This window comes from Pollachius pollachius (genome assembly GCF_949987615.1).
Source record: "Pollachius pollachius genome assembly, chromosome: 9".
Taxonomy (NCBI): Eukaryota; Metazoa; Chordata; class Actinopteri; order Gadiformes; family Gadidae; genus Pollachius; species Pollachius pollachius.
This window is the reverse complement of record NC_136942.1, coordinates 20,417,391-20,542,775: the sequence shown is the minus strand read 5'-3', so window position 1 is coordinate 20,542,775 and position 125,385 is coordinate 20,417,391. Positions and strand designations below refer to the sequence as shown.

Below are 125,385 nucleotides of genomic sequence, written 5' to 3'. Positions count from 1 at the left end.
AGAAAGCCCTTAATTCTCTTGTGAAATGTGTGCTCTGAGTTTTCTTGATGTTGTGTGCTTATCAATCAACATTTTCACCATGTGAATGAGGCTTTATGCACTTTAGGAATGTCAGTGGCTTAACAGGATAATGCTGTGTACTGGTGATCCTTAGGTTGAGAGTTCGAATCCAGATTAGAGCATTATGAACAAGCTGAACATGACATTCTGTCATTGCCACGCATTTAAGAAACAAAACATTGAACAGCACCTGAAATTCATCAGGAAATCAACACTCATTAGTTTCCAAGAATCAGACCAAGACACAGTATGGCATTAAGGGGGAACTTCTTCATTAACCATTTTTCCTTCATAATTAACTCTGTCATATTTATATTTCTTCCGTTAGTGTTCTTGACAACAAATGTTTAATTTCCCCAGAATTTCAAAGATTTTTCAGGTATATGCTTTGAAGAAAGCCCTTAATTCACTTCAGAAATGTGTGCTTTGAGTTTTCTGGATGTTGTGTGCTTATCAATAGACATTTTGACCATGTGAATGAGGCTGCAGTTCAGGTTTATAAGTGGAACATCTTTCCTTAAATATGACAATTATATGTTATAATTATGTATCTTCCATTAGTGTGTTCTTGGCTTTTAATATTGCTCAGACCCAGTTAATCACCACTTGCGGTTATATTTGTACTTATATCTACTATGCCGTAATCAATATATATGATGTATTCATATATTCTATACTAATACGCTATTACTATTAATACTAATATCACTACTTCCACTACTATCACTCCTACTAATTATTTTTTAAATATTATAATAGTACAATATACAAACAAAGAGAGAAATAAATTGTATTGCATACTAATATGTATTTTATTAAAATGTTGCTCATTTAAAAGTACAATCCAAGCAATAGAATAGTAGTCCAAACAGCAGGGCAAGCCCTTGAGTATCTCTCTAAGGGAATCAGCAGACTCACACATAAACATTTCTTAAGCAAGGCACTACTGCTGTACCTAATGCTGTAATATTGCGTTCACACCCGTCCTTCTGAATATTGTGCTGGTGCAAGCTGTATTGCTAGCTAGAAAACCTGAATAAATATACAAGCCAGATGTGTAAAATGGATCTCCTCATAGGTCTTGTGAACAGAATCAAAATATTTCACACAAAGCAGTTTTAGGCTTTTGCCAAATCTAAATGATATGCCATTTTGTGGATGCTATCAAACAAAGTGTTTGTTAATACCTTGAGTGCATCCCAGCCTAGCATGGTGGGCCCCGGTCTGAATTATGTAATGTTTAATGTAATCATTAAGGGAAACTGATTCCTGCTACCAAGTTTACAATCTTCAGTCAGTCAGTTTCAAACATAAATATAGATGATCATGATGTACACACACTCAAAGTAATAACTTAATCAATCGTTTGGGCAAAACCCTGGTCCAAAGAACATCTCATATAGCTGCATTTAAAACATGGGTCTACTTCTGGTGCTACTGGCGGGGATTGGGCGCACTGGGAGGCCGGCTGGCTAAACGGTGTCAGCATGGGCTTTACACGGTCACAATCTCCTCTCTAGTCTTCCCACTCCATGGGCAGGAGCCATGGATGTGGGAAACCCTGAGGCTGGGTCTTGGCTTGCCCGGCCACATTGGAGACACCCTCATACTTAGCCACCAGTACGCCTTGCTTTGAGGCAAAGGAAGGGAACTTCTTCATCACCCCCACACTGGCCCTCCTCAGAGAGCCGTCCAGCTCCAAAACCTCGTCGGTTGGCCGCCCACGGACGATGTGTCTGATTGTGGAGAAATCCAGCTCCGACTTACAGCCCAGGTAGCTCCTGAGATTCAGGTCAGGGAACACAAGGTCTCTCAGGGTGTGAACCACCTGGGCCTCAGTGTGTGACTGCTTGGCCTGATGGAGGACTTGATGCTCCAGTGAGACGTAGCACAGCGCCTCCTCCGTCAGCCCCGTGCCTCTGCCGAGGTGGTTGTGGCTGCGGCTCTTCGGAGGAGGAGGATGCAGCAGCTGTTTCTTGGGGTTGGTATGCTGGGTCCTGGGTCCGTGTTGGTTGTTGAAGGTTTTCCTCTTCTTGTCAGCGACCAGCCGCTTCTCTGGGCCGCTTGGCAGCAGCTTGTACAGACCTTCATCAGCCAGGTCTGCCAGATCTCCCACCAACAGCTGCTGAATGATTTGCTTCCTCACGAGTGGAGACGTGACAGTTCGGATGCCATGCAGCCCTCTGCCTGCCGCAGACACAGGGTCAACCACAGCGCTTGTTAAAATAAGACCACATGAAGACATTCCAGGTCCTCTGGCCCACAGGCCAAGAAAGCAACAGGGAGGCCAGCGGTGGTGGTGAATACAAATGAAAAACGACTGTGAAGCACACACCATATCCCCAAGAAAGCGTGCAGTATTGCCATACTACCCTGGTCAAACCTGCCACCAGCAAAGCCTATTCCCAGTAGGAATATTCACAAGACGATGACAGCATGCAGATTTTGAAATAGCCAATAAAGGAAACCTTTGGTGAGCCTCATGTTCTGCTCTATTACCAGCCAGAAATGATTCATTGAAATGTATTGAAAAATGTTGAACAGGCTCATCAAGCCAATGATCATTATAAAGGGTTAGGAATAACAAAGATATGACAAAGAAATCCCAAATCTTTTAAATTTTGCATGCAGAAAATAAAAAAATGATTGACAGCCTTCTGCAGGAGAAGAAGCACTCACAGACAGCCACACTGACACTCCCAGTAACCCACAGGCTAAGGAGGTGCAGGCAGAACATTCCAGCAATCAAGGCTCCCGTCGTAAAATCCAAAGCAAAGCCGAAGACAGAAGCGTGCTTCTCCTTACCCTCCTGGAAGGAGACAAGGACCACTCGGTGGTCCGGGAGCTGGGGTCTCCGGTAGTTGCCGTTCATAGGGACAGAGTTGGACTCCTGGGCCCGGGATGAGTACACAGCCGAAGCCAGGGATAGGAACTGCCGATAGAAGATGGAGAAGACTGTGTCAAACAAGATGGTTGTCCTTATATCACGCTATTCAATTCCCCAGCCCACTGTAAGTTGTGATATTATATTTCAACAAAAGCTTATTTAGTGTGATTTGGGGGCAGGATAGAGCAAGGCATTCTTCACCGACCTGCTCCTGATGACATTTCCCTAAATCCCCTGTACATATCTTTGGATAAAAGTGTCTGCTAAATTACGGAAGAGTAAATAGTATTTGGAGGTGTGGGTTGTGTTGGACCACCTGCTTTGGGGAGATCTGTATGGGGCTCCTAAACAGCGTCCAGAGCACGCTGGGGTAACACGGAGGGGTGGTCAGGGAGCCGTCATAGCGGTAGTACTCGTCCAAACGAGCAGGCAGCAGCGAACGGATGTTGAAACCAGGCACTTTCACTCTCTGATCTGCAAGTTGAAATGCTCACAATATTAATGTCACTCTGTAAGACCAACAGGAGCCAGTATATTTATAAATGTGATATGGAAACACTCAGACTATCAGGAGTAGTAAACAATCACAGAGGTATCTTGAGATGTTTCATAAATGGTAAATTGACTGCATTTATACAGTGCTTTTATAACCAGTGGCTTTACATTAATTGCCTAACATTCACCCATTCCTACACACCTTCACAAACCCAAAGCAGTGTCAACCTTGCAAGACAACTGCCAACTTGTTTGGAGCAGCTCGGGTTAGGTGTCTTGCTCAGGGACACCTCGAAACAAGCTAGGAGGAGCCTGGGATTGAACTAGCGCCAGTCAGCCCATTCTAACTCCTGAGCCACTGCCGCCCAAGAATAAACATTTGATATGTTTATTCGTGTTTCATGAACATGTATATGTTGTCAATGTTCCAGTCAACTGTACAGTGGGACTTAGAACTCACCCCTGTATTTGATACCGTTGATGAACTTTAGAAACTGGTCGAAGGCTGGATTGAACTCGCCCACCTGAGGAGAGTAGTGGAGTGGGTCAGCATCACAGGCATTTTTCACCACAACCATTTAGTATCACAGTAGTTTGGTATAGCGGCCATGGCTCTGGCTCGTGGCATGGTGTCTTACCTCAACCAGAACTCCCAGGACAGCGAGGCCATCGGATTTGTCTACAGCCATGGAAACGTTGGCGTACTTGTCAGAGTTGAAGTGTACGATGTGCATCTGTAAACGACAAAGAGACCTTCGTCTAGACACAACAGTTTCAACAGTTTCCCTTTGGTGTTCTTCAGGTCTTCATCTTCCCTCCATTTGAGACACAGTTTAGAAATCTGCTATGGCAAGATTTGATTTGATACCTGCACATATGCCTCCTTCTTCTCAGTAAGTGATTGGGGCACATATCTAATCTGAATAATACACATTTGTTGAATTGGTATCAAAGATTTAGAATATATTATATATATTGATTTCTTGATATATTTATATATATTTTTTGGAAATGATTTTTCACAGAAGACAAGTCAAAGAAGCTACCCCTAATGGCAAGTAGTTGTGTTCAGTTCAATACATACAGGCCAGTACTGGCAGCATATAACAGTAGGCAGTCCAATCAGGCACAGAAATAGACATCTGTCGAGTATTGTACATGAAGCATGTGCACCACAAGGGCAGCATACAAGAGAGAGTATGTACGGGAATTGTATTTAAATGCCTTGGGATAAAAAGGGGTTGCAATGTGAAGCCTTTCTGGGAAGAATTCTTGATGTTCCATCATTCCATCCATCCATAAAAGCATGTCATCAAGGGAAAGCATGAGACTGTGGTTTCAGGGGGAAAAACTTTAAAAGATGCAAGCATGGACGTGTCCACTTACATGCTCCGTTCAAACCACAGCACCTTAAATATGGCGAGTCCGTAGAAGAGGCATTGATCCCGTAAAAGGCACAGGTTGTTACACACAGTATTCCAGTTTCTTCTCTCAGTGAAGTACAAGCGAGAACGGATACAGACATAAAATCCTTTCATCTTTATGAAAGGATTTATCCAAATGTATTGTAATTCCTTCTCTCTGATAAATTAAATAATCTGCTGTCTCTGGGGTGTGCAAGAACTACTTAGCGCATTTGATGCTTTATACATCAGCACAAATCGTTATTTAAAAACAAGTTTTAAATTCAAAATGTGTCAAACATTTTGTTTCTGTAAATTAGAGCTATGAATATGAAAATATTATTATCACAATTATTATTTGGTATACAACACCATCTTGACTTCTTCATCTTACCTACTGGTTGACCTTACATGAAATTACACAGAGAATGCCTGAGTTTGTTGCATGTAAGCATCTTTCAATGTGCATGTGCAACACATGCAGTTTATCTTTTGTCTTTCACCGGTCTCTCTGACAGATCCTCTGCCAGTCAAACACCTCCAACAATGAGCCAACAATGTGTGGCTCACTCACACAACAAGTATTAGTAGCCTGCTCTTAGCTTAGGTACATAGACTAATGAACAACCATGGTCTCTCTCTATTCAGCTCTCTCTCACACACACATGTGATGCACGACCTTTAAGATCACATCTGTCTATCAATATTTTTCAATATATTTTTTACTCAACCTTAAAAGCTTTAGGTTTATCTTAATGCTAATGAAGAAGATTTTTTATTTTAATCTTCATATTATGTTGAACTATAACTTTTTGTTCTCATGTCTCTTCACTTGTTTAGCGCTCTTTCTTGACGTTGTGCCAGAGCGGTGCTGTAATAATAAAGCTTGATTGAATATGGGGTTATGGATAAAGGCCATCCAGGAGTGATGGTCTGCTGGTTACCTCTGCTGCAAAGCGCTTGCCGTTCACCAGGTGTTCGGAGCCGGTGGGTGTGCTGGTGGAGCCCCAGTGGAAGTGGAGCTGAGCTGCAGAGTAGCGGTGAGGCAGGCTGGAGAGGAACATCCTGGAGGGCAGGGACAGCTGCACTGTAGGCCCACCGACAGAGGAGACAACCAACTTTCACCCATATGAAGACAAGGCATGTGTAATTTTGTGGCATCATTCGAGTTTTCCATTCTGAGGGCAGGAATTAGCCTTTGCTGAAATCAAATATTTAATGACATACATTTAAAGGGGGATCAATAAAGAACAATAAAAGTCAATAATTTACAAGAGAAGGAAGTACTGCATATACAGAGATGCAAAGTCCTCAAAAGATCGTCATCGATTGAACATGATTTCACCTTTCCCTGCCCGTCTAAATCCAACAGGACAGTATGGGACAACAACTTAACAATGGAGTGTAACCTGGCACAACCAAACGTAATTTCTTTTAATTCTAGGTCAGCTTCCGCCCTCATGAGAGTTAAGCTGTTGAAAAGCCAGAAGGCCGTCCATAGTCTCTCCAAGGCTCTCCAACCCTCTACTTGAGATATGGTATGGCTTTAGATAAGTGGCATAGAGTAGACACCTCTCTGGACGCTTATCATTAAGTCAGAGATGCTCGCAGACATAGAAGAGGATAGAAACAGCTGCTTAAGCCTGCATCAGTCACGTCAGTCACACTGATAATGCCTCTATGGTGATGATATAGGCCAGCAGACAATGCAACCCTCAGCATCTCTCTGGTCTGTGCAGTGTGCCATCTGAAAGACATGGAGGGCCAGCAGGTAGAGGTGTTGTGTGGACGTCACCCTGAGGGCATGACGTCAGCATGAGCATCTCAGAGCTGACATTATGCATGTGCAAGTGGCTACAAACGCGTCATTTGAATGTGTACTGCGTATAACATGTTCCTGCGCCGTGCCTCATGGTTTGAACTGCCTGAGAGAAACATTGTGTAGAGAAGAACTAAACAAACTAAGTATTTAAGGTGCTGTGTGGAGCCACGTTTTAGACTACTGTGTCATTAAAGTGACTGTTTCTCTCACTTCCAAACATTTTGGGGGAAATATTCACCTTGTTGTGACAGAAGCAATCAGAGGTAATAAGTCTTGTCGTGGGACTTTTACTGTGTAGACGATGAAATGTGAAAGTACACATGTGTACCAAATGCAGGTTCTATCAAATATAATTAGAGGAGATATAGGCTGTGGCTGGTTCTTACTGATTCTGGTGCAACACAGTCAGTAACCCCTCAGTGTTCAGCTTCCCAAAAAAGACTTCTACTCTGGGCTGAAAGCACAGCTGAGCCAGTGAGACAGTGATTATAGAAGATTGCAGTGGTTGATGCAGAAATGGAGCCTCATCATTTTCCTTAAATTTGATCCAGAAATTAGGTTAGAGAATAGGCAACTCCTCCGACATTAACAGGTTTACTTTTCTATCTTTTAATTGTAGGCAAGCCACAGCTAAAGCGGAAAAATATAGTTTTGATTTGGTTTATAATATAGGCATAAAACATTTAACACTGTATTTAAGTGTTAAATGTCAATATATTCTCACAGCTATATTTTGTATTGCTCATTTATATAAACTGTGAAACAAAGAAAATATGAATACAATATTTCCCATGGCAAGTGAGAGCTAACAAATTAAGTGGTTTAGTATACGTGCTTACGTTTTAGAACTGGGGAAACTGTCAATTCTTCCCACTTTTATATTATTTTATATCCTACTAACCTGAATGCCCATTGTTTCCGAGAGTAAGATGCTCATTGGCTGAGAGGTTGTAGTCGTGAAGCTCGATTGGACGCAGCGTGGGGTCGAACCTCAGCAGGTCAGTCTGGATGTCTATTGGTGACTGAAACGCTCCACCGCAGAAAGGATAATGCTTGGACCAGTGGTGCTCTCCCTCTGGTCCTGCAACAAGAAGAAGGTCACACAGCGTTAATGAGTCTGGAGAAGTCTGGAGATTACAGACATTTATTTATGTCTATTTTAGACACAATATTCAAATTATCCTAGAAATAATTGTGCTAATTAAAAAATAAATACAATTTGATTAGTGACCTTTTAAAATTGCCATCTTAAAGGGTGAGTAAAAGGATATATTCAAAAAAAGAAGAAGAAGAGAAGGATGAGACGACAGAAGGGCCAGAGTTGGTCCCTGCTCTAATGTTGACTTTTTCTGTAATAAGAGTGGATTACCGTATGATGCCTCTCTTTAGACCGCTGTCTGACAGCCTGGGAGAAACAAATGTGGTGGATTGTGTGTGTGTGTGTGTGTGTGTGTGTGTGTGTGTGTGTGTGTGTGTGTGTGTGTGTGTGTGTGTGTGTGTGTGTAAGTGGTTCAGTGTGTGTGTGTGTGTGCGAGTGTTAGTGTGCGAGAGTGTGTGTGTGTGTATATGTGTGTATGTGTGTGTGTGTGTGTTTATGTGTCTGAGTGTGTTTGTGTGTGTGTATGTGTGTGTGTGTGTGTGTGTGTGCGTGTTAGTGTGTGCGAGTGTGTGTGAGAAAGTGTATGTTTGTGTGTGTGTGTGAGTTTGTGTGCGGGAGTGTGTGTTAATGTGTGTTTGTGTGTGTGTGTGTGTGTGTGTGTGTGTGTGTGAGAAAGTGTGTTTGTGAGTTTGTGTGCATGAGTATGTGTTAATGTGTGTGTGTGTGTGTGTGCGTGTGTGTGTGTATGTGTGTGTGAGTATGTGTGAGTGTATGTGTGAGTGTGTGTCGAGTGTGAGTGTAAGTGTGTGTGTGCATGTGTTAGCGTGTGTGTGTGAGAAAGTGGATGTGTGTGTAGGTGCGCGAGTGTGTGTTGATGTGTGTGTGCGAGTGTGTGGTTGTGTGTGTGTGTGTGTGTGTGTGTGTGTGTGTGTGTGTGTGTGTGTGTGAGAGAGAGTTTGTGTTTGTGTGTGTGTGTGTGTGTGTGTCTGTGTGAGTGTGTGTGAGTATGTGTTAGTGTGTCTAGGTGTGAGTGTGCGTGTGTGTGAGAGCGTGACTCAAATCCAGACTGCCACTAGCTAGACCAGACACAGAATGAACGCCGCCTGGTCTAAATGAGAGGTTTACTCTAAAGCACAACACCAGAAATGGACACTGCTGCATGCATGTCAAGTCGTTCGCAGACGGACGTCATGTGACCTCAGTCGAGGAACTGTCGGTGGGAAAGCCATGAACTCTCGCACATCGGTCACCAACAAAAAACAGAAGGGATCGTTTTGTCTGGGTTTCAGGGATATTTCGATTGTACGTGGGAGGATTGAAAACAAAGCTCTCAGGTGTTGGACAGCTCTTCTCAAGGGTTCACTAGAAGTAAAGAACATACCCAATGGCAAGGTTCAACTGGCGGCCATCTTGGTACTAACCTCTAGCTGGGTGGGGGGAACTGAAGGCGGTATCCTGAATACTGGGCCATTAGTGTTACTAATATCAGAGGGCTGACGTACCACTGGGCAACAGTGGTTCTCTGATGTTTCTTAACACATTAAAACTTTTTGGTAGCTAATTTATTGTATATTTATTTTTGTTCTAACTGGAATTGTACGATATTCATCTATATTGGAATGCTAATTTGTACTGACCGTTTTGTAGAGGGGTCATGAATTAGCATTGGCTTAAAACCCTCAATGCAGTCCCGTCTCTAAACGTATAATAATGTCTTCTACATCGTTCCTGACAAATATATAAATAAAAAGGACAACAACAGAAAAGCACTGTTGGTTGATCCAAGGAGAACTTCCCCAGTCCCCCCTAGGGAGGGTGAAGGAGTGTTACATGACTCAGCTCTGGCCCCATCACAGTGACTGCTGTGAATCCTCTATTGTTTGATTATAGCCGATGATGAAATCTACCACGCTGCATTAGGAAGGAACCCTATGATGGTTGGGAATAGCCGTTCCGTTTAAAGTAACTTCAACATCTGTTCAGTTTAACCTGAAATAAAGTGGGTTTTAATTACAGTGGCATTAAGATCTTTGGAAGCATAGATGGTCATTTATTTTAAGGGGTCCAGGCTGCAAATCATGCTGGGAAATATATGTGTATATCTCACATGTCAAGGTGAAAACAGAGAACCAACAGAACCAACCCTTTTGTGCCAGGCTGAATAATACCATGTACCTTAGCACAGTTAGGGGCCAAATATTTACTTCTGGGAAGTTTCCTCACAAAAATGTACCATCAAAAGTAATTTTGTCTTGTACACTACAAACCCTACCTTCAACCACAAGGGTTAGCCACCAAGTGTACCGTGCTTCTGTCTTTTGTGTAACTATAAATTACTGGGTTTAAAAGAGAGGGATCAGCCTTTTAAACCTTCCTATTTTTCTTGGTCCTTGATCTGTGCATGTGGTGAAGGGAAAGTTCAACAGGTGTGCTTGTAGATCTCAAAACTGTCACTTTTTCCTCCTTCTCCTCTCGGTCCCAAAAGGACACATTATTTGAAGTAGGGCCGTTATTTGTACAACTGACAGTACTGTCATGCTAAAGGTTTTTAACTTCGAAACCATTAAAGGTTTGCATTGCAATTAATGACATTTTATAAGAGTATTGCATCACAAGTATTGGAAACCTGGGCAAATGGAAGATGCAGTATGCTTGCTATAAGCCATACAATTTCAATTATAGGCCTATATAACATACAACTATCAAACACTTACCATTGTATGTCCACTTGTCCGCTGAAACAGACCAATAATGCATGTTTAGGTTAGTGGATCACGTGATTTTCTCAAGGTAAAATTCTTCAAAAGTTAAAATTAAAATAGCTTAGTAGGATCATCAATACCACAAAGTATAATTTGTGGCTGCTATCTGGGCACAAACTTAAAATAAATGGTGTTATTTGTTATATTACACTATGTTGTTTTTTTATGAAATGTGTTGAAATTATGCCCACATTATGCCCCACGCTTATGCTAAATGTAATAAAAACATCTTACCGTGCAAAACTCCAAAGAGAGTCACTTGAAGGACAGCAGCAAGTGTGACGCTCCGGACCTGCATCTTAATGACTCTGGTTGTCTCAGTCAAACGCAAGCAACTGGAACAGGGTTTGAATTGCATGCACACCCTGCTTTTATAGCAATCATGTCAGTTCCACCGCTGTTAAGACTAACGTCACACCAATTACAAACCAGCCTCCAGACTCCATCAGGACTTGGTGGAGTGACAGCTTAACGCTGCGCACCGCATCGTTGCAGAATAATAGTTGCGCGCAACCTCAAGACCAACCACTTGGGCGCTGCTGGGATGCCATCGACCCAACGAGGAGCGAACAGAAGGCTGTAGTCCTGACCGCCAACCCGAGCGGTAAACATATGCATGGGCCCATGCTGAGGGTTCCTGAATCACGGACCGACTTGCACACGAGGGGGCTGACATTGGTGTGGGCAGATGTTTCATGCAGTGACCGAATGGGGTGGAAATAGGCCTGGCACAAAGTCACTGTAGATAGTAGCCGATGGGCCCAGGCGATTGTATTTGCTTGGCACATGTGCCTGTTTTACGTGGGACAACCCCAATTTATTACAAGTTAATGTGCCTAAATTTGACAACTTAATAGTTAATATGTTACAGGTATTCTCCATTTAAAGTAGGTGTATCCTGCGTTCTGTTTGGCTTGTACTGGATGGACTGGGACACTCAGCATTGTGGATGAAGCAGATTTATTGCCTGCAGAATGAGTCATCAGACAGATATACAAATACAGAGCATGAGAATGATTCTGATCGGCTGGCCTGCAGCATATCGTCTTTCTTATCCTGCGCATTACAATAAGGTGATCATATAGTGTTGTATAAAACCAATAACATCAAAAATATTAAATTACTATGTCAATCTGTCCTACAGCATACGAATAAGAACATTACTCTATCCATTATCAATGATTGTCGCGCTGAACAGCGCTCATAAAAAGGTAAACACTCCACTCATGTCGTGTGGCGACAAACGGTAGGCCTACTGCATGTAGAATGGAACAATGACGTGAACGGCTAGCCATTGAGTGGAATTTTGAAACATAGCCTACACATTGTAAAAAATATCTACTTGGTTCTACTTAAAATCATAAGTTTCCCAGCTGCCTTAAAATTTCAAGTAAAAACAACTCATTATTTTGAGTCTAGTTAAGCTTTGAATTGCCTTCTGTGAGTCAACATGACTACAGTTATTGTTTCAACCTTGCTTTGCAAGTTCAAAATAAAGTGGACTAATTTATGTGCATTCTGTTGACTTATCCCCATTAGTGGCTTCAACTTGAAATTTTAATCAAAGAATGTGATTTATTCATCAATATGCATTCTGTACACTTATCCATATTAGTGGGTTCAACCTTGTAATTTCAATTAAATAATGTCTTTGAATCAGCTTATCAAGTTAAGATTATCTAAAATAATGTTTTGTTTTCACTTAACAAATAACTATATAAACTCACAAATTTGAGTACAAAAACATTTTTAAGCCAATACAAGTTAGTACAGTACAGCAGTAGTATGAACAGTACAGCAGTAGTTTCCCACTCCCAACAGTACAGGGTGTTTGCCTACATAAACATACACACTCTAGATCTAAAGGAGAACTCGTTTTTAACCCATAGCTTTTGATGATCAAGGTTACCGAGAGCTTTCAGTAGACAAAAGAATGTGCACATTTGGCACAATATTGACAGTTATCAGAACGGCAGCTAAAGCTAACTTGCCTCCAAAGCTTCGCTTTAGCTGCTGTCCTGATAACTTTCAATATTGTGCCAAATGTTCACGTTATTTTGCCTACTGACAGCACTCGGTAACCTCGATCAACAAGGCTATGGGTTTAAAAGGACCAGAGTTAAATACAGACTACATTATTTGAACAATATTCAGTCAAACAAATAAAAAAAAAACTTTTACAACTTTGGAATGCAATGCAACAGAAACAAATAAAAAAATGCATTACCATCCCATTCCCGAGTGGGGCACGGTTTACAGTTTATACATAAGCAGCTTGTTTCGGACACCATGGACTCTAGCAGAGGCTTGATCTGGTATGATCTTCATCACTACCCTCTGAAGGAACTCGAAGGAATACTTCATGGCTCATAGGTACTCAAGGTTAACGCAGTAGATGATCCCCAGAAGCATGGCAAAGCTGGATGGCACATCCTTGAAGTTGTGTAGTAAAATGGTCTCCTAAACCACAACTGCAACATTGAAGATCTCACGTGGAAAGGCACCCTGGTTTTCACCTTCATAGCCTATCAGTAGGCCAATATGCATGCCCTTCATGGCTGCAGAAAGAGAATCACCATGGGCCTTGAAAAGCAGTAAAAAAGAATAGTGTATGTTTGGGTCTAGAAGTACATGCGCTGCAAAGCTACATGCGTCTCTGTCATCATAAACCTTGACATGCTTTCAGGTTAATAAGAGTCTCCTTTGGATTTCCGTTGTGAGTGTGCAAGTGCATTGTAGGTGCAATGTTGGGAGGTTACTGCAGGGGTGATAGATTAAAAAAAAACTTCAGTGTCAACTCAGATCTGGGGATGTGCATATTGCACTGCGTCCTCCCCCCATCACTATTCTACCCCTCCCTTCTCCTCCCACATCATTGATCTACCCCTCCCTCCTGTAATCACTATTCTGCCCCTCGCTCTTCCCCACATCACCACTATTCTGTTGCCACAGGACTTTATCAGCACCCATGAGTGGATATAATCCAATATCTGTGTTAAAGGTTGTGTGTGTGCACAAGTCTATATGTGGGTGGATTTGTGTGTATGTTGGCTGTTATGCATGACAGAAAAAGATCTCACATCACACATCCTAATGATGTCGGATGGCTCTTCGGATAGGTAGTGTGGCAGACCCAGCAGAGCAGCAGTCCTTCTCTGTTTGTGTCCTACAAGACAAAAATAAGCAGTGATGAGATTTTATTGCAACCATAACACCGGGTGCCCAATTTTAGAATTCTCAGCTCGTCCACTCACATCTTTCTTCAGACAGTCCAAAATGGCTTTCAGTGCAGGTTTCTTCCCCGACTTGGTTGCAGCGACGCACACTTCGAGCAGTCTTGGTACCAGGTCATCAAGTCCGTCGAGGAACGACTCAAGAAGGTCTGTGCTTAGGACTCTTTTGAACTCTGCCCGAGCCTGAGGAGACAAACAAAAAAAAAGACAAAAAGGTTTAGAGCTTAGAGAACAGATATACAAAGTATAGCATCACCAAGCTAATGTAAGCTTATGTTGTCTGTTGTCAAAGGCTTTCGTCCACTCAGTTATACTAACTAGACACAATCTTCTCACTTATCCGTATGCACAATCACGCAACCATTCAGATTAAAAGACAACATTTTCTGAACGGACCACAGTACAGTAACCAACATTTTCTCTGTGGAAATAATGTACAAAAGACTCATTGTAAATGCAAAGCAAGACTCAATGCAAAAATGTAATCCAGCTCTAGTACTTCCTGGAGGGAAGCTCACACATTGATTTCCAGTCAAACATAATTGGATTAAGTGATTAATCTCAGGCCGAGTTGTTTATTGTGATACCTGTCTCTCACAGAACATGGCCGGCCATCTGGTCATGACATCCCCGATGAGAGGTCGATCCCCTAAGATCTCCTTTCTGCGCTTGGAGAATGTGGCAGACATCAGCTCCGCTATCTGCTGGTGGTCCGGGTCTTTTTTCAGCATTTCCACCCGGATTGGATTGCACAAGCACAAAGGACACATACTAAGACAAAATAGTAGGCTTCACAGACACAAAACCAAAGTACAGGTAGTCAGTATAATATAGGCAGTTAGTAGTTATGTAGTAATATTAGACAGGTATGATGTGTATGTACAATGTGTATATGATGTACCTCAATCATCCTCCGCTTTCCTTCCATGTCTTCAGCACTCAGTCCTTCAGGGGGATCTGGACAGTAGTGGACCTCGCGCTTCTTTGACCTCTTCACACGTGATCCCTTGGCATCTTCTCCTTTTTTGTTGACTCTCACCTCTGGGCATCCAGCTGCACTTAACTTCTGCCGATAGTTTCCGAGCTTAAACTTCAGGCTGTGGAACCAGCCGTGATATCGTGATTTCAGAGAGGACAACTCGCAGCAGCATCGTGGATCACTTCGACCTGAAATTGAAGAAAAAACGTTTAATCCCTTGTATAGATACAAAACAAATGGTTGCTCCTGGAAAGATTTGGTAAACACTACAAGAGAGTTAATTCTTTTGGATCAGGCTGTTGGATGTTATTATGCAGGAAATCCAACACCTGGGTTACTGAAGGGAAATTAAAATTGAGCAGAAGTACTTAGGCGGGCGGAGCCAGGCTACACCTGGGTTGCACCTATTTGGAAACATTGCAAGAGGGTTAATTATGGAGGATCACAGTGACAACTTGTCAAGTCCAAAAACACAGCTGACCGGACAACAGATTCCCCCCCCCACACACACACACACACACACACACACACACACACACGCACAGCCATAAAAACTTACCGCAGCCTTAATTCAGCAAGAATGTTCTGGGAGTGGCTAACAGGCGCCCCTGAACAAAGTATGACACAAGTGGCATGTAGCCATTGAGATCCTCTGGTTTCACCAAGAGACACTCAGCAGGGCTTTTCTTCAAAAGATGGTAACTTCTCAAATGCTCCACGTAGTAAGTCGTAAAACGTTCAATAAAGAAACAAACATGACCAGCCAGCACAATGCATATTTCCAAAATCCTTCCGAAGTCCGGTAGTCCACTTGTACTGCGAACAGAGTATCAATCCCTTTGAATACTGTGTTCCATTTAAGAAGACAGTAGGGGTCAGTCCAACTGTGTCAACATCACTGAATTTATTCAAGATTGCTAGTCTAACACCACCATCTAAGACTTCCAGGCACACATCAGTCACTTTTGCTGTCTCAGTCTCAGGCTTGAAAATGCTGGGCATTTCAAGATATTATGCAAGCATAAGTTGGTGTCTTGAGGCCAGGGTAAGCAGAATGTTTAAAGACGAGACCCGTCTCATCTTAAAACAAAGTTCCCAGTCCTAACATCACACGTCTGTATGTCTTGACGACTAACTAGACAAAACCTACAAAACTTTTCAACATTGAAAGACTCTTGGAATCCACCTAAGGAATGTACAGCTAAGTTGTCAGCAGCAACAAACAAGATGGTGCCTTTAACATTAAACCCTAGTTTGTCTACAAACACACCAACTGTTTCCAGATATTTAATATCTTCAATCAGTGGCTTCAAAACACTATCATAACCATAAATACTGACGTGCTAAACCTTGCACAGTAAAGCAAGGTAGACTGAGGACAATGCTGACTTGTATCTAGAGGGTAAATTCCCAATAACCCAATACACACCACAGACTTTGTTTCTTTTTTGATGTGCCCAACGGATTGCAGATTTCAAAGTCGTCGATATACAAAGTAATAGCTACACTTAGTTCTTGAGCTGAGAGAATTACATTTGATTTATAGAAGTCACCATCCAGAAAAGACTTGTACTGGCCAGACTGTTCAACTGGTTTGTATTCCCTTAATGCTTGCAGTACCTCTTCTCTTTAAAGAAGATTGCAAAGTAACTTTAGAATGGGGATATAGACAACAGTATGAGACTTTCCTTGTCTGTTCAAAAGATATCCGACATGCTCAGACATTAAAGTTTTTTTTATAATATGACTGTCTTTTGTAGTCGGTGCCTAAAGATCCTTCTCTTGAAAGCAAATATCAAACAAATCATCAACAAGTTCTTGAATTGCAGACTTTGACACATGAAGGACGACTTGCAGTCGAAGGAAAAAGGATGTAATTCGACAACTGACTTCTCTGTAGGCTGAGTCAGGTTTAGTCAATGAAACACCTGGTGACTCTAAATCAGAGTTATCCTGTTCATCATTGACATAATCTTGACTGGGACAATGAAGAATAAGTTCAGGTTTGAAATTATTGAATGTAGAAGCCTGATGACGTCGGCTTCTGTGAGCAGTAAAAGTTGCGGCTACTCTAGATTTAAAAGAGCACCCCACAAACGGGCAATTCACAGTCTCTCTATTTATCAAATGTTTCTTTAAATGAAGAAAATAATGTTTGATGTTGCTTGGCGCTGAAAAAGTACAAAGTTCACAATGAAGTTTAGCAAGGGGACTGGTTCCTTGTTTGTGGCCCTTCAAATGTTGTACAAGTTCCACATGGGATGTGGAACGTGTACACGGTAAAACAATTAAGGTAAATACAACTAAAACCAGTTCTTCCACGTCCTTGTAATGATTTACTATAGTCTTCTGCTTGTATGAGGCAAAATGGCAAAACTAAGTCCACTTCATCCAACGAGTGAGTAGCTGAGCCTTCACAAAGCACCTGAAACACACATAACAGAAGAAAAGCTTTAGGTGATGTGAATTGCAAAAATGAACAAGAGCACATCTCTAATTAAGTCTAACTAACAAATTGGATTTATGAATTACTTAAACTCATTATTTTGACTCCAATTAGAGTGCATAGACCAGGGGTGGGCAACTGTTTTAGTCCGAGGGCCACACTTTGGACGATTGCAATTAAACATAGTTACACGATTAAATATAATATTCTGGCCTTAATTTTGATTGGGTAAAGCTATGTAGGCCTCCTCGAAGTCAATATAACCAACCCAATATAAATCCATATTTATTACACGGCTCTTCTCAATGCTCCGTCATAACGGTTCTCCATCTTTGGTACTTCCACATCCATCTGAAGTTTGAACATGGAGAAAGGGATTGTTGCAGTTTATGGACTCACAGACTTCAACAGCCGCCGGCCCCCGGAGCTGAGCTCCTGCCGGACTCCGGCAGGAGCTCAGCTCCGGGGGCCGGCGGTTGTCCGGGAGTCCGCATCGGCAACACACCCTTTCTCCTCCATGTCGCGGTTCAATCGGGACTTCAGGGAGTCAAACACAGCCACATCGGTTGAATTGATTTTAATAGCAGGATTCCGGTCGAATAAAGGCAGCGAGTTTTTCCTCCAAATTACGAGCGCATCACGGGGGCCGGATTGAAGCACTATGCGGGCTGGATCCGGCCAAAATAGTCTGGCTAGCCTAAGTTTAGAGAACATGCCCGGTGAAGTCAGGTTGATGAAGCTAGCTAGCTAACGTTAGCCAGCAAACTCGGAATGTGTCTCGCTGAAATGATATCAGTTGTTACACATATCGAACGATTGCTAGCGTTAATCACTTATGTTATTTGCTTAATCGACGCACAATCTAAATATCTACAATATCTGCTTGCTCGCTGGTATCTAGCGCGTAAACTCCAAATTCTCAACATCTTGAGGCTTCGGTCTCGCAACTCGCACATGCGCAAAGAGCTGTCCTACACACATACCAGCTCCATGTACCCCACTTAATTTAAAATGGCAAGTTCATTGAAGCCCCTGGAATTTGTGATTCATTGAAGTAACTTTAGAACCTAAATTGGAAAATTGAAAACTCATACATTTGAATTGAAATTTCATAAAACATTATTTTATGTTTGAGTGGCTGAAATAAATAGGTTTTCATAACTTATTGATCAGATCATTTTTTACAGTGCACGAGACATGGCACTTAAACAACAAATCGAATTGGTTACCTGCACAATGGGTCATCAGATATACAAATACAGAGCATGAGCATGGTCCACCTAGACAAAATTCAATGTAATATTACGAAATGCAAGACAACAATTTAAATAGCTTCAAGGTTGAATGAAAATAAAAAAAACAAATTAAAGTGTTATAATAATGTGCCAAATATCCCTTTTTAATATTTATTTATTGATTTATAGGATGGTACATATGTTAAACATAAGTCACTTGTACAATACAATGATAAACAATGACTTTTAATTACTTTTCATTTTAACCCGTTTCTTTGCTCATCGTCTATCGATATTGTCTTTCCTCCTGCAGGATACCCATAATCCAACACTGTATACAATTATTTTAGAGTCTTGAGCTAATGATACAGGATTTAACAATAACTACAAGCAGACATTTATTTACTCTGTTACATACATCCCTTAAATCCTGCTAAATTGGGGACGTACCGGCAGTGGCAGTTCTAGACACGTTTTTGGGGGCCAAGGAAGGGCCAGTGTTTAACCAGCGGGGCGCAAAAAAATGATATTTAAAGATTATAAACTTTCATTTACTTTAAAATCATAAAACATTTAATTTGTACAACAGTTTCAAACTATCTTAAATTGATGGAGCTTATGCCCTAAAATCATCAAAATCATATAAACATTTGTTTTGTACAAGCGTGCAAGAGAGGTAGGGCCATAAAAAATGAAAAGTAAAAAATACAGTGGAGGGTACAAAATACAGTATGTCAATGGAAAAAAAAAATCTCCAGGGTACAACGAAGTGAAAAACAATGTGCCATTTCCTATTTATTTTATCAGTTTCAGTGTGGAGAAACTTTGTTCCCAAGAGGCTGTGCTTACAGGAAGGGTTACAGCAATCTTGCACAGTCTAAAGAGCTCAAAGAAAACTTCCCTGCTCTACTGTACTTTCCTCATTTCATGATAGCGGCTATTAGAAGAAAAAAAATGTAGGGGCATGCATTAGATTTCGTTGCATAACTATCCCTCCTATCTAACACGGGCAGACAGCCTTCTACTCTTTACTCAATTGCATTTGTTATCCCAATGCAGCAGCAAAAACGGATGAAAATACGTGGTTAACATCACAGCATTGTGTAGCCTAGACCTAGCAAGGATACTGACTTTGTATACTCGCTTCTGCTTCGATGAGTTTGCTTAGATATGATTACGTTTCTAAATCTATCGAGACCAGACATTTACAAACTTAATTTCATCATCAGTGTGAGGAACTAAAGTAACACGGTTATGTTTAAGAACAACAAGTCACTTACGAAATGAAATCGTTTTGCTTAGCTTCGACTCTTGCAACAGGAGAAATCGTGGCTCCTTTCTCCAAGAGTAGTCGTTGAGCTCTCATTTACCGAGCAGCAGCAGCATGTTGTTTGGGTGCGCCACTCTAATTTACCTGTGTAAAATCAGTAAAATCATATTAATTTATTTTTTCAGAACAGGGGGGCCACGGGGGGGGGGGGGCAAGGACATGTCTACAGGGGCACTGGCCCCCGTAGGCCTGCATGTAGAACTGCCATTGCGTTCCGGTAAAACACTCACTAAAAGCGGAAGAGATTGAGAAATACCTCTTAGGCCACAAGATTGTGAAGAAGAGAATAGAAAAAATAGGCTGTCACTTAAAAAATAATCACTAGCTGTCGATTAAGGAAACCTCCAACTAAGGAGTACTTAAAGATTGGGATGGCGCCTTACCCAAAACTAAAAGTAGACTCTAGAGATGCCTGTTACACCTCAAATATTGCTATTTCTCTGATAGTCTGATCCTTATCTTTAACTGTGTCTTCAGACTGACATCGAGTACCTATGTGTTGAATTTCAAAACAAGCTTTTAACTAGAAGAATGAAAGAGTTCACTCTGGACTCTGGAGTGTCGAGCACTCGCTCATTCATTTTGCAAATGAGTCTCTTTGAGGTTGACTGCATACTGTAAGCACATCTGATCATTGATTGCAGGTGGTACATCACTGTCCTGCATCCTCTGATCACTCCTGATGTCACTTGCTGAGTCAAACGGCTCTGACACCATTTCAGATGGGCTATATCATGGGCTTCATGGAGACGAGTCTGCTGAGTTTGAAGAGTTTGCAACTCCGAGCCAACAGTTAAATCCATAGAGATTGGGTGAGCAAATGTGTGTTACACTCATACCTATTGGTGGTTGAGCAACCGTAATAGTTTAATATCTTATCTCCAAGATGAGGGCGAAGGTGAGGAGGAGCCTGAATCAGACACAATGCTTGCCCCGCATCCTATGGTTGTACTCATATACTGTACTGTATAGTAGCAGGCAATTCTTTATTTGTCAATTCAGATTTGACCAGTGTTTACCAAGTTGCTGTACAATTTCACGCTTTATTTTCTGTGCGCAATTATACAAAATGAAAACATATATGTTGGCCTATATATCCGGCCACTTTTTGATGGTGATGCACAAGAATGAACTTTGCTTGAAATAGGCGCGTCCCAAAGCTGTAAAATATAAAAACCTAAACGTCCAAAGGTCAATAACTGAAATCCAACTGCCATAGTTCTCCAGCACTCCATTTCATTCTGCGAGGCGAGCCCAGAGGAGCAGCAAGATGGAGCTTCTTCTACTGTGTGGAATCCTTTTAGCAGCATTCCACACCAGCCATTCAAACATTCCAGGTAGACCCTTTACAACTCCTTTAGTCAACTCCTGTTCAATCTGTATTTGTGTCTAAAAGGATAAACCTTATATAGCCAATATATTCTTGATTTTAAAAAAAGCATACTTTGTGGATACTTTATGCATTTTGACAGTTAAATAATTGATTAGATGACTGAATTCGCAGAAAAAAACGGATTCGATGTTAGGAAGGATTTAGAAAGACAGCGTTTACTACAATCTCCTGTATGAACTTCTGAAGCCAAATAAGCAATGGAGATTCGAATAAAGATCGTCGTCTGCTTTGAAAAAAGAATTGTACCCGTAATCATGTAGAACGTATTCCATAATATCTGCCTTCTTAAAACAGATACTGCTTTTTGAGTGTTATTGTTCTGAGAAGGTGAACTCAATGCAAGACTCCTCACTTATTTTAAATATATACTAAATATAGCTAATGGCACATTAAAAAAAACCAACAAACACCAAGATGTTGCATTGGATGGTAAAAATGTGGCTTTATTGTTAGTTTTATTGAAATATTCAAGTTGATGTTAAGTTTGTAAGCCTTCACTGTTTGAGGCAGAGTTTGAAACTCCGAGCCAATGGTTAAATCTGGGTGGGTGAGCAAAGACATCGTAAATGACATATTTTACTGCAGTCATAAATAGGAGTGGACCTCCACCCGGGTTAAATATTACCTATGCATCGGAGCCATATCGCACTACAGTCAATGTTTGAAAGCGCACAAACAAAAGCCTTTTTTCATTTAAAATAAATATTGAGAACAATTAGATATAAAATTTTAAATACAGACCAAAGAAAAATGCATTTATTTATTTCCACAGAGTTTTGTAAACTGCCTTCGGATGCAGGCACAGGCTCCGCACCGGAGACGTTAGTCTTCTACGATGCCAGCGATGACAATTGCTACCCTTTCCTGTACAAAGGCCAAGGCGGGAACCAGAACCGCTTCACCAACGAGAAAGACTGTGTGAGAAACTGTTCCGCCATTGCGGAGCAGAGATACCCAGAGGATGGTAAGAAAGGACAATTGATCACCAAAAGGTTGCAAATTACAGTTTTTTTATTTGATTTTTATTGATTTTAAAAACGGACTGAAAAGAGTCACAGTCCAGCAGTTAATCTGGGCAACCTAGGAGGCCTGCGTATCAATAACTGAATGGTCTTTGGATGGCAGGGTGATGTGGAGCAGAGGTTAATGGTCTCAGCTCATTTCAGGTGGAGGTGTGACTCGTTAGGCTGATGAGTTGCATGTCAATGACACACTGTGTATCTACACGGCCATTATGTGACACTGTCAAAATTATGAAGATGTCCTTTGCTGTTGTGATGCCGTTTGGAGCAGTAGTTAGAGTAGTCACATAATTTAAATGTGTATTTTATTTTACTTCACAGAAAGAAAAGCCTGCCACCTTCCCTTACTCAAGGGGAGCGTATGTAAGAGCTTCAGTTTGCGCTACTTCTACGATTCTATTCATGACAAATGCAAAGCGTTCTTGTGGAAGGGATGCCTTGGAAATGGCAACCGTTTCCTGTCCCTGCAAATGTGCAATGTAACCTGTGATGGTATCCATGGTGAGGATGCATATTGCATTATATTGTACTACATACACATTGCTATCTTTATGTGTGTTACACTACATATTGGTGGTTTACCAGCCGTAATAGTTTAATATCTTATCTCCAAGATGAGGGCGAACGTGAGGAGGAGTCTGAACCAGACACCCCCGTTGGTAAGTATAGACAAGTCAGATCATCAATGCTTGCCCCGTATCCTATGGTTGTACTCATATACTGTACTGTATTGTAGAAGACAATTCTTTATTTTTCAATTCAGATCACATTTATTTATAGATCACATTTGACCAGTTTTTAACAAACTGCTGTACAATTTCACGTTGCAGTAAGCCACAAACAAACAAAAATAGATTATATCAAACCTGAAAAGGTTCATATTTTTGTAGAACAAACACAGGCAAATACAATTGCCGATGTATTCAGGAGGATCATTCAAATGGTTACAAACCACGTTGTTGTAGTACGTTTAAATCATCGGCCTCTTTTTACATTAAACAGTTTGACTGTTATTCCATAACTAGACTATTCGATAACCCTTACTTGTGGCACGGTCTACAATATGTAGGCCCACCCATTTCTGTATCCTCTCTTTTTGAGTCTCCAGATCGGTGTTTTATCATGTGTGAACTTGTTTTCTGATATGAAAATGCCTGTTTTTTTCATATACATTAGCTCTCATTTGCGGCCTTGCATTTGGCATCGTCGGAGCCATCATCATCATCGTAGTGGTTGTCTTGATGGTCAAGTCAAGGTAAGACATTACTTTGCAACATGGTTCCTATTTCCCTAAAACGGTGAAGCTGAAACCCTATCGTTTTCATGGGGACGTATGTGTGTCGAGGAGAACAATTTTGAACGCTCTTGATATATTTGCGTCCTCAAGGGATGAACCCAAGAAGAAGGGACCGAAGAAGCCCAAACGTGAGGAGACCCCTCTTCAAGTGAGTGCTATTGAATTGGAATGAAGACATCGCTACATCTCCTACAGCAACGCCTCGACCCTACTATAGTCCTAAAGGTGTTAGGATATTGAAAAGGAATGTGTCAGGTCTAGAACTGTGGTTTGTAGAAGAGCACTTACACTATTTGGAATTTGTTCGTATTACTTTTCTCTTTGATATTTGCATCAATGTTATCAGCTGTGAAACCCATGCCCTGTGTGTCTGCATCTGCATAAGTTATATCGTGCCATAATTTCATCGCTGAGCACTGCCCCCGTATGTAGGTTTGACTTTAAATCATGCGCATAATTTGGATAATTCATCAGGAATCCTTGTACTGTAGGTTAATATGTTGTTGGTATATGTGACCTTCCTTCTGTATTGGATGTCTTTGTAAGATTGACTTTATTAAAAAACTTAAGTTAACATAAGTATATGGCTATGATATGATAATGCATAATATGATAGTATATTTTATTATTAACACAGATAGTTATCATTGAGAACCTCATTCCCAGGTGATCATCTCAGACGGTGTTTAGGTTATTACCAGTTGGATTGGTTGGTATATTTGGGCCCGTGGATAACTGTTGCTTAATAAGGGGCGGAGCGGGTGGAAAACAAAACTGTTGCATGTACAGTTGTCAAATATTGTCTATGAGTCAAATACTTCTTAGAATCAAGACAAGCTTCCAGCCAATCTAGGTTTACCAGTCGCCCACCCATGTATATTGTAATGTCTCAAAGGAACTTGAAAACACTAAATCACAGCCAGTATAACTGAAACAAAACATGTTCGGCAAACATTGATAGAGAAGCAACAAAGTAGGTATACATCTAGAAGGCCTGTTGTAATGATTTCTGAAGGTATTGGATGAGATCTTAACAGTAAAGGAAAATGATAAAAGTTGCACAAATGTTGCAATTAACATAAAGAAGGGACAGGGAGAGCAGTCAGACAGCACTTTTATCATTAGGTGAGTGCTGCATGCAGCGCTCAACAATTGTTCTTCATAAGTTTTCTTCTTTCTTTCTTTCCTCTTTATTATTCTCTACAAACTTTGGGACCTATCTCCTTCCTCATTTTTTCACCTAGAGACACCATTAAATTTTGAAATGTTCAGAATAGCTTGGAATCCCTCGCTTCTTTTCAGATTTTTTAAAAATTGTATACTTTTTAAGATATTCTTTTTTTAAAATACTATATTTTTTTTAACATGGGAGTCAATACTTAAACTGTTTAAAACGTAACTAAATCAATTTTCAACCGTTTAACTTCGTTGAAACCATTTAAATAATCTACACACTTCAATAATACCTAAACGGAAATTCGATATAATTTAAACTTTCTTCAGAATCACATTTTTAGTTTCAAACAGGTGTTACACCGAATTCTGCGACCCACCGAAAAGTTTGACCCCAGGGGGCGCTGTTTCACATTTTCTGCAACATGCACGTGTGCGTTATAACAAAAACATAAATAAAACATAAGATCTCCCCCCACCGCTGGGTCTTTCTTTTCTTGATACTAACATTAATTCTTAAAAGCATTTTACGAAGTAGCCTATAATAGGAAATGATGAGAAGTAAATCAGCGTAATTTAACACTGACTGTAGCATTTTATGGGGAAACAAGCATCGGTGATGGACCGTACTAAACGCCCTATACATTGTATGGGTCTGTAATATGCTAATCAAATCAAATGTATTTATTAAGCACCTTTAATAAAAAGGTAAGAGGTTGGGGGTTTATGTTTTATTTATGTTTTTGTCATGCCTGTCTACGCTTCAAACTCGTGCATATTGCAGAAAATATGCAACAGCGCTCCCTGGCGTCACACTTTTCAGTGGGTCGCAGAATTCGGTGTAACACCGGCTTCGTTTTCAGCTGTTTTCATTCAAGAGTCTGCCCAGAGCCATGGAGAGAAGAGTTGCGACACTTTCTGATCTCGCCGGCAGGGTGGTCACGTGGTTCATCTAAGCCTGTATAGTTCCAAAACACGCCGCGCTGTCATGTTCTTCTATGGGACTGACAGCAGGATTGCAATATTGAATGGTAAATATAAATTTAAAAAAACACATAACCAAGTACTTTTCTGACTACGGTTGCATATTTGTAAATGTCAGTTTTACATTTGGAGTGGTAGGGTGACAACTGAAAGCTACTTAGATACGTTTTTAAGTTTGAGGGAAAGCTTCACGTTCGTGTTTGCATGTGTAGCACTAGGCTACTGACTTTAGTGGCTTAACCTTAACTTTTACCTTACATCTGTTCTGAAATTAAAGACGATTCAAGATGTTCATTTTTGGATTTCCTTGATTTTGCTTGTAATTCCGATTCACTTACCCATGGTCAGAGAGCGATTGAGAAAGCAGAGTAGCAACAGTCCATTTAGCATTTAGTTTCCAGGCAACTTCTTCTGATGAGGCAGGAGGTGACCACACAACCATGATACTTTTAAGACTAAGCCATGCACAAAGTATCAAATATATTAAAGAATAACTAATCATTACGCTTGGATGAATGAAATAGTATTTTTTTTTATTAGACAATTACTCCATTTAGACTTTTGAACTTTATTTCAAATCCCATCACTTGATTTAAGCCATTTAACTTTTCGTTATGTCTTAATCTTTGTGGCTTTATTTAAAAATATTTTTAACCTCACTTTGTAGGCCTACTACAGCACTCACCGCATTTTCTGCAGAAATGCATTTTCTAGTTGATAATTGTTTTCACACATTTTATTGAGCCGATCCAAGGAAAAATACAGACAGTACCTTGCTGATTATGATACCTACAGGCCTATATTGAGCTAATCCTCCAAAACATTAGTACTTTTCCTCATATATTTCACACAAACAAAAGTTATACAAGTTCAAATGAACACCAGTCCATCTTTTCCGTTCAAGAGAATAACAAGGTACATATTTAGCAGTAAAAGGGCCGCAGCCATTACACAGACGAACCCAAACACTCAGCTCTCCTAGCCTAAAATACAATGGGTAGAACTGGAAGGAGTTTTATTGTGTAGTTTCAATTTGTCAATGACAACGTCATTTCCGTCAATTTGACGTCATTTCCCTACGATACGGTTTGCTACGCCCGATGCGCTAGCTAGTTACTGAATGCTATCTTAATTTCATTAAAAAGAAAAAAACAGTGCAAATCTATGTCGGAATGCCATACAATCAAGTTATTACTCGACATGTTGGCAATGTAATTAACCATTTAGTATGCTCACATATGGTAGCGCCAACGAGTTGGGTTACCCTGAGAAGGTTTGTTAGCTGGAGAACCAATAGCCCCCTATAAGCCTCGGCTAACAGGTTATAATAGACAGAGGTACTGTCTACCTACACTGATGGAGTGCCCTCACATACACTCCAACGTGTGCCTGACGGTCGACCCGTCCAGGTTCCCCAACGGTATCCCGTCGTCCTGGTGCTGCAACGGTAGGATAAACATTAACATTGAATCAAATGCTCTATTAAAGCATAGTTCTTAGGTTGGTAACGTTCGGCGTGTTTGGGGAGGATGATAAAAGCATGGAGCGATGTGTTTGTGTGTTACTTCGGAATTAGTTGATGTTGGATGTATGTGACGTGTCGCGTTGTTTTCAGTCTGCAGATCGAACAAAAGCCCCTGGGTCTGCCTGACCTGTCTGCTGGTGCATTGTGGAAGGCAAGTACACCTGGACCGAGATCAGGCTGACCGCTGGACCGAGATGAGGCTGACCTCTGAACCAAGATCAGGTTGACCCCTGAACCTAGATCAGGCTGACCCCTGAACCTAGATCAGGCTGACTTCAGATCCGTACCAAACACATTGGAGGAAGAGAAGGACCTGTTTCTCCATCCTTTTAATCATAGGATATGCCCACACTGACGTTTTCTCCAATTGTATCGTATTAAAACTAGATGTATTCACAAGATGCACAGCCGACATATACTGACAAACCAATTTGTCTATCGCCAGATCCTCAATAAATAACGTGCCACACACAGCTATGTGTTGGAAATAGTTTTTGATCACCAGTGGTCGACAGCATTTCTTAAGACTTTATTATCCTGCCTTCCGATTTATTTTTGGCACATGACTACATAATTTGTTTTGATGCATAGCTTTGCAGATTTTGGACGGCATTTACCTTTTAGTAATATAAGGTGAATCATTGTTTGAGTGGTAAATGCTATTTATGGGGTTTTTTTACATTTTAAATATGGCAACTGTAAAGTATCAAAATTGTGTATTTAATGTTTTTCCTTTTCATTAATCATTGTATGCATTTGTAAAAGTTACATATATCTATTTAAACAATGCAAACACAAATGTGATGAGTAGATGTCTTTTCCCCATATAGATACGTCAGTGGACATGCAAAGAAACACTTTGAGGAGAACCAAGTCCCGTGCAATAGCCAGAGGACCTGTGAGAAGCAGGAGAAGGTCCATCACTCAGTCTGTATGGACTGCAGCAACTACAGCTTATACTGGTGAGGCTCTTCCCTGTAAACGCTGGTAACAAGTGTGAAATGGGTCACTGTGCGGGGCACTCAGAGAATAGTGTAATACAAAAGGATGGCAGGTGTATTGTCATGGTTACAAGTCATCTACTTTTCCAGTTTCTACTCTGGAGGTTTTAAGCATCTCACCGGTGTAAAAAAATTCCCCAGGCATTTCAAACGCAACCACAAGATAGACAGCCAGCATGGACTGGCATACAGTACAGGAGGAGGAAAACTAGTTTTTAGATTTAGCTAATGGTAGTTATTTTTCCTTGTTGAAGTTCTGTAAACAGTATACTCATTTTAAGCATACTAATGTTTGTTATGCTCTATATAGTAGTATTATTTAGGTGATGTTATTTAGTGTTTTGAGTTGTTTGCTTGGCTGACATTTGTTTTGCAGTTACAGGTGTGATGATTTTGTCGTTAATGACACCAAACTCGGTCAAGTGCAAAAAGTCAGGGAGCATCTTCAAAGTTTGGAAAAGTAAGTATGGAAAAGAAGTGAAACTTGCATATCCATATTGTTTACCATACTGGTAATACTATCCACTCAGGGTGATTTATTTGTGTTTTTAAACTAAACATTGTTCTTCTTGTAGGTCATCACTGATGGGTGACAGACAAAGGAAAAGAAAGAACTTGGAAAACCTAGCCTTCCCCAGCAAGGTGTTCAAAGATGATGTATGCGTTACAAGTGACAAGTTTCATTCATTTCAACAGAATCTGTGCATCTTATGCTTTCGAATAGAGACTAACTAACTAACTACTAACTGTTATTATATCCTGACAGGGTCTCTCCTTGGCTCTGTGTGCCACAGGCCTGCGTAACCTTGGCAACACATGTTTCATGAATGCTATTCTGCAGTCTCTCAGGTAAGCAGTAAGCTGATCCTGATTTTGATATAGCATATTTAATAACAAACCTGCTTATTTAGTAGGTCTGGCATGGAGGCAGGACATGTCACTTTTGAACAAATCGTTTGTATCCCATGCTGTAGGGAGTCTTTCAATGATTATTATTATTGTGTCTTAAGTTCAAATAAATAAAATGCAGCCTTCATATGTTAAAACATAAGATATATCTACTTAACGTGCCTCATTTGTAATTATCTGCATGATAAACTATAAGCATTGTCTAATGCTTTTTATTTTTATTTTGTGTAGATCGAAGAAGGTATAGTTGTGGTACCAATGTATAATATGATTAAGTATATGCTACACGTGAACCTCCTAAGATGATGCAATTTGATTGGTTCGCTATCTCTTGTTTTCATCGCAAAATGTCGCCTCGTCACGCTAATAAACCGCAAGTAAAAACAAATAAATCCCGGCAAAAAGTGAGTGTTCACTTGTAGAAATGCTAAAACAATTATTCACCTCCTGTTCTTCGGCAAATAATTGTTAAATATTCTGTATCATGTAGTTAAGATAATGTTTGTTCATAACATTTATTTCCCCAAAAGCAACATCCAGCAGTTCAGCCGTTACTTCAAAGAGCTGCCGGCGGTGGCGCTGCGCAGCGGCAAGACGGCCGGACGCAGGATGTACCACACCCGCAGCCAGGGAGATACCAGTGTGTAAGCTCCCTCGGGCACCCTGCATCCAGCCTGCTTACCATGGTCCTGAGCCTGCTCACAACTCTGGTCAATTTGTACCTTAGCTCAAACACTTAACACAATTTGGTTGTTTAGCATCATCTATTAAGGACAACAAAAAAACATTTTATGGGAATTCATTGTTTATTTTAGTTTCAGTCAGTTATTCCTTCTTAAAAGGGCTGATGCCATCATACACTCCAGCCTAGTCCGGCATCTGATCATATCCACATATTGCCCAGCTTTAACCGATACCTGGTTTTATCTGTAGTGGCATTTCTTTCATCTTGGGATACTAGGATCTGTGATATGTACTGCATCTTTTTATGTGTGCTTTTGGCTGTGAGAAGAGAGACACCGTGACGTCTCTGTGTGGTTCAACAGGTCCCTGGTGGAGGAGCTGAGGAAGACGCTGTGCTCTCTGTGGCAGGGCAACCAGACGGCCTTCAGTCCAGACTCCCTGTTCTATGCCATATGGAAGATCATGCCCAGTTTCAGGTACTTGCATACTGGAGGGGCACCGCAACGTGTAGTTGGAAAGGGATTCTCTCTGCTGCCATCTAGAGGCTAAAGTACATCCACCACTGTCAAACTGCTGCTCTCGTATTCAGTTGCCTGTTGAGTTTCCCCATATGTGTAAACCATGTTGTATTAATTATTATTACGATTCTACTTATTATATATGTATTCATTTTCACTCTGGATCCATACAATAATCCTTAATGTACTGTTCAAAGACTGAAAGACTGAAACTCACAATTTGTTATGCTCATACCACAGAGTAGCAAGGTTAGCTTAACATGTTTGGAACCCTAACCAGCAAACTAATGGGCAGTTAAAGGAAAACCTCTAGATATCTCAACCTGAAAACCCAAATCTCTGATCATTTTGGATGTAAGCGACTGATGCAAACACGTTCTTCTGAGATTGGTCCGGTAATGTCAGGTACTGTGAGACAGCGGCTGCCGTAATCAGGCTCCAATATAATTCTTTGGGGCAATAGCGCCCAGTCAATGAACGTCCCGAAAACAAGGTTCTTGTTTTCGTCACACGCAGGCTCAGATTATATTCTAACATTATGGAAAGGATCCCTACAGAGAATAAAACTTGTTTCTTTACTTTTTACTTGATAACATTTTTTTGTCTAATCAAGTCTTTCTCAAGGAGAAGCTCTGAAATCACTCTGTTGCATGCTATTTGCCTATATTCATTACCCTCTCAAATCTTCTCCACCTGAATCTTTCAGTTAACCCTAAGCTACGCTCTCTAGGCCAACACATCAAACTCTGCTCTCTCCAGTTCTCACTCACATTTCAACTATTCTCTTCCTGCAACAATTCAACCCTTGCAAAACTTCTCTTAGAGAGATTCTTGGTTAGACACAAGAACAAACAGAAATGGCATCCTATCCATAATGATGGAACATAATCTGACCCTTAAGGTGGCAAAAACAAGCACCTTAAATGACACATTAACAGGGTGCTGGGACCCCAAAGCATTACATTGCAGCCCGTATTAATGCTGCATCATTCATGCTCGTCGCTGGACCAATCTCAACAATTTTTTCTCATTAGTCCCTTGGATATGAAAATAGGGTGCCGGTTGAAAAAACCCAAAGTTTTCCTTCAGCTCAAAATGATCTTCATTTATTATAGGTTCTCAAGAAATGGTATTGGTTGAATTCTGAGCAACAAACGGTGCCCTTTCGATCAGAATGACTTTAAAACGCTCCACTTAGTACATGCTGTGTTACCTCCAGGGGCTACCAGCAGCAGGACGCTCACGAGTTCATGCGGTACCTCTTGGACCACCTCCACCGGGAACTTCAGGGAAATCATAACGGCGTCCCCTCATCAGCCTCCAGTCCAGACCTTGTCCGGCTGCCCCCCACAGCAGGCAAATGTTGCATGTACGATATACTAACCTTTGTTGGTTTTTTTTTTTTCAAAATCCGCCAATAAGAGCGATAGTCTTCACTAGTTAGATGTAGAATGAGCTGTGTGAAGTTTAGATCAGGTAATTTGCGGAGAGTCGTGATATTCACTAAATCAAAGAAGAAATAACTGAAATTATCACCCCTGTATCGTTTGGGCCTCCTTGTTTGAATGGTTCGGACGGATGTGTAAAAGTCTATTTTGTGTCACCACTTGCAGAAATGGAATAACCACTGTCGTGACTTCCATCTTTGGAGGCATACTTCAGAATGAAGTCAACTGTCTCATTTGTGGGACAGAATCCCGGAAGTTTGACCCGTTCCTTGGTAAGAGCTTTTTAAATATTTTCTAAATACTCATCTCTTATAAGTGATCTCCTATGAGCAGACTTGGGTTGTTTTATTTCTAGATCTGTCATTGGACATCCCAAGTCAGTTCAGACAGAAGAAGAGCAAGGACCAGGAACCAGGTCCTACTTGCACTTTAAGTGGTGAGCATCATTCCACAGCACCTCAGCGTGGGTAGTTTGATTGTGATAGCTAACTGAGGCGACGCCTCAGGCTTGATACGCTGGGATTCTGTAGGCTAATGCGTATGTGGCTCCATTCTCAGATTGCCTGCGTAGCTTCACAGACCTTGAGGAGCTAGACGACGCAGAGCTCTACATGTGTCATAAGTGTATAAAGAGACAGAAATCCACAAAGAAATTCTGGATCCAGAAGCTGCCAAAGGTCTGATTATCATTTTACAAGCATGTTCGTTTGGCAACAATTAACCTATATGCGATTGAATTGTTATGATGCTATATAGGGCACCAATGACCTACCATTTCTAGAAGCATTATTCCCGTTCAAAAGTACGTTGTCTTCAATGAATGTCCCTTGTACGGCTTCACTGTGGACTTGAGGTAAGTCCTTATCTTATCTTTGTGTGGTTTTGTTTCAGGTTTTGTGTCTCCATCTAAAAAGATTCCACTGGACGGCCTTTCTGAGGAACAAGGTGGACACCTACGTGGAGTTCCCCCTACACAGCCTGGACATGAGGGCCTTCCTGCTGGAGGTACGAGGGACCCTCAAATGATTCAGAAAACAATGCCTTGATCAAGTGGGAGGCTGTGAATGTCAACATTCATTCAGACTCAGACACGCTTGCGTATCGTGAACCCAATATCTTATACATATCTCGACTGAATATTACGTTTACATTTACATTTAGGGCATTTAGCAGACACATCTATCCAAAGTGACTTACAATAAGTACATTTGTCAGAAGAAAGCAAAACAATATATTGCTGTCACTGCAGTAAGGATGTGCCACTTACACTTACAATTGCTAGGTTAACCCATTCCCGTATACAACGAAGACAGCTAGGATAAGATGCTTAACGATGCTAAGTACTATTTTTAATTGCCAGGACGTACAACATACAATAAGTGCATACATTGAGGGCCAGGTCGTGCAAACATACAATAAATGCGTAATAGGGGTGTTTTTATGAGAGCAAGGGATGAGGAGGGGCGTGGGGGATAAGGAGGGAGGCTATGTTGAGTCCAGTTGAACTCTGAGCATAAGTCTAGGGTCTTGCCCTTTGAACATGAGCTAGGCTCCATATAGGTGCTGTAGGTACAATTTGAGAGTGAGCAGAAAAGAGCCGAAGCTTTTGAAATGAATCTACAAAATATAAGTCCCCTTCCTCTGCTCCTTAATTTCTCTTCCATTGAGGAGTGTTCATTTAACACACATGTGATTGACAGGCAGACTAAAGAAACGCATTAGGTTTGTACAGAGCCAGGTGCAGTCATCTTGAAATGGATATTCTAACAGAGCATTTCACTGACTCAGAGCTGGGTGGCAATGCCCCCTTTTTTTTATTATACAGTTAACAACGAAATAGGATCTTTTGTATCTTCTTTTTTTTTATCTTATTCATCAATTAAAGTCTCAAGTGGACAAATGAATGACCATTTTATTCATAATTGATTTCAACCACCTTTTCAACAGCCATTTTTGTTTGGTCTCCAACGTGCTAATATGACTTATATGATCACCATAGTAATCAATGTAGTTTCGTCACTGTTGCTGGAATTAGGGCTGAACGATTTGGGAAAATAATCGAATTGCGATTATTTCGAACAATATTCGATTTAGTATGCGATTATTTTTGATGTTTTTATCCACCAAACAAGCAATAATTAATTCTATAGTATGAGCAACACAATATTGGAAGCAGTCAACATATAAACTGCTATTTCCTTTAGGCCAGGCCTATGTGTTGATTCATGAATTAATATTATAACATCTTTATTTAACTATTACTAAGCATATAATACGAATCTTACTGATCTTCAGTCGGTAACAGTTACAAATTACAAAAATTAAATAAAATCTTTTTTTTTAATCGCAGCCTTCACATTTTTCAAATCGTGTTCTATTACATCGCAATGTCGTTTTAATTTGATTAATCATTCCGCCCTAACTGGAAACAACTCTGCTGCAATGGAGGTGGTGTTCTCTTCGTGACGTCTGAGTGCCTTTCCGAGACTCTAAGACATAACGACCAAGAGGCACCGGACAGTGGTGTGTGTGGACGTTTGGAGCTCGTCTGGGCAGCGGTTGACTTCGGTTTCGGATAGAAATGTGTGCAGCTTATCATTATGATAATACAACATAATAGTATTGCATTTAAGTAAACAGGGATTAATGGTACATAAATAATTAATCACTTTAGTCTGAAATAAATTGTGTTTGAAAGCTTTCCTGCGCTTTTCCGTTTTATAATTTAGCCCAAAAAAATCAGAATGATAAGTGGCCACAGAGAGGCCTCAGGCTGCAGTCCAAGAGGGCCTCTGTGTCCGCAGCCGTCTAGTTGAATGTGGGTCATGTATGTAAGGAGGCCAGGGTCTGCTTCAGTTGTGGATCAGGAAACGTATTCTAGTGAGTCACCAGTCACCCTCAGTAAGGTTCAGCCAATGCTCCCATTTCTACATTCCTTTGGCCTTTTAGCATGTAGGAACGTTTTTTCTTTGATAAAACACACAAATTAAGTATGGATCAAAGTGTTGCGCTTCCCTGACAGACGGACAAGACGAGACACACGCACACACACACATTGATGATGAATAATGCAGTCTTCCACCTCATTGTAGTGATTCATACCTGTTGATTTGTATTGCAGCCAAATAAATCTTTGCCTGGGAGTTGCCTCTATGACCTTGTTGCTGTTGTGGTCCACCACGGATCTGGGTAAGCTGTGGTTGTAAATTAACCTCATAAACCTCACCTCATATCACTGGTATGAATTTCAATGAGCCTTAGTGAATAGTCAGCGATTTCATGTCATATATATCTAATCTCACGGACAACATTGAAGGTAATGATTAAAGGTCCCATGGCATGCTACTTTATGGATGCTTTAATAAAAGATATTAGTAGGTCCCAAACACAGTATTTGAAGACGTTCCCGAAATTCAGCCGTGGTGCAGAATTACAGCCACTACGAGCCAGTCGCACATTGAGCTTTCCCCAAATGCGCCGTTTCGGTGTTTATAGCTTTAATGCAAATGAGGAGGAGAGAGGCGGGCCAAGGAGGAGGGTGGGGATGAGACCCTGAGCAGCTTGCAGCCACGGTACCATGTGCTCTGTTTACAGTGGATGTATCGCAATGGCGAGGCACACACAGCCTTTAGCCGTGTTCTGTAAATATTCTAGAACACACAGGAGTCCTGGAGCTCTATATCTAAATAATATCATATAATACATAGATATCTATGTCATATAATATATATTATTATGGCCAAAAGCTGTGTGCGCCTCCAGGCGATATTATGAATCACAAACGACTTAGTCGGGTTCTCCGACGTCTCTGGTTCTTCCACTTCCACATGAATCTGAAGTAGACTGAACCGCGCGCTGCCGGCTGCCGGCTGCCTGCTGCCGGGCGGTGGTGCTTCGCGGCAGTGGTGCCTCGCGGCAGCCGGTGGCAGGCAGCATGTCGCAGTTCATGTACTTCAGGGAGTCAAAGCCAAAGTACCTTTCCCCCAATTCCTTCTCAACCATGGCTGAGATAACCCCAACTACAGTCTCGTTGTGGAAATACAAGAGACGTCAAAGAACCGACGTGCTATGCGCCATAACACCAACAGCAAACACTTGCGTTACAGTGTGTGTAATCACACACACACACATGTGGCGCTCGCACGGTCGTGTCTCATTGGCGGGCAAAATTCTGTGGGCGGGCCAGGCAGAGAAAGGGGAGGAGCTTAGATCCTTTATGACAAAATATGGGACCACATTCCAAATCAGCGCGCTTGAGTCTCTGTTTTTTCAAAGGCGAGCAGAACACCTAGTGCTCGTTTTACACCGAACGCAAGTTTTAACCACTGGGGGACCATAGGCAGGCTAGGGGAACTCATATTTATGTTAAAGAAACCTCAGAAACTGAGATTTTCATGCCATGGGACCTTTAAAGAGTTAAATCATGGACCACTAGGTGGTGGTGTTGCATTGCGGTGGGGCCTCTCTCCAGGCCTTAATGGAAGTAACCGTGTGCTGCTGTTTGCAGGGTTGGCTCGGGGCACTACACGGCGTACGGCTGCCATGAGGGCCGCTGGTACCACTTCAACGACAGCACGGTGACGGTGAGCAGCGAGGACACGGTGAGGAAGGCCAAGGCCTACATCCTCTTCTACGTGGAGCGCCCTGCCAAGGCCGGCGCCGCAGACGCTTCCGCCGCCGCCCAAACCGTCGCCGTCGACACTGCGTCGGCGTCAGCAGATGAGATGATCTCCGTAAGGGGCGAGATGAAGGAGGAGGACGTAGCGCGCTCCGCGGTCACCCCCGGGGCGGGGTCTGACCTGGTCACCTCCCCTCAGGGGGTCACCGCTGGGGCGGGTTCTAATCCGGCAACCACCGGAGCGGCGGAAACGGATCGGGCTGCGCTGGGTGATGCTGCTGGCGGCCAGCTGGCCGGTGCTGGCTGGGAAGAGGAGGCGTTGGATGGGGAACAGTCAAGCGAGGCCACCTCAGACACGGTGACTGCAGACAGTGATAGCCTCGCTTTAGCATCCGCTGCTGCTCAATAAAGGGCCAGACAGAGTTTTTCAACATCCAGCTGTGGACTTCATTCATTCTCTTTTTTACCTATGCTGTATGGATTTATGTAATGTGTCTTCATGGCAAATATTGGATCATTATTTTATTTTTTTTACAATGTGCTGCTTGATTTATATTTTGACCATTAAGTTTTAATTAGATTTTTGTCATAGCGGTGAGTCACACGTTGAGTAATTACCTCCACACAGTTTGGGTCCAGATTAAGACTGAACGTAACTGTCTTGTGTCATTTTTTCTTTTTTTTTTGCTAGATCAATTTTAGATTGTACTTTTTATTTGTCAAAAGGTATAGATTTTCAATAATTAGAGAATGGCTACATTAGCATTCCACCAATACATGACTGAATAGCCTTAACTAGAGCAATATGAAGTTAATGTGACTCCATAACTAGAACATATGAGAATTGTTTATAAAAAAACATTTTTAACCCTATGTATTAGTCTATTGACCCCCATGGCCTAACTTGGTAAACTGGCCTTGAAAAATGACTGTTGTTGTAATAGAAATGTAAATTGACAAAATCATGTTTTAAAATCATGGCTTGTTGAACCCATTGATTACCCTTACTTTTTTTACATCCTCAAATCCTTATTCCTTCTTTGTAGATCGTCACAGCTAAGCGCAATGGCTAGCTACCCATTGATATGTGCTTAAACACATGTAGTTATTATGAGCAATGAATAAGTTATCTTCATTTTATATTACGGTTCCGCAGAACAGGAGCGGCCTGATGGTTTTATCAGTAGGTTACAATGTAGTAACCTTAATAACCTTAACACCGTTAAGGTTATTACCACGTTAGTTTTAAGTTTTACCATGTTAGTTTACCACTAGGTTGCAATAGGCTCTTGGCATACATCATTATCATTCATTTGATATCAATACTAATTTAAAACATAGTCATTTTTTAAAAGGCCAAGTGGAAAGAGCTTGAAATATGATTCACTGTTAAATTATATTGTGCATTCTCCCAAATAAGTTAGAGTTGAACTTGAGTCTTGTTATAAACTAAATGGTTATTAACTGGTCCCAATGTGTTCATATTGCGGCTGAGAGTTAAACAGCCCTTCCTTGCACTGGCTGCTGATGAACGTGGGAGATGCACATCGCTAACCTATAGCTGCACCTTCGCCACCACTGCTGAGCCTTTGATATGCCATGCGTCCAAATGCATGGATCAAAGATAAGCTTTTTTCTGATGAACTTAGTATTTCTGCTCGCTTTAGGCCGAGCGTACAATATACACAAGAGCCCCCCCCCCCCCCCCAGGACACGTGCCAGCCAGGCGGCAAGGCAGCAGGAAGAAGCCACTCATGTATGCTGAGCAGGAGCAGCTGCTCACGGTAGGCTGCTCGCAGGTGGCTGGCGGTTGACATGTTACTCTGTTCTCATTAAAGAAACAAGTGGCGTAATCTTATTGCACTTGTGTGTGTGGGGGGGGGGGGATTCCTTTTTTTTTCTTGTTATGAGCAACAGCCGCCAATAAGATCACGTTGACTTCCCAATACAGAATAATTGTAGAAACGAGGGAAGTCATTAATCCTCCTGGTGAGGCCTGGTAGACAAATGGTAACTTGGATTCTGTACTTTAGTGTTAGAAGGTTAGTTGTGCTGGACTGAAGTCGGTGTACCTATTTTTTTGCTGCACTTTTGTAATGAATTAATAACCCTTCTGCAATACATTGTTTTAACATACAAAAACACAGCAACAGCATTATCTAACCACCAAATAACCACACAACAGTTAAACCAACACTTTCAGTCGCATACTCATCTACATCTATTGGGAATATATACAGAAGTACAAAGACCAGCATTACTTAAGTTGTATATGCACACATGTAAGTAGGCCAGACCAAGCCTAAACATCTGTCAGTCTGCTGGCCTCCTTGCTGCCCTGTGAGAGGCCGATGACAGCTGGACAGGGAGCGTCTGGCTCCCTTCTTGTGACTGTGCCGGCAGTTGCCTTCCTAAAATAGCCCCCCTCTCCAGCACCTTATATGTGCAAGGCTCCAGTGTGTGGCTGAGGAGTTATTGTGTATCCAGGCCACAGAATATTCTGACCGAAGGAACATTGTAGCTCCGTAACACGGGGACCCCGCCACAAGCCTGGAGGCCCTCTCCTTCTCCGGGCCCTGCTCGCGATCACCACCGCGGCCATGCATCTCACCCAGCTGAACCGCGAGTGTCTGCTGCACATCTTCTCCTTCCTGGACAACGACAGCAGGCAGAGCCTCTCCCTGACCTGCGAGCCGCTGCGCCAGGTCTTCCTGGACCCCCGTCTGTGGACACTGCTGAGCTTCTGCTCTCCCAGCCAGCTGAGGTGGGACAATTTCCTGCTGGGCTCCTCTCTGCGCTCGCTGTCGGTCTGCTGGCACTCCAGCCGGGTGCTGCGCGTGTGTAACATCGAGGACTGGATGAAGACGCCCTTCCAGAGAGACATCTGCGCTAAACACAAGGATCTGGTCAGCGACTTCCTGGCCCGCGTCTGCCTCACGTGAGTGGTTCTCTGCGCGTCTGATCGCTCTCACCTGTGTAGTTGTTGGATCTCTTGATCGGCGCCAGTGTGGTGGATTGAGTGTGTGACCTTATCGGCAACAGGGGAAACCCAGGCCGGCTTGTGGTTCACGAGACACAATCACATGGCATCAGCCACAATGACAAACCTGAAGCCTCACGCTGAGAGAGAGGGGCTTTATTTAAACATGCAGCCACATCACAGCCCTGCCCTGGAGAATGATAGCAATAAGGAATGTTGAGTGGGAGCCAGGAACACACAAAGCCCAGGAAACGTTGAGCAATCTGTGACTCAATAATGCAACAAGAATGGTATGCATGACAAAATGGTCACTCTCATTGTAGGACAACAACTGGGAAAGTAAGCATAGCTTAATCAGGAAAAAAAAGACATCTGGGGTCAATAAGGCACAACTGTTTTTGTCGAGTCACTGTTTTTGTCGAGTCACAACAACCGCAGAGTGAGTTAGACTCATGTTTGGTTTCAATTCAAATGTAAAATCTGTCAATTCATTTGAATGTGGCCACCTTGTTTGCATGCAGTGCAGCAGAAAAGAAAGGGAGGATTCTGGGTACTGGGCAGCTAGTTACGCCTGGCCCGGCCACCGCAGCTGTCTGGGACAGTTGGCTGGCTCGCTGGCTTCTCATTGAAAGAGATCTGTGTATAACTCCAGCCCCGCCCCCTTCCTCCCCGCCGCCCTGCAGAGGAGTCCATGTGCTGAGCAAGTAAGACAAGACAAAAACCTCAATGTCCCTGTTAAGTCTGTATCACATACCTCACCGCCACCGTGGAATGGCGTACGATAGGGGCCCTCTGTAGTGGTCTGATGGGAGAGAGACTGAGGACACGCGGCACGTGGGGATAGAGGGGTTTGTGGTGGTGGTGGGGGGGAGAGATAAAGGCGGCGATTGGACCGCAAACCCTCCCAGTCTAGTGCAGACTGCTAATTTATACAGGCAGGTGGGGACTACAATCAGTTCTTTGTTGCTGCCAGTAATGAACATGTGCATCTGTCTGGGCCCGCCTCCCAGCGGATAAGACCTCACCCGGCCATTTGATGCCCAGCTCAGATGTTTGTTTGTGCTATTTATTCATTCATTCATTCGTTCATTCATTGCGGGGAAACTACCTCCGGTTTCGATGGATCCGTTTAATTTGCTCGGTATAATGTCCTTGTTCTGGTGACTGTATATAACTTTTTAATATATATATATATGCATGTATATATAGTCACTTCAATACTGGTATATTGAAGTCAGCTTTTGGATCAACATTCAGTATATTTGTACATTTGTTCACTTTCATATCCCCGCTCTTGTATACACAGAGGGGATCAGAAAGAAAACAATAGACCCAGGTTTAGTCAACGGGATGCGCTTCAAGCTTTGAAAGACATAACTTTTGGGCAATATTGGACACCTTTGAACAAACAGATGGACCGTGTTTGCTGATGGACCGTCCTGATCAGTGTATTGCAACAAACTCATTAGCTTGTCGGTGTGCTGTGTGGTGGGTCAAGCCTGCCTGGATGTTAATGCCACACATACAAAGGGGCAGGCAGGCCAGGACAGAGAGACACTGCGTTTGCATAACACAGCGATTAAGCCTTTGATTCCCTCCGTTTGCAAGAGTGTACCAACCTTTCATCCCAATCATAACAGCTCCCAGTCGCCAGAGGGGAACTAATCATGAGAATGCCACAATGTTAATCCCATCAGTGCAAAAACAAATGTCCTTCTTCTAAATGTCAACACCGTGCAATCCCATGCGCCGATCAGCCCTCCCCGCCAGCCCAGCGGCGGCGCTCCATACAACAATGCAGCGCTGCACGTGTCCCGCCTGCCGGCTCCCATGTACAGAGGTTCTTGGGACGCTGCCCGTAACACTCCCGTAGCACTGGAATGTGTTTGGCTCACATGTGGCCGAATGGTAAGATTATGTAAGTCTTTACGTAATCAGTGAACAGCAATGACCCCGCTTCCCCCTCCTCCCCTCCCCCACCACGCACCACCCACCACCCCAGCCACTGCTGCCATCAGCTGTATATCTCTCCATAGGGGCGCGTGGGCTCTGCTGGGAGTGGCTCGGAGGAGATGGCTCGTCTGGGGGCGCAGTGGTGAACAGAGACAGAGAGCAGTGGTGAACAGAGAGAGAGAGAGAGAGCAGTGGTGAACAGAGAGAGAGAGAGAGAGAGCAGTGGTGAACACAGAGAGAGAGAGAGAGAGAGCAGTGGTGAACAGAGAGAGAGAGAGAGAGAGAGAGCAGTGGTGAACAGAGAGAGAGAGAGAGAGCAGTGGTGAACAGAGAGAGAGAGCAGTGGTGAACAGAGAGAGAGAGAGAGAGAGAGAGCAGTGGTGAACAGAGAGAGAGAGAGAGAGAGCAGTGGTGAACAGAGAGAGAGAGAGAGAGCAGTGGTTAAAAGAGAGAGAGAGAGAGAGCAGTGGTGAACAGAGAGAGAGAGAGAAAGCAGTGGTGAACAGAGAGAGAGAGAGAGCAGTGGTGAACAGAGAGAGCGAGAGAGAGAGCAGTGGTGAACAGAGAGAGAGAGCAGTGGTGAACAGAGAGAGAGAGAGAGAGAGAGCAGTGGTGAATAGAGAGAGGGAGAAACAGTGGTGAACAGAGAGAGAGAGAGAGAGCAGTGGTGAACAGAGAGAGAGAGAGCAGTGGTGAACAGAGAGAGAGAGAGAAAGCAGTGGTGAACAGAGAGAGAGAGAAAGCAGTGGTGAACAGAGAGAGAGAGCAGTGGTGAACAGAGAGAGAGAGAGCAGTGGTGAACAGAGAGAGAGAGCAGTGGTGAACAGAGAGAGAGAGAGAGCAGTGGTGAACAGAGAGAGAGCAGTGGAGGAACATTGCTGGCGGTGCCGTGCTCCGACTCACCCTGCCATTGTTCTCCTAGGGTCTGAATCCTTCTTTGTTCTCAAAGCCTTGATGTTCCAACTGTATGGCCATAAGGGAGATGGTGTGCAACACGTGAATAAAATGGATTACATAAGAGCCTGCTGTGTCAGATTACTGCCTCTGAACTAGTGTCACACTCAATGCACGGGCGTATGGCAACAGGCTGGAATGCATCCGTCATCCGATTCTATACAAAGTAAATCATGCATGACACATCACACACACACACACGCACACACACACGTACAATCACATACAAACACACAAAAACAAACACACACACACACACACACACACACACAGCATACTCCATGTCCTTTCAGTACACACATCATCCGTGACTGTGACAGCGGGCCCCACGTTCAACCCTTCAATGTCGCCTCCCCTGACGGACTCCCCCCCCCCCCGCTCTGCTGCAGGTGCCCCCACCTGCACTCCCTGACGCTCTCCGGCTGCGCCCACATCACCGACCGGGACATGGCGGCCGTGCTGCGGAGCTGCGGCGGCCTGCGGCGCCTGCGCCTGGAGAACTGCTGCCGCCTCACGGATGAGGTGCTCCACGCCGTGGCGGAGCACGGCGGCCGGCTGGCCGAGGTGCGGGTGGACTTCTGCCGCAACGTGACGCGGGCGGGGCTGCAGCTGGTCCGGGAGCGGCGGCCCGGCGTGTCGCTCAGCGCCGACCGCAGCGGGAGCATGGTCCCCGACAGCAGGCCGGAGGAGGGCCTGACGTTCAGCACCACGCTGCAGAAGCTGCTGCAGTTCTCCTGAACGCCACTAGGGGGACCTTCACTAGTTGGACCTCTACTAGAGGGACCTCCACTAGGGGGTTCTCCACTAGGAGGACCTCCACCAGAGGGACCTCTTCGACTAGGGGGACCTCCACCAGGGTGACCTCCACTAGGGGGACCGGCACTAGGGGGACCTCCACTAGGGCGACCTCCACTAGGGGGACCGCCACTATGGACCTCCACTAGGGGGACCTTTACTAGGGGGACCTCCACTAGGGCGACCTCCACTTGGGGGACCTCCACCAGGGGTACCTCAACTAGGTCCACAAAGGAGAACTCCGCTTTAAAGAGCAGCTTGAAGGTCCATCTCCGGTTTGTGGGAGGGGCCTGCCTCTGTGTGAGCCATTTGAGGATTTAGACCCCTCCAAGCTCATTTCTCACAAATTAGGATATCTCTTCCTTGATTGGTTGGGGAGAAATATAGGGTGGGAGGGAGCCGAGAGGGAAAGGATGTTTTTGCAGTTGTTTAGTTGAACATCTTGCTCTGGTCTGCTCTTTACTGTTTTTGCTCTTTTACAACTCTAGACTTTAGCTATGGCAGCTCAATGTATGGGGGTTCCAGGCCATTTTCTTTAGACTAACGGCACTACGCCTTGGATGAAATATGAAACATGGAAATACGTTTACAATCAATCTACTTCTTGCTTTCCCAAAGTTTACTTACTCGGGATACCAGAGTGCAATGTACTCTTTCAGGTTCATTGTTGATGTTTGTTTTTTATAATACAAATGCTTCTTGTAATGTATTTTGTTTTTTTATCGTATTGGATTGTACAAACTTTGTATTTGTAATTTTTTACTCATAAAAGAAAAAATCCAAGAATATCCGAGATGTTTAATTTATATATATATATATATATATATATATATGTATGTATGTATTTTTAGATGTATACCTCATGATGCTTTGGTACAAACAAGTACCCTGGAGCCTGTTTCTTTTGGAGCTGAATGAAATGATAATACTTAATGGCTGCCATTAAAATAATGGAGAAGTAGATTTGATGGAAGCAAGTCCTATCTGTACCAGGGAGGGGTGGGGGCCGGTGGAACGCTGCCCAGGTTATATAAGACTGCAGAACGTAGCAAAGTAGGTTGGGATCGGCAGGCGTCTGTCTGTCTGTCTGTCTGTCTGCGTGTCTGTGTTCCATGTGAAACAGTCCTATAGAAGCGTTCCAGAAAGTCTGTGTATTATCCTTTCATCCGAGGTTGTTTTGATCGAATGGGAGCATTTGATCCTCCTTGACAATCCCAATACTGCCCCTTTAGAAACCGTTAAAGACCAGCAGTTACACGTATGTACACAATGACTTTACCCTCAAATATTTGGGCTAAGCTATCAAACCTGTGACTGATGAGTCACTGTTTGTCATTCTAATGCATACAACACAAATGCTGTAGGCCTACACAGGCCAACACACTCACATGTGAGTGTGTTGTTGGAGTGGCTAAGGGAAAACGCCTGTTATCATAACCAGGTGTACGATGACCGCGTGGAAGAGGAGAGGAATAAGCCCTCAGGGGGAATCAGAAGCCATATCCCGCCTCCATCCTTGTATTACACCACAACACCATAATCAACACATACATTTCATATTAACCTTTGACCAAGTCTTACTCCTCCAATAAAGACTTGACCCACTTGGATATACAACCTTAAAGTGAACCCAAGCATCGAAAACCAAACCCTGGCACCAATCACATTCACTGTTCCAGGAGCACAAACTAAATATGTCGGTTGAAACTGTGGAATAAAATGTAATTTTCCTAACCTTTTGTTTTCCCAATGGGGAACGGCTAATGTTATGCTATAACAACACGGTACAGCTTTTGCTACAGCTAACAAAACAGCTCATAAATATGTTTACAGCTAAACGTCCAGACTTCCAAAAGCCTTTCATTCACTAGCTACACTTAGCCTTTGCATCTCATTGTGGGCCACTTACTGAGTAGTGATTATTTAATCCCACGCCAGGTCTTCTGAGGTAGCGTACGTTCCGCAGCCTTTGGCACAAAGGCAGGAATGTGCCCTCGACATGTAGACACAGGATAAGACTCATCAAAGTGTCCCTCCTTGGATTCAAACTCACAGGGCGCCATCTCCTTTTAATGTTTTTATTTATACAGTGTATAGCTCGTTGATGGAGGAAGAAGATGATCCGGAGGGACCTGTGGCCCAGATGCATGTCCTTAAAAAGCACTGCATTTCTCAATACATCTGTTTCCTATTGGCCGAGGCTGTCGCTGACTCCATTAGCAAACTTCAAAATACTGTACATGGGGTTTTCCCATAGACTGTCCCTGGATGAACCATTGCAACATCTCCTTGGCTCCTTTGAGCCAAGTAGAACAGATCGTTCTCCTACCGCCCTAGAAATGTATACTGCTGGAAACAATATTTAGTCTATTTAACAACAATGTAATTGTCTGGGGAAAATAAATATTTCTTTAGTTCCTGTGGTATTTGAAGTTGTTTCGCTGTCGAGAAGGGCTTCAGGGTCGGCCCAGGCCCTTCAGTAAACTGGCAGCTTCAAAAGAGGACCACACGTGTGTGTGTGTGTGTGTGTGTGTGTTCATGTGGGTGCTGGGTACCACTGAAGAGTGTTCAAAAGAGACATGAACCACGGTTTACCGAGGGGGGGGATGGTGTTCAGGCGGATCAGAAACCGACACTTTTGAACAACAATTACCGGGGGGCTGATGACTTCATCCCAGCATGCCTTTCACAGAGGAAGAGCACAGTAGGCTTCATATGGAACCATCAACAACAGGGGGAGAAGCATCAGCATAGTGAGCTGGTCCCAGTCTGGTGTTTCGGTTGGAACGTGAAGAGTTGTTTCTGGGGGATATGAGTCGCTTGCATGGGGCTTCTCCCCTTGTATGGTTCCCCTTAAGACCAGCAGAGAGGATCCCCGGGAGAGGGGAGAGCAGCAAGCAAAATGAACAAAGGATCTCCTTGATGTGTTGACGACACTTGGGTGGCTCATTACAGTAAATATCACAAGATAGAAAAGAAATAGAAATAACTTGAGATTGTGTATTATGAGGATTGCTTCATTTATAAAAAAATATATTTTCAATCAATCACCTTTTGATGCATGGTTTTCAATCAAAATAGTTAAAAAAATCTAAAGATTTAGTCAAACAGTTATATTATAGATATATAAACTGTACACCACATGTTTTCATGTGAAGGTGGATGTGGAGGTTAATCATCACCATTGGAAGTGGGCGTACGGCATCAAGGCTTTTGAACTTTTGCTACTTCGGCCAAGCTGAATGCATATCAGTGTGAAATATGAGACTGTAACGGCAGGAAGTTGCTGGTAACAGGGGGCGAGGATACAGAGGCAGGCATCTGAGAACTGAGAGCTGAAGTCGGCTTCCTGTACACCTCCATTCCACTTTACACCTTCCCTTCCTGTCCGCCCTCTAATGACTCACCAGACAGCAGCTGTAGTTACAGACGATGGGGGAAACAGAGATAAACAGGGAGATATTTATAGATACTTAAGTGTATACTTATAACTATATTCTTATATATACTAATATATACTTAAGAGATAAGAGAAGGCAATCCTCTTTAGGGAAATGCCAGTGGCAAGGAAGCAACATGAATAGGGCGTGATAAGATATACTAAAAATAAGAATACCATTTGCAATATCCACAATATACAGAAGTAAAAAAGTAATCTAGTATATTTCAATATGGTTACAATTTCCTTGCATGAGAGTAGAAGGGAGATAGGGATCGAGAGAGAGAGAGAGAGAGAGAGAGAGAGAGGGAGAGAGAGCATGTGTGGTAGTGTGGTTATATATGTGGGGGGTGACATGGCCTTACAGTGTATGGAGGGGGGTGGGAGGATCATTCTGCATCTTATTCAGTCATGTTATGAGGATACGAGGACACTCAAGCCCCGGTGATATATCAAATGAAGAGTCATTTTGCCACAAAGCAGAAAGTAACACATCGATTAGAGCACCACTTCTCACAGCCTCCAGCTCCATGCATGACATCAGAGCCCTTGGCAGGCTGTCACTACCACACACATAACAAACACACACATATGACAGACACACACAAACACACACACACACACAAATACAAACAACACACCCACCCACACACACACATAAACATACACACACACACACACACACACACACACACACACACACACACACACACACATTAACACAAACACAGACAGAATATAATATGTTCTGTGCAGCAGCACTGAGCACAGACCCCGCGGTCAGGTCATCAATATCTTATCTTGTAAGAACTCAGAGACACTCACGTCTTACAAACATAACAAGGGAGACGTGGCAAAAATCCTTTTCATGATAAAATATATTCTTCTAGATTGTTGATTTTGAATTTCTAGCATGTGCAACAATGTGGTTTGTTTGAGTGGAAGCTGATAGAAGCAGTACAACCAGGCCTATAAAAAGTGTTCAAATTAAAGGTACAAAAAGGCTATGTGGGCTGGAAAGTATGTGGACATTGCCCCGGTACTGGAGTTTGGTTGTAAAGGCCTGTAGCCTGAGAGCATGTGGTCTAAAAACATCTTCCTCACTCTCCCTTTAATTGACATGCTCATCCCCACAGCTCCCCAAGCTCACAGGGGCTTTCCCCTGCACACGGAGGTGTGAGATTCTCTCCAGGCTATCGTGATGATGGAGAACATCTTTAATAATGAAAGGGCATCCTGCTTTCACCTGTGAGTCAAACTTTCAACCTTCAACTCTCTCTCTCTCTCTCTCTCTCTCTCTCTCTCTCTCTCTCTCTGTTTCCTTCTTTGCTGTGATGCTAGTCTAAGCCAGATATTTATATTATACAACAGTTGGTTCTGACAAAGTAGTTTGATTAGAAAAGAGGCATTCCATGAGTGCTGATAAAGAGCGTCACAGCACTGGGACTTTTAACTATGCATGTATCACTCTGCCTTACAGGTGTTCTAATAGCCGTTAATGTTATTAAGCTAGTGTGTTTATGTGTTGCTTGGCAACAGTTAAGTCCTTGTCCAGTTGCGCATCTATTTGTGTTGGCGGAGCCAAATAAGTCATTAATTAAACAAAAAAATCATTATCTGTTGTTGCTTATTACTGTTAACTAATAAATGGTACTTGTAGAACTGTTGTATAAAAGCAATATCACACACTCAATATCAGAAAGGCTGTGATTAGCTTCAGCACTTGGCCTATGGCCTCGTACCTACGATTGAATCACAGCCATGCTGATATTCAGTACAACGGCACTCCCTCTCGTGTGATATTGCTTAAATATATATATATACTGTATGCATATATTTATATATATATTTATATAATAATCATATATCTATGTATATATAAATGTAAAGATATATGTATGTATATATGTGTATATATATATAGCTTTGTATGATTGCAAATTTATACATACATGACGACCATAGCTATGAACAAACATGACTTGAATGTCTGAGTGGAAGTTCTGGAATACTTTTGAAAGGTTTTTCATTCATAATCTCTCAATCCACTTCAACATCATCAGGCTTACAAAACTTGTTGTAGCCATCATATATTAGGTACATGTACTGCCATTATACTGAGGAGGGCAGCAGAACAACAACATCAATAAATGCAGCCCATTTCACTGGCAACATAACAGCATCAGTCTATCGTTCTTCATCCTACTGACAAGTACAGGGTGCATTAGCACCATACACATATACACTGTACCAAAAAAGGGGAATGCACGTGTGTATGTGGATAAGTGCGTGTGTGTGTGTGTGTGTGTGTGTGTGTGTGCGTGCGTGTGTGTGTGCGTGTGGGTCTGTGTGTGTGCGTGCTTGTGCGTGTGTGTGTATGTGTGTCTGTGTGAGCATGCGCGTCCGTGCGTGCGTGTGTATGCGTGTGTATGTGTGTGGTTTTGTGTGTGTGTGTGTGTGTGCGTGTGTGTGGATATGTGTGCGTGTGTGTATGTGTGCGTGTGTGTGTGTGTATATGTGGGTGCGTGTGTGTGTTTGCGTGTGTGTTAGTGTGGGTATGTATGTATGCGTGTGCGTTTGCGTGTGTGTGTGTGTTTGTGTGTGAGTGGGTGTGCACATAGCCCTCAAGGACACTGCAGCCATGGCCACTCTTGTCTTATGGAAGACGTGACAATGCAAGATGTCGCCCCAATAAGGCAGAAGAGGGGGGGGGGGGGGCAGGAAGAGGGGTTCTTGACTTACTGACAGTCTCTCACCTCCCACGTTCCCACTCCATGGAAGGGTGTTGGGTATGTCGCCCTCTATGTGAACACAGCCTTTTGACAGGTGACGGGTTCATCATAATCACTGATATCTCTTCTGTTTTTAAAGGGCTCATGTCATGCCATCAGGTGTGGGTGTGAGTTGCTCATCTATCCTTCATATATCTGGGTGGACACGCCCTCTTGTGATGTCACTATGAAAATCCTTCCTTCCCTGTGCCATGAGGCTTGTACCACCCACACCTGGTGGCATGACATGAGCCCTTTAACTACCGTTCGTTCTTCAATATATATATATATACACACAGTATATACAGTATATATATACACTTCATCCCATAGGAGAATTGCATTCATTTGAATTTATTTTAGATATTGTATTATTAACAGTATCCACTCTGAATCTCAGAAGTCATATAGCACCAAGCACATTTTCACAGCTAAAGACGAGATGTCAGGACGAATGATTTCTTAACCTTTATGGTAGCCGTAATAATATCTTCCATATACTTTATTATAGAACAGTCACATGTTTTATGAGGACTTATTCAAGAACTTTGATCGGACAAATAGCTGTTATTTGGCAGCGCCATTTTGGCATTTCAGTTGACCACAAACCCTGCACCCGGTTTTCTGTTTGGTGAAATACATACATGTATGCAAGCGTTTCTGTTTCTCCTTGGCTGCTCTCTGCTGGATCTAATAACTCCACACTTAATTTCCCTATGGTTCCTGGCAGACTTGTTTTGGCCCGAGGCGCACGCAAAATAGGAGGCAAGAGCGCGGAGAAGTGGGGCCCCGGCTCCCCTGGGCGCGCTGCTGGGATCTATTTGTGGTGCTCTCTCTGCCTCCGTCTACCACCACATCTACGGGCGCCGCCCCAGCCGGAGCAGGGAGAGAACTGGAGCAGAGACACGGGGAGGAGACGGCTGCGCTGTGGAGGGGCGATGGGACGGGCCGACGCAGCAACGCAGAGTCAGCGTGATGCGCACGCGCTCAGCCCCTGAAACCGCTCACTCTTTCACTCCTTCACTCACTCCCTGAGCCCTCTAGAGTGAACACTGTAGAGGGAACAAGTGAGAAATGGAATAGGGGTTCATCGGGCACTGCGATTATGCTCCAGAAGGATAGAAGGCGTGAAATGTGTTGTTGACAACGGGTGTGTTACATGTCACCAGATGAATCTGATTAAAATTAAAACCGCTATGCATCATGGGATACAGTGGGCAAATAAGTGTACAGGCCTTTCTCAAAACCAAGAACGCCTCTCCGAGGTTCGGACATAGCATGTTCGACTTTGGAGAACAAACTCCTAAGGACGGGAGGACGCAGGTTGTTGCGTAATGCATTCTGGGAGACTTGACCGTCCCAAGTCCACACAAGTCACCTTCCGACACATCCTTGATGAAATGAGCGGAGCCCCCGTTTTATAAAGTCTGCGATTGAGAAAAGGGCTGAAGTCTGTTGTACACTACGGGCACTAAGTTGTGCATTATGTAGAGAACCAGATTTGCCTCAGTTTCAGACACAGCCCTGCTCTTCATGTTGGTGAATAGCTAGCTAGCTAAGAATGGCGTAGCAAGCTGCCCGCTGGGTGCTGCGTGTCAGAGCTCCTGTAGGGAGGAAGGGAGAGAAAGAGAGAGGGAGAAAGATAGAGTGTGCTCTACTTACAATCACTGCTCACACATCCAAGTGTAGGGGTTCTGCGGGTGCGTTGCAGAGAGATGGCCTCCCCTCCTGACGTTAGCACGCTTAAAGCACGAAGGAGCAGACGCCATGTGCCAGGAAGGCGTAGGAGTTTTGCGGGAAACGCAAAGTTAGTGACAGCATGGGCACAAGGCAGCAGGGGCTATAATTGACAGGCTTTCTTCTGGGGTTCATGCTGAATTTACTGCATTGACGACGATGGCTTAATGGTTCAAATACATTATATACCCTCTGAAAAGGATTGGGAATAATTGCCTTTGTAAAGACATAGTGGAGCTCTGACGTAGCTTTAGACCCCTGGTTTTGAATGGAGTTGGGACACAATGTGAATGATTAGGTATCAAAAAGCGTTCCAAGTATTAGCCTGATGAGGAACATATTCTCAGTTGAAGAACATTTGTTCAAATAAAGAGGAACGGTGCTGAAACCATGGAAGTGTTACTTGGTGTAATAATAGGACGCCATTTCAACAGCTGTGTTTTGTCTGGCTGGTGGCATGGGTCAGTGAGTACAATTTTGTGTAGGCAGAGAATAAGCTTAGAGGAGCATGGACCACCACTTCTGACGTATGTATTCTGCCCAAACAAGGACTTTCATTCAGTCGGAAAATCATGCTAAATCTAAAGAACTGTTGAAGAACTGGCCACGTCAAATTCCATCTTCAACAGTCTAATTTGCAACTGTAATATATCGACAGAAATCTACAATGGTTTCACTGTTGGATGTTTATCAACACAGAGATGCACATTATTAAATAATGCAGATAAATGAGGAGTGTGGATGACATCTATACATGTTTTTAACTATGGGCACTGCCATTTCGATTATTTTAAATGTATTTTAATTTTGCAAAGACATATTTACCACTTGGATCGCATTCTAAATGCATATACTGGATGTTAGATCATACAGGTTTCTTTCATCTGAAGGATACCACTCCCTCATGAAAAGTTTCCATTTTTGACCTAATTTAACCCTCTCATTCAGTTCCCTATCACATTTTGAGGTCACTGTGGTCCAATTGAACCCCCCACACAAGAGAGGTTCTTAACTGATGCTGTTCAGTTCATCTATGATATTTGGTGCAGCTGCAATATTTTAGCTGAACTCCTGTTTAGTTTTGTTTCAGAAAATACATTCCCCAGCACCCTGAAGACCTCACACTTAACCGTCTCTTGTTACGATCAGCAGAGGCAGTGTCAAAGGTCAGAGCAGGTGTTAGAATAGCGATGAGTCATTCTGTTCTTTGCTTTTGACACTGCTGTTGTCAAAAGAACGAACGGTGACCTATTTCTGCCCCATTCTATCACCTCTCTCCCCTCCTGTGTCAAAGTCATCGGAAAAAAGAGCAAAGGCAAAGAAATATATTTGCAAAAGGCAATTTATTCAGAAAGGAAATCCATAGAGGTGTTTTATGCAGACAGTGCCACATCAAACAGGAAATTATTATGGCTTGTATTCATTTATTCATGTATTCATAATCCCTCTAGAAAAGTCTTCCACAAGTGTTCAGGTCAGGTGTCACCAAGTGTCAATGTAACGGTCCCAGCGAACCACCAGTGGATTGGTTTTAAACTTTGGTTTCACCACATTACCCCTCTCCCTCTAAGACAAGCTAGCTTTCAACATAATTTATAAACGCGGGGTTTGATATGCGATTCCATGGTTTAGTCAGGTAAAATATATTTAATATATTTATTTAAATATAAATAAATATTGTCAGATTAAATATATATTTAAATATATTTAAGCACGTTCAACTATGCTATTTACCTGGTGCTTTTGAAGAATGTCAATACTTTCAAGTATTATTCTTTTGAACAGCTCTGTCCATTGCTTTATAGGAATGGAGATGATGACAGACGAAAAATAACCAATAATGGTTAATATAGCGAGAAGTTTGTTTTACGAACTTAAACTTAAAGTGGCAGAGCTAGAGTTTCTCAAGTAGGAAATATACAATTAAAAAGCTTACAATGCTCTCAAGAAAAGGACTATTTCCAGCCAGATATTATCTGTAATGTTTAGTGTCTTTAGGTTGCCCAAGCCAACCCAAGCTGTTGTGGCTGCTCAAATAGATCATTAAACTGTTGAACCAGGATATTGCTGTCGGAAATTCTAACAGTTTAGTGAATTTTCTTAATGGCCCATGTGGGAGGCCAGAGTTACAACATTTTTAATTAGATTTCCAACCTAGTTTAAACCTAACTTAAGTTTATGTGCCCCCCCCCCCCCCCCCCCCCCCCCACACACACACACACACACACACACGCACACCTCCAGATAATTCTCACTTATCTTTAAGACTGTCTACAACTTCTTATGTGATTCCGGCATCTGACCTACTTAGTCTCAGTGGAGAGAGATAGATGTAGTGAGAGAGAGAGATGGAGAGAGAGAGAGAGAGAGAGAGAGAGAGAGAGAGAGAGAGAGAGAGAGAGAGAGAGAGAGAGAGAGAGAGAGAGAGAGAGCTTCACCTCTGTTTCACTTGAAATGTTCCTAAAAGATGTTCCTGTCAATGTGCCAACAGGGTTTGAATTGTCATTATCTCCCTTTGTAAGTGCATGATAGACATGATAGGTGTTCTGGGCTGCAGACATGATAGGTGTTCTAAGATACAGACGTTATACGTGTTATAACTTATCAGGTACCTTGGTACAGGCCCACTGCTGAAGTGAATGGTGAAGTGTTGATGCTGTTAGGATCAATGAATACATTATCCTGGGAGGAAGAGAGCGATAGAGAGAGAGAGAGAGAGAGAGAGAGAGAGAGAGAGAGAGAGAGAGAGAGAGAGAGAGAAGAGAGAGGAGAGAGAGAGAGTAAGAGAGAGAGAGAGCGAGAGAGAGAGAGAGAGAGAGAGAGAGAGAGAGAGAGAGAGAGAGAAATCAGAGCAAGAGTTGGACAGAAGTGGGAAGTGACAAAATATGTTTTACATGGGGGGGTTAGCTCGGAGTATGTGACATTGGGGCAGAGAAAGAGAGTGAGAGATCTGAGAGAGAGCTGCGAGAGAGAGAGAGATGGCTGATATAGAGAGGGAGACAGAGAGGGGCGAGGGGAGGGAGAGAGAGGGAGAGAGAGAGAGAGAGAGAGGGAGAGAGAGAGGAAGAGAGAGAGAGAGGGAGAGAGAGAATGTGTTGGGGGTGGTAGAGTAGAAAAAAAGGGTCACGTGTATCCTAGAATAGGTGGCGCTCGCTCCACCAGGGGGGTGTGCGGACAGTCACCAGGCAGCACACACCCTCCTGTCCCTGAGGCCCCTCACGTTCCCCTCACATGGACCCCTCCAGCACACACACACACACACACACACACACTCACACAGACACACACAAACACACACACAGATATACACAGATAGATACACACACACACGCACACACACATACATACAGACACACAAACTATCACACACACACACAAACACACCACACACACACACACTATCACACACACACACACACACACACACACACACACACACACACACACACACACACACTTGGACCCGCCCCCTTCATTGTACATAACCTTGCTTCACCTGTTGTTTAGCACCCTGCTGAGAGTCTAGCAGCACACATGCTGTGAGGATCTTACAGAATGCTTATATAGATATGCATGCTATGCGTGGTAATTCAAATCACATTCTATATCATCTATATGCTAGGCTTATTTATGAGAAAAATGTAACCGTGCTAGAAGTAATTAATGACAAACGGTATAACGCTAGAATATCATGTGCACCTTCTCTCGCTTTTACTCTCTCGCCCTTTCTCTGCTTCGCTGCTTTTCTTTCTCTATGATCCCTTCAGTGGAGAATAAACTGCTTCTAAAGATATCAAGGACGTCTCCCTAACAGGTGTCTTGCACCTAGTCGAGCACAGTAGCGAAACGTGACATTGTGAGAGAGCTCTCCGCGCGCACGAGCCCGTTCTCTCCGTACCGGAGTATGTGCTGCCAAGTGTCAGTGTGCACATGCACACGTTTCCGAGGGGGCGCGCATGTGTTAGCAGTGAACCCCTCTACTGGCGCACGCTAGGTCCACTTACGCGATATATAACCCGAGACAGTTCATCACACACAGCAGTGACAACTTTTCTCTCTCACTTTCAGAGTGGAGCAGACATCATCAGCCAGACCACCCCGCCCCCCTCCCGCCTCTCTTTCTCCGCCCTCGCCTTCGTTTCAGAACCCAGAGGAGATGATGGCAGGGTGCCAGCGTCTCCAGACATGAGTTAGGTTGTGCACGCGCGCCCACATACACACACACACACGCACAAACACACACACACACACACACACGCACAAACACACACACACACACACACACACACACACACACACACACGGAAGTATAGCCATCACAATGATCTCTTGGTTCTCTTGGTAGCCAACTACAGCATATTGTGTATTTAGATGTACAATAATTAGCATGACTTAATCAGGTCATGCTGCTTGTATTTCTTCTCAGCCAAGTATATCTTCTAGGCCCTACATAGGCCTATATCTTGCGGATGATGAGACAACGAGCGGTAAGATTGAATCAATTCGTATATATTCGATGCAACAGTACTGATTTGCAACATGCTTTATTACAAAACATATATATAAACACGAGGAAAACTTTGTTCTTCACATCCGATAATCATCTTTTTGGTGGAGCCCCACAACTATGATCCACCGAGCTGCCACGGCTGCTCCCGGTCTTGATTAGTGTTATAAATCACCGGGTGACATTGGAACGCATTCTTGCGGCATTCCAGCCGGCCGCGAGTCGCCAAGTGTTGCTCCGACCCGACGGAAAGAGAGTGATCTGGCCGTGTTACATCACTTCCACAGAGGAGCTGGCACTGAAAACTCCCACATGATCCTTCCATAACAGCCGTGGCAGAGGGAGCGTGGGCGGCGCGGACCCTGTTGGACATTGATTTGGCGGATGGCTTGTTGACAACTTGGTTTTTTATTCAATTTGATTTATTCGAAATGAAGTTGGTAAGGGACTGGGTACAGTCCCACAGGCCAGTTCGTGATACCCAGAGGGTAGTGACTATCTTAATGAATGTGTTGCAAACGGAATACATAAAAAAAAGGATCCCGTCTCTCAAGAACAAATATATGGATTTATTCATGAATTCATTTATCTCTTTGATCTATTTATTTAGTTAATTTGTCTGTTTGTGAGTTACATGATTTATTCTTGTTCCGGGCGTGGATATTCTGATCCAGTTTTGTTCTCTCTGTTACAACGTTCCCCGGTGACATCCAAAAAGTGTCCAACTCAGTGAAGGTGTCCTTCCAGCAGAGGACCGATCCAGAGATCTGGTGTGGAGGCCCTGCTTGTGTTGCTGGGCTCCCGATCCGGTGCATCATGCAGCCCTTCCACTCTGTGCGTGAAGCCTGCTGCTGGAGCGCTTACATAAGCCAGCTAATGTACTGGTCACATGGCTCTGCCCCGCGGATGTGTGGAGGCATCCCACCAGCGCCGGGGGGCTGCCCTACAAACACACATGGACATGCTAAGAACATGTCTCAGACAAATCCATACACATGCACAGCCCGGGCATATGCAAATGCAACGTGCCCACATACCTGAACACACGTTCATACACACACACACATGCATGCACACATTTGGCACACACATGTGCACACACATACACATGTGCACACACACACACATGAGCATACGTATGCTCACGTGTGTGTGCATGGATGTGTGTGTGTGTACACACACATACACACATGCCCACACATAGATGCACACACACAGACACACTCACACTTACACACACTTATGCACAAACATGCGCACACACATGCACACACACACAGATGTGCACACACGCCCACACACACACACTCACACCCTCGGGCGCTTGCGTCTGGGTGCACTGCAGGGCCTCCCAGACAGACACGTTCCCCAGTGCATGTGACCTGTCTGTGGAACACAGCCCAGTGCATGTGACCTGTCTGTGGAACACAGCCCAGTGCATGTGACCTTTCCATGGAACACAGCCCAGTGCATGTGACCTGTCTGTGGAACAGGAACGGGTGCATGTGACCTGTCTGTAGAACAGGAACGCGTGCATGTGACCTGTCTGTGGAACAGGACCGGGTGCATGTGACCTGTCTGTGGAACAGGCCCGGGGGCATGTGGCCTGTCTGTGGAGCAGGACCGGGTGCATGTGACCTGTCTGTGGAACTGGACCGGGTGCATGTGACCTGTCTGTGGAACAGGGCTGGGTGCTCAGCTCTGAGTGGGCAGCATGTGAGCGAGCGGAGTCAGGAGTAGGAAGGAGCTCTGGAGAGAGAGAGGGCGTGTCTTCCTAGAACGTGCTAAAGCACCCGCCCCCTTAAAGTCACAGCACATGCTTCTAGGAATCAGGCCTGCACACCACTTCCCCTCTGCATCATCACGGCAACTCCTGCTTGCCATTGGTTCAACTTTGCCACACACAACAGGCACTTTTTCTTCCCTCCTTTAGTGTGTGTGTGTGTGTGTGTGTGTGTGTGTGTGTGTGTGTGTGCCAAATCTTAATGCAGTCACTTTTTTTTTCACAGTGTGCGGGGGCAGGGCTTAGCTCAAATGAAGCGGCATTTACAGTAACAGGATGATGCCATATTTGGAGGTCTGGGAAGGCGATGACGCTCAGAGTAAAAGGAGGTGAAAGATATTGACCCTGTTCAAACTTGCTGAAGTCTTGTCCTCTTATGTAAGAATTGGCTGGGGCAGTTAGAAGAGATTAAAGGGCACTTTGGATATTATATAAAAAGAGGACGAGAGGAGAACTGTACATGTGAGACACGTGCGCGGGCTGGGACTTCACGTTGTGGCTCACATGTCCAACGTAACGAGATGACCAATAAGGATCTGTGGCTGGGGAGAACTCTCATTCACTCCAACCCCAGGAAGTCACTTTAGAGGGGGAAAGAGCTCTGCATGGTTTTAAATGATATGTCCTCAAAGCTGGACGGGAAAACAACAACAACATTCCACCGGACGTCAGTGTAGAGCAGTGCTGCCCTGACTCACTCTTGTTATCCCCGTATGTTTACATTCTCCGGAGTGACAGACACTGGCTGTTCTTACGTGCCTTCCAGTACCTTCCATAAATGATTTAAATTGACGTTGCAAATCTAGTACAAACTCGACAGAATCACAGGCACACACACACACACACACACAAACACACACACACACACACACACACACACACACATTCTCCTCATTATCCTGGGGCCCAGAGAAGACTGTTGAAAACTAAGTTGACTCAAAAGTGCAAATCAATACTGTAATAAACAACCAATACAAAAATACACACACACACACACACACACACACAAACTCTCTCTCTCTCTCCCTCTCTCTCTCTCTCTTTCTCTCTCTCTCTCTCTCTCTCTAACACACACACACACACACATACAACCATACAAAAAGACACTAATTTCATGCTCATAGAGAAGTGCATTGTAGCACACCTGCTCTTGGAGGGCATGGTATCTATGTCTGAGTGTAACCTTGTGCAGGCTGGGAGCCAGTGGGTCATTTAAGGTTGCTGTGTTTATATGATCTCCTCCCACATCAACACGAGCTCATCTCTCCTAATGGAGTGAATACAAACAGTGGATTCAGCCCATCCAATGCTCAAATGGCCATTTGTTGATCTCTTACAAGGTCTTTCTACAGATCACAAAGGAATGAGTTGGATTCCTGCGATGGCTGCTCTGAGTCAGTCGGCCCGTCTGACTGTAGATCAGTTTGGTGCTCATGACTCTGCTGTCGGCCCAGATTTCACAATGCATTAATTCAATGAACTCGACATGTGGCATATGTGTAGGGTGAAGAAGATAGTATCTCTCGGTCCCGTCAGGACAACTCAAACGCTTTAATAAAAAAACAGTTGAGCGGAATGGAGGGTAAATCTTAACTGGGTTAATCACATAAGATGTACAGAACAGAAACCACAGCATTCCTCCTCAGCATGAGCCCAGCATTAAACCAGAACGTATTATAGCCTATATTTTATTGATATCTTTTAGGAAGTTAAACAAATTATAATTATTTCCCGGTTAAATAATGAAGCGCTTTGTCTAATATCGTTGGTGTTATGCAAGAATGTCATTGATAGAACAAAACGTAATGAAACCTTCTCAGGCCTTGATGTGATTTACTCATCCATGGTGACGGTTACTGCTGTGGTACAAAAGACAGGGGAATGAGGAAGTCCAGGCTGTAGTAGGATGTGCAGAGAGTCGTCAGCTGGACTCACATAGGATGTGGCTCTGGGAGGGGGGGTGTTGTTTGCGTCTTACCTCAGTTGACTTCATGGAAGAGGCTCAACAAGTTTGTTTCGGGGTGGCGCGATTGTCTCTCTCGATTGAACGACCATACCATTACGTCATCAATATGTTGAATGACTGACAAGTGGTCGTTATGGCTGCAATTTAGGACGCTTCAAAAGAAGCCTCTCTGAGTTTAAACTTTAGAGCCAGAAATATTTGCATTGCACCCCGTTGTTAAACTGCTCGTCAGCCCTGTACGTGTCAAACCCCGTTTTATTAGACAAATCCAATAAGAGTAGACCTGATGGAGGCGGGGATAAAAGGTTATGTTGTCGACCTGAGCAGCAGCGGAGCCATGTTTTTAATTCTGTTTGACTTGGCTCATTTTAATTGTCAACGGAGGGAGGGCGGGAGGGACGGAGAGGAGCGGAGGAGAGGCTGACGTTTTTTGAGTGGGTGTCTCCTAAACGCACGTGATCCCGTTCACAGCGAACAGGGTTCGTGACTCACTGCTGGCTCTAGGTATCGTCTGGGTCTCGCGCGTGTACACCAGACCCCTCGCGCCTCACGACCTCTCGTGCTGCCAGGCGCTGCGGACCCATGCGTCATACCTTTACAATACAGACTTAAACCGACCGAGAGTAATGGCGTGTTTCTGTTTGGTGATGCTATAATTTGATCCACCCTGTGGTATTAGGCGTTGCTTAACGGAACTTTGCCTTAAAACATTTCTAAAAAGCAACGTATATTTGTGATCCTTCTTTATATTGAATGAATTGTGTGCGTGCGCGTGTGTGTGTGTGTGTGTGTGTGTGTGTGTGTGTGTGTACACCATTTATAACGTAAAACATGAAACATGACATTTAGGACATGTACATTTTATAAAGACAAACTGTGTTTTACTGTTTTAATGGGCTCACTATCACCCATAACTGCGTCTTTACAAAAAAGACTGATTTTGGAATTACGCAGACCACACGCCATCATCCGGATGACTGAACAAAGAAAATGCCTTCACACTGACCGAAAACTGTCCTAAATCCATCCGTCGGAAAGAAACCGATCCGCGTGTCCACGTGTTTGTGCCATTTCCATCCCATTTAAATACGTAAGAATATCTCTCCTATCGGCCGACGCGGGTTCGAAACGCATGCTCTATTGGTCGGACCTCGGCCCGGAAAGCCAATGAGAAGCGCCGTCGCCTCTGCGCCCGCCCACCCCCCAGACACGTTGCTCTGGGAGAAGCAACACGCGCCGCCTCAATCGCAGTGCTGCTTCTCTCGCGCACGTAGCGCACATCAGCTGCTCCCCGTGCAGGCGCCCTGGATACAGCGCTGAACAAAGAGGCTGCTCTCTGCTCCATCCTGCTAAGGTGTGTACCTGGACCTAATGTTACATATCTGGCGCGTGGCGTTTGTCTTAAGCGCAGGTCGCAACAGTTTTTTTGTGAATGAATACTAGTGTTCTGAAGAAATCCATTTGTATTGATTTGATGTAAGGTGCGGTTTAGAAGCAGGAAGCCGGATTTGATGGTGTGGATTGTGATGGCATGCCATCAAACTGTACATCCGTTTATTAGACAGTACAGGATGTCCACACTGTCTGTTTTATATGTTGAGGATGTCACCTTTATGTTGACTTTTGAGTTGTAGAGATGGGGTTGGATTGTGTGGATAACCAGCACAACTTCTGAATATGGACATTGTAATGGAGTGATGTTTCATTGTATGCTACTCTAACCTTTGGTAAAAATAATCTAAAAAAATCAACGTGTTGATGATACTAAAACGAATAAGTTGATGTATTTCAATTTATCATCTTCATTTGGACTAGAAACTGCTTCTGGGATATGGGATAGTTGGCCCCGTTCACTGACGTTATGCTGGATAACGTAACGATAAATACTATGATCCAGAAGACTAGCAGAGACGTTACTTCATCTCTGAGGGGAAGACCACGTTCCTAGAATTAGGGAACGCACAGGCTACACTTTCATTTGTAAAGCAGAGGTGTGATCGGAATCTGAAATTTCCTCTGATATCACTTCATCACATCAGAATATACAAGGCGTTTAACCTTCTAAATTATACTATATTCGATATTGAAATCATATTAGTAGTGTGCTTGTGTGTGTGTCGTTTCCTCTTCTTTATATACTTACAATTCCCTTTAAACACTCGGAATTAAGGTTTGTGTGCATCTTTAAAAGGTGAAATTATTCACAAAATGTAAAAAAAAGATTTAGACCTACCTTTGGAAGGCTAAGTTGAAACACATTCAATAGCCTATTAAATGCATGTCTCTGTTATAATCCACAAACACAACAGGGACACACACCAGGCCATATATAATGTTGTTGTTTTTAGGGTTAAAACTTGCGATCCAATGCCCTTCCCTGTGTGATGTCAAGCCACGCCGGCATTTCTTAGACAAAGAACAGCGAGTGGTTCCATCGTCTTCTATTACTACTATAAACAGACTCCTTCTTTGCACTGCAAACACGTGTACCCAAGAAATTGGTAGGGCTACTAATAATTTCCTAAACTAATGTGTGATTTCATAATCAAGGGCTATTCAATCTGGAGCTAATGATTAATCATTATCTTAATTGAATTTTAGAACAATTCAAGGGATCCATTGTAGGAAAAAAATCCTCTGAATGATTCCTTGAATCGTGTCCTTAGCATGGGGTGACAGGTCAGTGGAGATGACGGTACAACTACCTGGCATATTTAAAACAAGGCGGGACAAGGAGGCAGCTAACTCAGCACACACATGCACGCCGTAATGTCGGACAGTCCATTACGTTCTAAATGGCAGGCAGACCTAAACACGCCCTTTCCCCTCATCGCTGTAGCATTTCGTCTGCAGACGATACATTAGGACAGTTCAGCGTTCCTCACTCAGGTAGCACAGCAGAATTCTTGAGATTGTATTGTGGAGCATGTTACCAGGGGCAACCCCAGAGGACTGCTGTTGTCGTGTGTGGAGGGGCGTCCTGAGTGTTTGCTTTCGACGACGGGCCCACAGTGTGTGTTCACCGGCTCCCCGGCCCTCCTCTGTTGTGGTTGGGAGGCCTGCAGGTCATTGGTTATCCCAACAATTGGGTTTCTCTGGCACCACCTGGTCCCGCAGCACGCTGTCCAGATGGTGCTCAGTGCTCTATAAGAGCAGGGTCACGCAGTAAAGACTGCTTTTCACAACCCAACTGTTTCCCGGACGGGGTTAGCTCTCTGCCAGCAGACCCGGTGCCTCGTAGACACAGCACAGAGCTGCTACTGCGGGTGTGTGGAGTGTTTATGGGATGTCAGTGTGGTGCTAACGGCCTGCTGTCCTGCCCAGCAGGTCAGTGATGGTCAGTGCTGCTTAGCACCTCCCTCCCGAGGATGTCTGCTACCGATTCGGAGAGCTCCATCGACTGGCTGGCCACTGACAACGAGGAGGACGAGGACAATGAGCCGGACGGCGCGGCGCGGAGGCCCCTGGTGGAGGCCCTCCACCAGGGCAGGCGGGGCGACGCGGTGAAGAGGGTCTGGAGCGCGGCCGGCGACGGTGGCGGCGACGCCAGGAGACCGGGTCAGACAACAGCGGGGGGAGAGGCGAGGATTGCCAGGAACCCGCTGAAGAGGCCCCACGGCCTAGTGGAGGGCCCGCCGCCGCAGGCCCTCTCCATCCAGGAGGGCCGGGAGCAGGTCTTCACCAGGAAGGTGAGCACCAGGCAGCGCTGGCTCTGAGTACGCCTGAGCGCTCGTTTTGTTTTCCACTGGAGCTCCAGGGCGGCAGCAGTTCAGGAGGTAGAGCGAGTTGACTGGTGACCGGAAGGTTGCCGGTTCGATCCCAGGCTCCTCCTATTGTCGAGGTGTCCCTGAGCAAGACGCCTCACCCTAACTGCTCCCGACGAACTGGCTGTAGCCCTGAGGGGTAGACTCCGCTGTCGGTGTGTGAATGTGTGAATGAATTGTTGTAAGTGGCTTTGGAAAAGCGTCAGCAAAATCCCCTAAATGTAAATGTAAATGCAAGCTCCACAACAGCGCTGGGAACAGCTGTGGTAGGACCACCTAAGCACCCCACCCTCTCCCTGCTTCTAGCTGTTGCACATGTAGGGATATTCCAGGAAAGAACACAGCCCTCCCACGTGACTTTATGGGTGACCTGAAGCGTGTTATGCAAGCTGCCTGATTGGGAAAGAGAAACAGAAACAGAACATTAACTACAAAGAAGGAACAGGTTTTTACTGCATATGTGCTCTGTTACAATAAATTCTTCCTTTTTTTTCGCAGTGTATGGCATTACAGTGCTACATTCATCCGTTATCGTCCATCCTGAATGGCCTTCGCTCGGGGAGATACAGAGAACGTAAGTCGGCGGTTGCATTTTTTTCTTCCTGTTCTCCTCATATGCCCTTTCACATCGGGTCTGGTGTAGGATTGAGATGCCGCCATTTTTGGATTGAAACCAGATCTCCCAAGCAGCTTTCTACTCTCCTTCTCTCTCGTTTTCCTCTCACTCTAGCTCTGTCTTTCTTACTGTCTTTCTTTCGGTCTCTCGTTCTTACTCTCTCTCTTTCTTACTATCCCCCTCTCTTCCTCTTTCTCCTTCTCTCTCCAAAACGAAAACAAAAGACTGGTATGTGGTGCACAATTCTTGGAGGAATAGCTTGAGAATTTGAGAGAGTGATGTCTAAAAACATGTACTCTATTGTTTGCACAAAGAATATCACGTAACCACAACTATTTGCCTTGTGTGAACTCTTGGTTTGTTTTATAAAGGAGACCATTTCTGGCGGTATGGGTGTTTTTATATTTCACAACAGGTCACAACGTTTCCAAATTAAATTCAGCACCTTTTTTAATTATTCAGTTATTTCACACAAATTGGCAGAGGAACCCATATCACATTAATCCTAACATCAATCATTTATGAAGCTCTAATTTTATCTGAGCCGGGACGCTGCAGCCAGACCACAGTGTACAGCGATTCACATGGCTGGTTAGGGCTAGCCACGCTGCATTCATGCTAGGCCCTGTAAGTACTGGGGTTGGGAAACCCGTCAAACCAAAGGCCTTGAATGACCCCCACACTTCCTGCCCATAGAGACAGACCATCTCCTCCCTCACTGCATGCACATTCACCAAACAGCCCATCTGCTGCGCAGCCTCAGCCCCTCTGCAGAGACAATGTGACTCACGACGGACCTCCCCGCTTCCTCTGTTTACAGGACTCAGCAGTTTCCAGGAGAGCGTCGCCATTGACAGGATCCAGAGGATCATGGGGGTGTTGCAGAATCCCTGCATGGGGTATGTCTCTTAATCGCTCTTTATCGCCCCTCCACCTTCATTAGGGAATTTGTTTGTTAAAGTTCACTGTATTTATATACTATTAAATACTATAATATGGTCTGAGGTAGATACACATTTTATTGGTGTATTTACTAACCCTAACCCTAAAAAATGCAGATTGAATTTATAGTTGCAAAACTGTATTCTTCAAAGTCATCCCTTAGCGTGGCCCAGGGTAATGTTCAGGTCAAAGCTCTGTTATAACTGCTAGACAGTGTGCAGTCTTCATGCTCTGTTACAGCTGCTATATATGGTGCAGTGTGCAGTCTACATGCTCTGTTACAGCTGCTAGACATGGTGCAGTGTGCAGTCTACATGCTCTGTTACAGCTGCTATACATGGTGTAGTGTGCAGGGTCTAAATGCTATGTAACAGCTGCTTGACAGTGTGCAGTCTACATGCTCTGTTACAGCTGCTAGACATGGTGCAGTGTGCAGTCTTCATGCTCTGTTACAGCTGATATACATGGTGCAGTGTGCAGTCTTCATGCTCTGTTACAGCTGCTATACATGGTGCAGTGTGCAGGGTCTAAATGGGTTGGAAGTTTATCCAAGACACATGGCTCAAAGCGTGGTGCGGAGGGCCAGGCCACCGCCCCCCCTTACCCTACGTACTGCCCAGTCCACTTACTCACTCTATGCTTGTTAAAGATAATACCATCAACCTTAACACTTGCAGCAGCTCACTTGTACTTGATTAATTAGCTGTCTTTTGGCCAGTCCGGGTAATGAGCTTACCCCTTCAGAGACTCAGCCTGGTCCCGGCCATGTTCAATTACCCAATTCAATTTAAGGTTTTTATAGTCATCGTTAAAATGCAGAGCATTCGGCACTGAAATGCCCTCTATGGCACCTTTTTACATTGAAAGAAAAGGCAGAGGGAGGTCCTGATCACATGACGTGCATAATCCCCATCAGCCATCTGGTTTGGAAGGAGGGGGGGTGCTGGTCTGCCCACCTCTTAAGGATGCGGGGTCGTTTGTGTCTTCTGTCGCTTTATTATTATGTTTAGAGGTAGGGAGGGTTGTCGAGGCCCAGTATGTATACATGTGCACATTTGTATGTGTGTGTATATACACACATGCTAACTGTTGAACCCTTTTTTTGTGTGTTTTTCAGTGAGAAGTACGTCAACATCATTCTTAAAATGGAGGACATGCTAAAGAGTTGGTTTCCCAATGTAAAGCCCCAAGACCAACCAACAGGCGCTCAGACGGAGCATGAAGCTACCCCTAAGAAACTCAAGGTAACATATTCAACATGTACAGTTATGTGAGTAAGCAGGTAAAGGATTACAGGATCTGTATTGTTCTTAAATAAACTAAAATCAATCAAAATCAATCTTGTGCTTTAATCACATAACGAGGAGGAACGAGACTGGGGAAGGACTGGGGAGGACTACAACGTAATACTATACATTTAACTCAATATTAAATAAATAAACCTGGCTATGTATTGAATGAATTATTGCTATGAATTAAATGCTGAAATAAATAATTGGGCAATTAATTTCATAAATATAGTCAACATTTTGGGAACAGTGCTTTAAACTTTTCAGTGAAAAATGACTGCACCATTCATTAGAGAGCTGTCAATAGATCTGGAAGCTTTTATACAAATATACATCACAGACCTCACAGATGGACAGTAGGCTAGACATTGTATACTACTCATGCACTACTCATACTGGTATGAGTAGTACGCACCTTGCCGGGAAAACTCTGCTGTATATCCAGTTATTCAGTACTGTTCTGGTGCTGTTGCTTCGGTCTGATCTGTGGGATAACCACACCCAATTCAATTGAATTTAACAGTTAGGGACAATATTCAATACAGACTTATATATAGAAATCTCATAGGATTACAGTATTCATGTTCACTGAGAACAAAAACAGCAGAGAAAAGGTCATCTTAAGAGGTGATCTGTTGAGCATTTGATTCCTCTGCCTTAAGTCAGTAAGGATTCCCTCCCCTCTGTAATCCATGTGTTGTCACCACCCCTAGTAGCCTTCTGTCCTGAGTCAACCGAACCGTCAGTAAACAAACCATGTTGTTGTTTTGGTGTCGGGCGTTAAACACACGTTTCTGTTCTCCCTGTAGCTCTCCTCCCCTGTGAGCACGGACCTGACCAGCGCCCCGTCCCTAGCCAGTGCCGGCGCTCCCGGCGTTCCCGCGGCACACAGCCCCACGGCCCTGCAAGTCCCGGACCACAGACCGCCCGGGGCCAAGTCGGCCGGCAGCAGACCGACGTGGCTCGACGCCTCCCCCGTCTGCTCGCCCAGCACGGGACAACCCCCACCGCCTCCGCCGGCGCTGCCCCCGACCCCTCCTCAGCAAGCGCCGCCGCCCCAGGCCCTGGACGGCCCCGGGCCCCAGCCTCCGGCCCCCAGAGACCAAGCGCTAACGCAGGACAGCGCTGTGTCCTCCAGCACGGACCGCTACGCGAAAACAGACGCTGCCGCTCCCCTGAAACCGCCCCCGCTGGGCAAAAAGATCAACGCGCCCTGTCTGGAGAGGCTCCTCAAGTCCACTGAGAGCATCATCAGCCACAAGGCGTCGGGGCGCGTCGTGGGCGACAGTTAGTCCTACCCCAGGAAGGTGGGTACGCCTAGCCTAGCCTTGCATGCCCTACTGGGAGCCGGACAGCTCACTTAGTCCATTCCAGCCTTCAAGGGAAGAGAGAGGGTTCACAGAGCACACCGTGGACCGTGTTTGAAGAGCATGAGCAGCGTGTTGAGTGAACTGTGTCCTCTACACGGGAACGCGCCCTCCCTCAACCGACGCCGCTTCAGTTTAGATCCGTTGGGTGAACTCTTTTTTTATTTTGTTTGCACTGTAAGAACTGTGTGTGTGTGTGTGTGTGTGTGTGTGTGTGTGTGTGTGTGTGTGTGTGTGTGTGTGTGTGTGTGTGTGTGTGTGTGTGTGTGAGAGGGAGGAGGATGAAAATGTAATGACTGAGATCCACAGCTTTGCTTTGTCAGCAATTGTAGAATTGTTGTATTTCCGAGCTCGTAGATGCAATAATATCCCTTCAAAATGTCTGCCACCATGCTCGTAAAAAGGGAATCTGGTTAAAAAGTAGGGCCCGACCGATTCATCGGCCTGCCGATTTAATCGGCCGATTATAGCCTTTTTGAAAATAATCAACATCTGCCAAAAGACGCCGATTACAACCGATTTTTTTTTTTTTTTTGAAATGTTATTGCGCTTAGTATCCAGCAGCGTGCGCTCCTACTCCATTCTACTTAAGAAAGGCTCTCAGTCTCACCCACGCACTTATTTTTGGACACAACACCCGAGCGCATGTAGCTTGAATGTGCTGAGCTCATTGGATAAACCAAGCAGAGTTTCCCCCCACGGTAAGTTTATAACTAGTTTGTGTAATGAACAATTGGTCCTTTTAAACGTGTAGGTCATGCTTAAAAAAAGGAAAAGTACACCTAACCCCCCACTACCCTTCAAATACAGTAAAGCTAACCTAGCCTTGCTAACTAGCAACTTTAGCCGGAGTAAAAAAGAGGAGATTGAATTTTACCGTACAACATGAAAACACGCTCGCTCAGGCAGCTGCGCGCTCACCTCACCAATGTACACAAGACGCGTTGTTTGAGCATGTTGTGCCAGACCATACTGCTCAGTGCGCACGTGTTAGTCACTGCTCACGAGCGCAGCACATTGGGAGGTACAGATGTCAGATAAGACTCATAGCAAGGTTTGGGACTACTTCACCAAGGGGCCTACTGGTGAAGCAGTTTGTAATGCTTTTTTAAATTTTTTTTTATAATCGGCCGATTAAATCGTTATCGTAATTTTTCTCTGAAAATAATCGGCATCGGCACTCAAAAATCAATATCGGTCGGGCCCTATTAAAAAGTAACGAGAGGGAACCTTTAAGTTCTATAGAAACGTAACTGTTCTCAATTCAAGTCTCTCTCTCCCCTCTCTCTATCACTCTCTCTCCCTCTCTCTCTATCACTCTCTCTATCACTCTCACTATCTCACTCTCATGTCTCCACTCCTGTTTTTTTTTTTTCTTTATGTGACTGTTGACATGTGACATTTGTATACTTAGAATCAAAGTTGTTCTTGTACAACTGTTCTACCTCAACGGGGAACCAAATCTATGTTGGTGGGTAGGACTGTAAACACTACATTCTACTGGACCAGACCCCCCCACGCACCGCCCCCTTGCTAGATCTGCAGTGACCATCCAGGCCGTTGAGGGGGTGAGGTCTAGATGGCGCGTTTCTTCAGCTCGTTCCAACGGCAGATGCTCTCTCTCTCTTCTCTCGCTCTCTCCGTGGGGATACTCGTTTGACCTCACTGGTGCCATTGTTAAGAATGTGAACTATAGTTCTCTCTCTCTCTCTCTCTCTCTCTCTCTCTGTCTCTCTCTCTCTCTCTCTCTCTCTCTCTCTCTCTCTCTCCCCAGTAGAAGGTAAAACGTGCCTGTAAAGTCGAGCTGTGCCTGCAAGCTGGTTTAACATGGAAACAGAAAATAACAAAATGACGAAAACAACATTCAAAACACCGGATTCTCTTGATGGATGTCTTTAACTCCTGCCATTTCCAATCTCATTTAAATTATTCAAGCCTTGCCAACCACTACATGTGGGGAAGATGGATGCTCATTTCATAGCCACAGAACTGGATAGTGTGTGTTAGACCAGCACAGAGTGACAAGCTTTTTCTCTGTATAAATGTTTCTAAAAGATGGTTGATTTACCCTGAAAAGTGGCCTTGATCGTGTGATATTTTATACTTTCGAAATAAATGTGGTTATATTTGTTTGGTGCAAAATTACTTACGGTTTTCTGTCTGTTTTTGCAATAACTTTGGCACACAAACTGAATGACCACACATCCGTTCAAACACAGGGCGTTGTTCACCTGCTGATTCACTTTGTTCAACTGAACATAATGCCACATCTTTATTAGCATTGTAAGTAATGCATGCAAATATATCTGTCAGCGGATTTGAAAACTAAAACCTTCACAGAAGGCATCTTGTACATCTCTTGTACGAGATCTAACAGCTCCTCTGTTAACCCCAGAAAGAGGACCGCTCCACAGTGGCTCGCAACAGTGGCTCTCAACAGCAGATCACTTAAAGGTTACTACTCCATCGTCCATGATCACATGGCCGGCTTTAGAAGAGAAAACCACTCTTCAATGGCACATCCGTTACATGTTTCTCTAGTAGTGCATGCATGGTGGATTTCGGTCTCCATGCCTACTTATGTACCTGACTGATTCTCCATGGAGTTTGCATGAAAGTGCATGGATGCACTTTCTGGTTATTACAGAGCCAAGTTTGAGGCATACAGGAGATTCTAGTCTAGAAAGTGCCACGTGTCTATGACCCTAGATATGACTGATACATTGATGTTAGAAGTATGACATGCAAATAAATTTAAATCTGGCAACTATCAAGCATACAGCACTGATTCAAAAGAGAATACTGCCATCTATAGGTGACCACGCTCCTACCCGGGATACACAAAATGATTAAGTAATTAGAAAACAATAATAATCAATTTCACCCATTAATTGTATCAATCTGTGAGAGTAAATGTTTCTTAGAGAGTTTGTTTTAGGTGAAATCATATTATCTTATAACTTTCAGAAATAATCCGTATTGGGTGTATTGGCCGTAGCCCACGTGGGCTACAGTTTTTTTTTTGTTAGGCTGCAGTTTGGGACTTAATTTACACTTTAATGAGTTGACTATTGAAGTAAGTACATTTCTTCAATGCTTTATTTAGACCACATATTATTCAAGCTTACATCAGTACGATTGGACCACATATATGTAGGGCTAACACCAGTTCTTAATAGCTTCTTCTCCTATACACAGAGTGGGCAACACTGCACCATATACAGTCTTATGGGTTTGAGATAAGTCAGACCTTACAAACATGGCCTCTTTGCCATTTCGCCCAGGCCAAGGGCGACTGAAGATTTACCTGGGTAAATAAGAACCTGTAGGCGTGGCTTATTTACCATTCCGCCCAATTCAAATATAAACTGAATTCTAACCTTTTCAGAGATGCTTCATGAACCACCTCCAGACTGCCAGCTCATTTATTTTATTTCTCTGAATCAATCACGTGTTGAACATTTAACACTGAGTCATGCCTAGCCCGAAACAACGATACCACAGAAGATTCAAATTATGTTTCATCACTATTGCTTCAGAATTGCCCCAACACCTCAGTCATATTTATGCCGTCCACTTTCCAGAACAGAGGAATAGTCTTTCAGCCATGGCATTACATTACAATGACCTGCCTCCTTTCACAACAATCCATTTCCTGTGGGGAAATGTCCTGCCACTCCCAGCTGCTAACTGCACTTAGCCGTGGAGGTCTGATGAAAGCTCTGTGGGCCTGCATCGAATTGTATCTGGCCTTTTGTAGAACAGAACTGGCCAGTGGGATGTGAACGCAGGCGATGAAGCACTTATTTAAAAGATTTTTTATGTAACCCAATTCGTATGGTGTTCTTCAGACCCTGTAACAAAAAAGATGGTCCATTCTACTGCAAAGCCGTTGTCCTTCAAGACACATCCAACTATAAAGCATTACCACATGGAAGATTATGGCTCTTATCATGCAATGAAAGCACACCTGATTACCATCTGTGAATTGCAGATGGTATTATTATTGTCAAATACATAATAATGTTAAATTAAAGTGCAGGTGTAGGAGCAGACACAATGTGCACAAATTCATGCATGCACATTTTCCCCTTTCTTTATTGGAACGTCAACTACATTGGGAAATGAAAAATATCTTCCCCTTAAGATAAGAGAGTTGAACTCCTATCTCAGACAACAGGTAGAGCAGAAAAAGGCCTCAGGACCAAGTGGGGCCGAAAAGGCCTGTTCCATTTCCATTTGAGAAGGTTAATGGTTGTTCATTGGAGCTTATGCCTCTCACAAAGGCCCGATGTCTGGGCTCTTTATGTGGAGAAGAATACGAAGATGAATCACTCCTGGAAGACCAAGAGTGGGAGTTGGTAGCAGTCAAAACAATGACGGTGGTGATTGTATAGAGGAGGGAGAGGGGGGGTACCACATCTACGGTGAAAGGGAGGACGCAGGAATAACAAATAGAGCCTCATTCTCTCTAACTCCACTTTCACTGGAAATTGTCCTTGATTTGATCCCCAGCTGAGCCTGAAGTGACAAGGGCTGAATAAGAAACAGGCTGGCATTGAGAGAGAGAGAGAGAGAGAGAGGGGAGAGATGTCTGAATAACTGAAAGGTTCCCTTGCGATATTTTTAAACTGCTTTCTTATTTTCTGCAGACATGGCAGTTATTTTTAAGGATATTATTGGGTTAACAAGCTAAGTAATAAAACAACTGTATTATTGCTGACAAAGCAAAGTTTTGGATCTGAAGATAGATAAATAGAAAGAAATATAGATAAAAAGGGTGGTGGCAGAAGGGACAATATAGCTGAATGGTTTTAGGAGGATCAGTTTCCTATCATCTAGACAATAAGGCTCTTGGTTTCCTTTTTGCTCCCACAAAGATCTGCTTATTATGTGGTTGAGAATTCAACCGTTTATTCATATATTCCCCATCATACAGAGAGATATTACCCTCATTAGTCAGAAGGGGGTGTGATGGTGTAATTGACGATCCTGGGGAACCAAAAATAGCCGCTGTCCAATTACCTGGCAAGTCATGTTCTGAAATCATCCCCGTTCACAGCAGGTGAACTCTTCAGAGCAGTAGATAAGCCTCCATGTTACCAAAGAACTGTGCTTCCATACAAAATACAGACAATTTCCCTTCTGGAAGATGTGTTGAGATATATGTGTTCAGAGCTGGAGCTTTCATGGAAGACTAGGCCAAGACCATTCATCATCGGTATGAGGCGATTCCAGTAGATTTGTACGTTTTCTGAAAAAGTTCCAGGGTAATATGGCGCATTCAATATCTGCTCCCCGGTCTGGCGGTATTTATTATACAATATCAAATAGGTTATCCTGAACACTCTGAGGCAGGAGATCGCTGTTCAAAGTGCATTTGGTTCCATTTTGATTTAGAATAGTTCTGCACACGTTGGAGCTCAATATGCCTGGAAATTGTGAGTGGATCATTCCTGATAAGGCCTTGAATACTGTATGAAAAATAATAAAACCTGGGTGTACAATGTTCTGTGTTAAATGTACTGGTGAACCACGTACAGGTTCACCAGTGAGCGAAGCGCACGGATTGTGCGCTTCGCTCACAATAGAAATGTCCAGTGTTGGGAGTAACGCGTTACAAAAGTAATGTGATTACTGTAATGTATTACTTTTTGCTGTAACGCGGTAATGTAAGGCATTACAAAAAAAATATAGTAATACTTTACTCGGTACAAATCTCAGTAACGCGCGTTACAATGCATTTTAAACCCGAAATTAACTGGTGTGTTGTTTTTATACAAATTCGCCGCGAGATTCTCAGAGGAGAAAATACCCGCGCAAATGTTTACTTCGTCTTACTGCTAGAGGAGAAGATGACAGCAGCAGCAGCAGAGTCGGACTCTACATTTGCAAGATGGGCATACGCTCATTATTTTCAATTCGTCAGAGACAAGGATATGAAGAACCTTATAGTTAAGTGCACTTTGTGTGTGAAACCAAAAGATCTCTCGACCTCACGAAATAGCACAAGTAATCTAACGAAACATCTAGCGCGGTGCCACGCCAACATCAAGCTAGTAACCAAAAAAAGAAAGGAAACGGAGGATGAGAGTGGAGAAAAAACTGCTAAACAGCAAAAACTAACATTCTCCCATTCTGCGATGCTTGAACCTCGAGAAGTGAGGAGACTCGTGGCAGAGTATGTTGTCGAAGATATGCTGCCACTTTCAACAGTGGAGTCACCTTCTTTTAGAAACATTGTGAGCAAGATCCCTGTCCAGGCAAGCAACGACAAGGTAAGCTTCTATTATCAATGCCTTAGCAGATTAGTGCAACTGGGCTATAGACTCAGTCCACACGGTACACGTTAGCTTTTATTAGGCCTACTGCCATTCCGACAGTCTTCCAATCAGTGGCGCCAACTTCAGGTCAACATTCGGGGATCGTAAATATTTCGTTCAAATGTGTTCAACCAAAAAGTATCCATTTCAGTATTATTTATTTGATTAATTCCAAATTCTGGTTTCGACGATGTGAAATAACCCATGTGTTACGAGTGGCGGGGCATGCACTTATTTCACATGCCCTGCTGGGGATGTATAAATAAATTTTCTATGAAACTTAAAACTGGACCATTTATTCGTTAGAGTTGGATTTAAACTCAATGCAGGACCACCCTAGCTCAGTCATTATGCCAACCACATCACCTCCTGCTGTGTAATGAGCTGCATTGAACACAAGAAGATCTATTGAGAACACCAAATCCATATTTCCTGTTATTTTGGTGAAAGTAATGCAAAAGTAATGTGAAAGTAGTGTAATGCCTTACAATTCAAAGACAGTAATATTGTAATGTAACTAATTACTTTGAAATGACAGTAACAAGTAATAAATAATGCATTACGCTTTTGAAGTAACTTGCCCAACACTGGAAATGTCACAGGTCATAACACAAGATGAAGTAAAAATCTCCAACATATGCATGGATTAACATAATAGCTATCCAATAATATGAATTAAAGAAAAATTGTTGAACAATTTCATTCAACGATACTTTCAACGAACGTTTCATAAGTATTTAGAATAAGTAGTCACAATAACAAGGCACAACAACATGTAGGAGTTTGGTTGTATTGGTTGTATTCAGAGCCGCTTAAAGCTGTAGGTTGATTCCTGCGAGACCCATTATGAGAGGAAAGCATCCGAAGTGTTCTATGAGCAGCCTGGCCGCTGGCTCTCATTACCTCCAGACTGCTGCGGCAGTGGACCAATGCCCCGGGGCTTCCCTTCCCTAAACAGGCAAACTGCCTAGCTCAGAGCAGCTCTCACATACTGAGCTGGGCCTTATGGAAATAGATATCACAATATCATACATCCAAAAATATTTTTTTCATTAGGATACAATAACAATGTGAAGAAGTTTATGCAAAGCAAGGTCCTTACATTGTATGGTGAAATGGTGTATACACAGTATATATATAAAAACATAAAACTGTTTCAAGGCTTGGTTGTTATACAACTAATTTGGCACTGGGATGTTCTCTCATTGTAATAAATCTATTCTACAAAACAAATTATTGCGATGAATCAACAACCGTGCATTTCATTGTAATGACTATCACTACATGAGTAATTTATAAAGAAACTCTTTCGGGGGTCTAATTGTATGCAAGGCGCAGAAGAAGAACAGGGGGTGGTTTGGTGAGGTGGGGTGGGTGGGCCGAGAGAGCGTGGGAGAGCTGGGCTCATGGCAGGGGCTACAGAGGTAGTGAGGATGTGACAGATTAAGAACACGGGGACCTAAATATGACCGGGCTTCATTAAAGTCTCCATGCAAGAATAGGAGAGGCTACGCGGCTGCAGGTATGAATAATGCAGGCAGCTCAATTCAACAGGGATCATGGAGCTAATGCAAGCCCTAATGATCACACACACAAAGGTGTGTGTGTGCATGTGTGTATGTGTCTGGCCCTAAAGGCTGCTCCCCTGAGCTTTACCATTGTTTGCAGCCTTATGGAGGTCTCATGCACACATGCACGGGCCCAAAGACACGTGCAACAAAGACTATGCATGTACATGCACGGTCTCTCACAGACACAGACACACACCGTGGTCTGACCACAGTGGTCCTTGTAGTTGTAGCTGGGGTCACTTGGCTAAGGCAGTTGGCTAAGTGACTGTTGACTGCAGTGACATATATTACTTGATGGACTTGATAGACTTATCCAAATGTTTTGATAAACATATTAAGTGAACAAACATATAAATATAAATATTTATTTAGCTCTTTACAAGAGGTGTTTAACATGGTCTGCATAAACATGTTAGTGTTTCTACACGTCATATATAGACGAATGTGTTCCATGATCCACTAGAGGGCGCCATGTTTACGACTAAAGCTAGTCAAACCGTCTGCGCTAAGAGTGCTGAGCGGATTTCACACTTTTCATAATGGCATATTTTGTACAGCATGAATTTTGAAACACACACACGCACACACACGCACGTACGCACACACACACACACACACACACACACACACACACACACACACACACACACACACACACACACACACACACACACACAAACCAAGACTTCAGCCTCTCAGTACTTTCTGTGTGTGATCGTTAAGGCATGTGACAGCTGTGTTGTCAGTGATTGACTACTAGTTAGTTATTGTCCAACGACGGAGCAGCCTGATCTGTTCCCGCAGAGGAGGGCCTTAATGTGGACCCGTCGGTTCTTTACTTTTTTAGATAATGACACGTCGCTTCGGATACATGCCTTGTTGGTCCATGGGACGTTGTGTCATCAATAAACATCCCATCTTTAAGCCCCTGGAATGAGCACTGATCCGTCGGATAGCGAAGGGCTTTGAACAGTGGATACATGATCTGCGATCTGATAACTTACTGTAACTGTAACAGATGACTGCAACGGCTGTCCATTTCACACACATAGCGCACGGAGATAGACGCAGATCAAGTTGCAGTGATGCACGGCCAAAATATTTTCTCATTGTCAAGTTGGCAAGAAAGTGAGTCATTCACGGATAAGCGTTTGTGTGTATTCCCTCTTATCTTTTCATCCGAAAGTAAATCAATCATCTACAGAATAATCTTCTCAATCGGAGTCATACATTGGTAGCCTAAGTGTACACCTGGCATTCATTATTTGATTAGCAGCCAACTCTGTGGGAATCAAGGCCTACATAAGGCCTACGTTATAAAAGCCTAATTTCAAGGTAATGCAGTAGAAAATTTCAAAACTGAAACTATTGAAAAGCAGTTGGGATTTGTGAATGCATTATAAATAATAGTTAATGGTATGATTGGGGAAAAAAAGTAACATTGGTTTGACATGGAGACGGGATTTAACTCTAAAGCTTTTGTATTAAGAACTCTTAAATCTAATGAATATTCAAAAATAGACATCCCTAGTAACACAGAACGTATAGATAACGTTAGGCTATGGTTATCTAAAGGTAAGTAAGAACCAAACCAAGAACCAGAACGTTCCCTCAGGGTTATGTGAAAACCTAACCTAACCTAACGTTGAGGCAACCACAGAACCAAAATGTTCCCATGTGGTTGCACTGTAAGCTCCACACAACGTTCCATTTTGGTGTTTTTTGGTAGTTCTGAGGTTTGTGAAAGGATTGTTTTTATACCAGCTCCATTAAGATTTTAAGGTAGCATAGGTTTGCAGTCACTTGATTAGATTTGGCCTCTCTGAGATGCTGCAAACAGTGAGAAATATACTTTTATATAATACATAAATATATAAAAAAAATAGTTTAGTTAAAGTTTAGTTGAATCTGAAAGTAGATAAACAACCTTTGCTGTTGATATTGATGAAGCACATATTCACTTATGATAACTACTTTTTCACTTATGATAAGTTAAAAAGGTTTCATTTTACGTCATGTTTTTTATTGATTTTGTATATATCATATCAATACAAAACATGACGAGACCTTTAATAAAGAATGAGTGTTTCTAAGCAGTGTTCATAAAGATGTACAATATAATGTATAACCCAATTCATTCCTTCTAGCCCTGACGCTATGTGTGGGAAATGTCCTACTTTGTCTTCCTGCCAGTGATGCTGTTAGTTCAGGTCAAGTTCCCTCTTCAAACGCTGCCAATTTAACCAAGGAAATCAGTCTCCAACCCAATCTCATGGAATAAACCTCAAAAGCAATGAACAATGCATCAATGCATCATTCTATAAGCAAATAAGAATTTGTATGTATATATATTATTAACGAAAGCAAAGGAGAGTATAGAAGGTGGGTTCACTTAGAAGAACGATGAGGTCATCATAGAAGGACTGTGGTTGGGTGTAGTCCATAGCACATGAACTGTTAAACCAAAGAACACATTCAGAGCTCTATACAATAGCATGAGCACATCACTGCTCTTAAACCGTCTCCAAACTAGAGTACAAAGAAGACTGAGTCTATAGCAGGTCATAACGTTTTATTCAATTACTTGAAAATGTACAATACATACAAAGTAGGCATCATCGGTGGGCTGGTTAATACTGGTAGTCTTTTGAGACATATTCCAATCAGGACATCATTGGATATTAACATCATAAATACATGGACACATTCATACATGAAAACTAGTTTCTTTGTGTGAAACTGAGTGAGGTTGTTCTGACGCTCTGCTGTATAACATCAGAGGAAACAAGCTGCAGGCTCTTCTCAAACAGAAGGATTTAAAGTGAAATAAATGCTAACAAACATTACTGAGTTGAGAAGAATCCTGTGTAAACACTGGCTGATAAAGACTTTAGAAAAGGTGAGGGTTAGTGAGAAGCCCTGCAGTACAGACCGCTAGTAATCGTATTCTGCCTATACTTCACAGTTAAGTATATGTGTGTGTACATACAAGCCATAGGAATAACCCAGGGATGTTTCACTGTGGAATGGATATCGTACAATGTTCTTTTTTCATTGATACACCTGAAAAACAACGTGAAATAAATTGCTAAAAACTGTGCGTTATTCTGCCACTATAACATGGGGACAACGTTTAAGAAATCATGACGAGATCGCAGGGATTGGGTTTTAAGTGGTGGAGAGTAACACACTACTCTATAACACGGTAGTCCAGTCCTCAGAAAGGTACGGATTCAGCTGGAGAAGCGTGCCGGTTCTTGTTGGAGAAGGGTGTGTTCCACAACACACGTTAGGGTGTGGGAGTTCTTCAATCTCAGGAAGTACTGCTTCTTTTTCTCGCCCTGGGCCGGAACCTCATGACTTCATCTTCCTGGTCGCTGTCGCAGTCCCGCTGAAGGAAGGAACCACACAGAGGATGTGCTTGTTACTGGGCTGCACAACAATACTGTGTGTATCAGTTCTCTATTAATAATCCTTATCATTGTGGCATGACTGACTGTTGTTTACACCATGAATCATATTTTGGTATCAACAACATAAAGAGTCACGTGCCTTTACCTCAGGACGGCCGGACAGCTTGGGTTGGCCTTTCCTCATCATTCTGGTGAGGTGATTGCACAGGGACACGATTCTGATGGACAGCTGTGAAAAAGAAAGGCCCAAAGAAAGAGTCACAAAGGAACTGGATGGGATCACCTTCAGGGGCTGATGGGTGGAAGGGATTCATACAGACTTGTGTTCAGGGTCCATGTATTACCTGCCACCTGCGTCTGATGTACTGTCTCCGGAAGTTCTCCAGGTTGACCACGGACAGCCTCTTCACCAGGGCTTGCCTGGGGTTCGAGGGCTGGAGGGAGACAGGAAGCAAAGGGCAAAACGTTATCTTCCTGAGGGTCCTCATATATCCCTGGTTGCTCTGTATAGTGTGTTTGTGTGTGTGTGTGTGTGTGTGTGTGTGTGTGTGTGTGTGTGTGTTTGCAATTCAAGACTGTTGATATGGGAGTTCAAACCCAGAACCTTTGGGCTGTGACACAAACAATCTGACCACTAGACGGCCAGACTATCTTATCCCCGGACTGGAACATGATTGAGAAATCATGATGCAAGATACAGGGATTGGGTTTGGCTGGGGACATTTATTTCAGAGTAAACAAAGAAGGGGGAAAAAGAATGGCTGTGGGAAATGTTTGTGGGGGAATAAAGTCCAAGGCCTGCGATGTGTCTTTGCAATCTTTGTGTTGAAAAAGACAAAACTTCCAACAGTTGAAACAAATGACAGTAGTGCAAAAATATAAGTTCAGGAACATTGTATAAATCAAGGATAAACCAAATATGCACATATTCAATTTCAAGTTAGTGAACGTACAAAATGCAGGTAGATGCTGACATTTGCAAGAACTATATAATACAGAGCGTAATTTAATCTTTGATATATATAGTCATCCATTGAACATCCTTAGAAATAAATATAACAAATAAAGTAAAAGGTGCTCCCTTTTCCATCATGAAAAAGGCAAATCAAGGACTTAAGCACAACAAATGAATTTTCAGGAACATTTTCGGAAAAAGATAAGAACAGCATGGAATGAGAAAAATAGATAAATAACAAACAAATCGACGTTCCAAGAAAGAAAATAAATAATAAGTGCTCTAAAACTGGACAGAAACGTACATTCTAGGAAGTTACGTACAATATGCAACATTTTCCTGTTTTAAATTGAACACATTCTGTCATGTAGACTTTAAGGCGACATGGATCTGGGTAAAATGCTCAGGCTCTACACAAGCGTAGAACAATATAATCTCAAGAAGCGCTTTTTGAGGGTGGGCGGGGCTTGGAGAGAGCGGGGGAGGGGCGCAGCAAAACGCTTCATTTACACATTAACTCTGGAGCTTGTTTGAACACGCAAATCTTGCATATTGTACCTTTTAATTTGCTGTAACAAATACTTCCAAAAACGCTTTACCTTTATAAAAAGTAACAAAGTATTTAAGAAAGAAACATTCCAAAACGTTTGGAATAAAATAATGAAGTGAACCATAAATAAATCAACATTAAATAAATACAATATATTAGATCAGAAGACCCAATCCTCAAGTCACACGTCCCGTCGGCTAGCCGGACTCTGTGATTGGCTGCCGGGCCGCGGCGCAGAGCTCCCCCCCCCTCTGCCGCTGCAGCAGCTCTCTCAGCGCCAGCGTCAGCTCCCTGTCGTACAGGCCCTGGCCGGCCGGGCCGCGGCGGCTCCCGTCGGCGCCCTCCGGCGGCGGCTCCCCGAGCACCCCCCTCAGCCACCGCAGCTCGGCGCTCATCTCCTGCCGCAGCCCGCTGAGCCGCCGCTCCCTCTGCCGGTGCTCGGCCCCCACGGCGTCCAGGCCGGCGTCCGCTCGCCGCACGTCGCCCTGCAGCCGCCGCCGGGACGCCTCCGCCTGGCGCACCTCGAAGCGGACCAGGGACAGCTGCTTCCTGGAGCCCTCGCTGTCCGCCCTGCGGCCGGCCTCCTGTTGGTCGCAGGCGCGCAGCAGCGCCTCCACCTCCACCCGCAGGCCTCGCCGGGCCACCGCCACGCCGCAGAGCTCCGCCTCCATCAGGCCCACCTCCTCCGCCACGCGGGCCAGCAGCTCCACGTCGGCGTAGGTGTGGTTCCGGGGCGTGCCGCGCTGGGACTGGAGGGTGTAGTCCTGCAGGGGCTTGGGCTTCAGGGGCTTAGGGTCCACCGGGGACAGAACCCTCCGCTGGGCCTCAGGTACGGGCTGGGACTGGGGGACCGCAGGGGTTTCTGGGACCTGGGGGGCCTCCGGGACCACTTCTACCCCCTGGGCCCCTGGGACCTGCTCACCCTCTGTAACCTTAGCGGCTTCGGTGACCACCTTGGCCCCTTGGGCCTGGGGGGTCTCTGGGACCTGCGGGGCGGAGCTCATGTCCTCGAGGCCATGGGTCTTGAGACATGAGGGGGGGTGCAGGGAGACGGTGTGAAAGCGGTGGTCGTTTGGGGTGCGAACAGAACACTGACACTTGAGGGGGAATCAACACGTCAGGGGAGGTTTTCGTGCGTCGCACGTGGTGAACGGCAGGATGCAGGTGGGATGGTGATGATGACGTTGGTGAGTCGGTGGTGAGTCGTGTTAGACTCCTTGTGTCTTAGCTTGTGCTTCTCAGAAGGATGCAAGGATGTCACACCATTCACATGCAGGTCAGAGATCTTTGTAGGAAACGTGTTCAACTCCGAAAAGCGTTGGTTAAACGTCCAGCTCCGAAAAGCGTTGGTTAAACGTCCACGAAGGAAAAATCCAAAACATGCAGTTTGAATGATTTAGATTACGTGACAGCTTTGTGACTGTGATCTTAAAAAGTGTTTTGAGGTAAAACGGCGACTGAAGTAGCAACAACTAGATATAGCGGAAGTGCATCGTAAACAGTGGTGTGTTCGACTGTGAGAAAATGTACTGAAGTGTAACTTCCCCGACCACAAACTAAGTGAAACCAGCTACTGACCGTTAGAAGAGATGTGAGTCTTTGTTGCATGAGATACTTTTGTGTGAGATCTCATGAGTATTAATCAGTGGTGAATTTGAGTACACAAAACATGCTCTTTAACAGCAGAAACCTTGTGCATACCTTGATCCACGGGTGGTCAAGAGCATCTTCTATGGTCATCCGTTTTCTGAAAGGAAATTAGATAATTGATGAATTAATGATCCAGCCAATCAATAAACCTAGACTTCGCCAAACCACTCTAGCAGCAAGTGTAAGGCATGTCCCTTTCTAGATAAATTCCAAAATGCAGCATCTAGAATCAATGATTTATAGTGGCTTCGTTAGCTTTCAATTTGCAGTTGGACGTTTTTCCTTTAAAAGGTGCAAGTTTTAGGATTTAGTGGCAACGAGCGGTGATTACCTTATAGGACAGGCTACGGTGGCCTTTCAGGTGCCATTAGGTACTTTCAAGATTATCGTCTAGGACAGTATTTAGCAGCCAACTGTCAAATGATCAGGTTCCCTAATGTGTTTGGTAATTTAGTCAGTAAAACCATAGCTACTGTAAAACATTGCGGAGCAAAATAGTGGGCTCCTTGGAAGAAATAACGTATGTCTATGTAGAAATAAAGGGTTCAATAAATTCCTATTTATAATTGGACTACACACTAATTAAAACCTACTTATGAATCTTCCAATCTTCCACAATCTAGTCCAGATGCTCCCGATGCCTCTGAATTCCACACACTGCACCTTTAAGCGCTCACCGTGTCGTAACAACAGAGAGAGAAAGTCTGGTCTTTACGGGGATTGGAAAGCAGCGCTCGCCCCAGGCCTCTGAACCCCCGGTAATCCCACAGGATTTGTTGCAGCACAGGATCCAGCGCGGAGGCTCTGTACCGGGATCGGGGGACTTGGCCCTTCCGGCCCCCCAGGCCGCTGAGCCTGTTACGGGGAGAGAGAGAGAGGAGGGCCCCCTACCTGGTGTCCTTCTCCAGGAGCCCCCTGATGAAGTTCTTGGCCAGCTCGCTGGTGGTGCCGAAGAACTCTGGGTCAAAGTCGTAGTTCATGGCCGACACGTTCCCAAGCGTCTCCTGCTTGGTGTCTCCCAGGAAGGGCGACGCCCCGCTCAAACTGTAGCCACGGCGACAGGGACATGTTAACTACCGCACGTGTTTGCACACGCACGGAAATGCAGGCACACACACACACACACACACACACACACACACACACACACATTTGGACAGTTGGAAGTGAAGTGCTACTTACAGGATATAAGTGATGACTCCGATGCTCCTGTGAATGAGAACAACAACACTGTGAGTCCGGACAGAGCCCATGAGCAGGGCTTCAGCGCAGCAGTCATTAGGGCTCTCTTACCACATGTCTGCCTCCAGGCCCAGTTTCTCGTAGTTCACTATCTCTGGAGCTGCAAATAGAAGGACACACACTTGAACATCACTGACACCCCTAGGCCCAAACAACAAGCCTCAGTCCAAATCTGGAGAGGTCTTAATGTTTCAAACAGGAGACGCAGAACAATAGAGCTCAGCTTGTTACTTACCCACAAATTCAGCGGTTCCAAAAATTTCTTTAAACTCCGTGCCGGCTTCTATTTTATGTGCGAGGCCAAAGTCTATGATTTTGATGCGAGGCACTGGAACATTCTTATCCAGCAGTATTATGTTCTCAGGCTGAAACACCAAAACAAAACACACACAAAAACACACACACACACAGACACACAAACACACACACACGCACACGCACACACACACACACACACACAAAACGGCCCAGGTTAGAGAAACGATTCCTACTTATATTAAGAATACATTTGGCATCATTTAGCATAGAGTCCGAGTTACTTGTTTAGAGTCATCTATCAGTGTAGGCATTAAAGAAGAAATATGCAATTATCACAGGGTGATATTACTGTCAATGTGTTAATACTGAAAGAGCTACATGGATGATGATGATATGGATTACATAATTGGGTGTCTGTCACACTAAATAGCTTTTTGCTCAGACAACTGAAAGGTTCAAAAGTCTAAAGCTTAGTCAAGTGGCATTAACAGGGTGGATGGATCCTATGCTGGACTGACTCACTTAGCATTACAGGAAAACAACAAGTGACAACAAGTGAATTCATGTCGGGTATTGCAGGTCAAACATTGTTCAGGCATCTGGATCTTAAAGGTCTCAACAAGAACGTCCAAAACAGGATGAAATGATCATTCAGCCTGCGTGCTGACATCCTCCCCCTGACGTGCAGATACCCTTGTGGTGTCTGATCGTAAGGGTCCGGGGCTTCAGAAAACAGGAAGCCCATAAGAGAATACATTGGAGACGTACCTATACACAGCACGCGGTATCGCCGCTGAAACATGCAGCTTCCGCAGTGACCCCAGATGGGAGGTGAATGTGGGTGTTTGTGTGAAGATGGGCGTGGTGGGGAGGGGGGAGGGAGGAAGCGTCATTCAAACAAAGGGGAAGGCTGGTCTTACCTTGAGATCAAAGTGAGCGATTCTTTTGGAGTGGAGATACCGCACGCCTTCCAGAATCTGCTTTAAGAACTGAGTAGCCTCCTCTTCACAGAGGGAATCCTTTTGAGACAGGAAGTCAAACAGCTCCCCGCCAGACACTCTGAAACACATATGGAAGATAAGTAGCAAACATTTACACTATGTGGTCTAAAGACACTAGGTAACACCCAATGTAAAACACATAGACACTCTGTAGCAAATGTATACACTATTTAGCACATGAAGACTAAGTAACACAGAGACACTCTGTAACAAATATGGAAGATCTGTTGCACATAAAGGGTCATTAACTCGAGCAGAATGTTTTTGTAAAGTTTAAATTAAGTGATGCGTGAATAGTGAATAGTGACATATATTAAGTGAATAGTGACATATATTGCGTCACTATTAAGCAGCTCTCCTCTTTAATACAGGATACACAAAGCATGTTTGGAACCAAGTTCACTTTGAACACTCCATAGCTCTGTGTGTGTCCTGTGAGCATGTAGTGTGACGTACACACACAATAGATTCAGCCAGTTGGTCGGCCTACCCCACGACCGCTCCCCCCCCCCCATTTGATTGGATTTAGCTTTTAATTAGGACTTTACATTCCTGAGCACTTTGAATTCTGTGTGTTTGTGTGACTGTGTGTGTGTGCGTGTACTTGTGGGTTTGGCTGCACATCCCTTTTCAGCGAAAAGCGGATATCTATAAAAACAACCTCATGCAGTCGTGAGGCAGAGCTGGGCAAATGCAAAACAGGGGGTCGAAATACTAATGAAATACAACAGGTGTTCTTAATGAGCCAGTGAACACAAAACCCCCTTTTTAAACGTGGTGATTTGTCTTATATGATCGTCAACATAGTAATCTATGCCAGTGTATCACTGTTACAGAAATAAGTCCCTAATTTGGAAAAAAGGGGTAAAATCCTACGTTGTTTTTTTTCTATCTTCTCTTTTTTCTTTTCTCCCCGAAACACTACGTGAACACTCTCTTTGAGATTGCGGTCTTTTCGTGATGTCAGACTTCCTTTTGAGGTAGTCTGATGTCATGACCGAGGGGCACCGATGGCGGAGTGTGTGGACGCTGACGCTCCGTCTGAGCAGCAATTTATCCAATGTCTCTGTGCGTCCGAGTTAAAGTTAGGCGCAATTCGTACACAACATCGCTCATTATAATGCTCATAACAAGTTACACAACGACGGCACTAAAAAAGTATCGTAAAGTTGGCATGGGTCGTTACCATGGGGATAACAAGCCCCCCTCTTTTCTAGAACACAATTTTTAGATGGCATAGTGTTATACCATGTGAGATGTACCGAAATAATCAACACTGTTTCAACTTAATAGGCAAACGACTTTAAATCTATATCCATCTTGGATCCAGCCATCCTACTATGTTAAAGCTGAACACCTGTTGCACATTGAGCAATCAGTGTGAAACAGGTTAAACCAGCCTTCACCACACTCACCAAGGGAGAGATCTCCTGCATGGCAACATAGACCACCAGCGTCATGTATCATTATCTACAGACTTACAATAAACCGGATTTCCAACCCCACCGCCCTGCTTCCTTTGCCTGGGGGACCCCAATAAAAACCACCTAGACGGCGTGTAGCATGGACTTTGCTACAGTCAGAGCTTTATATAATTAAGGCTGACTTGTGAGACTATATCCATATGTATATTACCCTATTAACACAAGGGGCACTATTTTAACGGTCTGAAACGCAAGTGAGAAGCGCAAAGCGCAAGTAGCTTTGTGGGCGGTTCTATGGCGATGTCGCTAGTTTACCGGCGCAAAAAATTACTCTTGTGTTTGGCGCGAATCTAAAAAGGGTTGGTCTGAAGTAGCCTAATTACCCGTAGGTGTGGTTTGGGTGTAACGTGCAATAAACCAATGAGAGTGCCAGCTCCCATCCCCTTTAAGAGTCATGAGCGCATTACAATCTGACGAGTTGATATTTTGACAGCGCGTCTGCAGTCTCCGATGAGACAGATGCACATGAATTTCAAACTTCAAATGGCTTAGTTTATGGGCAAATAAAACGGCCTAATTCACACATGGAATTAGGTTTTCTTCCACAACTTCAGAAATACTGAGTCCTCAAATAAATTTCGGCAAAGAAAACTTATATGATATAACACATGATATGCGGGAACTGTGGTTTTATTTAATGATATATGCAATACATTACAAACATCTTTACTTATCAGTATTGTATGCATTATCGTTATCGACTTGTGTTCCTAATATGCATGTGTCCCCCGTTAATATACATTGCAATGGACTGTATTATGCGTTACGTGTTTAGTTTGCGTGTGTTTAAACAGATGGACGCACACACGCGCGCCCGCATTCATTCATTCTTTTTAACACTCACTCGCGGTAAAACAATATCTTCTCACGATCAAATACTCATCAATCCTAAAAATTATGGGCATGTACACGATGTCTGTGTCAAGAAAATATGTGTTTGCTGTACGGTGTTTGCAGATGCATTGATTTAAAAGTACAACTTATTACCGCTGTATTAGCTGTTCTTTCCCAAATAATTTACCAAGAATGTGTGGCTAGGTAGATGAGAGAAGCAAAGTGTATGTGCGAGTTGCACAAGCAACATTATGCATGCGCCCTTAAAATACCATCTAAACAACGCGCCGCTGACTTTAAACCAGGTATTTCCTGGTTTGTGGCACAATTGTTTTCTGAAACAGCAAAATAGCACCAGGGAACATTTGCGCCAGAACACGCCTCCTTCTTTCGCCGAACCGCCCCTTGGGGCGCAAGATCATTCCCTAATTTACCGACGCGTTGCGCAGGAGGGAAAAGAACGCTCTGTGCCAGTTGCAAACTAGAAACGACACATGCGCCAGTGATTAAGTCAATTGCGCCGGATGCAAGATAGGGCTCAAGGTATCTCCTGGTTGAGGGAGGCGACTCACAGCTCCAGGACCAGCACCACGTCGGTGTGGCTCTCGAACACGTCGTGCAGGGTCACGATGTTCGCGTGCTGCAGGCTCTGCAGGAGGTGCACCTCCCTCTCGATGGCCTCCCGCCGCACCCCGCGCCGGCTCCCCCGGCTCACACGCTTCTTGATGAACTTTGCCGCAAAGTCCAGACCTGTGCTCTTCTCCCGGCACCGCTTCACGATGGCAAACTGGCCGCTGGACAGGAGACAGAGGGACAGAGAGAGGGAGACAGAGGGACACTTTCAATTGGTGCTCTCACACATTCACCTGTTTTAAAAGGAGGAATATCCAATAATGAACGTGATAGTGATGAACCAAAGAGAGACATAGTTAATGGGAGGTTTGTACGGAATAAGGTAATGTCTTCAGCAGGTAAAGTGTGAATCCTAGACATATAGATATTCTCCTGTGCAGGGATGGGTAACTCATCTACAACGGCCACAGTATGCAACGCCGTGAAACAGATTCTGGACTTCCTGTTTCCCAGCCTGGGGGGAGGGAAGGCTGACAAAGGGCAGCAGTGAGCAGAGCTGATCACTCCTCCACTCATCAGCTTCCTGCCAAGACGTCCGGGCCATCTTCAACCTCTCCCCGCCTCAACAATCCCAAATATTTGGCCAAGGGGGTGTGGCGTACAGATCAATCCACTGTCCTCATTGTGTGTGGAGGATAGCCGTTGTCATGGTGACACTGAGCTTTATTGGGTCAGGGTGTGAGGGAGTGAGGGTTATTGTGGCCAATTAAAATTCTTTGAATTCAAATGTAAATTCATTCAGGATTTTGTGACTTGAGGTAAGTAAATAACTCAGTCTCCCTGGTATCACGTGAGAGCAGCAGGGTAATAAGACCCTGAATGCACATGACCGGCTTCTCTCATGTGCATCCAGTTTACTCTGGGTCAGGTATGTCTCTTTCATACACACCGTCACAACACTGTCATGTGGTAAATCAAGACAATTGTGCACAGCCAATGCTGTATTTGACTCACACTCACAATTTCCATTGAGAATGCCAACACAGTAATCAAATCTAGAACTGTACCATTGATTTTAACAAAAAATCCTCATCTTCTTGCATAGATCTTGGTGTACGTATGTGTAAGGACGAGAACGTAATTAAACTAAAAATAGCAGAAAGCCGAAACACCAACGACATACAATCAGCCTCAAATAGCCTCTCAGTCGTTACCCTCAGCCTGCTGAGTGGCAGCCGAGAGGGAGGAGAGGAAAACAAGAGGCACAGAGAGAGAGAGGGCCTGCAGGGTCCTTCATCACTCACACAAGAACACGCACACACACACACACACAGACGGACACGCACACAATCACACGCCCATCCACACACCGACGGCCAGACACGAACCCACGCTCACACCCATGCACATGAACACGCACACACACACCCACGGTTTAAGTTCAAAGCTCTGGTGTTAAGGTTACACTGTGTTATCTAACACCTATCTGATAGCGTTAACACAATGTTAAGCGATGCTCATTGTGGCCTGGCTATACCTGGAGCAGACACAGGCAGGTATAGATGTGGGTGTGTTCTCTATTTACACACATGTTAATATTGACCCAGGGCCAGGCGTCTAAAGACATGTGAGCTGGTGCAGCAGCGCCCTGCTACAGGCCCAACAGAAAGACCTCCACCGCTGGGACAGGGCTGCCAACACGTGCTGAAGACACACCAGGGAAGCATTGGGAATAGGTTTACTGAAAGCATGGCCACTGGGGAATACAAAGCTAGACAATCAGAGATCCAGATCACCAAGCAGTTGCATGTGAAGTAGTGCAGGCCTACTGCAACATAAAGAACCACCGGCATGGGTAGGGATGAGCCCCCAACCTTCAGTGTTTAGGCTAGTCAAATTCTTAGGCTTTTGGTAACAATGACAGCCGCCAATCAAACTTCAAAAGAAGCAACAATAACAAGGAAATGGTTAACTAGCTACAACAGACCAAACAGTCAACATGGGATACATTTAATCATTACAGATCATACAGTTGACTTATATGGTGTCAATGTTCCACAACATGGTACAACGTCTACACATGCTCAGTGAATGCATATGTTCTTCTCTTGAAGGCTATCCGGTGACCTTATATAACGGTCACATGGTGGCCGACACAGTGTGCTAGCCTAGACCTGCGGTCAGAGGGATGCTGGGCGGGGGGCATCCCACGACAAGCTACGCGTGCCGGCTGCATTAACGCTAAGCCGTCGGGGAAAGGAGAGCGCCGTGTCTCTGAGGAGGCTCCAGCCTGGACAGCTGAAGGTTATTAAACAAGGTCGCAGGCATTCATGGACCAGTGCGGCGCCAGGCCCAGTATTTAAAGACATCGGGGAACTGAGCCACCTCGGGGACCAACGGCTCCTTCGCTGACAGCTCGGTCTCTGGGCACTCCTCACAGCACTCCTCACAGCACTCCTCACAGCACTCCTCACAGAACGCAGGGAGTGCTCGTACCGGGGTGTGCGTTAAACATCTGGAAGTGCGTAAGAAGAGGCGAGTGAAGCAACATCCTTCCGTCACCTCAGAGAGTAACATGCTGTCAATATGATTTATTTTGCTAAGAAAATGGTACAAAAATAATTATAAAAGTATAAAGAATATAAATATGTATTATTTTGCTTGATCACATGCATCAATCTAAGACGATTGGGCAAGTTGAACGTTGAGTTCAGGAGTTGTTGGCATTGCAACGGTTTGATATGAAAGCAAAGCTGCACCATGAGGGTGTGGGAGCGTGGTGCTATGTCCCGCTCTGCCGTAGTTCCCCTGAGCAACCGGTTACCCCCATCGGGATGGGAAGTCCTGGAATGTGGAGCAGGTCACCGAGGGAGTTCCCTCTTCTATACAGACCCATCTTTCATCACGTTAGCAGAGCGAGGGAGGGGGCGGCTGCCCGGGCCTGAAGGCTGAACTCTGAGCGCGTTGCAGTGAAAGCATCCCACATGTTTTCTGTGCTGCAGCCTGGGAACCCAGACAACACCCATTGCTCTCTAGTACAATGCATTCAAGAATCAGTGAGTGTACCTCAGAACACTTCAACAAAAGCCAAACTTGATCGGCAAATTTGGTGTTTATGGCATGGATGGCGAAGGTCTCCAGCGTCAAAGTTTTCCAATAAACTCAAGTCTATACTAATCTGCTGATACAGCACAGAATGATGTTTTTTTTTTGGGGGGGGGGGGGGGGGTAATATTCATGTATACATTAAGAGTTTATAAAATAAAAACACTTTACAATTGACATGTCCTCCACTGAACACGCGTGATTCACAAACTCACGCGTGAAAAATAAAGTCACTCTACTCTACTTCGGTTCAGTGGTCAGTTAACTACTGAACCAATACAATAAACACATGCAAACACAAGTATGACCTTGGTGGGTGACTCGGGCCATCGCTCTGTTCCAGTTTACTTTTCCCACCGTTTAACAACAGAGACACAAACAAAAAAAAAACTTACAGCAACTGGTGTTCAAACCCAAGGTGTCAAACAGCTCGGCTATTCACGTTAAATGCAAGGGGTCGCACTGACAAAATTTCCGGTGTTTCCGTGGCGATGATGTTGTCACCCGGGGCTATTACACGCTGGGTTATGCAAGGGGGGAGCAGCTGCCAACCACAGCCCTCCATGACACTTCCAATGTCATCACCTCCCTCCGTTACACTGTGGCTAGACAGAGACAGACCAGAGAGTCTAGCAGGGGTTAGGGTGCTGGAAGGGTCTGGGTTCAAACCTCCGGGGCCTTCTACAGGTCTCTGTCAGGTATCAGTTTTTTTGGGAGATATTGAAGTACTGTTTTGCCTTCAAGGACAGGAGAGTGGAGATGACCAGGAAGGTGGGTTCGAGAGGGACTGACATGTAGCCAAAGACCACAGGCTGGAACCTTGACCACAGGGTCATCCTGTGTATTTTTACAGAAAATAAGACCGATGATGTCTACATGAACTAGGAAGCTGATTTCCTCCCTAACGCCACGGTCTACACAACGGTGTGACGTGGAGGAAATGGGCTGTTCTTCCCTTCGCTTTTTACGATCCAATTAAAACAGCATTAATCAATTATCTCCTTGGCTAACAGTTTTGACAATGGACGGTCGTAGGCAAGGGTCTGAACCTGTTGATCAAGTTCAACCCAGGCAGAACACAACACAAACACACACACATGTGCAAACACGCACACACATAGCACAGCATGGGGTGACTCAGCCGTGTGAGGCCCCGGGCCATTCTGACTGCAAGTTGGCTGCAATGAGCCAACGAGCAGAGGATAATCAACATGAGACAAAGGAAGGCAGCTGTCGTAGTGTGGGAGACATGTGTCAGGGGCTGTGGCTTTCAACCACACAGTGCCACATCGCTGTCACTCATCGCTGTGCAGATGAGGGACGGCGTGAAGCATCCGCATCTAAAACTCTGACCACATCCAGCCGCCATATAAAAGGCGGAAGTTTAGAGAAAAAGGTTTGGATGCAATGTCCTGCCTCTAGTGTACCAGTTTACAACTCATTGCTCTTAAGCTGACCAAAGTTCATTTTCTAAATCTAGAGCTCAATAAAGCTCACTAGAGCTCACTTCCTATATCTAGACTTCTCTTCCTACATCTAGAGCTCACTTCTTACATCTAAAGCTCACTATCTACATCTAGAGTTCACTATGTACATCTAGAGCTCACTTCCTACATCTAGAGCTCACTATCTACATTTAGAGCTCTCTTTCTACATCTAGAGCTCACTACCTACATCTAGAGCTCAATTCCTTCATCTAGAGCTCACTGTCTACATCTAGAGCTTACTATCTACATCTAGAGCTCACTATCTACATCTAGAGCTCACTAAAGATTACTTTCTACATGTAAATCTCACCAGAACTCCCTTTCTACATGTGAAGCTCACTAGAGCTCACTCTCTCCATCTAGAGCTCACTTTCTACATGTTAGGCTAACTAGAGCTCAAATTTTACCTCACAGAGCAACGTCCCCACAGCAGTTGATACCAAGCTTTGGGATTGGGAGATACACACCACCATTGGGAGTGTCTGCTGAGGTGTGGATGCTGGAGATATAATCTTGAACTTACTACTTATACACATGTTGACCCAAGCTGAGCGGACCCGTTTAGAAAACAGCAGGAGGGGTTCTCCCACCCTCCTTATTAATGAGGATGTAGAAGCTGTAGGCTGTACATGGCTGTACATGTTGAGTTAGTCAAGTGACACAACAACGTTGCATAATTTGTGCATGTTTTTTCTGTGTTTTGATGACTCGTGACAAAGCACAAAGTTCTACCGAACCTCCTTCCAGTCAGTCAGTAATTGGCGCACATGGAGGTGGAACTCATTATTGTGAAAAAGCCCAGCTTCCTTTTTCTATTGTACTGCGTGCCTCAACTTCCACCAGTCCTGCTCTGGCTCTGATGATAGACATAGATACATAAACGCCTTTGAATTTACTGTAGAAATGCAAAGAGAAACCTGACACGCCTTTATGGACAGAAGTGTTATCTCGTGCTGTAAACGTCAACCAGTTTTAATCGGTGTGTCCCTCCCAAGAGGAAAACACGCACGGCGGGCCAGCTGTTTCCATATGTTCATCGCAATGAGCTCAGGGGCCACGACCAAGGGCCGATATAGTCTGATAGTAGTGTAGTGGATAAAACCCCATACTCTCACACAAAATGTGAGAGTATGCGAGAATGACTAGGTTTGAAAGATTAAGGCCTTATTAGCACTTGCATTAAGTAACAACAAAACCTGTTGGTGGTGAGAACGGGAGAAATGTGTATATGTCCCTCAGGATGTCCTTTGTCTTATCTTTCCTTCAAGGGGACCAGGTGATATTAATACATTGTTTATTGTTTAGCTTTATTGTAACAATATTTATCTTATATACTTACATACCTATATACTTTATACTTAATTGACAACAGAGGGAGAACTGTCTCAGTGGTTGCCGGTCACCCTAGTTATGTCTGATCTAATCCAAAAAATAAGGGGCTCCTTATCCTATGAATGACAGAGGGCCCCTTAGAACAGGCCCCCCTTAACTCGGCTTCTTTCCAAACTGTTATCAAACATACAGGCAAGGTGTTGCTCATAGCTCCTAAAAGCCTCAATCACTTTCTCCAATACTCTTAGAATAACAGGGGACTTGATCACAAAATGATACATGAACCGAAATTAAATTCACCTATCGTTGTAATTAAAATGGCAGCTTGCAGGGCACTTACCTTCCCAGGGCTTCTCCAATCTCATATAAATCGTCCACTTTCTGCTGTTTGAATTCCGCCATGCCCGATGTCCTCATCGGCATAGTTCATACATGAAATACTCAACAGAATTGTCTTTGTTCAGGTCCCAGTGATTAGCAGTATGATCCGTTGTGTGAACAGACGACAGCTCAGAGATGTGGCGGGTCGGCTGTAATACACAAAGCAGTGAGAGAAGTAATTACATGTTGAAGCTTGTTTAATAGCATTCCACCTCAGAGCTGCAGCACAATTATGCTCTCATGGGAGGATAAAGCATCAAACTCATACAGGCATATGGACCAATATCTAGTCAATAGTAATAACAGTCATCCATTTTGTAGTTAAACAACTAACTTACATGAAATTATATCAAAATAAGTTAGTGCAGATAAGGGTACATGAGACTTCATTTAGACTTAGTACAGTCAGAAAGTGAGCCAAGCTGGTTGTTTTTTTTTATCTTCGGGTGATAACAGGACATCAAACAAACACATAATTTGGGTCAGTATCTGCGTTTACTGGCACAGTTGAACATTGGAAAGCTAAGTTATTATGAATAGACTTATTCTCAGGAAAGACATCCCGCTGCTCCTGCTGTAGATGACGTTCATACAGAAGAGCTATTCCACATTAATTTTGAAGTTTGGAGACCCAACCACACGCTGTAAAATGAGGATAGTGTAGTATAGTAGTATAGTATAAGGTTGACCAGTGGCTTACCTTGTTGTTAAAGGCAGGTCGATGAGCAAACTGCCATGCTGTCTCTACTACTGCAGCTTGTCATTCCGTCTCATCCTCTGCGTGGTGCCTGCGGTGAGTCTTCAGTCTTGTTTTAACATCACGGCAGCGCCCTGCTGCTTTTGTTGCTTTCAAACTAAAGGGCCGGCCCCCTGCAGGCAGCCTGAGGAACAGCAGGCAGCGACAGAAACGCTATCAATACAGATGACTCACATTCTAACATATCCTTCTTCTCGGATGGACTTTGAGAACTAGGTCTGCTTCGGACCAACTTATAAATGCCAAACGCACACACGTACACACGTACACACACACTCTATAAACTATAAACACAACATGTTATGGCAGTAAAAACTTTTATTGTATTTACTGTACAAGTGATATTATGTATACCTCCGAATCATTGATCCTGTAATTATTGGACTGAATTTAGAGGGAACATAAGTTGTCTCAGAGGTGAACACTTCACTAAATGTGCAAGATTTTGCTTTGAAAGGCAAATTACAGATTTAAATGATAGACTAGCTGACATAAAGAGAAATAGCAGGTACGTACAGAAAATATTTAAGAAAAATGAAATACTTAGTAATATGCAAGTAATAATAAATACTTTCACAATAGAATGGCAGTATATACTATCATTCCTGAAAGTTTCTGAGAAAATACAATTATACAGGAAAGAATGTAATTTTAGCATGTCATAGGCAAGAGGATTTTATCTTTCGAGAGACCCGCTCTCCAAATACAAGACCTTGAGGTGTGGGACCAGCCTCTGTCTGCATGCCAGGGCTGTGACCTCACATCCTACTAACGTTCTCGTTTGATAGGTCACAACGCATGCTTCCATAAGTATCAGATACATAAACGTAGGGATGGAAATAAGAAGTTGGCCATTATTTCAGTACCAAACAATATATACCGTTGTAAACACTGTGTGCTGAAGTGAAATAATGTGAAAAGGTTCAGCTGTGGAAGGCAGGGTGAAACAACAGTTCAGTGATGTTCGTGTCTCTGGTTAAGATCATTACGTAAACATGTACATTTAGTTTGCTTGGACATTCGTTGGACTAAGGGTATATTCTTTCTGTTGTCCCACATTTGGCCTTAAGTTACATTGTGCATGTGTTCTGTGTGCGTGTTTGTGCATTTAGGTGGTGTTTGAGTACAGGTTAAACAAATCGTGAGTAACTGCATATGGTCAAATAAAAATAAAAAAAACATACATTTTTGGTGACATCACATAAAAAAAATCATAAATCATGTTACATAAATGTCAACAGCTGTATGTGTTGTGAAAATTCCAACATGAAAAGTTATACAGCCCCCTTGTGGAGGACAGCTGTACAGGAGAGGACGGGGTACACAGGATAGGATATTTTGAATATAGAAATAGAGCCACAGAAGAGGCTTGGGATTAAATCCTCCCAACAGTATACAACAATGCCCCAAGAAGAACCAACAGTCTTCATTAATACAACACACCTTGTAAGGCGTTACTTTGAAGCAAATACAATGCTCCAAACACCATGGAAGATTTTGCATATCAAACAGATACGAGACAGCACCTCGTGTTCAACCTACCAAAGTTCTCACATGTAAGCCCCCTCTTCCGAGACCTCCACTGGCTCCCTGTAATAGCTCGCATCAGATTCAAGATGATGGTACTGGCATACAAGGCAGTCGATGGAACTGCCCCTGCCTACCTCCAAGCATTAGTAAAGCCACACACCCCAGCTCGATCCCTCCGCTTAACTACCTCAGCTGGACGTCTGGTACCGCCATCGCTAAGAGCAAGCAAAGGTCGATCAGCAAAGTCACAACTTTTCTCTGTTTTGGGACCTCAGTGGTGGAACGACCTCCCTACCGATGTCAGGACCGCAGAGTCGCTCCCCAGCTTCCGCAAAAGACTCAAAACTAACCTGTTCAGAGTTCATCTCGACTCTGCATAGAAACCAATGCACAGCCACCATTGAATGTTGTACGTCCTGGCACTTGTACATTGCACTTATTCAAGGTACTTAATTGTGTAGCATCTACAGTAGCTGCTATCGCTGCTTTACACGGGGAATGGGTTAGCCTAGCGATTGTAATACTTGCACTTGGTTCTATGAACGTCTTTACTGTACCGACAGCGATATATTGTTTCACTTCTTATGACAAATGTACTTATTGTAACAAATGCACTTATTGTAAGTCGCTTTGGATAAAAGCGTCTGCTAAATGCCCTAAATGTAAATGTAAATGTAAAAAGATGGAAGGCTAAATCAGCCTGATATTGATCATCAATGGGCCACTTTTGTAAGATGTGAGAATAATTTTACATCTTACAAATGTTAAGAAGAAAAGTGGTTTAAGCAAATGATTGTAAGACAAAAGCACTAATATCCCAAAAAGGAAATCACGTGTCAATCATTCAATACAGCAATACAACTAAATTGCATTCATTTTAAAACACTGTTTGATACAACACATCTGCTCACCAGCAAAAACCAACAACAACCAAAGAATGGCAAGAATACTGATAGGACAGCCTTTAAGCCACATGAGTTTGGGTCCGTGGAAATGTAACAGCCAAGGAGGGGGGGACTGGTTTCCACAGCTGGGCTGCAAATGATCCAGCGGGGATGGCGTCTCCTCTGATCCAGCGGTGGTGAGCCCCCAACACGCACCCCGGGGCTCAGTTGTCCTCCTCGTCGTCGCTGACGAAGGTACGGCGGTCCTGGCGGTCCTCCCGCTCCCGGAGGAAAGTCTGGCGGATGGCCTCCAGCTCCGTCAGCTCCAGCCTCACCTTCTCCAGGTGGAACGCTCGCCGGTTCTGGATCTGCCGCATGGGGAACGGGTTCATGTCCACGAAGGCCATGCTCATCAGCTTCCTGGGGGCCACGGCGTCGGCGTTACAAACACAGAGTTAGTGTCACGACATGGCGGGCGGTCCAAGGTTTTAGTGAGCAAAATGATGGATTACAATTCTGCTCACAAAAGGCATGAAGGAAGACATGAAAGTGTAATAAAACTGTAAGAAAAATGTATTAATAGAACTAAGGACGGTAGTGAAGGTCAGTACAGGCATTGTACTCACTGAAGTACTACCCTCTTTTAGAAGGACAAAATGTTGTTTAGGACATAAACAAATGATAATTAAGTAACAGGACAAAGAAAACAGTATGTCAAGGCCGAACCTGGAGTCCAGAATGGTGCGCGTGAAGTGTCTGAGGAACTTGAAGATGGTGGTGGAGTCCTGCAGCTTGAGGAACTCCTCTTCTTTGCACTTGAAGAGAGCGAGGGCGAAGCGGAATATGATCTGCAGAAAATATAAAACACAGAACTGAATAAGAAATACAGCGCCTTGCAAAAGTATTCACCCCCCTTGGCTTTTTACCTATTTTGTTACATGACAGCCTTTAGTTCAATTTTTTTTTAATCTGAATTTTATGTGATGGATCAGAAAACAATAGTCTAAGTTGGTGAAGTGAAATGAGAAAAATATATACATAAAACTATTTTTTAGAAATAAAAAACTGAAATTTGCCATGTGCATATGTATTCACCCCCTTTGTTATGACGCCCATAAAAAGCTCTGATGCAACCAATTACCTTCAGAAGTCACATAATTAGTGAAATGATGTCTACCTGTGTGCAATCTAAGTGTCACATGATCTGTCAGTACATATACACACTTTTTTGAAAGGCCCCAGAGGCTGCAACACCTAAACAAGAGGCACCACTAACCAAACACTGCCATGAAGACCAAGGAACTCTCCAAACAAGTCAGGGACAATGTTGTTGAGAAGTACAAGTCAGGGCTAGGTTATAAAAAAATATCCAAATCTTTGATGATCCGCAGGAGCACCATCAAATCTATCATAACCAAATGGAAAGAACATGGCACAACAGCAAACCTGCCAAGAGACGGCCGCCCACCAAAACTCACGGACAGGGCAAGGAGGGCATTAATAAGAGAGGCAGCACAGAGACCTAAGGTAACCCTGGAGGAGCTGCAGAGTTCCACAGCAGATACTGGAGTATCTGTACATAGGACGACAATAAGCTGTACGCTCCATAGAGTTGGGCTCTATGGCAGAGTGGCCAGAAGAAAGCCATTACTTTCAGCAAAAAACAAAATGGCACGTTTTGAGTTTGCGAAAAGGCATGTGGGAGACTCCCAAAATGTATGGAGGAAGGTGCTCTGGTCTGATGAGACTAAAATTGAACTTTTTGGCCATCAAAGAAAACGCTATGTCTGGCGCAAACCCAACACATCGCATCACCCAAAGAACACCATCCCCACAGTGAAACATGGTGGTGGCAGCATCATGCTGTGGGGATGTTTTTCAGCAGCCGGGACTGGGAAACTGGTCAGAGTTGAGGGAAAGATGGATGGTGCTAAATACAGGGATGTTCTTGAGCAAAACCTGTACCACTCTGTGCATGATTTGAGGCTAGGACGGAGGTTCACCTTCCAGCAGGACAATGACCCCAAACACACTGCAAAAGCAACACTTGAGTGGTTTAAGGGGAAACATGTAAATGTGTTGGAATGGCCTAGTCAAAGCCCAGACCTCAATCCAATAGAAAATCTGTGGTCAGATTTAAAGATTGCTGTTCACAAGCGCAAACCATTCAACTTGAAGGAGCTGGAGCAGTTTTGCAAGGAGGAATGGGCAAAAATCCCAGTGGTAAGATGTGGCAAGCTCATAGAGACTTATCCAAAGCGACTTGGAGCTGTGATCGCCGCAAAAGGTGGCTCTACAAAGTATTGACTTTAGGGGGGTGAATAGTTATGCACATTGACTTTTTCTGTCATTTTGTCCTAATTGTTGTTTGCTTCACAATAAAAAAAACAAAAACATCTTCAAAGTTGTAGGCATGTTCTGTAAATTAAATTATGCAAATCCTCAAACAATCCATGTTAATTCCAGGTTGTGAGGCAACAAAACACAAAAAATGCCAAGGGGGGTGAATACTTTTGCAAGGCACTGTACATGAATCAAGACCTAACCATCGTACCAACGGCACATTTTCTCTGACTGGTTCGAAATCAAGTGGAGAAATATCCTTGCAGAAATCCCAGGCCATTTAAAAACAAAGGAAATTGTATTTAAATGCATTTCACTAATCCCTGTACTGGAGAGTTTTAGAGCGGGGACCAGTGGCGGTGGGTCAATAGAATAGCCCCTCCGTGAAATATTCACTTGAATATATCTGCCAACTATTATCAATACAAAATAAATCAGCAAAAATACATAGCGTTTATCCTCGTTTAATTGTGTGATATACTTGTCACTGCCAGCAACCATTTAAATACGTCTGAACGTCAATGATTTGGGCTAGGCTTGTTATTGGTCATTCGAAATAAAGCCCTCCTCCAAGTCAGGGCCGCCGGCCACGTTGAAGTCAATGTAAGCTCGATAACTTTTTGCTGTCTATCAAGCAGATACATCTTTTCATTGGCGCAAGAAAATTCGCCCTCTGGTCGCACCAGTGTGCGCCCCAGGCCAATGGTATCGCTATTTTTTTTTGTTATCACCACATGATTGGACAATTCAGCGAATCAATCAAATAGGCTACCTCCCTCAGCAGCATTCGCGCAACACAACTACATGCAGAGAAGAGATAGATCGCTAACTAGCAGAGAGTTGTAAGCACTTTCCACCCTTTTCAGTGGAGGAATTGGACTCCCCAAGCATGCTATACTTAAAAGGAGCAAGTAAGTTACATATTAATTTAGTCTTTCGGCCTGTAGCATATAAACAAAATTAAGCAACTGTCCCATATTTCTAACTGCATTTGAAGTAGACATTGAGACTCACAAAAAATGGAAGCTACAGCACAGTGATCATGATTTGTCTCAATATCAGAATAACAACAATGGGTCAAATAGCAATGGCTGGTGGAATGGCCATGAAGTAGGTCTGTATATGCAGTGTAAGCTTGTCCAGGCCCTGCAAGTCAGGATGTAGGCTATGAATCTGAATGAATAGTAGGTAAATTGGTAGTGGCCATGCCCAAAATGCACCAGAATACAGGAAATCAAATCTATTAAATTCCATTTTTTTTATTGGGGGGGGGGGACCCCAGACCCCCTGTCTTTTACTGTACCCCACCAACATTTTTGATCACCAGCCGCAACTGGCGGGGACAATCCATCATGCGGCCATGACACATAGCTGCACCGCTACGTGGCACGTGTTTACACTCAAAGCTGGAGCTTATCTCCAATATTGGTTCACTAAGACTGTTTCCCTGGGCCGGCGGCCCTCATTTCTACACACCAGAGCTCCCCAACGGACTGTCGTTTGGTACAGGCCCATGACAGACAGGGGCTATAATCCTATTCCTCCCTGTGTTCCCTCCCTGCCTTACCTTGGGGCCCTCGTACAGGAACGCGTCCCAGATTTTGAGGAGGATCTCGCTGACCACGCTGTCGACGAAGACCACCAGGAACCAGTTGAAGGTGATGAGGGAGAAGTCCACCTTGTGCTGCTCAAAGTGGGCGTGGAGACGGGGCAGCTTCTCACTCATCAGGTCCTTGAAGACACGCTGGTCCACCTGCAATGGGGTCAAGTCAAGTTTAAAAGAAAGGGTTGTTTGGCAAGTCCCGAATGTCACACATCACAGTTGTGCTTGTGTACCTGTGATCCGAGCAGAGTCTTGGTGTAGTAGTCTCTGGGCATGAAGATCTCCACTATGGCTATGAGGCACCAGAAGGCCTCCTCCTGGTCCAGGTAGAGCAAGGCGATGGCCACCAGCCTGGGGTAAAGGGGATGAGAGGATGACGTCAATGATAACCGTATTATTCCCGATGTTACGAACCAGAACTGTCGCTGAGGCTTATTTTGCTGAGCGGTTATAGGTCGATGAACACACAAACTTCAAAGAAGGTAATCTGTGAGGTTTTCAGTGATTCTCTTCGAGTGACATGAACTTCCTTAGGCCGTCATGGTTTAAAGCCCATATGTTCATTTATATTAGAGGCTTGCGAGTAAACAATAACCTCATAAAACAAATAAACTTTGGCATCACATCGTAACTGACTAAAAACGTAACCAACTCAGTTACTTACTAAGTTACTGTCTTTGGGCTATAGAAAAATACAGCTTTATTTATGAAAAAAAGTAGTAGTCTCAACTTAAACTTCATCAACAATAACACCTTATTCTATATGCAAACAAAAAAAACGGACAAACTTGTGTGTGTCTTTGTGTGTGCATGCGTGCCTTTGCCTGCGTACCTGTTGAGCCCCTGGCAGTAGCCGATGTCGGGGTTCCTCCAGCTGAAGGCCATCAGCACGTTGCGCAGTGTGGGGACCCCCGGGGCGCTGGGCGAGGCGTAGTGCTTGTTGTTGGGCAACGTGCGTAGCAGGTCCAGCTCGATCTGCTTGGAGGCCGGGTTGGGCATGTCCCGCGCCACGCTCAGCAGCGTCTCGTAGTAGTCCGGCGGCAGGTTCTCTCGCAGCTTGCGCACGTGGAAGTTGACGCACCAGCGCCACACCTTGTGGCGGTGTGTGTGCGGCACGCCGCTGCGCATCAGAGCCTTCAGCTCGGGCGAGCGGATCAGGTCGCGGTTCATGGTGCCCGCCAGGAAGTTCTCCCACTTGACGCCCACCGACACCTCCTGGTCCGTCATGGACAGGGACTTGAGCTCCAGCGCGCGCACCTTGGCGTCCAGCTTCTCCTCCTCCTCCTCCTCCTCAGGCACCGTCTTGAAGCCGTATGCGTCGTACTCGCTGGGGGCGGGGGGGGTCAGAGGTCAGGGTATACACGGCGGAGGATTGTGTGCGTTTTTATACACGTGATTGATGGACGATGGAAGATGGACCTTAAAGAGCCACCTACCTGACGGTGCTGGGCCTGAAGACGGGGTGGTCCTGGTGGTCCGAGGGCTCCACCTGCAGTGCGTCCTCCAGCAGCCGGGAGATGACGTCGCGGGCGGTGCTCTGCTCCGAGGACGAGCAGACGGGGGTCTTCACCTCCTGCAGCAGCACCAGGTACTTGCTCTCCACCTGGCACAGCTTGGCCTCCAGGGAGGTGCACTGGAGGGAGGAGGGTGGAGAAGGAGGGTGGAGGGAGGAGGGTGGAGGGTGGAGAAGGAGGGTGGAGGGAGGAGGGTGGAGGAGGGTTGAGGGAGGAGGGTGGAGGGAGGAGGATGGAGGGAGGAGGGTGGAGGAGGGAGGAAACGCTCGGTCAATCAGACAACAGCTTCCTGTCTGACTGAAGACAGGCAGGTGGCTCGTGGTCAGGTGTAAACAGCTATATTTAACCCGTGTCATCTCAGCCTCGGCAACGCCCTCACACACTTAAACAAGCTGTCTGTGTTGCCCGCTTGACTGCTTCACTTCCTTTTTCTGTTACAAAACTTCATCATACAACATATGTACTGTGACCAGGTGGCCTGCTCTATTCACAATGCACAACATTATAATCCAATATCCTGCCTCCCACTTATTGAGACAATATCCAGCATTTTGATTGGCTGTCGAGTTCCAAAGTCAAACCACCGCACGACGGACGCTAAGCTCAAATCTGGCGCTTATACATATCCTATGAAACAAGCAGGTAGGGCTGTCATCACAGGTCAGTGTTTGATGACGTCAGAACTGTCGTCATACTACAAACATACGGGTCAAGTTCTGGTTAACCGGTCGTCGTCTATGCTGCCTGTTACACTACACTATGCCCATTGGGGGAAATTGCAACTCACCACAACGCCAAAAATGATGCAGATTTAGTTGGAAAATTATGAAAGCTCAAATAAAATAGAAATGCAGCTACAGCAAAGACTATGAAACTACTTATGACTGGGTGAAGCTGGTGCAGGCGATTCTCAGGGTTTTCTCAGAAGGGAATAGGACACACACACACACACACACACACACTTACTTCCTGTTTCTGAGTAAAAGCAAACAACATATGACAATTACCTTTGCATCAATAGCCTTCTCTCTGCTTTCCGCATTTCTTCGTAACACGGTTAGCTCCAGGATCTCTTTGTTCAGGAACTTGTTCTGAGTTTTGTAGCCCTGAAGTGTTTCCTGGAATGAAAATAAAATGTTTTTTATATCAAGTCCTTCAATGGTTCAACTAGCCTGATGGCAATATGTTTCACTTGTTATCCATATATTCTCTTCCCACTTTGAGAAACATATGAAGCATACTTTGAATGAAACAATTATTCACAACTAGTTTTCGCTACCTTGAGGTTGTCCATCTCCTGCAGGTCCTTGCTGTTGGGCGGTGGACTGCCACAGTTGCCGTGGCCACCGGCCTCGGCACTCTGCTGGGACAACTGCATGATGATCTCGTCCTTGGCCTGGATGGTCTCCATCATCATGCCCAGCTGCTCGTTCATGTCGCCCACCTTGATCTTCAGGCCCTTCAGCTCGTGCTGCAGGCTCTCCTTCTCCAGGGCCAGGCGCTCCATGTGGCCGCACAGCTCCTGCAGCTGTCTGTCCCTCTCCTGCAGCTGTCTGTCCCTCTCCTGGAGCGCCGTCTCCGCCTGGAGGGCCTCCTCGGGAGCTGGGCTCGGGCCCGGGGCTGAAAGAGACTCCGGGATCAGGACCGGGGCGAGGAGTGGGGAGTGAGGGCCTGCCAAGGACCAGCCACATTGGGACGTCCTGAGAGTCTGCTGTAAGAGTCTCACCAGCTCCTGGTGAAAGGGAAAGGGACCAGAGGGAATGAATGGAGGTCTTGTCTTGGTGAACACACTACAAACTCATCCGTCTGTAAGAGAATCACATCAGAGGTTGAAAATGAATTGCGGTTTTCTTTGTTCGTCTGTAGAGGTGTCGCTTGTTCGACTCTGTTTCAAGATGACTATAAACAACTATTTAGGTTAAGGTGTGAAGTACCAATTAGTGGAAACAATGGGCACAGCAGTGTATTCCAGATAAAGGTCAACAAAGTTAACTATTTGGAACTAGAAAATGTAACCCTATGCATTAGGGATTATTGTGCATAGAAATGACTTTGATCTTTATGATCTTTTTGCATGTCACTTTAGATAAAGGCATCTGCTAAGAACCATAACCATATTTCAGTTGAATTCAGCTGAGGGTTGTATAACCAAGATTGATAGTTGAGTGTGGAATATTCGAGTTATGGTTCGACAGAAATCATACACTGAACATAGAAACCATCAAACTTCAGTCTCTTGTCTTCTCTTAATTGCAAAACCTATGAACAATTATCTGTTTTCTGTGGGTAAGATGAGGTCGGTAGATAGATATGCTTCTTAAAATGTAAATCACATTCAATACTAGAAAATCCATTTCCTGCAGAAAATGCGGTGAGTGCTGTAGTACAAAGTGAGTTTGAAAATAGTTTTTAATATAGCCACATAGATTAAGACATAAAGAAACGTTAAATGGCTTAAATCAAGTGAAGGGATTTGAACAGAGATCAAAAGTCTAAATAGAGTAAACAATGTAAACATGCACATGCAAAGAAAAATATGGTTGGAAACAAATAAAGTGACAGCTGAAGGAAAAGCGCAAAGCAGATCACACAATCTTTCCCCGTCTTCCTTAAATGCGACTGCATCACCTTCTTTCCCATGATGGTCAGCAGGTCGCGGATTTTACCGTCTCTCCAGTTAGAACTACTCTTGTTGATATCGCTGCGTTGTCTCTGTTGAAGAGACAACGCAGCAACACCTCGACACAAGTCCCGCCCCTGGAGCCGCAAATCTGTTTAATCGCATTTACATGAAAATGAAGCCCCCAATATGTGTAGGGTTCGAGGGGGGAAATTGGGTTGCGAAATCAAGCCTGTGTATTACCTCTTTCAGTGGAAACGTTCGGACACTGCCGGGAAAAAGGCGGGTATAAGACAGGCATATTTAACTGTGTAAAAACGACTACTGATTCAAGACACTGCAAAAATTCTGCAGACCAATACACCACCTTCTCTGGACAACAAATACACCACCTTCTCTGGACAACAAATACACCACCTTCTCTGGACAACATAACACCACCTTCTCTGGACAACAAATACACCACCTCCTCTGGACAACAGAAACACCACCTTCTCTGGACAACAGATACACCAACTTCTCTCGACAACAGAAACACCACCTTCTCTGGACAACAAATACACAACAAAAACATCACCTTCTCTGGACAATAATTATGCCACCATCTCTGGACAACAAATACACCACCTTCTCTGGACAACAAATACACCAACTTCTCTCGACAACAGAAACACCACCTTCTCTGGACAACAAATACACAACAAAAACATCACCTTCTCTGGATAAAAAATACACCACCTTCTCTGGACAACAAATATGCCACCATCTCTGGACAACAAATACACCACCTTCTCTGGACAACAGATACACAACAGAACACCAACTTCTCTGGACAATAAAAACACCACCTTCTCTGGACAACAGATACACAACAGAACACCAACTTCTCTGGACAATAAAAACACCACCTTCTCTGGACAACAAATACACAACAGATACACCACCCTCTCTGGACAATAAAAACACCACCTTCTCTGGACAACAAACTGCAAGGCCAAGCGCTGCTCTACCTTCTGGCTGGCCAGCTCCTCGCGGAGCTTCTCCTGCTCCCGATGCAGGCGGCCCAGCTCCTCCTGCTGGGTCTGCAGGCGCAGTTGGGTCTCCACGGGGGTCTCCATGGGGGACGCGCTGTCGGCGCTGCGCCCGGACTTCACGGAGCCCTTGATGTCTCTGAGGAAGGGCCTCCTGGGGCGAAGGGAACTCCGCCCGAACTCAAAGGGCAAGGCGATGGAGTCTGAGGAGGGACGAGACAGAAGTCCTTCCTCAGAGCGCTGTACTTGCCCTCGCTTGGGTTCTCACCTCTGACCCCCTCTTCTATTATTATAACATAATCCTATAAAATGTCATTTCACAAGTTCATCAAAAACACATGAATGACAGGCCTTACAATGCATACATTTAAGCAACTTATAGAGGATTAGTATTTTCTGAGAAACATCCATGATATTAATGTGCAATGAGGGGCCTAATTATTATATAGAGTCCCAGAGCGGTTTGGGGGACGGGGACCTACGTCTGTGTGCCGGGGGGACGCCCTTCTGCTCGGGGCCCTCTTTGGGCGGGGGCTCCACCAGCTCCCACTCCTCCGACGCGGCCATGGAGGTGTTGGGGGCGCTGTTGGTGTGGAAGACGCTGCGGCGGTTCTCCCCTCCTCTCCCGGGCCGCAGGTGAGACATAGAGTTCCTGGGAAAACATGGCAGTGTACCGTTTATCACCCTGGATTTAACGATGGGATTCAAACGCTGTTCAACCGACGCCGCGGATGAAGGCCAGACGAGTGGCGGCCTTGTGAATCAGAGTCATCGGTGTTAGGTGTCAGGAGTTATGAGTCATGACACGCCGTGCAAAGTCAAACATAAATAACTATGACCATGTGGTTAGTCCATGAAGCAGCATCATGCTGCGAATAGCAAGTCTGAAATGCTATTATCTGTAAGATGCCTGCCTTCTCCTCCCCATGAGTCAGCAGGGGCCCCACCATACAGAGGCCATTCAACTCACAACCTTCCCATTGTGTCGTCGTGGATACCACTACGTTTCTGCTCCACTCCACATTTCTGCCTGTCTTTAGCTGCTCAGGGGCTCCAGAGGGACGAGGGTCATTGTAAGTGCTAGCATACTTTAAGCAGCGCTGCCTTAATGACTAGCAACACATTCAGCTGAAATCACTTCCTATTAGCGGGGGTGCAGAGTTTCCTATAGACAGAGTATTAACAGTTGTATCCAAAGATAAGCAGCATCAGCAGTCATAGAAAGTAACAATCACAAAGTAGAAGCATCACTTTCGAAACATGCCCATGGTCTTCTCAATCGTCCATGAATCACTTCAATGGAACTCCACTGGAGGCCCCTGGAAGCCTGTACCTGATTTCAGTGCCCCAGTTGCGTAGGGAGAAGTTGAGGGGGTTGGTGGAGGATCCGCCGCCGGGCCCCCTGGCGGACGTGAGGCCCGGCGGGTCTCCGATGCTGCCGCAGTGGGTCTCTGTCTCCAGGGCGAAGTCGCTGCGCACCTTCTCCATGTTCTCGTTTGACTTCTCAATGGGGAACACTTCTACAGTTCAGCAGAGAGAGGGGAACACTTCTACAGTTCAGCAGAGAGAGGGGAACACTTCTAATGTTGCACAGAGAGAGGGGAACACTTCTATAGGTCAGCAGAGAGAGGGGAACACTTCTACAGTTCAGCAGAGAGAGGGGAACACTTCTAATGTTGAACCTAGAGAGGGGAACACTTCTACAGTTCAGCAGAGAGAGGGGAACACTTCTAATGTTGAACAGAGAGACGGGAACACTTCTACAGTTCAGCAGAGAGAGGGGGACACTTCTACAGTTCAGCAGAGAGCGGGGAACAGTCCAGTTCTCTGGTGACTGTGACTCCAGAAGGAGTTGAAAGGTCATGATAGACAGCTATAAATGTCTCAGCTGATCGATTGTCTTTATAAGCCTCTGACAGTCATTCTATGTTTTAATATACTCTTAGACTGGGGTCCGCTGATAGATAATTCCTCATTTTGCACAAAACAATGGTAGTTTTTATTCTTTGGGAAAGCATTTCTGCCGAGTTATGAATCGCTTAGCAGGTCAGGAATTGTTGACAGAAGTATGTATATAGAATTAAACTATGCTTTTAATAATATAATTATTTCAAGTAAAACAATGTGTAGTTTCTCAATCATCAATCAAATAATTGAATTTGGAATTTGAATCTGGTTCCCAATTGTCAGTAACTGTGATCAGGTCAGGTGGATGCTCACTTAGAATACACACATAAGCTTATTTCAACCATGTTTAGCATTAGATTGTAATGTGCTACATTTTGACTTCTAGACTTTATCTTTCTAGAGTAGTCTTTTACAAAAGTTAACCAACCAAAAGTTGTGAGCCACATCCCTAGTTTGGTCCAGCCCTACCCTTATGAACAGATTATTTCATTATTCAATACAAATGTAAATATTGACCCTTCTATGAACAAAAGTGATTTGGACAGAATATAGATAATAATGTGATTAAATGTAACAGAGGTATTTAGGTGTTCTGATTAGTCATCTTGCTGTTACATTGTTACCCCACTATAAGAGAAATATAACAATATAAGGAATTGCAGCACAGGTTAATCTACAGTAGCTTTGTTTCATGACTCTTAAGATTTATGACAATTTCACACAGTGTGCGTGTGCTTTGCTGACCGTTGTCTCCGGCAACAAGACCGGTGTGAGGGAAGGCCTGTGTTGGCGAGCTCCAGCTGTCTCTCTGCCCGGAGCCGCGCGTGTTGCTGTACTCCCAGCGCTTCTGCTGGAGCTGCTGCAGCCAGTAATGCATGATCTGTCTGTTTGGGGCCTATAGGAAGACACAGACACACTGAGTAAATGCTATGTATACAGACACACATCTCATTATTCACAATTGCAGTAGAACAACAGCTCAACTTCAAAATAGAACACCTTAAAAAGCTGATTTGTCAAATATGCTTGTTTAGGTGTTACATCTCTGTAGTAATACACACCAATACATTCTTAATCCTTTGACATCTTGAACAGCCATATCCGTACACATGTTAACATCTTTAAATAACAATTTCAATAATAAGAACAATCGGAATGCTAGTTTCAATCTCAGTTCCATCCCTAGGCCACGCATGTCTGTCAAAACAGCAGACCTAACGCCATCTGGTCCAATAGGTGTTAGGAAACGACAAGGTGTAAGGGGAAGAGAGGTTATGAAACGAGTGGTTGTGGTTTCTGAGTCGACTTTGGCCGGATGCTGTGTACTGACATGTGACAGTAAGGTGCGTTGAGCGATTTGTTTACAAAGTTTGCAGAAGTACACTTTCGTTTAACAGATTGCACCAATCCTAAAAAAAAAACTGACCAACTAACAATTACATCTGTTTAATAATGTGACAACTGCCTAAAAAATATAAAACGTAATTATGACTTAATTATCCAATCTATGTATCAACTGACAGCCAGTGAGCTGTTACAAGTCAAATTATAATTGTATCCTTTAATATCAGATGTCCACTGATAGAAGATTGGGAGTCACAGAATGTTCCGAAACAAGTTTTACAGTAAAGGCCTGTGAGAATGGGTGGGACTCCTTTTCCAGAAAATGGTACAACAGCTCAATATCTCTAAATAAGGAAACACATGGACGAGGAGTGAATCACAGCCATGTCTGCGTGTCCTTCTACCTTCAGAAGGAACTCATTCCCTGTGGTGTGGATCTCGAACAGGCCCTCGTCTCCTTCAACATCATAGCTGAAGCACGCATCGCCTATCTCCATGTAGCCCAGCGGCAGGGCGTCCTGAGGAGTCTTGAAGTAATACAAGTAACATTTCCTCGGATCATAAACAAACCACCTCGGCTTGTAGCCCCTCAGTGGCCCCTTGCCAGCCAGTTTGGTCAAGTGGCCGCATAGTTTTGCGGGCTGGTCCTTGGGTCCCTCGACTTCGGCCACGTCCAGGGATTTGGAGGCCACAATTCGCGAAGCTGTTGGGGAATTTGCTTCGCTGCCATCCTCTTCGTGCATCTTTCCTCGAACTTTCTTCTTGCACCACAGCGGATGCATACGACTGCTTCCATCCGCATGACTGCTGGCTTTCGTGAAAATGCATTGTGGTCATTGTAGTTTCCAAACCGACACTAGGGTTGATGCGTTTGAACCGCTAGGGGGCGACATTGGACAAGATTCTGGTTGCGTTTTAGTAACCATAAATACTCACAGCATTTTGAATGTGTTCAGTTAATTCAACTTCATATCAACAGCCTTGTATATTTTCATTGAGTGTAAGGTTTTTTTAATAGGCCAAATCCTTCTGAATAAATTAAGTCATGTTCCTCATATAATAATACAAACACCTTACTTTAACAGACAAAGAAAGAGACGTCTAATGATGACATGATTTTAGGGCCTACATACAATTAAGAAGCATTCTTTAAGAGACCTAGCTGCCTCAAGATGATACATATTCAGATGGAGATTCAAGATGCAAACATATTCAGACTCTGATCTTCAGATTCTGATGGCAATGTTTTTAACTTCCCAGCATCCAACACATCGCCAACAGCCCCCATATCTTTTTATAATTTTGTTTCCTATAACTCAAAAACTTTACCTAATTGTGTAACCAAGGGCTGAGATTAAAAAGCCTGGCAAGTTACTGTTAGGAAATCCATCTGTTAGGGGGCCTATGGAAATTGTGACAACATCGCTGTGACAAAAAGTGCTTTGATTATCTGGAGGAGCAAGGTTGAGTCACAACAGAAAGAGATGTATCGCTCAGTTACATTAGATAAGTTTACGTACTGTTTATTTATTCAAATAGATGACAACTTAAACAACGGTTTAAACACACACACACACACACACACACACACACACACTCTTCATTGCACTCTCTCTCTCTCTCTCCCTCTCTCTCTCTCTCGCTCGCTCACTCTCTCTCACACACACACAAACACACACACACACACACACACACACACACACACACACACACACACACACACACACACACACACACACACACCCTTCATTGAGCTCGGCACACCACGCCCACACGCACTCTCCCTCTCTCTCTCTCACTCTCTCTCACACACACATACAAACACACATAATAATTTGAATACACAAACATGCACACACTTGCACATAAACACACACACACTCACTCTCTCTCTCTCTCTCTCTCTCTCTCTCTCTCTCTCTCTCACACACACACACACACACACACACACACACACACACACACACATACAACATATATAATAATAACATAACTAACATTAGACTTTGATTCAGATATAATTTGTTGATTGAGCAAAATTCTATCTGTAATGACATCATCCCATCCTGTAAAGTTATATGCATGAGCCTACCCACACAGGAAAAGCAGACAGCTGCTGCTGATGACTAGAGTCTGAATTACCAAAGCTTATCGCCGTCATGTGCCCCTGCAATAAGAGGAATTAGAATCCAAAATGTGCTTTTCAGGTTCCCAAACCGAAATCACAAAATGTATTTCTATTGTATATTTATGATTGTATAGATCTCTACTTATTTTTCATTGTAGCTGTTGACAGGCGATTGACTTTACATGCCAAAATGGCTATCAAAACACAACGGTTTATGCAGTTGGTTTCCCCTGTCTGACGGAATCAGACTGTCTGAGTAAACCCTCTGCAGCCAATCAGCTTGTGCAACAAAAACCACACATTTTGTATCATGCTTTCCATAGCTCCCCAGGAAACGCATGCTTGCTGAAAACACCCCTGTCTGTGTCTTCAATGCAAATGAGCTCTATGAGCCACCGTGCCATTACACAGATAGATCTTAGGATTCACCCGGCCCTTGGAAAAAGAGGTGTGTAACTTTAAATGCCATCTATCTTTATCTTGGCTTCACTGTGCATCTCTCAGAACACATTGGTTTAGAAGTGGCTGATCAGAACATCATTATGGTTGCTAGAGTGAGAGTAGAGTCAAACCCAACTATGCCTAACTCCTTGGCAGCTGGTATGTGTGCTTAACCTTAAGTCACACACACTCTGACCCTGAACCGAAAATTGGTGTCAAGAATTCATTCTAATTTGGAGTTTTCGTTGCAGAGTCATCCAGGGGACAGAGCAGGCAGTCTGACAAGAATATGCACCAGGGACCTCACAAGGGCAACGCGTTCACAACCTGCTGGCTGTTTCGGCAGAAGGTAAACGACCCGTTATGATGAGACATTTGATTTTGTTTCACTTTGTATTTTTCAATCTCCATTTAGTGAAACATCATAACATTGATCTGGACACTTGTATATAAAGAGCTAATTTTGGATAAAATAGCTTTACTATAGTTTTTTAAGATATCAGATATTTAGTCTTCAGATATCAGCACTATTGTCAGAATGTGAGATGGAAACACCTCGTCTCTGGGAAGCCAACGAAGCAGAACAGTGAAATCAGCAGACCGCAACTGCACATTTATGTCATGAATCATGACATTTAAAAAAAAAGAAGAGAATATTAGAATAGAATATTATTTAAAATATATATAACCTGCAGGTTGACAACAAATGCACATATCTCCATCTAACATATATGTAGAGTTCTGTGCAGAACGCACTCGGTACTGAGCTGTGCTTAACCAACTGGGATAGGCAAATGACCCCAGCAGACCATGTGCCTCCGTGCTGGGAAGTGAAAGCTGCTCTTCTGCAGCTGGGCTGACTTCTGTATTTATTTGGGCCGCAGGAGCGCACAGCTACGGAGCCCATGGAGAAATTCAATGCCACCGGGGCTGAGGACCGAGAGAGCCGGCTAAGGGAACTGTCTGTCAGGTGGTTCATGGACACCCAGGCCCCGCTCATCCTGCGGAACGGAATATTCCCCAGTTGGTTCCAGGGTTTCATCACCAGAAAGTAAGTGTTGTGTGTTCCGGGGCTAGAGCAGTTGTCAGTTCCGTGGACAGAGTTTAACAACATCAAGGCTGTACATACATAAAATCCTGATGCATGGAAAAATGTATCATCAGAGTAATTATAGGAAAATATATGTTGTAATGTTTAATACATATTTTTATGAATAACAAATTTATTAAATCAGGCTAAAACAAACCTCCTTCATTTATCATTTTAAGGGCATAGCCTTAAATATTTAATCAATCCCTAAATCACGAAGAGTTATGGCAATACTTTTATCCTTTTTCCCCCTCTGCTCAGCTCAATAATTTATATCATTTTATCATTGTTCAGCCGTAGGTTTATAAATAAACATGTTAACAATATTTGTGGCTGATGAGACTAACCTGCTCAGCCTTGTCTCCTGTATCTGACCTGGTTTTGGATTCAACATCTCAAGGGAAAGCAGCATCCAATGGGGGGTTATTGTTATCAACCAAGTAGAATTATATAATGAGTGTATGTTTTTTTAAGATATGTTCCCTTGTCTGTCTCTACTGTGGAACATATACATATCATATACTATAATATAATATAATATAATATAATAATAATAATAATAATAATAATAATAATAATAATAATAATAATAATAATAATATATATTAATATATATAATCTATATAATATATATATAATATTTATATATATATACTTTGGTATATTACACATTACAATAAGGGTACATTTATTAAACATTAAATCAAATTAGTTGTTGCAGTTAAAAGTATTATTACATGTCATTAACATAGGGTTTAGGATTACATTTGTTAGAGTTAAGCCTAACCCTGTAGTTAACCTGAACACCATTAGTAAATTTGATTACTAGAACATTAGCTAACTGTTTATCAACTTTTTCTTAATGCTATCTACCAATGTTAATTATTGGTCAATAAATGCACCCCTTATTGTAAAGTGTTACCTATTCTTTTTAATCATTTAATCCATAATATTAATTGATATCTATTCACAGGGATGCAGAAAAGATCCTTCATGAGAAAGAGCTGGGCAGCTTCCTGATTCGTCTCAGTGACAAGGCCACTGGCTACATCCTCTCCTACAAGTGAGTCATGCTGTGCTCAACGCAAACTGTACACTAGGCCAGGAGGCATGCTCGGTGAGGCGCTCACACCTCGTGCTTTTCTCTTGGTCACAGAGGCAACGGGCGCTGTCGCCACTTCATGATGAGCCAGAGCAAAACGGGACAGTTCATCGTCTCCGGGGATACGCGAGAACACCCCTCCCTCACGGAGCTCATCGAGTTCTACAAGAAGAGCCCTATTGAGCCCTTTGGGGAATATCTGACCTACTCCTGCTTAGAGGTAAGACCACACTGTCAACACGTGTGTGTGTGTGTGTGTGTGTGTGTGTGTGTGTGTGTGTGTGTGTGTGTGTGTGTGTGTGTGTGTGTGTGTGTGTGTGTGTGTGTGTTTATATATACACTATGAAATAATGTTGTCTAAGCACAGGTGTAACAGGTGTTTGTTTGTTTCCAGGAGTGTGCTGAGGAGCTGTATGACATGATCCAAGTCAGCCGTCATGAAAAGCCTCCAGTTAACACCAGAGCCAGGATGCCCGTTACCGTGGCACCACAGAGCCATCAGAAACCAGAGGCAAGCACAGTCGTCATACGCATCGCGTTCAAGACCTCATCAGATTCTATTATCTATACATTTATATGGATTCATTTTTATGATCAGGGTGATTAAATGTATTTGTTATTGTCGTCCACCCAAGGAAATGCCTCCGCTGCCCAGGCGGAGGAGAGCGCAGGTGGACGGCTGTGTGAGCGACGGGCGGGGCTCCCCCTGTGGCGGGGAGGCGTCACAGGCCCGGCCGGGGAAGCCCAGCAGCAGCAGCCGGGAGGGGGCCAGAGGCCTGGCCGAGAGCTCCCCAGGGAGGGCCGCCTGGCTGGAGCCCGAGACCCCCAGGAGCAGACCTCCTCGTCCTCCTCCTCCTCACCAGCTCCTCCTGGCCGGCCCCCCCACCATCACCTCCACATCGGGGCCACCGCGCACCGTCTACTCCCTGCTCCAACCGCTGGAGGCCAAGAGCGCGTCCCTCCCCCTGCTGCTGGACGCCCTCTCCGAGAGAGAGGCGCCGCCCCGGCTCAGCCCACCCCCCCCTATACCCTCCCCCAGGGCCTCCCCCAGGTCCTCCCCCACGGGGGGCGCCGGCAGTGGGGCCCAGGGCCAGCAGAGGGGGAAGACGCACGGTGGTGCTGGTGGTACTGGTGGGGCTAGAGGTGGTGGTGGGGCCAGAGGTGGAGGCCACAGCAGACCGGTCAGCAGCCACAGTCTGGACTACCTCAGCTCTAGCCCTGTGTACCACCTGGCCACGGCGGGCCAGGGGCCGGTCGACGGAGAGGAGAGGTCAGCGCTCACAAACAAGGACTATGCTTCCGGCTTGTTTAACAACAACGCGTACGAGATGTTACCCGGTGCAGACGGCCCACCCAGGGCCCGGGGGGATCCCAGACGGGACTCCCACACCTATGAGTCCCTGGAGGACCTCCGAGTGAAACCTGTGGGCCCGTCGTCTGGGGCCAAGGTGAGTCATCTCTGTTCCAACGATGACAACTGAAGCAATATGAGCATGAGCCATATCCTCATGGTGGTGCCTGCATACGTTTTGGTTACATTCCACAATGCGTAGACAGCAATCTATTAAAAAGATATTTGAATGAATGACTTATTTTTTTATTTATTTTTTTGTATTCAGGATGACAAGTGGAAATGGTTTCCTGAGATGAAGAGGAAGTGACGCAGAGACGCCCTCAGCTTCTGCTGCAGTCCAACACTATGGTTCATCATCCACTCCCTTTGATACAACTTTTGATGCATACTTTAAATGATTTGATAAAAGGTCAAATGCAGCAAGTTATTTTTCTCAAGTCATTATTATGAAAAATGTTGTTTGTATTGTATTTTCTCTTCCATGTACATCAATCAAAGGATGGGATAGAATAACCCATAGGTGGCGCTATAATAAGGTATTGAAGTTCAACATTTCAACAAGTCGCATTACCACTAGGAAAGTGCAATATGCATGAAGACAGCCGAGGCTACGTGGTAGCCTCGGCTGTCTTCATGTACATGTAGTGTTGTGGTATTGCGTCAACCTTATGGCAATAAGGTCGCTGAGGTCATCAACAGCCCACCTGAACCAGAAGCCTCCTTGCCCAGCAGCTCTTATGGCAACGTCTACCCTTACGACTACATGTTTATCACAGGACAGTACCCTCCCCCAGCGACACTGAGCAGAGCTTCCAAGAATCAGGACCTGGAGATCAGCAAGGGGCTGGCTGGGAAATGGGGAAAGGAGTGGCATATTATCATTAGCGGCAATGTTGGGAACAAGTTTTACAGCAGTGTTTTTGTGAGATGCAGTCTTTCTGAGAGGGGGGAGGAGGAAAGAGTTATTCAATAAATTAACAAATTTTACTTTATCTTCGTGTTTTTGCTTTATTCAGCTGAAAGGGTTTTTTACTGTTGTGACACCCGCATTACATTGTGCACACCAACCAGTTAACCTGCTGTACACCCTTGAGCATAACTTGCCTAACACAGTACATTGACAGGAAGTTTTCCCTCAAAGTTTTCCCTCGGGTTGGTTTCAGGTGGCCTAATGCCAAATACTTTTTCCTGACCTTCTAAAGTTGTATGAATTGACAGGCTTGTAGAATGAGCTTGGGATGCGACAGGCCCGAATTAACCATAGGTGGAGCTATAATGAGCATGAAGTGCGACATACTCAACAGGCTGTCATTTCCTCTAGGAAAGCAAACTTGGAATATGCAGCACCATTCGTCATGAACAACTTTCAAGGTTCAGATCATTTAGTCTTGATAGAGTGGTGAAGTCACGCCCCTTCCGGTAGAGCCCATGGGACCTATGAGAGCGAAAAATATGAATGTGTTTCAAAGGAGAGAAAGTAATTAATTTCTGGTCCCAGTCTTTATATGCCCTGGAGTACACATATGTTGTTTGTGGATTTCCATAGCGTGACTTCGCCACTCTATGGCTACAACTCGACCAACACCCAGACATGACTGCTTTGGTGACGAGGGGGCCAAAGCTGCAGACTTTGCGGGCATGTACCAGGTGACTAGGACTATGTAGTCTTAAATTCATAGCAATAAGACCAAAGGCAGAGATATACATTTTAAAGTGAAATATATGCATATCTCCGATGCGTATATGACAGGTATATGTAATATAACGGGTAGCCTCTGCTGCCACATATGGCTACTGGCTGAAAAATATGGCTGAAAAAAAATGTATGCATTGGATTGAAGGTACCTTTCTGAACCGCGGCTGAATGTTTTGATATGCTTACTTCTGGTAAACAATTTTTTTTAAGGCATCCCAATCCCCATTTACCATACCTACCAAGCTCACAATACTTTCACGTAGGGAATACTTTTATTTCTCAAAATATAGTTTAATCTGCCTGTGGAAGTCGACATGTCCATGTAGTATTATGTCAGCCTCAGAGCCATTGGGTCTCTGGGTGAAGCCCAACCTTAACCATCCAATCTGTGAGACATGGAGTGACATCAAGTAATGTTTATTGTCATGTGTTCATCAGGCCACCATCATACTTTAGCACCCGTCATATATAGGGTTAGGGTTATAATATAATATATCTATATAATATATACATATATATATATATATATATATATATATATATATATATACTATTAGGGGTCTGAGCAGCGAAGCTGCTAGGTCCCCTATTGTCTTTAAAAGTCATACTGCAGCCTATACCTTAAGTCGAAAACTCTTGAAATTTTCAGGTATGGTTACCAATAAACCCCACTACCCATAAACCCAAATTTGTGGTACTGCACCCAAAGGTGGCGCTATTGTAATAAATCATGAATTAGGCTTATTTCTCCTCACCAGATTGACCTGGACTCAAAATTCTTTCATAATATTAATCTCTAGAATTAGATGCATCTTTAAAACCCTTATGCCCTAAAAATGTTTCCTTTTCCGACAAATTCATAATAAAGCCAAACATGATAAAAAGATTCAAAGGCTACAAAAATAATCAAAAATTCACCAAAATCGCCACATAAAATCTTTAGACCAAGCCTCACAAAAATCATCAAACAGAATTTGTTTTATTTAGTTCCATTTGAGAAATATACGACTATTATTAGGTGGATACCAATCCCCCCACTACCCATAAACCCAAATTGTGGTACTGCACCCAAAGGGGGCGCTATTTAAAAAAAATATGAACTTGTCTTATTTCTCCTCACCAGATTGACCTGGACTCAAAATTCTTTAATCATATTAATCTCTAAAATCAGATGCATCTTTTTCACCCTGGTCTTCTGATCTAAAAATGTTTACTTTTCCCACAATTTTATAGAAAAGCCTAACGTCCACAGTCTCAACCTATTTTGCCTATATGACCATTTTGTTATTGTATAACTACCATACAGCTATCATTATGTGGATACCATTAACATTGCAAATGTTCAGATCTATACTAAGAAAGTATAGAAAGAAAGTATTAAAAAATACCTTAATTCTCTTGTGAAATGTGTGCTTGGAGTTTTCTTGATGTTGTGTGCTTATCAATAGACATTTTCACCATTTGAAAAAGGCTTCATGTGGTTCAGGAATGTCAGTGGCTCAATGTGATAATGCCTTGTACTGGTAATCCATAGGTTGAGTGTTCGAATCCCGATTAGAGCATTAGGATCAAGCTCAACATGTCATTCCGTAATTGCCACTCATTTAAGAAACAACATTGAACAGTACTGTATATATATATAACATATCCACCTCATACATATTTTATATATGATGTGGTTATGTTAAAATGTTTTGTATTTATATAAAACATACACATAACATATATATAACCTGTACAACCTAAAGACATCCCTTGTGTTCCTGAAGGAGGGCTGGGCCAGTGAGGCCAGCTGTGTGTGGGCAGGAGGGCAGGATGTGATGTAATGGGGAGTGCTGCGCTGGCTAATGCCTAATGGTCTCCTGCAGGTTCCTCATTATAGGATATGGATGTGGTTTGCACATACATCCCTGCACTGAACGGATCTTACAACCACCCATGCCACCTGGTTGAGAGGCACAGAATAACGATTATATATTTTATATAATTGTTATACATAAAATATATAACGATATATAATATATATATCTGTCAATCATAATCGCAAATGTATTTTATATGTTCATACTAAATATGTCACAATGAAACAAATTTCATATAGATAATTAATATCAGGACCCAAAGGAAATGTCGTTATTTCTACTTTATTTAAGTTGAGCAAATTCCACCAAATTCACATGAAAATGCAGAAAAAACCATATCCAAGAGCTATAGATCAGATGAGGTATAGATATGAAGAGGAAATGGCAGAGGTAATGGAGACCATACAGAGCCCTTCATTCAACAGAGAATACACCACGATATGATTGTCATCATGCTCCGGCTACATTAGGACCAACCTAGATATACAAAATCCTCCAAAAATCGCAGAAAACTAAATAAACATTGCATAGATTATACATGAGTGAAAATCCCTTCTATGGTTTCTATTTGAATTTTGTGCTTTAGATACTTTCAATTCTTAAAATGTTTTAATGATTGAATTTATGTTGTTGTTAAGGTGGGATTCAATGGGGCTGTAACGTATACAATAACCCCATATTTCACTCCAGACTTTAGTTCGATAAGATGACAGTAAACAGGATTATTTGGCAGCAATTATTCTGCCTTTCAATCAAATACCTAGAAAAAGATTCTTCAACATGTGACCAAATTGGTTGAGCCCTATTACATGAAACCCTTTAAATGTGAGGAAATATGTGTGTTTCACCGATAACTAATTCCAGTCTTCTTTCACCGATAAGAAGACTGGAAGACCAGGAGTTCTGGGTTGACCTCCCAGGCAGGGCGAGGGAGGTTCTGCACTCTGCTCAGGACATGGAGTGGGTCTCCGTCACCCAGCTGTCTTGTCTTCCATTGAGCCCTCCTAGATTCGTATGTGGAAGGTGCTGGATCCACACAAAAGAAAACATCACAAATAAGCAATTTTAGAGACCAGCATTAAAAAAGTTATTGTGCATTAAGATTAAGGTCCACATAAATCAGTACCTTTTATAAAGTATATCAACAATGCATGGAGGATTCCTATTGGATAGCAAGCAGCAAAGCTGGTTTAGATATAAATGAATAAACCAGGTTATGGCTCATAATGGTATTAAAAGGACACAGTATTCGCTAACGATCCTGACTAGTAGTTCATTTGTAATCACCACTATGTCTACTCTTCAACCTTGTATAACGACGAGACGAAAGCGGCTGGAGTGCGTCAGAATACCTGAGGAAGTCAGGAGCCCTGGTGATCATGTTCTCAAAGTCAGCGAAGGACAGCTTGTGGTCCCCGTCCAGGTCGGCCTCCTCGATGGCCTTCTCACACACCAGCTGCACCTCCTCCTCCGTCAGCTCCTCCTTGGTCAGCCGGTTCAGGGTCTGCTCTAAGTCCTCCTTACAAAGGAAATTATCCACATTGAAATCTGGCAACACACACGCACACACACACACACACACACACACACACACGCACACACACACACGCACACGCACACACGCACACACACTCGCACACGCACACACACACACACACACAAAGGAAGAATAGATATAATTGTTCACGTCATCTTAGAAATGTCAACGCACTTGATTGTGTCGTTTCTTTTGTTTACCATATATCTTGAAGGCAAATATGGCCTTCAGCTCTCTAGGGGCCATTTCACTGAGGACAGAAAACATGTCCACAAAGTCATTGAAGCTTTGGTTCCCCAAGCCGTCTTCTGAGAAGGACTCCACTATCCTGTTCCGGAACGGGTTTTCCTGCACAAAAACGGACCAATATTCAAATCCATGTGTCACTTGATAAATGGCTCTATGGTGAGCTTATATAAGTATACAAACATCCTGAATGCACGTTTAAATAAATAAAATATTTAGACAGAGGTTGAATGAACCTTTACAGTTTCATCACAGCCACACTGTGTTTACAGGCACTGGTCTGCTACACAGATAAACAGCGGGCTATTAAACAGATGTGTTCTGCTGACCAGGGTGTACATGATCGCTGACTCTTTCTATTGTCTGGTCTGAGGGGTTGGCTCTAATCCCATTACATGTCCCCGGTAGCTTCTGCTGGATATGTTCTATCTCAGAAAAACAGCCAATTCCTCACAGCCAATGATGTCAACAGCGCAGAGTGAACCATCTCATTAAATGTCAGATGACTAAGAAAATACCATGAATGTTTTTGAGTGGGTGTTTGTGTGTGTTGGTACTTGTTATTTCCCCCACCAGTGGTGAATACATTATAATGCAAACCACTTTTGCGGAAATATGAGAGCCAATCACATCGTAGGCCTTGTGTGAGACTGAGACGTCATGTGCTAAAGGATTTTGTTTCGAGCCATCTTAAAGCTTCCGTGTTCCCATCCAATAATGTTCCAGAGAAATACATCAGAGGAAGCAGGAGAGCATAACAAGGCCTTACAGGTTTTACATAGGAGACATTGGGGATGAATGCAGGAGAACAATATTTATTTTGTATTCTTCTCCACGTTGCCTGTGTTGCACTTTTACCTATAAAATTATACTTCATATTGCACATTCTTTTCACAAGCACCAGTGATGTCAACAACTCAAACAAATGATGTCCTATAAAAAAACACTTTCTTTAATCCTACATGAGGTCTAGAGACCAATGTTCAAATGTTCTCAATTACTCGCTTTGGATTTGACCTTTTTGCCCTTTTACATTCCCCCTTTACACATTAGCTAACAACATGTCATTATCGTCATTGTAAAATAATAGTATAACAGCCTCGACCAGTGAGTTCATCTTACGTTGAGTTCTGGCATGGCCACTATTAGCGCTAAGGGCAGTTTGCAGTCCGGCTCTTTGGTGTAGTCCATAGGTACAAGATGTGGTGCCAGCTCATGATACCTGCCATGCAACCTGAGCACAGAAGAGGAGTAGGTCAGCACCCACAACGATAACCCATCATCAACTGTAATATCCCCTTCTTTTAATTCTGCTGCAATGACAACCTGTTCAAAAATAAATAATGCCATCAATAGCAATAAAAACAGAGGCTTATGTCACATGATAAGATGTTACGTGTGCAGGATTTGACATATACAGAACATAAATATGACTTAATCACTTTCTATGCAGGTGCTTGTCCACCTTAGAAACCCAGTATTTAAAATGTACAATTAAATGACATTTGTTTTTTATTTTTCTGCTCAATATCCACACTAAAGACGTAAGAAATAGTCAATAATTTTGATGTATCATCTATCTATGTCACTAGTATATTATCTATGTCCACCACTCCTACAGATGGTGGTCTCTGAAGCTCAGTGCGTGGGCCCACAGTCAGCCATGAGTATCTTTACGGTGGACCTGGCATAATTATGTCATAATGTGTGCAGCAGGAGACAGAAGCTAGAAGTGGTTTATGAAGGTCATAAAGTGCAGCACTCCATTATGCTCCTGCTGACACTTGATTCAGCCTCCGCCGTTGTGCTGGCCTTGCAATCAGAGCCCATTCAATGTTCTCCAGGGGAAATAGCTCAATGGATAAGGCTAACGCTAAAGAACTGGGAATTGGGTAGATATGTGTGTTATTGAATCATTCACTTCTATTAAGTCCATACAATTGAATAATTCAAACATTTAGTGTGGGATAGGTATACCACCACTAAAGCATAGAACAATCATTACATAGATGTGGAATATTCTGCAAAATGCAAATAGGCATGCCCAATCGAATGCTTTTCTTGATCTACTGTATGAACATACCAGGCAGCTTTTTGTTTTTTAAAAGAACTAAGTAATTCAAAGGTTAACACTACTGTCTCACTGTGAAGGCTTTGTTCATATTATAGACCGAATATATTTCACCCTAAAAATGGAAGTTATAAAAAACACTGAATACATTACATTACTGCAGAGTAATGAGACTTCAAATCAAATCCCTTCCTTAAGGGACCCAGATGCCTTTACTAAGATACTCTGTGGGGTGATATTCTAGAAGAGGGCAACATTTTGCTGGTAACTGCTTTTAATTTCCTAAAGTAGTCATTCAATCTTCCAACCTCAACCACGTTAATGGCAGACCTGAAACATGAGAACGGTGCATCAATCCAATTAGATAAGGAAGCAAGGAATGTGTTTAATTTATGAGGATTTGATGGAGAAGGTGGCAGAAAGAGGGGATCTTAGCCTTCCCTGATATCATTTTACACCCGCTTTACCGTCATAATGCGAAACGTCTCTTGGCACTGTAGTGAATGATACATTTTTGGTCGAATAAGTGGAAGATTACACTGATGAGAAAGCAGTTATTCGAACGCACAAGGTCATAGTGTGACAATGGTTAAAGTAGACTTGAACCGCTGTTCAAGGACTAAAAGGATATGATTTAGCTTTGGGTCGGGATTAACAAAAAAAACATTTACTTACCGAAGAATTTCCTTGCGAGTGAAAAATGTGCAGTCCTGTGAAGAGAAAAGAGATAAGAGGTTTGAAGAATGATTATTCTTTACACATCTTATATAACACCTCCCTGAAGAAAGAAGAGACACAGAGGGATCCTCAGATCATCATATAGAATAATTAGGGGTCTCTAACTTCACCAAGCGAAGAGATGCTGTTGTTGCAGCAATGCTATGGAACTGAGAAAGGGAAATTGTCAGTCTGTTAGCTGAAGCTGTCTTCACAATTCACATTATATAATCACTGTACACCCTCTACATTGCTATGAATAGTGTTTCATTAAAATGTAGGATATTCTTATTTGTTGTGACGTCAACAACAGAGGAAACTTTGACAACATACATATCAAATAAGTAGTGATAAATGATCCTTTCTGCTAATAGCTGATGGATGAATTTAATATGTAAGGGATAATGGATAGAACGCCGGTCATTATCGGGGAAATAAGCCCCGACAGGGCGAACAGAGCACCGACGCGAAGCGGAGTTGTTTGCTTCGCCCTGAAGGAGCTTATTTTCCCGAGTACGCTGGGGTTGATAAGTTGCCGGACTACTCGCGGAGCGATACGAAAGACGGTAAAAAAAATCCAGTTTCCTTGACAGCGGTCAAATATACTTAGCAACGGTGAATTATCAAATATAATTCACCACCGGAAGTTGTGAAGGGCCCATGCAAGTGAACGGAGCGTTCCACGTTATTGAGAAGAGCCGTGTAATAAAATGATATATTTCTGATATTGACGAAATTCGTCATGTTTTGAAGTTCAGGCATTAAAAACAATCCGTGGAGTATAACGTCTTGGACATAGATTCTATTTCTAAACAGAAATATTCTCAAACGAGTTGTTTAATTAATTAACAGGTAAAGTGATCGCATATTTGACGACATTCCTACAGCCAAACAATAGTTTCTCCAATGCCACAAATCCTTCGGCGGAGAAATAGATATCAGCGCCTCACGAGGTCTGTGATGAGCAAGGAAAAACCCTAGGAGCTGCCCAGCACTGAGTGATCTCCGGGGAGTAGAGTTTCAAGACACGTTATCCCCGGGTCTTTACATACATTATTAAACCACGCAGCGGCACACATGAATCCCGTGTGAATGAACGATGAGGCTTTATGTTTAAAACATGTTTCACATGTCTTGTGTTTGAACATGCTTCTTTTCTTAGACGATATGTGTTTTATGTTGCAATAGAGAGGACCTTAGTATTGGGACATAGGAGCAATAATGGCCAATAATGCCCATCAAAAGGCTCTCCTATTTTACCTTTTTGAACCAAGTGTTCAGCATTGGGTCAGATCACTTAAAACCTAAGGGACTAAGATGCTATAAAGACTTATCAAAGTGTAGATTCTCTCTGTTCCACCTAACATACACAGTATTATAATATGAATATCTATAATATTAATATAATGGATAAATAACCAACACAATTTCATTGAGTAGTATTGTTAAACAGCCTTAAGTTATATTGCAAACTATTCAGCCTCACTCAAGTAACAGTATTTTTAAGAATGACACAAACATGTAAACATTAATGCACGCTTACCTGATATGCATCGAGTTGTTCATCGGTAAATATTGTTTGCTTATTACCCATCTTAATCGAGTAATACTTTTCTGGGTCACATTCATAACATTGAAAGTCTCATGTGTTTGCTCAAACACAGGCATTTAGGTAGAAGTGAAGGACTCCAAATACATGTCCTCTACAAAACCCCTGCAAGTTGTTGTTGTATTTGGAAGTAATTTCCAGCATCGATTCAAAATCAATCACAGACAGATACGACCGAGAGCACCAAAAACGACAAGGATAGGGAAGTTCCATCGAAGCTCCGTGGAAACGCTCCTGCTGGTTTCCAGCACCGGCTGCTGTCCACTGAGCGGCGGGAAGAAACAACCACCCTGCAGACAGAGCTGCACGCCGCTGGGGGACGTTATATATGGGAGGGCGGTGCGTGATGTCAGGGTGGTCTGTGGTTAACGTCCGTTTAGACATTATTAATTCTTTAAGGGATGGATAATTTGCTTAGTTCTACGTCAGTGCACAAGACGGTATTCAGGATTATTTCGAACGAACTAATATGGGCCAATGCGTCTTGTTTGAGACACACAAGAATTCATCTTTTTTTTTTTTTTTTAACTATGAGGTGTAATTGTGTTACATTTATTACATTCAGAACAAAGTAGAACGTGTTCCTCTGGACTTGAAATGCACTCCCAGACAGACACGCATTCTTTCAGTTATTTAGGTTGGCAAATTGTGGT

The 125,385-nt window shown here is 43.8% G+C and overlaps 8 protein-coding genes across 11 annotated transcripts; 5 read left to right on the top strand and 3 right to left on the bottom strand.

The window, feature by feature from the left end:
- Positions 1 to 21,021: 21,021 nt before the first annotated feature.
- Positions 21,022 to 23,635, top strand: LOC307080510 (inter-alpha-trypsin inhibitor; the record flags this gene model as incomplete). Its single annotated transcript, XM_079743237.1, has 6 exons — positions 21,022 to 21,088; positions 21,917 to 22,108; positions 22,488 to 22,667; positions 22,781 to 22,825; positions 23,343 to 23,421; positions 23,554 to 23,635. The coding sequence occupies 6 exons, from the start codon at positions 21,022 to 21,024 to the stop codon at positions 23,633 to 23,635; spliced, it is 645 nt and encodes a 214-aa protein (XP_079599363.1).
- A 3,077-nt stretch (positions 23,636 to 26,712) lies between these two features.
- On the top strand, positions 26,713 to 37,351 carry usp3 (ubiquitin specific peptidase 3). The gene is made up of 15 exons (XM_079743952.1): positions 26,713 to 27,067; positions 27,236 to 27,296; positions 27,976 to 28,107; positions 28,523 to 28,606; positions 28,722 to 28,803; positions 28,913 to 28,995; positions 29,586 to 29,699; positions 30,102 to 30,215; positions 31,477 to 31,626; positions 31,871 to 31,977; positions 32,061 to 32,141; positions 32,264 to 32,382; positions 32,597 to 32,710; positions 34,827 to 34,894; positions 36,213 to 37,351. The coding sequence occupies exons 1-15, from the start codon at positions 26,977 to 26,979 to the stop codon at positions 36,730 to 36,732; spliced, it is 1,920 nt and encodes a 639-aa protein (XP_079600078.1). The 5' UTR covers positions 26,713 to 26,976; the 3' UTR covers positions 36,733 to 37,351.
- Positions 37,352 to 38,923: 1,572 nt separating this feature from the next.
- On the top strand, positions 38,924 to 42,948 carry fbxl22 (F-box and leucine-rich repeat protein 22; the record flags this gene model as incomplete). Its single annotated transcript, XM_079743066.1, has 2 exons — positions 38,924 to 39,261; positions 42,600 to 42,948. The coding sequence occupies 2 exons, from the start codon at positions 38,924 to 38,926 to the stop codon at positions 42,946 to 42,948; spliced, it is 687 nt and encodes a 228-aa protein (XP_079599192.1).
- Positions 42,949 to 55,304: 12,356 nt separating this feature from the next.
- Positions 55,305 to 67,489, top strand: ciartb (circadian associated repressor of transcription b). Of its 2 annotated transcripts, none has more exons than XM_079743147.1 (6): positions 55,305 to 55,439; positions 62,536 to 62,897; positions 63,471 to 63,546; positions 64,409 to 64,487; positions 65,648 to 65,774; positions 66,629 to 67,489. In XM_079743147.1, exons 2-6 carry the CDS (start codon positions 62,577 to 62,579, stop codon positions 67,109 to 67,111), a joined length of 1,086 nt encoding a protein of 361 aa, XP_079599273.1. In that variant the 5' UTR covers positions 55,305 to 55,439; positions 62,536 to 62,576; the 3' UTR covers positions 67,112 to 67,489. The 2 variants fall into 2 exon arrangements, with proteins under 2 accessions (XP_079599273.1, XP_079599272.1); XM_079743146.1 differs by lacking the exon at positions 55,305 to 55,439 and adding an exon at positions 60,444 to 60,562.
- Positions 67,490 to 77,688: 10,199 nt separating this feature from the next.
- dapk2b (death-associated protein kinase 2b) lies at positions 77,689 to 94,149 on the bottom strand. Of its 2 annotated transcripts, none has more exons than XM_079743473.1 (12): positions 94,046 to 94,149; positions 93,305 to 93,494; positions 87,040 to 87,261; positions 84,069 to 84,207; positions 83,126 to 83,255; positions 82,942 to 82,990; positions 82,831 to 82,857; positions 82,540 to 82,692; positions 81,700 to 81,745; positions 78,838 to 78,927; positions 78,633 to 78,722; positions 77,689 to 78,471 (listed from the first exon to the last, which is right to left on the bottom strand). In XM_079743473.1, exons 2-12 carry the CDS (start codon positions 93,385 to 93,387, stop codon positions 78,394 to 78,396), a joined length of 1,107 nt encoding a protein of 368 aa, XP_079599599.1. In that variant the 5' UTR covers positions 93,388 to 93,494; positions 94,046 to 94,149; the 3' UTR covers positions 77,689 to 78,393. The 2 variants fall into 2 exon arrangements, with proteins under 2 accessions (XP_079599599.1, XP_079599600.1); XM_079743474.1 differs by having other exon boundaries at positions 78,639 to 78,722.
- A 317-nt stretch (positions 94,150 to 94,466) lies between these two features.
- tbc1d2b (TBC1 domain family, member 2B) lies at positions 94,467 to 109,661 on the bottom strand (the record flags this gene model as incomplete). The annotated part of the gene is made up of 13 exons (XM_079743070.1): positions 94,467 to 96,936; positions 97,243 to 97,364; positions 100,427 to 100,612; positions 100,696 to 100,813; positions 101,295 to 101,789; positions 101,899 to 102,095; positions 102,984 to 103,094; positions 103,256 to 103,708; positions 105,607 to 105,830; positions 106,110 to 106,279; positions 106,961 to 107,147; positions 108,280 to 108,430; positions 109,284 to 109,661. The coding sequence occupies 13 exons, from the start codon at positions 109,659 to 109,661 to the stop codon at positions 96,741 to 96,743; spliced, it is 2,988 nt and encodes a 995-aa protein (XP_079599196.1). The 3' UTR covers positions 94,467 to 96,740.
- A 1,758-nt stretch (positions 109,662 to 111,419) lies between these two features.
- Positions 111,420 to 115,565, top strand: LOC307080634 (uncharacterized protein). Its single transcript, XM_079743431.1, has 8 exons — positions 111,420 to 111,455; positions 111,700 to 111,797; positions 112,333 to 112,499; positions 113,512 to 113,601; positions 113,695 to 113,860; positions 114,035 to 114,151; positions 114,276 to 115,088; positions 115,260 to 115,565. Exons 2-8 carry the CDS (start codon positions 111,738 to 111,740, stop codon positions 115,299 to 115,301), a joined length of 1,455 nt encoding a protein of 484 aa, XP_079599557.1. The 5' UTR covers positions 111,420 to 111,455; positions 111,700 to 111,737; the 3' UTR covers positions 115,302 to 115,565.
- Positions 115,566 to 119,556: 3,991 nt separating this feature from the next.
- cib2 (calcium and integrin binding family member 2) lies at positions 119,557 to 124,717 on the bottom strand (the record flags this gene model as incomplete). Of its 2 annotated transcripts, XM_079742993.1 has the most annotated exons (6): positions 119,557 to 119,578; positions 119,905 to 120,100; positions 120,290 to 120,437; positions 121,458 to 121,569; positions 123,082 to 123,116; positions 124,667 to 124,717. In XM_079742993.1, 6 exons carry the CDS (start codon positions 124,715 to 124,717, stop codon positions 119,557 to 119,559), a joined length of 564 nt encoding a protein of 187 aa, XP_079599119.1. The 2 variants fall into 2 exon arrangements, with proteins under 2 accessions (XP_079599119.1, XP_079599120.1); XM_079742994.1 differs by lacking the exons at positions 121,458 to 121,569; positions 123,082 to 123,116.
- Between the last annotated feature and the right edge of the window lie 668 nt (positions 124,718 to 125,385).

Excerpts from the sequence above, each read along its gene's own strand:
- usp3 (XM_079743952.1), top strand. The coding sequence starts at position 26,977 with ATGGAGTGCCCTCACATACACTCCAACGTGTGCCTGACGGTCGACCCG. Across the intron at positions 29,700-30,101 it reads AGCCAGGGAGATACCAGTGT|GTCCCTGGTGGAGGAGCTGA; the intron begins GTAAGCTCCCTC and ends GTGGTTCAACAG. Across the intron at positions 32,711-34,826 it reads TGAGGGCCTTCCTGCTGGAG|CCAAATAAATCTTTGCCTGG; the intron begins GTACGAGGGACC and ends TTTGTATTGCAG.
- ciartb (XM_079743147.1), top strand. The coding sequence starts at position 62,577 with ATGTCTGCTACCGATTCGGAGAGCTCCATCGACTGGCTGGCCACTGAC. Across the intron at positions 63,547-64,408 it reads CTCGGGGAGATACAGAGAAC|GACTCAGCAGTTTCCAGGAG; the intron begins GTAAGTCGGCGG and ends CTCTGTTTACAG. Across the intron at positions 65,775-66,628 it reads CTACCCCTAAGAAACTCAAG|CTCTCCTCCCCTGTGAGCAC; the intron begins GTAACATATTCA and ends TTCTCCCTGTAG.
- dapk2b (XM_079743473.1), bottom strand. The coding sequence starts at position 93,387 with ATGCCGATGAGGACATCGGGCATGGCGGAATTCAAACAGCAGAAAGTG. Across the intron at positions 84,208-87,039 it reads GTGGTGCTGGTCCTGGAGCT|AGTGTCTGGCGGGGAGCTGT; the intron begins GTGAGTCGCCTC and ends TATGTGTTTCAG. Across the intron at positions 83,256-84,068 it reads TCGCTCACTTTGATCTCAAG|CCTGAGAACATAATACTGCT; the intron begins GTAAGACCAGCC and ends TTGGTGTTTCAG.
- LOC307080634 (XM_079743431.1), top strand. The coding sequence starts at position 111,738 with ATGCACCAGGGACCTCACAAGGGCAACGCGTTCACAACCTGCTGGCTG. Across the intron at positions 112,500-113,511 it reads CAGGGTTTCATCACCAGAAA|GGATGCAGAAAAGATCCTTC; the intron begins GTAAGTGTTGTG and ends ATCTATTCACAG. Across the intron at positions 115,089-115,259 it reads GCCCGTCGTCTGGGGCCAAG|GATGACAAGTGGAAATGGTT; the intron begins GTGAGTCATCTC and ends TTTTGTATTCAG.